Genomic DNA, 144179 nt, shown 5'->3' with positions numbered 1-144179 from the left:
ATTTTTGTATTTTTTACATAAATGCATTATTTTGCAGTTGAAAATAGTATAGTATACAATTTTGTATCTTGTTTTCTTCACTTATCATCACAAGGTTTTCTTCATGTTACCACATGGGATCCTAACTGCACAGTGGCTGCAGAATATTCTGTCAAGTGGTTGGACCCTAATTTGATAAACTATTTCCCTAAAATTATTGTTTCTAGTTTTTTGATCACTATAGCGCTCCTTTATGCATTTGGCTTTTTTTCTGACTTTGGATTATTTTATCAGGATAAAGTCCCAGACCTGAGATTCTTTCTTTTTCTTTTCTTTTTGATGGAGTCTTGCACTATCACCCAGGCTGGAGTTCAGTGGCACTATCTCAGCTCACTGCAACCTCCACCTCCCAGGTTCAAGCGATTCTCCTGCCTCAGCCTCCTGAGAAACTGGTACTACAGGCACATGCCACTCCACCCAGCTAATTTTTTTTTTTTGCATTTTTAATAGAGAGGGGGTTTCACCATGTTGGCCAGGCTGATCTCAATCTCTTGACCTCGTGATCCACCCATCTTGGCCTCCCAAAGTGCTGGGATTACAGACATGAGCCACCACGCCTGGCCCAGACCTGAGATTATTGAGCTCAAGGGTAGAAACATAGAGCAGACAGGGCTTCTAACACCGGGTGCACGCTTCTTCCCACAGACTGAACCCTATGACTACTGCAGCAGTATTCACAATAGCCAAGATACAGAATCAACCACAGCATCCATCAACAGATGAATGGATAAGACAATGTGGTGCATAGATGCGACAGGGTACTCTTCACCAATAACAAAGAATGAAGCTCTGTCGTTTGTGGCAGCACAGGTGGAGCTGGAGGACTCTGTGTTCAGTGGAATAACACTATGACGGTGACCAGAAGTGAACCCAGCCTCATTCTCTTTGTGGCTCCTTCCCTGACATGCTGCCTTCAGCTGCCTCACTTCTGTTCTCAGCAGTTCACAGGGCAGTCCAGGTGAGCAGTTTTTGACTCTGTCCTATCCTGAAGTGACCACAGGGACAGTGCCTGGTGTCTGCCATGAACCATCGAGGGGCTGGGGCAGAAGTAGAACCGCACATCCATGAGGGCCGTGGCCCACAGCAGCCCGGCCGCTGGGGCACCTCTCGGCAGGTGAGGTTTCTCCTGCTGTCCTGGGGCTTCTGTTCCACGTTGATCTCCTCTGTAATTTCCTTCCAGGTACATCTTCTCCCAGCTCAGGTCTCCACCCAGGTACCTGGTCATCTATTCTCTGGTTGGCTCCCAGAGACTGGTATGGAAGCATCCTGGGATTCTGCAACAGTTTCCCATGCAGACTCCCACTTCCTCCTCTTTTCCAATCCACTCTCCACACAGCAAACAGAATTGTTCTTCTGCTGCCCCGCAGCCCATAACCATGCCAGTCCTGCACCCACCTGCCGCTCCACGCCTGCATGCACTCTCTGTGATCTTTTTAGGAATGTGTTAATCAGAGCTCCATCTTCCTTGGCTGATTGCTATTATACTTACTTACATCATGTCAGTTCTTTCCAAGCCATTTGACAGGGGATACACTGTTCAGTCACCAACATGACAATGCTTAGGGTTTTCCCCAAGGAGTGCACACAAAGAACATAACTCGATTTCCTAATTATACTTGATTTAAAGTGTTGTTTGAGTGCCAGGCTGCAAATGGGAGAGGGGTAGGAATTAAGGGCCTGGATTTGTAGTCAGACATACTCATTTTTTAATCCTCTTGCTCCTGTATTAGAAAAACAGAAATCAAGCCAGTAACTTCACAGAAAAGAACTTAATAGAGGGAATTGGTTAAACCGTATCAAAAACAAAAAGGGGACAGTGGGCCACCAGAGAGATTGTAACTCTAGGAAGCAGCTACTGCCACTAGGGCCAGGGGAACAAAGAGAAGAGGATGAGGTTACTTGAACCTAGAGGCTTGGAGTAGAAACCCTTCGTAGCTGGGACCTGGATTTGTGGGGAGTAGGTGCTGGTGGACTGGTGCTAGTACTTCTGAAGAGTTCATTCTGGGAGGGTAGAAAATGACTGCTGATTGGCTAAAGAAAATGTGGTACATATACATCATGGAATACGAGGCAGTCTTAAAAAATAACAAGATCACATCTTTTGCAGGAACATGGATGGAGATGGGGGCCGTTATCCTTAGGAAACCAAGGCAGTAATAGAAAACCAAATACCACATCTTCTCCCTTATAAGCAGGAGCTAAATGATGAGTACTTCTGGACACAATGAAGGAAGAACAGATGCTGGGGCTTCCTTGAGGGTGGAAGGTGGGAGGATGGAGAAGGGCAGATAAAGGAACTATTGTGTACTTGGCTTAGTACCTGAGTAATGAAATAATCTGTAGAGCAAGCGCTGTGACACAAGTGTGCCTATATAACAAACCCGCACATGTACCCTTGAACTTAAACGTTTAAAAAGAAAGAAAGAAAACGGCTGCTGCTGAGGTGAAAAGCCATTATTGAGATGATGCAGACAGAAACAGGAGGCAAGTAGGAGGGAGCAAGTCTCCTCTTCCTCATCCAGCCTCAGTGTCCTGGCATGTCAACAAAGCACCAGCCAGCTGACCATGCAGAAATGTAGTTTGCAGAATCCCCACCTCGGCATCACAAAGCACAGTATAAAAGGGCGGGTTTGAAACAGAAAGAAAATAGCTTAACAACCAGTACAATGACTTTAGGTAGATTACGTAGCCTCCCTAAGCTTCAATTCCTATACCTGTAGGACAGGAGAAATACCTCCTCTCAAGGTTATTGTAAGGATTAAGTGAGATAATGGATACAGATTGCTCAATAAGAACACTGAAAGTAGCTGCAGATCTATCCCTGATACCCCATCTTTAGCCTCAACATGGCAGCCAGAGGGGGACAAGGATAGGGAAAAAGATGGAAAGTGGAGAGAAGAAAGAAGATGAAAGCAAGTAGGAGAAGGAGGAGGGAAGAATGGAAAGAATGCAAGAGGTACTTGGAACCACCATCAGAGAAAGGGCAAAAGCCCTGTGGACCGGTCCCTTGTCTCTTTGGGAAGGCTTTTCCCACTTTGAACAAATTACATGCTCCAGGTGCCTTCAATGACTCCCAGGGGTGGTTGTGATTTCTGCAAAATCAAGAGAACTAGTAAGACTAGCTAGAGGTATGTGATCATTTTCTAAAAAGTTGAAGGCTCAGTGGTTTGGCAAAAGAGGACAGCAGGAGGTCTTAATGAGTTAGACCGTAAATTAATCTTGCCTTGTTTCTCCTTTAACTGTTTCTTTCCCCTGTGTCTTTGGCTGATTCTAGCAGCTGTTCAACTGTGTAATTAAGTCTCTTCTAAGAGAGCTGAGAAGCTGGGTCAGTACTGTATGTTCCAGTGATCATTGGCTATCAAGTTAAAGGTTGAATTGATATTTCGAGCGGTTATCAAACTTAGACTGCCCCATTTTCATGGAAACTGGCAACTGGAAATGCTACTGGTATTCAGAACCCTACTGCCATCAACAATTCCAAGGAGGGATAAAATCCAGAGCTAGCCTGATGCCTCCAACGATATTTATCAAGCTCTTGAGTTGGTGCAAAAGTAATTGCGGTTTTGGACCATGAAATTTAAATCATTGTAACTAGACTCAAACAAATCTTTATTAATCAAAATAGAAACCATTACAATCAACACGTTTGCTAGTGAGAAATCAGCTTGTTTATGTCTGTAGCATTAGCATTAAAATGTGTGCTTTGGGATTAGACAAACTCTCAGAAAACATTTCCTGCATCCTGCTGGTTGTGGAAGCGTTTTCCTTGCAAAACGTTGTCAAGATGCTTGAAGAATTGGTAGCTGGTTGGCAAAGAGGTCAGGTGAATACAGTGCATGAGGCAAAACTGCGTGTTTGTTGTATGATGTGTAGTCGGGTGTCGTCGTGGAAAAGAACTGGGCCCTTTCTGTTCACCAGTGCCGGCTGCAGGCATTGCAGGTTTTGGTGCATCTCATCAATTTACTTGTTTTTTTTTTTTTCCCAGAAAGCTGTAGTGGATCAGACTGACAGCAGACCACCAGGCAGTGACCGTGACCTTTTTCTGATGCAGGTTTGGCTTTGGGAAGTGCTTTGGAGCTTCTTCTCAGTCCAACCACTGAGCTAGTCGTCGCCGGCTGTCATGTAAAATCCACTTTTCATTGCATGTCAAAAATCCAGTGGACAAAAGGTTTGTTGTTGTGACTAAGAGAAGATGATACTCAAAAATGATGATTTTTAAGAAAATTTTGCTCAGCTCATGGGGCACTCACTTACTGAACTTTTCCACCTTTGTAATTTGCTTCAAATGCCGAATGACCATAGAATGGTCATTGAGTTCTTTGTCAACTTCTCATGTAGTTGTAAGAGGATCAGCTTCAATGGCTGTTCTCAATTGGTCGTTGTTAGCTTCCAATGGCCAGCCCCTATGCTCTCACCTTCAAAGCTCTCCTCTCCTTTGCAGAACTTCCTGAACCACCACAGCACTGTATATTCGCTAGCAGTTCCTGGGCCAAATTTGTTGTTGATGCCGCAAGTTGTCTCTGCTGCTTTATGACCCATTTTGAACTTGAATAAGAAAATTGCTCAAATTTGCTGTTTGTCTAACAGTATTTCCATAGTCTAAGATAAACATAAACAGCAACTAATAAGTCATTAGGAAAAAACATAATGCAAGAAATGCACATTGAAATGATGTATAACATAACCACATTTATTTTAAGAATGTATTCCAATATCAAATGGCAAATTTCAACAGTGCAAAAACCACAATTACATTTGCACCAACGGAGTATCTAGAAATGAGAAAAACAGGATAAAATATAGTCTAAGAAATTGAAAATGTTACTGTTCACTCTATTCCACCTGGACAGGAAGAATCCTCACATCCCACTTGGAGGTGTGCCCCTTTGCCTTTATCCTTATTTCCTTCCTGGAGATTGTATATAAGTTCCTTATAATGAAAAAGAGTCACTTTCTGAAAGTGTAAATTGAAATGTGCTGCCTACATAAACTTATCAAATTAGTTTTCCTGGTGGAAAAAAAATCTTAATTAAAAGGCTGCTTTGAAATAAAGAAATGTAATAAAACTTTTTCATTTTGTTTGCCTTCCCACCAGCCACATTCACTTTTATGATCTAATTTTTATTTTTCTTATTTAATGGATGACATTAGATTTGTCTTCCCAGCAGTTCATTTTCAAAAAGTTAATGAAGTCAAGATAAGCATATGTGGTAGATCATTAGGTCTTCTGCTTACAACCACCAATATCCCATAGTCTTGGATTCCACTTTCTCTTTCAGGACACAATGGGATTTTTCAGAAAAACTAATTCCTCTTTCTAAGTACAGAGGACAAAGCCATGTCCTCTGATTTCATGTATTATGAAATCACTTGGGAACTATCAGAATTACAGAGGAAGCAGCACCCTGTCCATCTTCTCCAAATGAGTAAATTTGCCATGAGATCAGTTTTTTTTGTGGTTTTACATAATAAAGAATTGGGAGGAGATCCAAGATGGCCGCTTAGGAGGAACTCGGGAATGCAGCTCTGAGAGAAAGCACAGAGGGTGAGTGGACGCCGTATTTCCAGACTGATTTTTACTGCCCACAGACCAGGAGATTCACACGCAGAGAAGCCACACGGGTTGCCAGCGCCGCTGGCTTGAACGGCGCAGCCGCTGGGCCGGCACCCTGAGGCAACGGCTCACTGTACAAAGTGAGAGAGTCTGAGTCCCCTATAAGCCAGCAAGGGGAGCTGAAACGGGGAGCCAGGCCAGCGCCACGAATCTCAGAGCCGCGGCTTTAGCCAACGCAGCGGCTCCGGAGGCAGATCAGATGAGACGGTGTCCCCTCTTACCCAGCAAGAAGACCTGAAACACAACTGAAACCGGGACGGTCCAGCTCTGTGGAGGAGGGGCGTTCTCCATAGGCACCCTGCTGTTCTCTACCAAGGCAATCCGCCACTACAGAGACTCCGTCACTACAGGGGCGGGCCAACATATCGGAAGCAGTTCTAACTACACCCAGAAGTTCACACGGAAGCTGGGTGGAGCCCACAGCAGCTTAGCGAAGCCTCTGTAACCTGAGTGTGACTAGGCTGCCACCTTGTGGGCAGGGAAAACAGCAACCGCACAGGGGAACATCATAAAACCGTAACTCCCTGGGACAGAACACCTGGGGGGAAGAGCAGGGGGTTTATGAGTTCTGCCACAGCAGACTTAAAATTACCAAAATCAGAAAGACAACAACTACAAAGTCAACAGGTGGATAAATCCACAAAGATGGGAAGAAACCAGCGCAAAAAGGATGAAAACACCCAAAACCAGAACACTTCTCCTCCTACAAGGGATCACAACTCCTCACCAGCAAGGGAACAAGACTGGATGGAGAATGAGTGTAATGAAATGACAGAATCAGCTTTCAGAAAGTGGATAATAAGAAACTTCCGTGAGCTAAAAGAACATGTTCTAACCCAATGCAAAGAAACTAAGAACCTTGAAAAAAGACTTGACGAAATGCTAACAAGAATGGACAACTTAGAGAGGAATATGAGCGAATTGATGGAGCTGAAAAACACAACACGAGAACTTCGTGAAGCATGCACAAGTTTCAACAGCCGAATTGACCAAGCAGAAGAAAGGATATCAGAGGTCGAAGATCAACTCAATGAAATAAAACGAGAAGGCAAGATTAGAGAAAACAGGGTAAAAAGGAATGAACAAAGTCAACAAGAAATATGGGACTATGTGAAAAGACCTAATCTACATTTGATAGGTGTACCTGAATGTGACGAAGAGAATGCATCCAAGCTGGAAAATACTCTTCAGGATATTATCCAGGAAAACTTCCCCAACCTAACAACGCAGGCCGAGATTCAAGTCCAGGAAATACAGAGAACACCACAAAGATACTCCTCTAGAAGAGCAACCCCAAGACACATAATCATCAGATTCACCAGGGTTGAAATGAAGGAGAAAATACTAAGGGCAGCCAGAGAGAAAGGTCGGGTTACCCACAAAGGGAAGCCCATCAGACTCACAGCAGATCTCTCGGCAGAAACCCTACAAGCCAGAAGAGAGTGGGGGCCGATATTCAACATCCTTAAGGAAAAGAACTTTCAACCCAGAATTTCATATCCAGCCAAACTAAGCTTCATAAGTGAAGGAAAAATAAAATCCTTTGTGAACAAGCAAGAACTCAGAGAGTTCATCACCACCAGACCAGCTCTACAAGAGCTCCTGAAGGAGGCACTACACATAGAAAAGAACAACCAGTACCAGCCACTCCAAAAACACACGAAAAGGTAAAGAGCATCAACACAATGAAGAATCTGCATCAACCAAAGGGCAAAACAGCCACCTAGCACCAAAATGACAGGATTGAATTCACACATAACAATATTAACCCTAAATGTAAACGGACTAAATGCCCCAATCAAAAGACACAGACTGGCAAATTGGATAAAAAGCCAAAACCCATCAGTGTGCTGTATCCAGGAAACCCATCTCGCATGCAAGGATACACAAAGGCTCAAAATAAAGGGATGGAGGAAGATTTACCAAGCAAATGGAGAGCAAAAAAAAGCAGGAGTTGCAATTCTCATCTCTGATAAAATAGACTTTAAAGCAACAAAGATCAAAAGAGACAAAGAAGGACATTACATAATGGTAAAAGGATCAATGCAGCAAGAAGAGCTAATGATCCTAAATATATATGCACCTAATACAGGAGCACCCAGATACATAAGGCAAGTTCTTAAAGACTTACAAAGAGACTTAGACTCCCACACAATAATAGTGGGAGACTTCAACACACCATTGTCAATATTAGACAGATCAACGAGACAGAAAATTAACAAGGATATCCAGGACTTTAACTCAGACCTGGAACAAGCAAACCTAATAGACATTTACAGAACTCTCCACCCCAAATCCACAGAATATACATTCTTCTCAGCACCACATCACACCTACTCTAAAATTGACCACATAATTGGAAGTAAATCACTCCTCAGCAAATGCAAAAGAACGGAAACCATAACAAACAGTCTCTCAGACCACAGTGCAATCAAGTTAGAACTCAGAATTCAGAAACCAACCCAGAACCGCACAGCCTCATGGAAAATGAACAACTTTCTCCTGAATGTTGACTGGATAAACAATGAAATGAAGGCAGAAATAAAGACGTTCTTTGAAACCAATGAGAATGAAGACACCACATACCAGAATCTCTGGGACACATTTAAAGCAGTCTCTAGAGGAAAATATATAGCAATAAGTGCCCACATGAGAAGAAAGGAGAGATCTAAAATTGACACCCTATCGTCAAAATTGAAAGAGCTAGAGGAGCAAGATCAAAAAAACTCAAAACCTAGCAGAAGACAAGAAATAACTAAGATCAAAGCAGAATTGAAGGAGATAGAGACACGAAAAACCCTTCAAAAAATCAATAAATCCAGGAGCTGGTTTTTTGAAAAGATCAACAAAATAGACAGACCACTAGCCAGACTAATAAAAAAGAAAAGAGAGAATAACCAAATAGATGCAATAAAAAATGACAAAGGGGATATCACCACAGATTCCACAGAAATTCAAACCATCATCAGAGATTATTACAAACAACTCTATGCACATAAATTAGAAAACCTGGAGGAAATGGATAAATTCCTGGACAACTGCCTCCTCCCAAGCCTAAACCAGGAAGAAGTCGAAACCCTGAATAGACCAATAACAAGGTCTGAAGTCGAGGCAGCAATTAAGAGCCTACCACCCAAAAAAAGCCCAGGTCCAGATGGGTTCACAGCCGAATTCTACCAGACATACAAAGAGGAACTGATACCATTCATACTGAAACTATTCCAAATAATCCAAAAAGAGGGAATCCTTCCCAAATCATTTTATGAGACCAACATCATCCTAATACCAAAACCTGGCAGAGACTCAACAAGAAAAGAAAACTACAGGCCAATATCCATGATGAACATAGATGCAAAAATCTTCAATAAAATAATGGCAAGCCGATTACAACAGCACATCAAAAAGCTTATCCACCATGATCAAGTAGGATTCATCCCGGGGATGCAAGGCTGGTTCAATATACGCAAGTCTATAAATGTAATTCACCACATAAACAGAACCAAAGACAAAAACCACATGATTATCTCAATTGATGCAGAGAAGGCCTTCGACAAAATTCAACAGCCCTTTATGCTAAAAACCCTCAATAAACTAGGTATCGATGGAACGTATCTCAAAATAATAAAAGCTATTTACGACAAACCGACAGCCAATATCATACTGAACGGGCAAAAACTGGAAGCATTCCCTTTGAAATCTGGCACTAGACAAGGATGCCCTCTCTCACCACTCCTATTCAATATAGTACTGGAAGTTCTAGCCAGAGCAATCAGGCAAGAAAAAGAAATAAAGGGTATTCAATTAGGAAAGGAGGAAGTCAAATTGTCTCTATTTGCAGACGACATGATTGTATATCTAGAAGACCCCCTCATCTCAGCCCAAAAGCTCCTGAAACTGATAAGCAACTTCAGCAAAGTCTCAGGATACAAAATCAATGTGCAAAAATCACAAGCATTCCTATACACCAATAACAGACTTAAAGAGAGCCAAATCAAGAACGAACTGCCATTCACAATTGCTACAAAGAGAATAAAATACCTAGGAATACAACTAACAAGGAATGTAAAGGACCTCTTCAAGGAGAACTACAAATCACTGCTCAACGAAATAAGAGAGGACACAAACAGATGGAGAAACATTCCATGTTCATGGTTAGGAAGAATTAATATCGTGAAAATGGCCATACTGCCCAAAGTAATATACAGATTCAATGCTATCCCCATCAAGCTACCAATGACCTTCTTCACAGAACTGGAAAAAACCACCTCAAACTTCATATGGAACCAAAAGAGAGCCCGCATAGCCAAGTCAATTCTAAGCAAAAAGAAAAAGCAGGAGGCATCACACTACCAGACATCAAACTCTACTACAAGGCTACAGTAATCAAAACAGCATGGTACTGGTACCAAAACAGAGATATAGACCAATGGAACAGAACAGAGGCATCGGAGGCAACACAACATATCTACAACCACCTGATCTTTGACAAACCTGATAAAAACAAGCAATGGGGAAAGGATTCCCTGTTCAATAAGTGGTGTTGGGAAAACTGGCTAGCCATATGCAGAAAGCAGAAACTGGACCCCTTCCTGACACCTTACACTAAAATTGACTCCAGATGGATTAAAGACTTAAACATAAGACCTAACACCATAAAAACACTAGAAGGAAACCTAGGCAAAACCATTCAGGACATAGGCATAGGCAAGGACTTCATGACCAAAACACCAAAAGCATTGGCAACAAAAACCAAAATAGACAAATGGGACCTAATCAAACTCCACAGCTTCTGCACAGCAAAAGAAACAGTCAATAGAGTGAATCGACAACCAACAGAATGGGAAAAAATTTTTGCAGCCTACCCATCTGACAAAGGGCTGATATCCAGAATTTACAACGAGCTAAAAAAGATTTACAAGAAAAAAACAAACAAGCCCATTCAAAAGTGGGCGAAGGACATGAACAGATACTTTACAAAAGAAGACATACATGAGGCCAACAAGCATATGAAAAAATGCTCATCATCACTGGCCATTAGAGAAATGCAAATCAAAACTACATTGAGATACCATCTCACACCAGTTAGAATGGCAATCATTAAAAAATCTGGAGACAACAGATGCTGGAGAGGATGTGGAGAAATAGGAACACTTTTACACTGTTGGTGGGAGTGTAAATTAGTTCAACCATTGTGGAAAACAGTGTGGCGATTCCTCAAGGACCTAGAAATAGAAATTCCATTTGACCCAGCAATCCCATTACTGGGCATATATCCAAAGGATTATAAATCGTTCTACTATAAGGACACATGCACACAAATGTTCATAGCAGCACAGTTTACAATAGCAAAGACCTGGAACCAACCCAAATGCCCATCGATGATAGACTGGACAGGAAAAATGTGGCACATATACACCATGGAATATTATGCAGCCATTAAAAACGAGGAGTTCGCGTCCTTTGTAGGGACATGGATGAACCTGGAAACCATCATTCTCAGCAAACTGACACAAGAACACAAAATCAAACACCACATGTTCTCACTCATAGGCGGGTGTTGAACAATTAGAACACATGGACACAGGGAGGGGAGCACTATACATGGGGGTCTGTTGTGGGGGAGTGGGGGGGATAGCGGGGGGGTGGGGAATTGGGGAGGGATAGCATGGGGAGAAATGCCAGATATGGGTGAAGGGGAGGAAGGCAGCAAATCACACTGCCACGTATGCACCTAAGCAACAACCTTGCATGTTTTTCACATGTACCCCAAAACCTAAAATGCAATAAAAAAAAAAAAAAAAAAAAAAAAAAAGAATTGAACAAAAGTAAGATTTGATCTATGAGAATCAAAACTTGAGAATTTTTAAATTGGTGTGTAGTAACTTAGTCTTATTAGGGATCAGCATTTTAAATATTTGTTGAAGTCTGGTAAAACTTAACTTTTTATAAAATCTTTCTCTTTGTTTAAAGGTGAGACCCGACCCTTCTTTTCTCACATGAGGCTACTTATGGGAAGAATATGGGATCTGGGGTCTAAAGGCCTTGGTTTGTGAGTCTGCTCTTTCCAGCCAAGATGAAGTAACAGGAATGAGATTTAAAATTCCTACCTGAAACAACCACAAAACTCAGGGGGAAAAATGAAAGAATGTTTTTCAAAACATGGAAAATAGGAAACAGAGAGATGGTAAAAACTGCAGTGAGCCTTACAATATATATAGAGTCAGTGCGACGCTAAGTAAAATCTCAGATATTTTAAAATACAAATTGACAAGCTGATTTAAAATTTGTATGGAAATGCAAAGGACCAAGAATAGTCAAAACAACTCTGAAAAAGAACAGCAGAGTTGGAGGGCTTCTCTATCTGATTTCGAGATTTCTTACTATAACGCTGTAGCAATCAGTATGGTATCGGCTTAAAAATAAACAAATAAATCAATAGAACTGAATAGAGACGATAATAATGGAGTTATATATATCTGGTCAATTGACAGTCAATGAAGGCGCAAAGGAAATTCAGTGGAGAAAGGATAGTCTTTCCAATAAGTGGTGCTGAAAAACATCAGGTATTCATTTGCGAAAAAAAGTAAATAAATTTTTAAAACTCCAATACACATCCCGCATCATATAACAAATTCATCAGAATAAATCATAGACCTAAAAGCAAAACCAAAACTATAAAACCTATAGAAGAGCATATGGGAGAAAATCTTTGTGTCCTTGGGTTACTAAGACTTGTTAGATGTGGAACTAAAAACGTGATTCCCCCAAATTTTGATAAATTGCACGTCATTAAAATTTAAAACATCTAGTCCTTAAAAGACAATATTAAGATAATGAAAAGGAAATCTACAGAATGAGAGGAAATATTTGAAAAATCACATACCTGATAAAATATTTATAAGTGAATGTACAAGGAATTCACAAAACTCTATAATAAGCCAACGGACAACCCAATTTTTTAAATGGGCAAAAGATTTGAACAGACATTTCACTAAAGAAGATATATGAATGGCTAACAGGCACATGAAAATATGTTCAACATCATTAGTCATTAAGGAAATACAAATTAAAATCACAGTGAGATGTTACTACCTACTACAGTGTCTAAAAAGAAGACTAATCACACCAAGTGTTGGCAAGGATGTGGAGAAACTGAAAAACTCACACATGCTGGTACAAGCACTTTGGGGAAACAGTTTAGCTGTTTGTGAAAAATCTAAACATATAGTAATTACTGATCAAATAATGCAGACGTTTCATTTTTAGACTTTTACCCCAAAGAAATGAAAACTTAGGTCTGCTGCAAATATTTTCCCATCAATTTTTATAGAAGCTTTATTCATTATTGCCCCAAAGTAGAAATAATTTAAATGTCTATCATTAAGAGAATGAATAAAGACATACCCATATAAAGCCATATTCCCTAATGAAATGGAATAATATACAAAGCAACATAAATGAATCTCACAATAATTATGCTAAATAAACAAAGCCAGATGAAAAAGGATATACACTATATGTTTCCATTTATATAAAATTTGTATAAAATGAAAACTATAGTGACAGCAGATCAATGGCTGCCCAGGGACGGCAGCATGGGAGTGGAGACTGGGGAATTCCAAAGGGGCATAGGTGATGGGATAAAGGACATGTTCATTATCTTGATTGCGGTGCTGGTCTCATGGGTTTATACTGTCCAGCTGATCAAAGATCAAATTTTGTACTTTAAATATGTGCATGTAGTCTATCGTATGTCAATTATACTTCAATAAAGTTATTTAAGAGAAAGGGCTGCCTTCAAGTCACAGCTGTGTAATCTCAAACAGGTGTTTTTACCTCTCCGCACTGGAGTTCCCTCAAGAATCAAAAGAGGATAATAGCACACACCTCGCAAGGTTGCTGTGCCAGGCAAGATCTTGTGGCAACAGCCCTGAAAAAGCACTAAATCGACTCCACAGAGAGCGTCTTGTCTTCTCTGTCAAGACTTAACTTTCCGATTGATCCCTCAGCAGAATGGCAGTGTTCCCTCTCTCATCTTCAGAAATCAAAGGACATGACTTTTGAAGCTAGAGTCCTTAGATCTCTTAAATGCCTTTATAAACGTTAGATGGAGAAAAATGAGAACACACAGGAAATTAAAAAGCAACACTATAAGTATCAGTAGCTTTTTGCTTTTTGTTCAACAAAGCTAAGCACTTGCGAAAATTGGGCTTGCCCTACCATCAAGGGACACAATAAATTTAAGCCATCTGGCCTATGTGTAACCCCTGCACACACACACATGAATATATGTATCATATCCATATGATACACAATTATGAAAGGAAAATACATTTAAAAAAATAAACTGCAGCCAGGTGTGGTGGCTCACACCTGTAATCCCAGCATTTTGAGAGGCCAAGGTGGGTGGATCATGAGGTCAGGAGTTCAAGACCAGCCTGGCCAACATAGTGAAACCCTGTCGCTACTAAAAATACAAAAATTAGCCATGCCTGTTGGCGTGTGCCTGTAGTCTCAGCTACTCAGGAGGCTGAGGCAGGAGAATCAGTTGAACCCCGGAGGTGGAGATTACAGTGAGTTGAGACCGCACCACTGTAGTCCAGCCTGGACAACAGAGTGAGACTTTGTCTCGAAAAGTAATATAGTAATAATAAATAAATAAACTGCATATGCTTTAGAGTCAGACCTTGAATCAGATCCTGACTCATTCACTGGCTCCCTGACACCTTGGACAGCTCCCTCAATCCTGCTGAGGCTCAGTTTCCTCACTTGTAAAACACTACCCTGGAGTAAGAAAGTGGAAAAACAAAGCAACCCGAGTAAAATACGTAGGACAGTACCTGGCACAGGATGCTGCTCAGCAAAACAGCTTCCCTAAGGTAACACACTAGATTGTGATCACACCTAAATTCAAACTTCCTGGTCCCGGGTCAATAATTTTTCTATTATCCTCTATTGCTAGTTTACCTGAGTAGTCTGCGGCAGAGTGGCAATTGGAAACCAGCTGTCTCAGCTCTCACTCTGGCGTTGTTGCCACTGCACAAGGTCATTTTTTAAAACATCACCGCTAACGAGTATCTGGGCGGGGGTGGGGGTATGGGGGAAATGGGACCTAGGGATGAAATCACACTGGTTGAGGGACCAGGAAAAATCCCTTTGAACCCTACTCCAAGGCTACTGATTACTACCAAGTCAGTCCTCAGTGTGACACCTGTCTCTCCACTGGTCATCCCCTGTTTGCTATTGCCCCTGCAGAAGAATCCTTTCCAGAGCTTTCTATCTGGAAACCCCGGCACTGGACTAGGCGGGATGTTGGGAGTACATAATTGTTGTTGTGGCGGCCCTCAACCACAAGATGGCAGCACACGACTCTCTTCTTTCAGAAGAGAAACCTGCAACGGGAATTTTGCAACCTGGAACGTTTCAAATAATATGAAAATATATTCATTTTTAAAAGTTGCCTCCGTCACCCTTCAAATGGTAAGCATAAACCAAAGAGCACAAAAGGAGGCTCTGCTAAGGCATGAGGATGAGGGATGGAGGGAAGGCTGGAGTAGACAGGCCCTGTAGAGATGCTTGGCAGCTGGAGGATGTGGTCTCTCGGTGTCTGCACTAGGCCTTGTTGCTGTCCTCTTTGTTCGCATTCTTCCCAGAGCTCATAACTCCAAAATGAACTATGCTAGTGGTCTCTGCCCTCGATCAAGTCTATCTAAGCCTTGACTAGACTTTAAAATTCTGAATTCCTCTATTTCCATAAAGACGTGAGTGTATTATTTATTTCTTTTCCCATAATATCAAGGGCATGGGTTTTTTGTTTTGTTTTGTTTTGTTTTTTACTTTTCTCTGCATGTTCTCTGCTACTGCACATCCACTTCGGACATCATTTATTGTTGCGGTTATGCCAGTATCAGGAGACGGAGGGGATTTTAATCTCCATCTCACCTCAGACACGCCAAGGCCTGAACTAAAGCAGTCTTGACTACCCTCAGTGCCTCAGCCCCAGGTAGCCCTCTGCTGATGGGTTCTCACCTTCTTTCCAAGTTCTTCCTTCTCACCTGGAACCTAAACACCTGTAAAGGGCAGAGCGCAGCACCTAAAGCATTTTAAACTCCATCGTGGAGGCTCATGAATCTTTCTTTTTAGACGGAGTCTCGCTCTGTCCCCCAGGTTGGAGTGCAGTGACATCATCACGTCTCATTGCAACCTCCGCCCCAGGTTCAAACAATTCTCCTTCCTCAGCCTCCTGAGTAGCTGGGATTGCAGGCACACACCACATCGGGCTAATTTTTTTGAATTTTTTTTTTTTTTTTTTAGTAGAGACAGGGTTTCACCATGTTGGCCAGGCTGGTTTTGAACTCCTGACTTAAGGTGATCTGCCCACCTCAGCCTCCCAAAGTGCTGGGATTACAGGCATGCACCACCAAACCTGGCTGGGTTTTGTATTTTTAGTAGAGATGGGGTTTCACCATGTTGACCAGGCTGGTTTCAAACTCCTAACCTCAAGGGATCTGCCAGGCTCAGCCTCCCAAATGCTGGGATTTCATAAACCTCATGTTGCAAGCAAGAGAATATTGTCATTACCTAAAGTAATAGTAGCCCTGCATTTAAACTGAGTATCATCATCTTTACTGTTAGGTCTTGAGAAAATGTGGTACAGGCACACAGATAATCGGAATGTAAACTGGAGGGGGTAGGGAGAGTTGGTTAGTGATGATTCCTAATGAAGAAGTGAGCAAGGCTTAGCAAGGCTTAGGTCGAGCTTAGGGCGCTGGGGTGAGGAAAGACTTTCTCCTCGGAGAGTAGTTCCTGAGGAGTGGAAGTGAGAAACAGTGAAATGCAAGCAAGCAACCACAGGCAGCTCTGTCCTGCGAGAGAGTGAAGTGTGGAGAGTCAGTAACAGAGAGGCTCTTCCCATAGGCAGTTCCTAGACCAGAGGATGCCTTGTACGCCATACAAAAGTGCCGGGGCTCCTGCTCTAGGAGATGGACAGTCACTCAAGGGTTTGATGAAGACAGTTCATATTTCAAATAGATCGCTGTACCCTTAAGATGGGGGAGATATTTAGGAAGGCGATTCCTGTAAGTAGGGAAACCAGTGGAGATACTGTTGCAGTAATGCAGGAAAGAGACAAAAGGGTCAGAGCCGGGATATGGGGAAAAGATACAGAGGAGCATTTAGGAGCCTGCTCAGGAAGAGCCCGCCAACTGGTTGGATGTACAGTGTCAAGGGTGGCTTCAAAGTTTCTAGCTTAAAGGACTGAGGAGATGGTGACATCGCCACCTGAAATAGAGATGTTTAAGGAAGAGTTGGTTTAGAAGGGAACCCTGGTGATGAAATTGGTTTTGTGAATGCTGAGGCAGAGGTGCTGGGAGGACCTCCAGGTGGGGAGACCAGCAGGCAGGTAGATATACACAGCAGAAACCTGAGAGAGGGCCTGGGCTTGAGACATTGATTTGAGAGACACCAATGGTTGGGGGCAGTGAAAACTAGGAGAGTGAATACAATTGCCCTAGAAGCAGGTGAAGAGGGAGAAAAGCCGGGGGTCAAGGAGAGAACTCTGGGAACATCAACATTGAAGGGATAAGTAGCAGAGAGAAGCTGTTGGGAAGAGAAGTCCATAAAGGAGAGGGAAAGCGATGGTCAGAGAGGTATAAAGTTTGCCCTAGACACCAAGAGACTAGGGACCCTTGAGGAAGACGGAGCCCACAGTTTCAAATACAGCAGGAGAGGCCTAGCAAGGTGAAGACTGAAAGCTCTCCATGGGATGTGGCAGTGAGAAGGCTGCAGATGTCAGAGGGTAATGGACTGAAGAGTGAGCGGAAGCTGAGGAAGTAGAGACAGGGACCGCGATTACATTCTGCATGGCGCTGGACAGGAAGAGGAGAGACGTGGGTGATGGGTGGGGCTGGTGAGGTGGAGCTAGTCGGGTGGGGACTGGGCAGGGTTCAGCTGGGTACGGGGCAAAAGCAGCTCTTGTTTTGTTGTGTTTGTGGGATTGTGTAGAACAGGAGGGCCCTTGACACATTTAGGGACTGAGTGGGGAAGAAACAAGTAGAATGTGATAAATTGAAGGTTCAGGAGAAAGAGGAAGAGGCAACGTCCTAAGAGGCCTGGAGGAGGCGCAGTGGGGGAGCATGGGCTTCACAGGAGGGTGTGCGGCTTGTCCGCAGAGACTGGAGGAAAGACCATCAGGCTCGGTGGATGGGTAGAGATGACTTTGTTAAGTGAGAGGGTGGGAAGTGGACTTTCTGCAAGAGAGCAGCAGAAGATTAGAGGTGGGAGACCTTGGGGAACCGTGTTGCCTGGTGGCCACCAGCATGGACTCTGGAGTCAGGCTGACCTGGATGGCAGTGCCAGCTCCACCACTTACCGGCCATTTGGCCTTGGCCAAACTATCTGATCTTTCTAAGGACTCAGTTTCCTTATAAAGTGGGGAAGAAGACCTCCCTCATAGGATTATTGCGAGAATGAAATATTGCGAGATTCCATGCATTCTCTGAAGGAGACTGACAATGTTGAAAACTGTGCAGCAAATCGAAGAGCTAAGTGTGCCAGACAGACTCATGGTCTAAATAATTGGAAAATTTTCAGTTTATACGTCTTTCGATTGCCTCCCACAAGGTTGAAAATAACCTGGGGGTAGGGGTATTTTGTCTTACTTTTGTTGGTCTTCCTGGCATTGGGTGCAACACCTGCTTCATCAAGGGCTCTCAGTAAAGTTTGTTAAAGGATTGAATACATGAATCGCACAGTCAACCCAGCCACAGCTCCAGCTCCTGACTGCCAGACAGCACACTTCCCATGCTAAAAAACCCACTACCTTTCTTGGTCGAGCCTTAACTTCCCTGTGTTTACCGACATCGTTACACTGTTTGTGATTACTACGCAAAAGAATAACAGTTCCTGGCACTGGGCACTATGCTTTGATCTGGGAACGCAAAAGCACATTATTATCATTGAAGTTAGGTGATCTAGTTCTGGTAATTAATGATTAAGTTAATTAACTCCTAAGAATGAAAAAGGAAAAGGAGAGGTGATTTATGGCCAGAGAGGCTTCTTTAAGTATTTTTATGGCCATTTTCATCCTGTGGGTGACTGAGCTTTAGCACGTTGACCAGGTTAAGTATCCGGATGCCGGAAAGGCCACACCTGGGCCTGGTGGGGCAGCGAAAGGGCCGCCGCAGCTGTGGAGCCCGCATGCTCAGTCAGGCCTCAGTGGTTTCAGGTGCCCCAGCCAGGTGAGAGCGAGGCAGAGTGGGCGCCCGGCGGCTGAGCGAAGGCCCGAGGCATGAATGATGGAGTCCACAGGCACAGCTTCCAGAGCTGTGTCTGCTTCCTAAGCTTTTCAACCTTGGTCCGCCGCCTTAAAGCAAAACAAAATAACCTTTAAAAACATGAAAAGACCCAACATGTCCTTCCTTGTCCTCCTCTCTCCTCTACCCCTTCGATGAAATGCAGCGATACAGCTAAAATGCTCCCACAAATGTTCAGAGACGGGAGCTGGCGAGATGAGTGTGCCACGGAGGCAAAACCAGGAACTTGGCAGAGCCGTAAGCCGCGCACCACCCCCTCCTCAGATAACCCCAGGCTTGGCAAAGGAGCCTCTGCAAGCAGAGACGGAGTTTATAAGGGTTTAATTTCCTCCTTCCCCAAGCCCCCAGTGGCAAAAAGCCAAACTTTCTGGGTTCCTCCTACCCAACTACTCCTTTCTGACCACCAGAGGGCAGGCTGCAGCTAGGAACAGGCGGTAGGGTCCCCCAAAGGAGAGCTCTGGCCTAGTTCCTCCCGGGCTCTGCGGGCGCGCCTGGAGCTCCTCCAGCCTTCCCCGAGCTCGCCCAGCAGGGGCCTGTGGGATTCCTTTCTCCTCTGTCATGAACACGGGCAGGCATACCAGAGGCTGCCTGGAGTGTGATAAATTGAAGGTGCAGAATAAAGATGAAGAGACAACATCCTCAGAGGGCTGGAAGAGGCAAAGCGGAGGAGAATGAGCTTCCTGAATGAGTCATCCCCTGCTTCCACTTACTAGGTTTGAGAACCACTCACCTAAGAATCCTGTGAAGCAGGGAGCTGATTAAAAAGCAGACTCAGGGCTCTGCTTGTGAAGGCCGGTTCTGCAGGTTGGGAACTGGGCCCAATCCCCTGTGTTTTAGGCAAGCTCTTCGAGAGGTTCTGACGTTGGTGGTGTAAGCTACACTTTGAACAGATGATGCTTTAAGCAGTTGCTCAAACCTGGGGCAGTCGCTAAGCACAGACTTTGGCTTTGTGCCATCCCCGAGACTCAAGCAAGCAGAAGGGATTAGGCCTGCGTGCCCTCACAGCTGTAGGCCATTGAATGCGTGCTTGCTGGAGCACCTGAAGTGATGCAGCTAATCCTGGCCCTATCCACTCCCAAGCTGGGAGGAAGGAAATTCGTGCTGCTCCGTGCAGGATGAAGACCATGGCAGGCAGGCCCTCCCATCTCTGGATGCCTTCCTACTCCACATGCCTTCTTGTCATTTCTGGGCACTGGTTTCCTTATTCCGACCCCTTTGATGTGCCTCCATCCTCCTCATTACTCAGAAAAAGCATCCTGGATTTAGAGGCAGCTAAGCTCCCTTCCCAGGATAATCCTTGTTTGTTGTCCTTCCTTGGTGCTAAGACACAATCTACCATATGAGCACCTCAATGTACCCGCAACTTTTCAGAGAGGAGCGAGAGTGAAACGTGACATGAAATATGCACGTCCAATGGAAGATGCAGCCCCCTTCCAGAATCGATAAAAAGTGCATTTTAGAATTGAGTAAGTTTTCTCCTCTTCTAACGATCTAGTGTTACTGTACTCATTCAACCCCAATTCATTAAGTGCCTGCTGTGCCAAGAACCTGCTCCAAGTGCTAGGAGAAGCGATTAAGCAAGACGGACAAGGGCCTCACCTTCACAGGCCCACATTATGGTATAGGAGGCACGCAAAGAATAATCACTATGTGGATTAGTGAATCAGAGTTGTGATTGCTGGTATTAACAAATAAACAGGGTTCGGTGGTAGAGACACAATGGAGAACCAATTTGGAGTGGGCGGTCATGGAAGAACTTTCTAGAGAGGGGTCGTGGAGCTGAAATCAGAAGGAAGAATACAAGTAAGGGGAGCTTAGTGCTTGTTCCCACCAGGCTCACCTGGCCTCCCAGCACAGGCTGCAGAAGTTTCACTCACTGCTTGATTCAGCATTTATTGGGCACACTTTCTATGTGGCATTGGGCTAGTTCCTCAGGATGAAGCTGAAAACAAGAGAGACGTGGCTTCTGCCCTCATGAAGTTTATAACCTGGTGCATTCGTTATTAAATGAAAGCGAAAGCTCTGCTGACCTTCAATTTCTAAAGGTCTGGATCTTCTCCATCATGGAAAATCTATTCTGGGCCAGGTACTGTGGCTCACGTTTGTAATCCCAGCGCTTTAGGAGGCTGAGGCTGGTGGATTGCTTGAGCTCAAGAGTTCAAGACCGCCTGGGCAACATGGTAAAACCCCATTTCTACAAAAAGTACAAAAATTAGTTGGGCATGGTGGCACGTGCCTGTGGTCCCAGCTACTCAGGAGGCTGAGGTGGGATGATTGCCTAAGCCAGGAGGTCGAGTCTTCAGTGAGCCGGGATCACACCACTGCTCTCCAGCCTGGGCCACAGAGTGAGACCCCATCTCAAAAAAAAAAAAAAAATCTATTCTGGATTTTAAATTCGGCTGGCTTTAGTGGGAAGGGCTTTGTGACTACAAATACCAAAACCCACAGGAAAATTAGCAATGGAGGCCCCAAGGCAGCTGAATATGACAAGCCCCTCCCGTGAATCACCTGCTTCTCTTATAGTATGAGTTCATAAATGACAGATGCCGTCAACACCCTAGCAAAAACAAATCTTTGACAATATTCTCTCAGACACCTGGGTTTCAGAAAGTTCTCTTTGCATCTGACATTCTAATGAAGGGGGAAGAAGAGAAAGCTCAAATAGGCAGAGGATTGCCTTGGGAAATGGGCAGGGGCGGTCTGGGACTGGCACGGCTGGCTCCCAAGGGTGGTCAAACAATGAATGGGTGCATCAGAATCCTCGGCCTTACCCTTAGAGGTTCTGATCAGTAGATGTGGGCTAAGGCCCGGAAATAAATCTATACTTTAGCAAAGCTCCTCTGGAGCTTCTGAGAATCATTTAAGTATATGAACCCTAGAACTAGGGGCTAGACTGATCAACAATCTCCTGGTTAGCCTCTCCTCCCGTCCTGACTCCAGAACTCCCCACCCTCTGTGTCTCCAACCCCTCCCTCTGAACACCAGCCTTAGGTTCCGTCTTTTGCTCCACTTTTTGTCATTAGCCCCTAGAGGCCTGTGGCTGAAACTGGAGTCAGCCCCAGCCCCAGTGCCAGGTGGAGCAATTGACTTGGGCTGTTTCAACAAAGGCTTTGGGTTACCAGACACCCATCTGCTGGCTGTTCTCCCCAAAGAAATGAGAGTCAGATCACTCTCACTGGGTGTCAACCCCACACATCCCCGAGTGAAGGGGGGAAGAGGATCCGCCTCACCTTCTGGCGCCTTCACTACTAACAGCTCTCAGACAGCTCCCCAAGGCCTTCTCATGAATAGCGTAACACCTCCCAGAAGATCCTGAGCGCGTTGTCAGCAAGAGCCCACTCCAAAGGAACAGCAGCCTCCCTCTTCTATTCCATCTCCTGGCTGGGCGTCCACGTCCTCTGTTCATTCAAGATAAATTTAACAGCCCATTCCTCAAAATAGAGACCCAGCACCCACTCATCCTCACTTCGTTCCATTTGTTGGTCCTTTTCTCTTTATGGCTTCCAGGAACCCAGGGTTATTAACAGGAGTCTGTGCTAGTGACTGAAATAGTTTTTATCTTCTTATTACAAAAAGAGACTTTTGATTTTTATCCAATATGTCTACACAACTTAAAAGTCAAATATACTACAAAGCCTCAAACAAACAAACAAACAAAAAAGCAGTTTTCCTTTTTTCCCCAGCCACTAACACTTTCAATTCTTAAAGTGGTTTTAGCAGAAATGCATTAACCTCCATATTTCCAAGTAATAGTCTTATATTTGTATACTGTTTTTTTTCATGCTTTTTCAACTTGGGACATTATCGACTTCCTACTATGGAAAATGGCAATATAGCCCTTTTACACACATTTACTCTTTTCTCACTATCCACATAGAATTTACCTTCTTTTCCCATATTTATATTTTTAACTTTAAATTTGTAACTTTTAAAGCTATAATGTAACTTTTAATAAGTTGACATTATAATATCGTTTACATTATGATCGTACAAGTGCTGTTCATTGTTAACCCATGTATTATGCTATGATTATGTGTTTTCCCACAACATTCTGTTCTCAGAGTTAATAACCTCCTCTTTTTGCTTGCTCAGTTATTCTACGTAGGCATCATCAAATTTTCCCACTTTCTTCAAAGAACCGTAAAACCTCTCACTTTTTCTAAAGACTATGGAAGGTTTATGACTTTTCTTATCTTTAGTATTTAAAATTTGATGATGCTGTGTGATTGGTCTTTATTCCTCATTTTCTGGGCATTCCTTGCATTGTTGTTGTTTTGCAGTTTGGAAATGCATGGCTTTCAGTTCTGAGGAATTTCCTTGTAAGACTTTTTTCCTCTTTTTTTTTTTGAGACGGAGTTTCGCTCGTTACCCAGGCTGGAGTGCAATGGCGCGATCTCGGCTCACCGCAACCTCCGCCTCCTGGGTTCACGCAATTCTCCTGCCTCAGCCTCCTGAGTAGCTGGGATTACAGGCACGCGCCACCATGCCCAGCTAATTTTTTGTATTTTTTTAGAGACGGGGTTTCACCATGTTGACCAGGATGGTCTCGATCTCTTGACCTCGTGATCCACCCGCCTTGGCCTCCCAAAGTGCTGAGATTACAGGCGTGAGCCACCGCGCCCGGCCCTTTTCCTCTATTTTTTACTGTGTACATAAGCTGCCTACCTATCTCTATGTAAGCATATGTGTAACATTTGTCCTTAGATGTTGGGAATCTCTCATTGTCTATCCTTTCTCTTGTCCATCTTCTTGTCTTTTAGTTCTGCTTTCTGAGAGATTGTCCTTATCTTTCAATTCTACCACTGGAAAATTTATTTTGGCTATTATATTTTGAAGAGCTCATAATTCTCTCTCTCTTTCTATATAGCAGTCCTCTCCAATTTTCTGAGTGCTATATTTTCTATCTCTCTGACAATTATTACGAGGTTGTTTTTTCCCAAAGTTTTTTGCTTTCTGCATAATCTCTGCTTTTTTTTTCCTGAGAAGATAGAGGTTTTTTGTTTGTTTTTTTTTTAAAAAGGCAAGTTCCCTTTCCTCTCTCTTTTTTAAAAAAATTTTACTTTAAGTTCTGGGGTACATGTGCAGATCTTGCAGGATTGTTACATAGGTATACACATGCCATGGTGGTTTGCTAACTCCATCCCCTCATCACCTACATTAGGCATTTCTCCTAATGTTATCCCTCCCCTAGCCCTCTACCCGACAACAGACCTCAGTGTGTGATGCTCCCCTCCCTGCATCCATGTGTTCCCATTGTTCAACACCCACCTATGAGTGAGAACACGCAGTGCTTGGTTTTCTGTTCTTGTATCAGTTTGCTGAGAGTGATGGCTTCCAGATTCATCCATGGACTCATCCTTTTTTTTGGCTGCATAGTATTCCATGGTGTATATGTACCATATTTTCTTTATCCAGTCTATCTTTGATGGGCATTTGAGTTGGTTCCAAGTCTTTGCTATTGTAAACAGTGTCACAATGAATATATGTGTTCATGTGTCTTTATAATAGATTGATTTATAATCCTTTGGGTATATATCCAGTAATGGGATTTCTGGGTCAAATGGAATTTCTATTTCTAGATCCTTGAGGAATCGCCACACTGTCTTCCACAATAGTTGAATTAATTTATGCTCTCATCAACAGTGTAAAAGTGTTCCTGTTTCTCCACATCCTCTCCAGCATCTGTTGTCTCCAGAGTTTTTTAATGATCACCATTCTAACTGGCGTGAGATGATATCTCAATGTGGTTTTGATTTGCATTTCTCTAATGACCAGGGAGGATGAGCATTTTTTCATATATTTGTTGGCCACATAAATGTCTTCTTTTGAAAAGTGTCTGTTCATATTTTTTACCCACTTTTTGATGGGGTTTTTTTTTCTTGTATATGTTTTAGTTATTAATTTAGTTCATATATTAATCTACAAATATACAAGAAATTATATTAGCCCTTTGTCAGATGGGTAGGTTGCAAATATTTTTTCCCATTCTGTTGGTTGTCGGTTTACTGTAATTGTTTATTTTGCTGTGCAGAAGCTCTTTAGTTTAATTAGATCCCATTTGTCTATTTTGGCTATTTTGTTGTCATTGCTTTTGGTGTTTTCGTCATGAAGTCCTTGCCTATGTCCTGAATGGTATTGCCTAGGTTTTCTTCTAGGGTTTGTTTTTATGGTATTATGTCTTATGTTTCAATCTTTAATCCATCTGGAGTTAATTTTTGTATAACGTGTAAGGAAGGGGTCCAGTTTCAACTTTCTGCACATGGCCAGCCAGTTTTCCCATACAATTTATTAAGCAGGAAACCTTTCCCCATTGCTTGTTTTTGTCCAGTTTGTCAAAGGTCAGAAAAAATATGAAATGCTTCATGAATTTGCGTGTCATTCTTGTGCAGGGGCCATGCTAATCTCTGTATTGTTCCAATTTTAGTATATGTGCTGCCGAAGCAAGCACCCTTTCCTCTCTTTTCTTTTTCTTTTTTTTTTTTTTAAGATGGAGTTTCAGTCTTGTTTCCAAGGATGGAGTGCAATGGGGTGATCTGGGTTCACTGTAACCTCCACCAGGTTCAAATGCTTCTCCTGCCTCAGCCTCCAGAGTAGCTGGGATTATAGACATATGCCACCACACCTGGATAATTTTATATTTTTAGTATAGAGATGGGCTTTCTCCATGTTGGTTAGGCTGGTCTCAAACTCCCCACCTCAGGTGATCCGCCCACCTCAGCCTCCCAAAGTACTGGGATTACAGATGTGAGCCACCGTGCCTGGACTCTTCTCTTTTCTTTAATACTCTCTTCTTCAGATTTGCCAATAGTTTAGTTTGCCAGATGTCTTTCAAGGTCATTTTTCAGGCACTTACATTTAAACATACACATAAAATTATGTATCTTATGTTTTTTTATACTACACTAGTGAACTGTATTTTGTCTTTTTGAACATAACGAATGCTGAAGATATTTTAATGTCTGTACATATTAACCATTTATTTTTAACTCCACAATAAGATTGTGCCAATATTTATTTGACACGTAGATCATATAACATGTTTCTCTTTTCAAATCAATACTGCTAAATTTTTTGTTTATTTCTATAGGATAAATATTTAGAAATCAAATTGCTGAGTTGCAAAGTAATTTTATTCAAAATTTTGGTAGAAACTATCAAACTGTTCTACAAAATGCAGTATTAATTTACACTACGATAAAAAATTATGAAGTTACCTATTTCTTCACACTCTTACAAACACTAGCTATTTTGAATCACTTTACTGTGAGATGGAGGCATTGATCCTGTTCACCTTTTTTAGTTTCCTTCTCTGGGGACTACTCAACTGCTGTACCTATTGTCAAAGGTCTAAAAAACATTTTTTCATTTATATTTTTTCTCTTTTTAGTTATTTAACATGGGAGGGTAAAAGCAGTCCCCATCCTTCCATTATGACTGAAATGTTTCATTTGAGATTTTCATTGGAATTGATGGGAAAACTTCATACATATAATTCTTCCTTTTAGGAATAGGGTTTTTCGATTTATTTCAGTCTTCTTTGAAATCCTCCATGGACTTTATGGTCTTACACATTCCTATTGATGTTGTATTTAAAGGCCCCAATACAGGCTCCTTACCTTCTCTCTCAAAGCATGTTATTCTTACTCTAGCAATTCAGGAATAGAGTCTAAAGAAGACCCTGGGGCTTCTGCTCCTTAGAGTGACTCCTAGACCTATCCTCTTCCTCCTACGTCTTCAGGTCAGGAGAAAAGGGCCTGTTCTAGCTTACTGCTTTATAATGGCAGAGCAGTTTGAGGAGCTCTGGACTAGAGGGTGTGGATGAGAAAACAGTGGGTGCATCCCTCATGGAACCCCAAGGGAAAGCTGGCTTAGAGTTGCATGGCTTGCCTGAAGCTTTCTTCTACTGTTATCCACAGTAGGGCATGAATGTACTACGAGAAGTAAAACCTGAAGAGTGAACTGTTGATCTACAGGGGGTGCTAGCATCTCTATCTGGTTGTGGTGTCACTCCACCTACCTTGTTTATGTTGTGGGCCTGCCTCTTTAACAGATGGTTACTAATACACAGAAAAAAATCATCTCTAATAATGTCTCTGGGCTAAATAGGCATTTATGGGCTAATTAGGGAGGCTGGGGATATGTGTTCTAAATGTCAAACAACCAATTTGGAAGCAAAGTTGGAACTGAATCTTCCTTCCTAAGTTGGGAACTATATGTTCTTATGAAATCCATCTCACAGTAATGACAGTAATAAATTGAGGAGCCCTCAGCTGACTACAGTTGACACTAGATGGGTAAACACCCATCCTAAGTAACGAGTTGGTTAATTATAGCTGTGCCATGTTCATAGACCTTCAATTAATCTCTTGAGAAAATATAACTTTATCACCTACAATGTCTCAAAGCATCTAAGCAGGACTTTTCAGAGGTCAGGCTTCTCCATTAACTCAAAATACATGTCTTAAGAATCAAAGGGCTGGGTGGAATTTAGCTTACTTATTTTCATTATACCTCTGTGTGGGGATCAACTTGTATAAAGCACTAGAGAAATGACAAGGCAAATACAAGAATGATAGGGAGGGGATTTTGAAATATTTTACTGCACTCACATTATCCCCACCCTCATACTTAGCCAAACAGTCACATGTAACACTCTGATCTCTAGAATGTGGGTGTATTCAGACTTTCTGAAAGGGTGAGTTGACTGGCCCACTCAAACATTGCTCCACTCTCTGACAGCTTTATTGGCAAAAGAAAACAATGTCATTCTGACAAAATGCCATATACCTGGACACTCTGGAGACCTAACCCATCCTAACTGTAGATCATGCTAGTTCAGGGTAGATAGCCTGGCTGATCTATATGGCTCAGGCTCATGTTATAGACCTATGGGTTGCAACCCTGATACACATTAGCATCACTTACAGAACCACCCAAAGACCAAATATATCAGAAACTTGGGGCTGGAACCCAGGCTTTCTAGGTCATTCTAATGTGCAGCCAGGGTTGAGAACCACTGCTGTAGACTCTAACTGTGGCCATTGTGCCAATTTTTAACGTTCAACAAATTTATCAAGAGTGGACTTTAATTCATATTATAAAGCAGTACTTCACTCTAGGCTTCCCAAGGACTTTGCCAAGTAAGGGAAGATTGCCTATTTCTCTGGTAGCATTAGGAGATGACAACCTTTTGTTTTTAACACAGTCCTTTGGTTCTGCTTCTGATTCTTTTCCTTTTCTCTCTGCTACCAAACCCTCAGTTCAGACCCTCATCACCTTTCAACTGCCTCCCAACCTTCTGTTAGCATTGCTTCCATTATTTCTCTCAAGCCCCAAACACACGTCTCTTCCTTTTACAGCTCCCTTCAGTGGCTCCCTGCTGTCCAGAAAAAACTCAGTGTCCTCATTTGGGCGTCCAAGGCTTTCACAGCTAGATTGGAGCATGATTACTCAAGCCAAAAAACCTCTTGAGGTTCTTGCAGGTACCTGACTGACCACTGTTATCTTCACCCTCTAAGCTTTTCCTTGGATAGTTTGTGCCTTACTCCATCCTGCCAGAAGTCCCCACGCAGGTCACAAGTCGCAAGTCGTCTTTCCAGTAAAACCTCTGATCTTCCTGCTTCCCATTTCCCACCTCTCAGGTCTTTACTGCCTCTCAGCCAAAGCAATGCTTATATATGCTTTGTAAATGTCTGGCACATAGTAGATGCTAAAAAAAAAAAAAAAAAAAAAAAATTACCGAGTTAGCAAATAAATTTCATTTATCACACTATCAAAATTTGAGTCTGTCTTCCCTATTAGGTTCTGATCTTTAAGGGCAGTAGGTAACAAGGTGTATATAGTTTAAAAAAAAAAAAAAGGCAAGGCTTTTGGAGAAAAGTTTGGGTTTAAAACTCTGCTTTACAGTCACTAGCTGTAGAATCTTGGGCAAGTTTAACTGTTTCCTCAGCTGTGAAATGAGGGTGACAACTCCTTGAAGGGTTTTGAGGATTAGAATATTAGACACATAGCAGGTACCAAGTATTTTCTTTCCTGGACTCAACTCAGCATTTACCAGATACTCTGCAAAATTCACGAGTAACACTCAACTGGAAAACATTTGTTTTAGACTGTATGAATCCAAATGGCTCTATTTCACAAAAGTTAAATGTTAGATCTGACAGCCCTCCTTTTTCCCACCTAGTCATCAGGGGTGTACCAAACCATTAACTTATTTAATTCTCCAAACAGTCCCCTGAATTATCATCTCCATTTTATGGCCAAGAAAAGTGGAGCAAAGAGAAGGCAATGGATTTCCCTTCGGAAAAAGATCTGGAGCTTTTCAGAATTCCGTTGACTGACTCTCAGCTCTGGGCTCTTTTCTTAATGCCATGCTGCCCTCATGTTCAGTCTTGTGAATACATGCTTTTAAATGCAACCATTTGTTTATTTTATAATTAAACCAACAGTCCAATGATGACGGTTTCCAGGGTGTAAGTTAAAGTAGTTATTTTAATTAAAATATTTCTTTTTAAAGGAGAGTTTTTTTCAGCTGTATAATTTGGACTGAATAGTTACTGACTACCACAACCTCCTGGAAGCTTGATTCATTCACCTGTAACTAAGAATAATAACAGTAACTGCCTTATGGGATATGAGGATTAAATGACTTAACACATGCAATCTGAATACACGTGCAACTGGGTCTGGCACATGGTAGTACTCAGCATCAGCTATTACCATCATCACCACCAAGACTGTTTTGCTTGGAATTCTCTCACATGGAACCTTGTTGTCCTTTACTGTGCTCATTACAGCAAAGAACATGAAGAACACACTGTCACTCCTTAATGCTTCTCGATTAATTGAGAGCTCTAATAATCAAAAAGGCAATTTAAAGGCAAAAAAGTAACTTTATTGAGTACTAATCTTACCATGAAACAACTATAAGAAATAATTACAAAATAATGCAGGTTTTTTTTTTTTACATACTTTTGGTATCATCTTGATATGATGATCCTTTCACAGAAAGGATTATTTACAGTTTATGTAGATATAAAGCTCACGGTTACAAATACAAATGTAGGTTTGCAGAGGCAATATATACCAAATGGGTATACTGACTAGCAACAGATATGTCAGAAATGCAGAATAAATAACAGCTTTATATTTTTCTTTTCCTTTTTATTTTTAAAAACAATTTCCAAATACAAAATACGGATTATTCAAAGTGGATGGTTCATATACATATATATAATTCTGCTGCAAATAGTGGATCAAAAAGCAAAAGTGTTCTTAGCATGTTTCATTTTTGAAAACCCACAGGACTATTTATAAATCCAATTAGAAAGAGCATGTGCAAAACCACCAACAATGCCAGCAAAACCTTAGAGATCTGATTTTGGTTGAAGTAGAGAGAAAATAAAGCATAAAGCAGTACCTGTTTATAGTAATTAAATATGTTTTTCCTTTTATCTTTCGTTCTTAAATATGTCTTTTTTTTTTTTTTTTTAAGGTTTGCAAGAAACTCTAAGGGCTAAGGAAATGCACTGCATTATGATCTGGGCTCCTTAGAGTACAAACCTCATTAGGCTTAAACATCATCCATAAGAAATGGTGGATTACTTAATGACTTCTAAGTAAAATAGTCATTAAATGAGCCTTTCATACTTTAATCCTTTTATGCAGACTGAGATACTGCCATACATTTCAATATCTGCAACTTTGGTTCTATTAAAGCATTTGATAAAAGCAAAATAGTTTTGTGACCACAGAACTCGATACAACATTTTTTCCTTTTAAAGCGTCAGGTGAATCTAATATGATCAGGCAATTTTGCATACACATCCGAGACCCAGCACGGGAGGGGAGGGCAGCACGGGAGGGGAGGGCAGCACAGGCGGGCATGCTCCCACTCTCCATTTGTTGTGTAATACTGACTCCCAGCCACCGGTAACACTGCTTATGTTCCGCTGTACCCTAAATCTACTTCTTTGTTACCTGAAAACATAACTTTGTATAAAAATATGATTGTTTCTTTAGAAAATAATATATAGTTTTTTTAATAAAACCTGGGAGATAGAAAAAAATTGTATATCAAAACATGGTAAACAAATGTTGTAAAATACTAAATCATTAAAAATATCTTATAGAAAGACATTGTGCTATGAAGTTCTCTCCTGAAGTATGAGCAACGTTTTTACTGTACATCAAAAGATTGATAAATTCACTCCCCTGACTTGGTTTCACTATGTATTGTTACAGCAGCACAGCAGGTAACTGTCTTAAAAATGGCCCTTTCTCATACACTACATCTTCTGTACACCTTTACTTCAAAATTAATAAAAGACACCCCTGGGATCAGTGGTTTTCAACTCTGTTGCATATTAGCTCCATCTGGAGAACTTTAAAAAAAAAGGCAATTCTACCTGGGTCCCACCACAAGAGAATGATGTAATCAGATTGGCGGGAGACTCGGTCATTATTTTTTAAAAGCTCTCTACACCACATTCTATTATACAGTCAGTGTTGAGAATCATGGCCAAAGGCACATGAGGAAACAGTCATTCTTAACTCTATGTATATCAACTGATTGTCTGCAGGTATCATTCATTCAGCGACATATTCTCAATCTTAAGTAATTCCACGTATAAAAGATAGTCATGGAAGCCAAAATGAAGACATAGTAAGCTTTAAACACATATAAACATACACAATCCCATGTATTTATATATATATAATATATACATAGAATATTTTGGTTAAGCAGAAACTAGCATTGCCATGATTTTTTCTTGATAATTAAACAAAGCATCACCAAGCACCAATGTTTTCTAAGACATTTTCCATAGTTTTAACAGACACAGGTTTTGTAAACTCCACAAAATGCATTACGACATGAACATAATTCATCTGTTACTTGGATGAGGAACTCAACTGAATCCTGGAGATTTCTCGAAGATCACAGAAGAGGACACGGCACTGAGCGGGGTGAAGGAGTCACAGGCATCACAGCATATGCACTTCTGGTTTTCTGGTTATTGCTTAATTCATGTCTTGACTCTGCACAGGTGCTTCTGTCATGTACATATCTTTGGCTTGCTACAACCTCATGATTTTGACCACTCCATCAGTGTTCACTTTGGGACAGCCTCAGGGAGGAAGCAATGGCTATACAGAGCAACCGCCTCTCTGTTAAAAGAAGAATCTTCCCTCTTTCCTCTCCCAAACCACGAGCATTTTATGAGGGAGTGGTAAAAAATTTACAAGCAAACAAATAAATCTAACATCTTTCACGTGATAAAAAATATGATTTACATGTAGCTGAACTAAAAAGCATCAGATGAGCAAACACACCACACTCCAATATTCTGAAGGCATTGTAATCAGTAAAACGCACTTCCTTCCAAAGGAGCAATGGGCTTCTGGGCACTTCTCTTGCTGTACATTTTCTGTAGTTCTTCTACTTCTGTGTAATACTTAAAGTGCAATTGTTTCAAGGCTTTTGTTTCCATCATCGCAAATATTATAAAGAAAGAGCTATGCTTAGGGTGAAGAAGATATGGCACAAGTAATACGTAAAGAACCCATGATTTTCGCATCCTCTAGCAAACAGTAAGCTGCCTGTACAGCTGCACACAGATGGACTTTATACAACAAACTCTGGAACTTCATCATGAGTGAGATCCAGAGAAAAGTATTTGCTGGTTCTTTTTACTGGAAAAGCATCTTGGATGTTGATACACTGCTGAGCCAAGTAACTGTTGCAATAGAGGCCTTCCTCGTCCAGTTCATGGCCACATCCAAAGGTGTAACTCTGAGCAGTGTCCTGACACAGACCTGCAATGCGCAGGAAGTCTTTCTGGTAAAGTCTGATGTCATCAAGGCTCAAGCTGTGTCGATCGGTGGAGGTCTTTGGTTTCCGACATATAGTCTGCAAGATAAGGGAAGGCTGAAATGACTTTATAGACTAAAGTGAAAGGTTTGACTATTTGCCTTGTAAAGAGAGATGCTACAGAACCTTATATGTTAGAAAGTGGTTTCCAATCTGTGGTTTCTGGGCCCAAAGGGGAAATACACCATCAACACCACCTCCACCAGAAATAGCAGCTAACATTTGCTAAGCAATTACGATGTGCCAGGCCCTGACCTAAACACTCGGCATGCCATTAACTCATTTAATCTTCCTAACAGTCCTAGGAAGCAGGCACTATCATTCTTCTCATTTTACGGATAAATAATCCAAAGCACAGAGATGCAAATGCAACAGGAATCCAACTATCCTTAGCATTTCAGAAGTCAAGCAATTATCTTGAAATAAGGCCATACAGGTAAAGATATGGTTTCTTTTGTTTTTGTTTTTTTTCACTAGGATATGGCAATTCAATGTGGCAATACTTTTAGACCAAGGTCTGTTATTATTTTAATAAGAAATGGGAAAATAAACCAATTATTATCAAGAAACATAGTTTTGCTTTTTAAAAAGCCAGAATTCTTGCGTTGAATATGAAGTGTTCTTTGTGCTGGGTTGAATATAGAGTGTTCTTGGTGTTGAAGAGGCTGGGAGGCAGGCACCAGGACTCAGTTCCCCAAGACAAGGGCGTGGGATTCTGTCAAATGCTGTACACAGTAGGGGGCAGACTTTTATTATCCCAAGAGGTGGTATTGATGGAAAATAGAAATGGGTTAAAAATGGTTCTGATAATTACATGAATGGAAGATATTTAATGGGTTATTTAAGGAAACAACCCATTACATCTTTAAATTTTGCTGCTTACCACCGTAAAGGACAACCCCGTTAGAATAAGATGCAATTTTTGCTAAAGGCAAAAGTTCCAGAAGCACGTTTTACTAGGAAGTGTCACATCTGAGTGATGCCTTGTGTTGATGTAGTCTTTAAAGGCTCCAACAGGATTTCACACATAGAATCATCTGGTCATTCCCACAAACCCTCAAGGAAGGCACACAATGTTTTCCTCATGATGTAGGTGTGGAATCTGACTATCAGCTGTGCCCCAGAAACATCTAAGAGTAGATTATTCATTGTGGAGTTTTCAGAAAAATATTTCATAAACATAATTTTCACATTATGGTTACTTCAATGGAAGTAAAAGAAAGAAAAGGCATAAGAGAAAAAAAAGGGAAGAAAGAGGAGAAAAGTAGGGGACAAGGAGAGCCACAATGCAAATGGAAAAAGAGAAACATACACAGAAGGGAAAAAAAGAGAGAGAAAGGCAGGAGGAGGGAAGACATGCTCTGGAAGTAGAGCCATCAGTCACACATTACATCCAAATGCCGAAACCATGAGTTTCATAGTATTTTATCTATATTGTTGGACATTTAATAGTTTAACCAGTGATCACAGGTTGTCAAATGCTCTAGGCATAGCATACTTTGAAAATTCAATCTGAATGGAATAACCAGAGTGTGGAAACATTTCTGCCAGAACACACTGACGAAAATATTCTCCCAGGTTGAGAACAAGCAACACACACAAAGACACATGCATGTGCACACGTGGTTGACTTGAGGTCTGAAGATCAGAGGCTACCCAACCATATAAAGTGTGAAGCAAAATGTATAATTTATCTAAGTAAAAAATCAGTCAACTCAAAGATAAGCAGAACTAGCAAATAAGATGGAAATAAATTCAGAATAAAGCTAGAATGTACGTATCTAGAAAGAATCACTTCCTTAGGGTTTTTAATTTTTTTCTCATTTGTATAAATGTAAGTTAATACTTAAAATTTTCTATAATTTATTTTCCTAATTTATGTTTTTCAATTCCTTTAATACCTGTGGAAGAGAATCAGTACTCTGGCCACGAAGCTTAACAACTGTTTCTGAAGAGCTCGAGGTGGAAGAACCAACTTCTTTCACAATCAACCCTGAAATAAAACACAGAGATATAAACAACAAATACTTCAAATTATTCACACCTCTTGCCATATATTCTGACGTATTGCTATCAGGAATGAAAAATCCAATATTAACCATTACCAGAAAGTCTCATTGTGACTCTGATGCCAGACAACCAGGACAGCACACACTCTCTCTCATCTGACAGTAAATAGAGGTTAATGAGTAGGGTTAGAGTGTAGGAAGACGTTTAGAGTCTGAATTTTCTAAAACAAACTTTTAATTAAGCTATTTATGAAGTTAGAGATAAAAAGCAAAGACTATAGGTGTAAAGCAGCCTTTTTACTGCATCTCATAAAGCTTCCTCTCCTCCCCTTTCTATACAGCAGCAGCATTAAACTTTACCCTTGCTGAACACACGCCTCTAGATTTGGTTTGGCCTGGATGTATAGTGATGAACTGTGGGGGCTCTGGCCTCTGAAGTCAGACAGATCTGGCTGGATCTTGGCCTAGACAACTAATTAGCCATGTATCCTGGCCGGTTACTTAGCCTCTCAGTGTCTCAGTCTCCTTCTTGTATAAAATGGGGCCAATAACAAAACCTGCCCGCTAGTTTTAATGATGATTACACAGTGAACACATAAAAGGGTAAGGTACAGGGACTATACACGGATACACTTAGTTCACGGCAGCTCTTTTTGGCTGATGAGACACTTGGCACATACCTCCTGCAGCAGATCCCACTGGCAGGAGACAAACCAGGAGGCCACAGTGAAAATTCAGTACTGGTCTTTGAGAACAGAGCCTCTAACCTAATCACCTCAGCACGTGGTGGAAACCCACTAAAATTTCAGAAGCAGAAATCCAGGGCTGACACTTCCCTATGTGACTGGCATGTGAGTGGAGCATTTAGAAAAAACATGTCTCAGAAGGTAAAATTACCAGTAAGAACTAGAGGTGTACGTGAACATGGCTGAAATTTTTCTTGCCAATAGATGAAGTAAATGTACTACAGGTCAAGCCCTAGAACCATAAGGCCAATGGCTACTTAAAAAAAAAAATACATCCCCATCTTCCAAAAAAAAAAAAAAACCTTAAGTAATGTGATTCTTATTCAAGTATTGCTAGTAGTCTACAGAATGACTTTTTGTGTTCTATCCCTTAACTTTAGAAACATTTCATAATGACTCAGTGTCTAGCATATGCCATAAATACATTAAGTATTCAATAATTAGTTCAATTGAAACATGAAGACATTCCTGGTTTACAAGTAGACACTTTATTTATTTATTTACAAGACGGAGTCTTGCTCTGTCACCAGGCTGGAGGGCAATGGCGTAATCTCGGCTCACTGCAACCTCCACCTCCCGGGTTCAAGCAATTCTCCTGCCTCAGCTTCCCAAGTAGCTGGGACTACAGGTACATACTGCCACGCCCTGCTAATTTTTGTACTTTTAGTAGAGACAGGGTTTCACCATGTTGGCTAGGATGGTCTCGATCTCTTGACCTCATGATCTGCCCGCCTTGGCCTCCCAAACTGCTAGGATTACAGGCATGAGCCACCATGCCAGCCTACGAGTAGACACTTTAAAAACTCAGGTGATGACTGGGTCTGGTGGGTCACGTCTATAATCCCAGCACTTTGGGAGGCCGAGGCAGGTGGATCACCTGAGGTCAGGCGTTTGAGACCAGCCTGACCAACATGGTCATCTCTACTAAGAATATAAAATTAGCCAGGTGTGCTGGCACATGCCTGTAATCACAGCTACTCTGGAGGCTAAAACAGGAAAATCACTTGAACCTGGAGGCGGAGGTTGCAGTGAGCTGAGATTGTGCCATTGCACTCCATCCAGCCTGGGCAATAAGAGTGAAACTCCTCTTAAAAAAAAAAGAAAAAAAACTTAGGTGATACTCATGTTTTAGGGGTTAGTACAAACTGCTTTAGTAGAGGATCTAGAACAATATCTTCTAAAGAGCATTAAAACAAATCATCATAGAGACACGTGGACTTGGGTCTGTGTCCACTGGTTGGCAATTGGCATGGTTCCTTTGGGATTTCCTGGTAAATGTGCCCTCAGCTATCATGCCTGTAAAGGGTCTTCTCCAAACCCAGACCCACCATTGGGAAAGTCAGCAACAAGCTGGTGCTCAAAACACTGAACCAACTCCTATCAAACTCCATAAGACTGAAAGACAGAGAGGTATACTTCACCACTACTAAGTCTTAGGCTGAGGGTGGTTATTCACTTATTTATTTTTTTTGAAAGATATGGAACGCTTCACAAATTTGCATGTCATCCTTACACAGTGGCCATGCTAATCTTCTCTGTATCACTGCAACTTTAGTATATGTGCTGCCAAGGCAAGCACTTAGCTGAATGTTTTATAAGCAACATTTAAATGCTCAAACTGTAGAGAATTTGGGAAACTAGGATGATGTAAGAAATAAAATCATCTATCTCTATAACCCTAACATCCAAAGAAAAGGTTATTAATAGTTTTATATGTTTTTTAAATACACAGATAAACATTCTTATTTTTAAAGCAGATTTTATATAATTTTTACTGTTTACCTTAACTATTTTACGTTATTAAATATCGTTTAAAAATCTCAAATTTAATGGTTATATACCATTGTATGAATGTGTGATAATTTAACCACTTGTTCCTTTTTTTTTTTTTGACAGAGTCTCACTCTGTCACCCAGGATGGAGTGCAGGGGCGCGATCTCAGCTCACTGCAACCTCCACTTCCCGGGTTCAAGTGATTCTCTTGCCCCAGTCTCCCACGTAGTTGGGATTACAGGCCCGTGCCACCATGCCCAGCTAATTTTTTGGGTATTTTTAGTAGAGATGGGGTTTCATCATGTTGGCCAGGCTGGTCTCCAACTCCTGACTTCAGGTGATCCACCCGCCTCGGCATCCCAAAGTGCTGGGATTATAGGTATGCGCCACTGTGCCTGGCCTTACCACTCATTCTTTAATTTTTTTAAAATAACAGTTCAATAAACATTTTCATATATAAAGCTTCTTAAACAGTCATCCTTTTTACTTAAATTTTATTTCTATTTAAAATTTACAGTGATGAAAATTAAATGCAGAAATACATAAATGCAAAATGTAGGTCAGCTTCCCTAATATTCCCCTTCCCAGAGGCACTGTGGCACACAGTTTTTAAGACCATTTCCTTTCCACAAACATATATACATAAAGCTATCTATGGACCTAAAATGTGCATATAACTGTGAATGTTATATTTAATTTAAATTAAAATGTAAGGCAAATGGGCAAAAAGGGGCAATGTTTGGTATCTGAACTCTAAGCATGTTTAGAGCAACCAGCCTGAGGAGTCAGTGTTGGTCAGAGAGTGATTCTCTGCAGCCACAGGCAGAGAATGCTCCTGGCAGAAGATCTGGAGGCCAGGGTTCTGCTGGGTTAGCAAATGGAATTCTGAAACAAAAGATGCCTCTTGCTCTTGAGAAGTAAGTGCCAGGATGGTGGTGAGTGTGTATCGGTCTGGTCCCTCTCTGATTTCCAGTGCCTGGCACCTGGAGGAAGTGGCTCAGTGAGCATCAGGGGCTGTGGATTTGCCAGAGCAGGGACAGGCCACCCCAGTTGGGAACTTCATTTAATCAAAGTTGGAAGGAACCATCAATAGTGTTGGTTGCTGAGGCATATTTCTCTAAAAAACACACTGATTCATGATGTGTGACAACAGCAGTTAGATGTGACTGATGTCTATAAGCAAACCCATACTGCTGCCATTTTTTAAAGATAGTTATCTTACATGTGACAGAAATATACATTGTACATTATATAACTATAATAGGATTATAGTGAATGCATGTTTTCTAGAAGAATTTATACAAATATGGAATTTAAGAGATCTTTTTAGGTCAACCCATTTTGACACTTTTCCTCCCAGACTCCTCTACGGGTGTAACACAGTGGGAAAAACAAAACAAAACAAAAAAAAAACAAAACAAATCTGGAGGCCTACTTCTGTTTCTAGCCATGTAGAATTTGCCGTCTTTGAACTACAGGATAGCTGATCTGTAAAAAGGAGGCCAGATTGAAGGGGTCTACAGGCCTTCCAGATACATTATATGATTCTCAACATAGCCTAACATAGAGAGAACCCTATTGTACAACTACCTTTTGTCCAAAGTGTGGAGAAGAAAATGCTAATTCCCAATCCTGGGTGTTTCTCCTCTTCCCTTTTTTCCACAGAAGGCACAGGATTCTGCAGCTTATGATACTGACCTGGAGAGACTCTTAGTGCCGCCCAGTCTCTGATCTACAGCACCCAGCCCACCCCTTCTATTTTCTGAGGCAGATGTTTTTCAGTCCTGGATAACCTGCTACCAAGGAAGAAGAACTTCTGTAAGAGCTCACCAGAGTGTCCGTTCAGCTTCCGCGACATGAGCATGTCCTCCGTGATGTAGATGCACATGTCTGGGCTGACTTCCAGAGACTCTTCATTCATCTGCTCCAGGTCCCGGGGGTCATCAACCAACATCTCTATTTCTGACACAGAAGAAGGAAAAGACAGTTAATGACAAAAAGGGGAACGGCCACCATAACATACAACCATATTTTGCGGGTGACTAGGTAATTATTCATATTTGAAAATAAATTTGCTAATGAGACTCCAATAGGAAACTCCAGGGACAATTCTCAACAGCTGCTACTTGTTCTTTCTTATAGGATCGCTGCATTATCTACATGTTTTCCAATACTATAATTTGCCAATTATTCTGTATTTTTTAAGAAGAAAAACTATACTACCTTGCTGCAATGACAAAGGACAAACCGAAACTGATGGGCTGTTTGCCCGATGCCAAAGCAAGGCTCATTGACACAGGCAGATGAGAAGTTCACAAAGCCCCCCATGTCCCATGGTTGCCTACTCTCAAGGGCACTGAGTGACTTGAGATCCACACAAATTCTACAGAAACCAAACAGATGGTCTGCACTTTAACAGAGTCTGTCTTTTCCCTCAAGCCTGAGTGCTATAGCACTTATTTGAGACAGAAAAATAATACAAAAGAGGAACATAAATATTAACTTTGGCTGAGATAAGCCATAGGATTCATCTTATCTCCTTAACACTGAGTAAGTTCCTATCAGCCAGGTGCTATATTTATCTTCTCTATAGTTCTGGATACATGGGAGGCGCTTAAGAAAAATGTTACTAAGTAACTCAATGGCATGGACTCCAATCTTTATTTTGTGGGGAGGGGTCGAGAAGTTCAAGATGTTTTTGTTACTGTCACTGCACTCCACTGTGTTGTCCTAACCACTGTTTTATTTACTCTGGGAATTAGAAATACAGACACAAGGGCTGCAGGACTTATCTCCAATCTACTTCATAGAAACAGCTAAGACTTTGAGTTCACAACCATCTAATCTCGTGGCCACAAAGGATCAAAACTAGAGGGATGCTTGTTCACAGCCAAACACAAGCAACTCAACCAAGTCATTGGGGAAGACAACAAGGCACCTCTTCTGCTCTATTACTATGATGTAAAGTTCTCTCCAGACACCAGTGCTATAGAGGCAATACTTGAAAAAACTGGGAGAGACTAAAAAGAGAGCCAGTGAGGGGACAGTACTGTTACCATCGTCCTGCGAGTCCTCTTCTAGTCGGTCTTTGCCGCCGCTCTCCACCCCTGAGGTGTGGGAGCTGCCGTGGCTGGTCATGGAGCTGCAGGTTTTCAGCTTGCGGTGGATGGCACTGCTGGAGTAGCTGTCTTCTGGCCCCGTGTCCCGGGGCTTGGTGTCTGCCTCAATGCCCGAGGTGTGGGAACTGCTGTGGCTGGCGGTGGAATGACGAGACAGGCGCTTGTGCTTCATGCTGCCTGCGCTGCTCCCGCTGGCCCGCGACCGCTTTTCTAGCTGGTCCATGTCGAGGTCCAGGTTGTCACTGATGTAAGATTCCCGGTACTGCTTCTTCTCTGTGTGGTGGGGAACACAGTTCATCATGACATCAACCAAGACAGAAGGAACAGCTGATGAGCTTAAGTGACTCATCAGGCCAAGAACAAGGATAACTTCTAATTCAGGATCTAGTGATTGGAAAGTAGTGATAATTTAGATAGGAACTTGACTTCAGAAGACTGAAAAATGAATAAAAACCAGTACAACAGATTTGAGGGGGATATTTAAACTACCCAGTTTTTTTTTAAAGCTCCAAGCCATATAAGAGTGGTATTTAAAGTGCAGTCACAGACCACTTCTTGTCTGCAAATTTACTGGTCCATAGTGAAATAAGTTCAGTGAGTGATAATGAACATTTAGAAACTTTTAGAGCTATGTGACATTGCCATGACAGCCACCAATGTGATTTTGTATTTTGTAAAAGTATCCACAGCATATTGAATATTTTAAAAATCTGGTCCTTTAATGCAGATAATTTCAGAAGCATTGCTCTAGAAGACTACTTAATATAATCATGCTAATTGCCATTCATTTTATTTGTTCATTTGTTCAGTTTGTTCCATTGTTAGCTTAGCTCTATCTGCTGAATACAATTTAAAATAAAACTATTCTTCTGAGAATTTCCTGTGAAGATTCTAAAATTTGGATTTTCATTAATATAAGATTGATTTTCTCCACTTAGGCTGAATTAGTGAGGCTTTACCTTCTATTTAGAAAATACCAGTAATCATTACTGGTTTGATGATTTCCAACTCTGATTGGTAAAGCTGTTCTTTAGTTTAACATGTCAGTGCTGCTCTTTAATTCAGTCAAAAACACAACACTGCAAAGTCCCTTTTATTACATACTAAACTAACCATTCCACTAAGGCGCAAAGTTACAACCCAGCTGCCGGTTACCACTCAACTGATGCAAAAATATTATTTTTGTCTCTCAGGTCAGAAATGTAAAACAAGGAAGAAGTTTAGATTCCTTAGCTTTTTAATACTGTTGAGAAATAATACAATAAAACAATATTGAAAATAGAGAGTGCATTTGGAGAATGTTTAGTTGATTTAATTTTAGAAACCGCTAACTAGTAGACTAATTGGGTTCTCAGGGGCCTGTTAATGGATTCTAATTGTCTTGTTTCTTGGTTAAGTGAAAATACTTGCACGCTTGATGTCTGAATCCAGCTCGGAAATATAATCAACGCAGGTTCCCTACAGAGAAAATGAGCAGCAGGAGAAGGAAAAGATGCCCCTTCTAGGATGCAAAATGCACAAATGCTTGGAGAAGGCTATGTGTACATTTCTAGGTTCCAGCCCATTCACATCTTTCTAAGGAACTGGCTGAAACTCAAAGGTGAGTATGTGTTGCCACACGGGAAGTAGGATGAAACCAGACACCAGAGCTCTATGTACACATCATCAAAACAAAAACGCATCCATGTACAACTCATCATTCAGAGAGCAGACTAGGTTCTAATAATCCCTATCTTCTGAATCAGCAGGCATGAGATGAAGGTGGAGAGCTAAAGCAGTTTGCAAAAATTACCATAGTTTCTATTCACTGTGGTTTCACAATAACAGCCATGTGGCCCTTGGATGAGTAGTGAATGAAGAGAAAAAAGTAAAAGTCTACAAATTGTTGGGAGTGCCATTGCTCTAACATAATTAGGAATTGTGGGTCTAATCATTTAAAAGCTTTTCTGCATCTTTACACACAGCCTTTTTACTCCCAACTTTCTGATAGGTTCAGAGGTCATTATAGTTCCTCTATACTCACTAGAGTATGCTCACGAGAAGACAAGTATGTGCCAGCCTGTTTTCTACCTATTCCTGTGAACATGTTAGCATGGTCTGGGTGTTCCACATGGCCGGCTTCTGTTCCTAGTGCTGTATCAGACCCTCTCCAGATATTTAAGAAGCTTCACACCACTCAGTTACAAACTGAGATAAATTTAAATAATTCTGAAATTTATTGTAAGAAATGTAAAACGCAACCTCTCATCCCCTTAATAATCACTAGGATCAACACTGCAGATCATCAATATGCCTGTGCTCTTTCTACTCCCTCTGTTGTAAAAGCCCAGACACAATGAGGTTTTTCAGACACTATTTCAGAAAATAATGCCGTAAATGTGACCACTTATCCTAAGAATAAGCTCCAGCTGTTGAACAAAGTTAGGCTTGAAAATGTTTTCTAATGACACAAGGCATGTTTTTCTTCTCTTTCAAACCCTATAGAAAAATTCTTGTGATCACTTTCTACTAAAATGCTAAAGTAGTGTTTCAGACAAGGTGATTCTAAATAAAATTAAATTAAGAAAAGCACAGACTGTAACAGTAAGACGTGGGAGCTTAAAGAGATGATTAGGTCACAAGGGTTCTGCCTTCGTGAATGGATTAATGCCATTATTGCAGTAGTGGGTTCATTATGAGAGGGAGTTTGGCCCCCTTTTACTCTCTCTCACCCTCTCTTTGCCCTTCTACCTTCTACCATGGGATGAAGTAACAAGAAGTCCCTTGGTAGATGCTGGCCCCTCAATCCTGGACTTCCCAGCCTCTAGAACTGTGAGGAAATAAACTTCTGTTCTTTAGAACTTTACCTAGTCTGTGGTCTTTTGTTACAGCATCGCGAAACAAATTAAGACACCTATACTCACTTAAGCCTCCGAATATACCTGGTACTATGTTTGGCAATGAACAAAGCCCTGCCTCTCTGAGAACTCAAAATGCTTTGTAATTTTTACCTTAGAACCTATAGAGGAGGGTCATTAATTCTTTTAGGCTCTAAAGGGATCTCTTACGGTCATCTGAACAAAAATGTACTAAAATGCTCCAGGCAGAAAGCTGACAGAACAAATGAATTTCTCAAGGTACCATGTTAGACATTTAGGACTGAAGCTGACTTGGCAAATTATGAGCTCTGCACCTAATTAAGACGCCTGTCCTCACAGGTTCTCCTGCTTCTTCACCCTCCTCCTGTCCCCATCTGAATTCCTTTTAATATTCATGTCAGCATAGGAGAGATATATTTGTTGCACTGATGAGTCATCGTGGGGAAGAACTGGCAGTCTAGCATCAGCGGAAGCCAATACACCTGACAGTTATATCAATTCTCTCCGAAGACACATGCAGTTTATGGCAGACAGTGAGGAATGATTCATGTTCTAATCGCTACTAAATTACAAGAGAATTGCCAAACCGGATCTCATTTGGGTTGAGAGAGAATTTTTGAGAGAAATCAATCAGAAGCATAAACTTCTACAAGGTCTTTTGTTTGTTTACGAAGGGATGGGTATTTGCCTTGTTTCTAAAAGAAAAATGAGGTCTGAGGTGTCAAAACTTATCTCAGACATAAACTTAAGATATGAATCTTCACCCTGGTGTTCATACAAATACCCCAAATCCAATCTAATCATATTGCTGCTAGTTATTACTACAACATGAATTTGAAAAACAAATTTTTGCAAAACAAACCTTTGAAAGCATAAACAAAATCCCAAAGCATGAAAAAAAAAAAAAAAAAAACCACGTAATGTAGCAGTTTTGGGGATTAGGGTTGGGGTGTATGAAATGGAGGAAATCCAGGGTGCCACAACTCAAGATAAAAGGCTATTAGATTAATGTTGTTAGTTGAAGCCTCATGTTACAGACCCTAACACTGCCTTCTTTCCCACCCTGACTTACTCCCCTTTCCAGGTCCAGTACTCTGGGGCCCCAAAGACTGGTCTATTTCACCTGCATCTCAGCAAAGCCCCCATAAGACTAGCTGACTTCCTTCTCCTTTGACATTTTTGCAAGACCAGACTTGGGGGGCCTCCCAGCTGTTAATCAGAGGCTGGAGACACATCTGTGACCCACCTTTATTATGACTCTAACCCTAAGAAATAATCACATTGGAAGGAATTCCAGACCACTTGTGGATAATAGCACCAAGGTGTGTCAGTGTATATACAAAGCTCTAAAAGCAGATAAAATCTGAGTTGCAGATAAACCCTTGCCCTGTGCCTTAATGGGGTGGCTTTTTGCAAGGATTTTCAAGTCAGGCATGGGAAAACCTTAAAGACTGAGACAGCTAAATGGGGTCACCTCAAGATATTTTGAATAGGTGCTACGGTAGGTGGAGCTGGAGCCTAACCCTTTGCCTTCTGGAACATAATGAGATGTAAATAGAAATGCTGCTCTCAATCTGGAAAGTCCCAGTCCCAAAATCCAATTCTGTAGGAGCTCAAGACCCCCACCCAGAGTAAGAGGCATGGGTGCAAAGGTACAATTTGCTTCCACACCCTAGACCCTGCGATACCTTCGTTTTCCTCCAGCTTCCGGATATGGCGCAGGACAGGCTGCAGATTCATGTAGAGGCGGTGGCTGTTGCTCAGAAGTTGCAGGAGGTGTCTGGAGCGCATGGGGCACCCCGTGTAGTATATGAGCTTCCGGGCTGAAGGCAAGCCGTCTGGCAAAATCTCAAATTTCTTACCCTTTGGAAGGAAACCATGAATCAAATTCAGGAAGAAAAAAGTCTCTGATTGGCTTGCCAAAGTCCCCTTTGTTTTCTATTTAGTAAGGAAAATTATAGATGCTGAAATGTATAAAGTTTCATTTAAAATTCCTTGTGGGATAAATTATTGTTTTCCCTTTCAAAAATGTCATAGGACAAAAATTCAGGAAAGCATCTAGCCATAAGGGTCTATCGGCAAACACTGACTATCCAAAACAGCTGAGGAGTGTCTTTGGTTTCTCTGGCTGGGCAGGCTACTTGTGTAATGGAGAAGAGAAGGTCCATCATAAAAGAACCATCAAATGTAATCCCAACACCCTAACTCAGCAACGAAACAACCAATTCTAAAAGGGACTAATGCAGTCAAATATTTATTGAACACTTACTATGTACCAAACACCTTACTAGGCACTGAAAAAAAAAAAGGCAGTGAATAAGACAGACAGGATATCTATTTAGGGTTTAGAAGAAATGGAAAACTTCCCTAGCTGGACACAGAGAGAGCTGGTAGTTGGAAGGATGAGATGGGAAAGAACAAGAACAGTTATCAGTAGGGATATAAGGAATCTCATTCTCTAAGAGTGAGATCATTAAGATAAAGTCCTAAGTTAAGGGCAAGGCTTTGACAAAGTTTCTTACAGTTATGGGATATTATGAATTTTCTTAACTTTCCTAATCATGAATAGGGCAACTAAAATACAAAAAGGAGTATTTCACATATAATGATTCTCAGCCAGAGGGTGGAGGTAAAGCAAGGATGGAGGCATATTCTAACCACACACCTTGAAGTCTGTACAGAGCAGTATGGGCTTGTGTAGCCCAAATAGGGATAAGGTGGTGGTGTTTTGTTTTTTTAAATCTCTGAGCTTTCCCTCATTTTAAAGGAACTACCAGTGGATCCCAATACTGAAACACTAACAACTGACATTTATTGAGCACTAAGCACGTATCCACTCATTTAATCCTCACAGCAAGTCTAGGGAGATACTTATCCACATTTTAGAATGAAACCAAGAAACAGTTTATGTAACTTGCTCAAGGTCATGTAGCTAGGCAGGGCTGGGTTGGCTGCAAGAAGTATCATCTGAGAAACTTGTCAAAATAGATTCCTCATCTCTATTCCAGACTCACTGAGCAAAAAATCTCCTGGAGGAGGATGATGAGGCCCCAAAATACGTATCTTAAAAAAAAGCTCCTCGGATAAGGGCAATACACAAATAGATTTAGTAAGCACCAAGTTCAGGACCCTAAAAAAACCTCAATTTCATAAATGTACTTTATTATTACTTAATTTGGGACATGAAAGGGGCAAGTGGGTCGTAATTTGCTCCTTTCAAACAGCTCAGATCCTTTCACAAACAGCTTGAAACAAAAAAGAGCCAGTTAGGATGAGACAGGTCAGGCCCAATGTAATGTATGAGTAAACTGAAATCAGATTGAATTGTGCCCAAGTAATTAAAATAATGTGAAGTCAGAAACACATCTTTTGATTTACAAGGCAGCATAGAGTCAATGCCCACATTCTATCTGCAATATAGCCCTTTATTTATATAGGCCTTCTTCTTTACAGGAGAGAAGCCCATGTCTACAAATCCTTATCTTCCTTTCTTCATATATTTTTTCTAACAATTTCTGAACAAAGCAGAACTGTGAATTTTTTTTTTTTTTGAGACCAAGTTTCACTCTTGTTGCCTAGGCTGGAGTGCAATGGCACAGTCTCAGCTCAATGCAGCCTCTGCCTCCCAGGTTCAAGCGATTCTCCTGCCTCAACCTCCTATAGCTGGGATTACAGGCACTCACAACCATGCCCAACTAATTTTTTTACTTTTAGTAGAGACGAGGTTTCACCATGTTGGCCAGGCTGGTCTCGACCTCCTGACCTCAGGTGATCCACCCACCTCGGCCTCCCAAAGTGCTGGGATTACAGGCATGAACCACTGTGCCCAGCCAGAACTATGAATTTTTATGATGAAATGTATGCATTATTAACTGTAATTATTTGAACCCTATAAAAAATGGATATAGCTGGCAAAATAGAGAAACTGTTGGGAAAAATCAAGAAGCTGCTCTAACAAAAGAAAGCATATCACTCTCAATATTGTAAGAGTATTTTTCCTGTTAAGAGTTGTAGACCTCTTTTTAAAATAATGAGTTTTAAATAGTCAAATACTAATAGAAACCTCTTTTTATATAATTCTTTATTCTTTGCTCAAAAGAGGTAACTTTCAAAAGAACTGGCTAACCTCTACACTAAATGGCTTCTGCAATTAGAATAACTTAGGGTCATGTGCTAGGGACCAAACATAAATTAAAATTACTAACTTCTTTTGCTCTAAGATTCTTTACTGTAAGATTCTTTGATTTTAAGATCACTACTGATATGCGTGGCAATGAATATATAGCACATGCATTAGAATACAAGAAAGCAAATTACCTCCAGTGTCAACTTCTTAAAAACAACAGCTTTTGTACCTGAGACAATATTGTTTAAAAACAAAAACAAAAAATAAAAATCCACAAAACGAAGCAATTATTGAGACTTTTCTTTTAAGCCAGTTATTTTAAACTTACCACAAACACCAACTTTCCAACATTTGTCCAGGGGAAATCATAAAGTAATTGTTTCTCTTCCTCTAAATTCTGTGAAAATAACAATGCATATGTGAAAAATGACAGATACTGTAAAATGGCTCTAACTTCTTTCCCTGAAAACTACAGTACAGTAATTAAGATCTGAAAAACCCTTCCACATCTCTTTGGAGAAATACAGACAGTAATTAAAAGATTAGTGATAACAATTCTGTGGCTTTTGGTTCCTGTGTAACAGTATTAACTAGCCCTTTCAAGGCAATCTTTTCCCTTCTGGTCTATCCCTAAATTTAAATAAAAAGTCAAAAAGACTCAGGTGTTCAAGAGATGCGATAAGGCACTCAGATTTTCCTAACTGGATATTTTGCCTACATCAAAGATAAGAATCCTTCTACTTTTCTGTGTCTTGCAGAAAGAGGTATTCTGTCTCCCTTTCTGATGGCTGCAGGATAATACTGTCCCACCTGCTAAAGGGTGACAGTTACTACTTATTTAAGGGATAAGTTTTATCAGAAAAGTATAATGGAAATTAACACATCTGGTCAGGCACAATATTAAAATGTTATTTTTCTTTTCACTTATAAATGCTCCAGAGGATAAAAGAATATTTAAAATCAATGACACACAGAGAGAAATGTTTGGATATTAATGATCTGTCAGTGATCTATAGTGATGAACCTAGGCTAATCTTTGGCTTATTTTTTTTCTGAGAGGACTTATTACTGTGAACAACCAGGCTGAGTCACTTCATCCATCTTACATCATCCACATCTGTGCTAGATAAATAGGAAATTATGACCAGCCAATGGTCAAAAATGGACTACTGAACCTATGGCAGGACCACAGAGGCACGCTGTAAACGTAAGACATGGCCGATAGCATTTGACACTTTATTTCTCATTTACCAACCTGAAAAATCTGTATTCCTCGCATGGTCAATCCAAGAGTCAGCGATGCTTCAATTTCCCTTTTATCCTGTAGGAATAGGATTTTATAAAAAATTAAATGTTTTTATATATTTTTTTCTATGGTGGACAATTTAGCACCAAAGAAACATTTCAGGATGGAAATTCAAGACTGAAAAGTTTTTGACTTAAAATAATTTTGCTCAAGTCTTTCCAAATACCTAGTTTCCTACAAGAATTAAGAAAACCATGGGCACATATTAAATCAATAATGGTATATTCTACTTTTTAAATTCCTGAGATTTCGAAGTTTTAGTGTTTTCACTATATTACATACACTTTTGTATCTGACAATATTCTAAATACTTGTTATTGAAAACTCCAATAAACAAGACTATTTTTGCTGATTTTGCATCATATGATTTTTTTAACCTTCCATCTCAAGATTACTCTTTTCTCAGATGTTAGAATCTTAAATCTAACGTAATAGTTATATTCTGAGATGCATAAGACTTTATATGTTTAAAACTGGGCAAATCTTCCATCTCTGAAGCCAAAATTAGGGGCAAGTGATTAAATATTCAAGGCTCTCTCATGAGGATAGATAATAAAGTTGCAAAAGCTTTGTATTCAGTTAGTTTGGAAATGCTTATTTTTAATAAGTTCAATGATCACTTGTCAATATGATACACAGTCTACCAGCCAAACCATAAATTGTAGAAAATAAACTACAACAAGTGTAAGGGAAAAAGAACTCCACAATTAAAAACGTACTTTAAAATTCAGCCACATCTTTTAAGTGTTCATCTGTAATAAGTATATAGTGTATAAAGTTCAAAATAGAAGAGAAACGAAATTACTAAGTAAATATTTTCATTATGAGATTTCCCAATAAACACAATGAATATGTGCAGATCTTTAGGCTTAGTGCCAGCATTCCCATGAACATGGAATGAAGTATTTTTAGAAAATGTATCCTCACCTGGCATTATAAGACACAGCCTATTTAGACTATTTAGGCTGTTTCTTTCCAACTAGTATACTTTTATATGAAGAAGCACACATACAGTATAAGCTTTAGGAGAAGAAACTAATCCATCATTATATGAGTTTTGGTCAATTTTGCTTTCAAAGCTGTACCTATTGCTTTCTGAAATAAAGCTTTGCTCATAAAAATGTTGGTTTTCAAGTATAAGGTATATATTGGTGGGAAAGAGGCACAAAACAGTTTTTTTTTTTTTTTTCAGAATGTTCCCTGTTCTTTGTCTACCTTATTTCCAGTTTATGAGCAGCCCCTAAATGAAGCAGATTTAATGGCTGCCACTGAATTTCTCCAAACAATAAAAACTGCACATCAGCCAATAATGTCTTTTCCCCCACTTCTTTCTGTTAGATTTTTATCAAAAATCTTGTTTTTAGCAGATAAGAGTCATTTTCTATGCAATTTATAGGCGCCATACTTTAAGTAAACTTGAAAATTAAGTTTTTCACAGAAGATAAATTGGGGATATCTACTTCAATAAAAGATTCTTATGTCTTAATAGGATTCTTTAAAATAGCAAGTTTCCCAAGCAAATAGGCAAAGAGCAATTAATGGTTATTGAGCACTCACTAATGTGCCAGGTATTCCATCTCATTATTTCAGATTCATTATCTCACTGAAGCCTCCCAACCTTGTGAAGCATATTGTATCATCCCACTTAATAGACGGCTCAGGATTATAGTTGCCTAGCATCCCAGCTATAGCAAGTAGTGACATAGGGTTTCTAATTGACATCTGATTCCAAGGCCACACTCTTACTCTTTCCAACATATCATTCATACTTCTAATACATTTTAAAATATAAACAAATTATCAAAACTGTCATTTATTTTCATCTTCTCATATAAACTGAGGTATCACAAATGACATTTCTTAAGGCCAAAAAAAAAAAAAATTACAACTTATTCCTTTCGGACTTTAGCCAATGAGATCTTATGGAACTCAATTATGCCTTTCAAGGATGATGGGGCATTAATAATGCATCTCTTGGACATAGAAGAGAGACAGAAAAACCATCGGTTGGTCTGAACCAGCTAAGAAGATTACTGAGCAATACATCCAAACTAAAGCCCAATTTCCAATGGTCTGGCTATGCTAATCCTACCACAAAGGGCATAGTAGAGATAAAAAGCATAATACTAACAATGGTAATGGTAAGAGCAGCAAACTTAACATCATGCTTAACAGGTGCTGGGCACTGTTTTAAGCAGTTTTCATCCAACAATTTCTTTAGTATTCAGCAATCCTAAAAGGAAGGTATGCTGCTGTCCCCTTTAACTATGGGGAAACTGAAGCACAGAGAGGTTAAGTAAGTAACTTGCCTGAGGTCACATAGTAAGAGGCCAAGCTGAGATTCAACCCCAGGCAGTTAGGCCCCACTGACTGTGCTCTTAACACTTTATCCATTTTAACCACTTCATCCATTTGGTTTGAGAATGTACCTTTGAATACTTAAGTGGGCATTCAGGAGTTCTTACCAACAAAGTGGCACTTATGGAATAGCAAAACGGGTTAGGAAAGGGGTTAGGAGGAGGGAAAGAGATGACAAGATGATAAAGAGTACTGTGAGTGATTCCCTGCAGAGCATGGCCCAGTTGTTATTTGAGTGTGTGACCTCCGCCCCAGGATGGAACAATGAGGCTAGAGATACGCAGGACACAAAGGAGAGTAACTTCTGAGAGTGAGGAACCTGTGGAATACAGTGCCTTAAGCACACAGGTTGTGTTATCAAGAAGGCCTTGACTAAATCCTGGCTTTGCCAATTAGTTTTGTGACCTTAGGTGAATTATTTAATCTCTTTAATCCTCAGTTTCCAGGTCTGTAAAACAAAGATTAAAGTACCTTTCATATAGAGTTATGAGGATTTAAAAAAATACACATAAAGTGTGCCCAGTAAACACAGGACTCCATAAACACTGCCTGCTGTTAATGCTCTTGTAATTAAGGGACACAATGCAAGTATAGCTTCACTTTGAGAAATATTAAAAATTATTTATCAAAGAAGTTGTAAATGCCATTCCCCAAAACATAAAAGCAGATCTGGGGAGGAGAGAAATAACAATACCATAATCACTGAAAAAGTGAGATTAACATTTTATAGCCATTTGCCATCTCACTATTAGAACCATTAAAAAATACTTCATCCTGCTTCCAGGCCAGAGGAAAAGCACCATGGCCTCCAAGATTGGCCTGCAACAACAAAAACCAGTTCAAGGAAACTCTTTTCAAAGTGTGTGAAAAGCAAAATAATCATTTTTAATGGAAATGAAACCCTAAGGTTTTCCTTCTCAATCCTATTGAGAAGAGTTTTTTTCTCAGAAGCTGAAGACTTAGCTGCCATTTCGTACCTTATACAATCTGTAGTAATGAACAGCGACGTCATCCAGTCGGACAGCCTCTTTGATATATTTAAGATGAGCTTCGGAAGCTGTCAGTGCAAACTGATCCTTGTGCATGTTTGGAATGTGCTTCAGGATGTAGTCTTTCCCCCTCTTGGAAACAACCTGTTGGGATACAAGGGGTGTGCAATGCAACATTTGTTGGAGAGATGTAAGTACCACCCCCCATCCCCAAAATAATGAAAGAATGAGAATCTAAAATAGGCCATGAAAACTGGTTACTTTCCATTAGAAAATTCCCACTTTCATTCTGTTTTCACCATCTGTTACGTTACTAGGCTGAATCAGCTAAGTCTAGAAGCCAGAGAGTCAATTTAGTTGTACTACCTAATACCTAAGAATAAAAATCACAACAAATAGGAAAAATAAGTTATCTTTGCTTTAAAGTCACCAAGAAAAAAAAAAACTACACAAACTTTCATAACTCTGTACACATAATTGTTTATCCTAGCAAGCATATACTTGGTACCATGAAATACATCTACAGTACGCACATCTTCAGGTTCTGGATCCTACCTAACTCCTAAGAAAATTACAGCCACAGAGTGGGAGGCTCTAAATGTTAATCCAAACAAGGCAGGGGACTGGGAGAAATTCTCTAAAACATTTTTGGTTCTTGCATAAGAGGCTGATATGAACACTGTGGGAATACTCATGAGAAAACTGTTTCATTCAAACGTTCATTGTGATTCACTGTGACTTAGATTTTCATCAGACGGTAGTCTGGGCTTTCTGATGTCAAATATATAGTATCCAGCAGCTGCAGGCTAAGAGAAAGGTATTGATTAAAGTCTTAGCTGATTCCATAAGGACTATAAAAGATGGAAAGAATTATGCAATGTGAGCAAAAGAGTAGTGTTTAAAATAATCTAAATTTAAAATTCACAGAATTTTGATTTTAAAATGTCTTCTTATTGACATTTTGTTTCTTTCTATTTAATATTTTACAGAGAATCAAACACGATGAATTAAATAGTCAGTTGTCAAGTTCTGCTAAGAACTCAAGTTATAGATTTTTCTTTCCAGATTCCTTTTACATGATCAGTAAATCAGTACTTGTCAACCTTTTTTTTCAGGTCAAAAACACACTGAAAATAGTATTTGTAAAGGCATTAGAGTAGATGGTTTTGGTGATCCCAAGGGTGGGGGAAACTGGTATCTCAGCACACTGGTTGCCATGCATACTAACTGGATTTCAATAATCAAGATTCAATGAGCAGCTGATGACAACCAGAGAATGCAAACATGTTATAGACAGGAATAGTCTGACAGATACTGTGATTTTTCTTCAACAAATGAAGCACTGTAAGTCACACAACAAAAAATTACTGAGTACCTCAATGTGAAGTGCTGAGGAAATAGAAAAGGTTAAGGTTACATCTGTCTTTCAGAACACACTGAGAAACCGTTTACTGGGAGCAAGGAATAAATAAAGCATGTGAAAATAAGATGTAAAACACTATGGCCAGGTTCTTGAGCACTGGGCACCTAGACGGTCTGCCCAGAAGAAGCCACACTTGAGCTGAGTCTCAGAGGACAAGCAGGAGTTAGCCAGGTGAAACAGAGAGGGGCTTCACTGGCTAAAGGAACTGCAAGAAGAAAGGCCCAAAAGCATGAAACACCACAGTAGGTATGGAGACATATCCACAGCTGGATGTTGCCAGAGCCTAAAGGTCAAGGTGCAAGACAACCAGAAAGAAAGCTGGAATGGCTGACAGGGACTACAACCTGGAGAGTTTCCAGGTTATGCGTGGGAGCCTGAGCTTCACTCCACAGGTGACACAGGAGGCCCTGGAAGTTTAAATCAGAAGCAAAATCATCTCATTTGCAAGCTGTGAAGACTGAAGCAGGGACGAGCTTCTGCAACAGGGCTGCTGAGAACAGGAACCTAGAAACGGTAGGAGCTAAGACAGGAAGGGGATGCAATGCACGTTTAGGAAAGCTAATGACAACAAAAATAGAGAGAATTTTACTTCCTAAGCTGGGTGATCGGTATTCAAGCACATAAGTTACAGGGTGTTGCAGCTGATGGGACAGGACAGGGAGAAGGAATGGTGATAAGGCCGAGTTCCGTATGGCTCTCAATGTACTCAGAGGTAGGAATATGTAGAATTGAGGTGGCAAGAAGATGAATTTGATTTAGGACATTTTGAGTTTGAAGTGCCTATGGGTAAACAGCTACCTTATGGATATAGGGGAGAGAAACAGATTTGGGAGTTGTCTTCCCGTAGGTGATCGTTCAAAGCATTAATTTGGATGAGGTCTCCCAAGATGTGAGTGGTTAAGTGTCAAGTACAGCAGCAAAATTCAGTGAAAGGAATCTACTAGATATGTCAATCCAAAGCAATTCGTGTCAATATAAAGCAAAGGTAATATATATTTAATTTTTTACTTTTTTTTTTAATACATTGATATAGAGCAACCTAATGGGCAGCACCATAAGTAGATTGATGGGGAAAGAAGGCAGATGGAAATGGCTTGAAGAACACTTGTGGGAAGTAAAGAAGCTGAAATAATCAAATATATACTACATTTTCAAGATGCTTTACTGAGAAGGAAAGGCAAGAGTAGTAGCTCTTCTTTCCCTCCCACATTTCTTTCTTGAGGATGGGTGAGTGAGAACCAAACATGCTGTGTATGTTCTTACTGAAGAAGAGTTAGTTTGGGGAGGGGCTGATGATACAGAAGAGAAAGAAAATACAGCATAGACCCAGAGGAATGAAGGGAAGAGACACAGACACAGTGGAGTGGAGAAAAGGCAGCTGAGACAGTTCACGTTTGAATAACTGAACTTATTTTCAGTTTTCTTGCTGAAAGAAGGGATTAGTTCCTCCCCTGGGAGTAAAGGACATGCAGTCGGGAGCCAGAAGTTGACATACTTGTTTTCTCAGCAAAGGAAAGCAAAGAATAATCCTACTTTTAAAAGAGTTATGTTTTTCCTCCTTCAAAGGGAGAAAATGCTGCTTCAGAAGAGTAGGCAAGAAGGTCAAGGACATGTCAATGCCAAAAGGAGGCTGGCAAATTCCAAGCTCCACCGTCAGGATGGATGGCGATCCTCTTCCCCATTCACCGTAAGCAGACTGAGTACATGAAGACATGATGTGCGCCATGTTCTCAAGCGTTAAATTTGTATCTGGGAATCATGAAGAATTTGGCCACAGAACATCTGTGTTCCCATTTCTTAAAGAGCATGAGTAGCAACACAAGAAACTAGAAATACTGAGAGAAAACCCTCTTTTGAATTTAAAAACAGTGCTTACCCAAGATGGGAAGTAAGCCTCTGGCTCGAAGTATTTTCCGTAGTGCTGATTCCTTTTGAAGTTCCCAAGATCAGCCTGCAGGGCAAAGGCTGCCAGCAGGAAGTAGGCCTCCTCTCGGAGTACACACTGAGAATGAAGAACTTGTTTTCTCAGGTGCCAGTAATAATAGTATCTTGCTGCTCTGTCACTAGGAAAATAAAAGAAAACAGAACTCACATTTTGATGGAACAATCCAATGACATGTAAACAGAACCCAAAGCTTGCTCTTCATCTGGTGACAGGAGCCCTTCTGTTTCTGCTCCTCCCTCCCACCTCATTGAAAAGGGAGCGGTTGTAGCTAATATCTAAGAGCTGCCTCACTGAGACTGCAGGGGGTCAGAACCCCAAGTCAGACTATCCAGACAACGAAAATAACATTTCCTAAGGCTTACAGCATTTGATCGTTCAGAGAAGAAAAAGGTCTGAATCATTCTACTCTAAAATGGTAAATATGTCACTGAACAAGTATTAGAATAGAAGCTAGACATGTGTTGTCTGCACTAATTTTGCTACAATGATGCTGCACACATGACATAAATAAGGAAAAAATCTGAGGAGCAATCCTGCTTCAGTGTTTTGCTGTCTTTTTTATTATTTTTTAATGGAACACACTGCAAATGTTCTAAGTACTTTTATAAGTGTTTGTATATATACTCTTCCGGAAAAAAATTTGCTTAATGAAGGTGTTCTTATACTTGTTTTAAACTTCTCTAAGAAGAATGAAATGAATGCTTTCCTTAAATCTTTTTGGGTTTTTTAATTAAGTGAATGTTACTTTTTTGGTATTTTTTATAGGCACATGTCATGACAATTATTATACTCCCCACGAAAGGAAATACTAACAGGGCACTCATTACAATTTGTTGAGGTCAGAAATAAATAGTCACCATTAAATACATTAAGAAGTGCTGAGTGGGGAAAACATGGTAAAAGCTCCAAAAAGCATTTACTGGCAAATAGGATGCTTTTGTGATCAAAGTAAAACTGTGTGTTTATGTATTTTAATGAGCTCATTTGCCTCTACATTATTTCAGGTTCAATGTTTATCTGAGATTCACAGCTAACATCATTAGTAGATAACAATAAACACACATGGGTTTATTTTAACTAAGACCATGTTTAAGTAGAAAGAGCTTAAAAATAAAGCATTTATGTAATTTCTCCTCCTTAGAGCGCTCTGAATGGAGTTTCACTCTTGCTGCCCAGGCTGAAGTGCAATGGCGCAATCTTGCCTCACTGCAACCTCCACCTCCTGGGTTTAAGCAAGACTCCTGCCTCAGCGTCCGGAGTAGCTGGGATTACAGGCATGCGCTACCACATCCAGCTAATTCTGTATTTTTAGTATAGACGGGGTTTCTCCATGTTGGTCAGGCTGGTCTGGAACTCCTGACCTCAGGTGATCCACCCGCGTTGGTCTCCCAAAGTGCTGGGATTATAGGCGTGAGCCACTGTGCCCAGCCTCAAAGCGCTTCTTTTTATAATGCCAATGACACATGGTTTGGACTGGTTCATGCCTGGGAAAAAGGGGCAGAAGCATAGGGATGCATTAAAACTTAGCCGCAGGGGCTAATTATTTGTTAAATATATATATTCCTTCTTTCCAGGTCATGCCACACCTGGCAGGTAAAATAAGTAAAAATTTTATGTAAACTGAGAATAACTAATGAAGTTTCTTAGCCTGTTAAAAAAATTATGGGATTTTTTACTTTTTAATTTGCACTTGGCACTGATAAAAATATCAAGAGCTAATTTTACATATAACTCACTAGCCAAATATATTTTGTTTCTTTCACATGGATGTCAAAGTTTAAAAATATATAAGCAAAACAGAGATAATATTTCTAGTATTTTTTATTGGCCAAGAAAGTCACATCTGAAAGTTTTCCAGCACTGAATCCTCCTATATAGACTGAGCTTCTGAAATGGTGAATTCTTAATCTCTATCCTGAGCCTAGTATCAATCATGCACACTCCTCCAGAAAAAGAATCAACTACCTGCCCTTGTCAAACCGCATCTAAGATTCTGATAGGATAGCGTCACTGGGCTTAATCTTGGCTTTAAAGCTAGAATATAAGCAAGAATATAAGCAAGACCTCAAATGTGAAAAGAAAACCAATCATATAAACATGCATCCACTTTTATAGGAGAGTTCCTGCCTGACTCACTCCCACCTTACCACTGGAAAAGAACATAATCAATCCCCTCACTCTTCACAAAAGTGCTAGTTTCTTCTTGAAAAAAGTATCTTTTTGGAGACTGATTTATGAAAATGTGGAGTGTAGAAAATGTGAGCCAATTATACTGTTAATATTTTCATCAATAGTCTAACATTCATTCACTTAACAAATATTTACTGAATGCCTATTGTATCTCTGTTTTAGGGACTGAGGATATACCAGTATACAAAAAGATTAAAAAGAAAAAAAATGCTGCTCCTACAGAGTTTATACCTTAACAGTTGAAGACAAAGAATAAACACAAGTAACTTATTTGGTATGTTAGAAAAAGGGCTATGGGGGAAAAAAGGTTTTGAATCTCCCCCTGTCCTCTTACCTGATCAATCTGCCATTTTCCACATAGTACTGCACACGGAAGTGGATTATCATAGGAGGCCCAAATTGGTCGATACCCTAAAAACAAAAGCACACACACAAATCAAGCTATTTCTAGTTACTTTGAAAATGGGTTTCAAAAGCAACCAAAATGCAATTATTTGCAAGATACTTTTTAAACACTGACAGTTTTATCTACTTATAATGAGTGGGGGCTTGTAGTAGGTAGACAGTTGTCCCACACAGATACCAGGTTCATATAAAATTAGGAAGTTATAAAGCAAAACAGGGCACCATCCCTCTATCCGATTTGCATTCACTGTAATGCCAATGACAACATAAGTGAAGATAAAAATAAATGCCAGTGGAAATTTCTAGCTGAGATCCAGCTCCTCGCTCAGCTCTGTTCCCTGTGGTGACCATTTGCTCCTTATTACAAATGTTCTCTTGTTCCTCTGACATTCCACATACCAAATTCTAATATGCTGTTTGTTTATTTAGACATTCATGTTCTTTACTTTGTAGTTGGCTTTGAAGTAGCCTTCCAGTTTATTCCAAGACTTCTTAAGTACAAATTAGAGGATCTGTATTACTATTCCTGACTTACTATGGAGGTTCTGGAAACACGAGTGAATTCCCTATTAATGTTCTCCCATGTAAATGAAATTAATGTTTTTGAAATAAAGCACCAGTATAATGAAAGGACAAAGTATCAAATGCAAGTATAGCAAAAGCAGATTTAAAAATTCCTAATAACTTCTAGAACAGCACTTTTGATACCTAGCATAGCCACAAAAGCAAATAATTTTTCCATACTTTTCATTTCAAAGCATTGTTCCAAGATCACTAAAAAGTTATTATCCAACATTATTTAACAGATACTCAAATTTTATTTATTATTTGCTATAAGCTATTAATACTTGATTAATGTGACACTTTAGAACTTACAATTTTCTTTTCCCATTTTCTACTATATAAAGTATTGCTTACAGGTTTCTTCTAATGTATAACAGCTAAAATGAACATTTTTAAAAAATCAAAATAATTTTGCTTATAAATGTAATCTCACCCAAGTGACTTCATATTGTCGTACCTTGCTGGCCTCTTTTTTCCATTCTTTTGGACAATATTTATAAAGCTTTTGTGACAACTCCATATACACATGTTCATTATCTGTACATTAAAAAAAAAGGAGACCAGATGCTAATGAAAGGATTTTTAAAAGAATATAGAAACAAGTTTCGTTTAAAGCCTTAAGATTTGTGAACGTAGTCTGAATTCACATATTACCAAGAAAACCCAGTGAGATACTAGAAAAGGCCCTGTAAACTAGACATTAATGAGATACTTGTGAATTATTTTGCTTTTGCAATACAGAACACATACTATTAAAATATATAATATTTAGAAGAAATGTTAGTTTCCCACTTCTGCTTTTTCTTAGTTCCTAGGGTCATTACGGCTTATAGTCTAACTTCTAACATTGTGGTTGTCAGTCTTAGGAAAACATGCTTTTGTTCAGCTCAAAGACTGCTCTTACAGGTACAAAATAATAAAACAGGGCAGAAACACCATCTTAATTGCTGTGTAAGAAATTAGAAAACACTGACGATATCAGCTCATTTCCAAGTAAGAAGTCTGACCCACATTTTGTGAAGACTAATCTTTATTTCTTGTCTGTGTTCCACACACAGCAAAACACAGCATGACAAAATGATAAACCATTACTCACACTGCCTTTGGGATCAATTTCATGGAAAAAGAAGAAAAATTTTATGAAAAACAAGTATGAATGCCAAAGTATCCCTTCTATCCCTTGTATGAACAAGGGATGATGTTCATAAGATGAACAGAAAATAAGACTGCTAAAACCTATGCTAAAGTGATCTAAACATGTGAAAACAGGTAAAACATAAACACTTTCATATTTCCCAAAGATAAATCTTTTAAAAGAGAGAGATATTTAACAAAAGAAGTCTTTGGCGTTCCTAGATTGTACAAAAATTTAAATCTTTTTTTAAAATTCCTTTTCTCCTATCACTAAAGAGACATCTTCATGGAAAGCTCTGTATAAAAATGTACCTGTTCTGGAAGTGTGTCTCTCTGATTACTCCAAAGATGTGCACACTTTGCTACATTTTGAATCCAAGTCAAATTGGATTTGACTGGAAAAATGCCAGAAGAAAACAGGATGGGTAAAGTTACTCCTTGGTTATAAATGACATATTAGTCAACCAATTTTAATTAAAGGGATAGAAAAGAGATCCCAGACACACAAAAAGGAATGCTACTTAAATCCAGTTATTAAGTCAACTAACACTATCTCCCATCTCTCATGTCACTGATTAAACATGAAATAGACATGACCAGACAACCTTCCTGTCAAAACTGATTTGTGTTTGGCTTGAGTTCTCATCTAAGGAAGCAAAATAATGAACAGAATTAAAATTGTTCACCCTAATAGTACATACATATATTTATAAACTGCCACTATACCTCTACCACCTACAGTGTGACCAGAGCTTTACACCTCAAGAATTTTCAAGCACACATTAATCCTGCAAAGCCAATGGAGTAGTAAAATTTCCATTTGACGTGAAAAAACTGACATTGAGAAAAGTCAAGTGGCATGTCCAAAGCCACACTGCTAGTTAGTGGTGGAACCAGAATTAGAACCAGGTCAACTGATTCCTGTTCCAATGTTCTTTTGCCATACTACCATCTCTTTTTAAAAAAGGACATCTTAAAAATTATTTTGAAACCTAAGGAAGCTATAAACTGGTTTTATTGGACTGACTTGTTGAACAACAAGCATCTAGTAGTAGTTGTAGTAAGAAGAATTAACTTTGAGCATGGAATACTAAAAGTTGCTTAGAATCTATAGAGCCTCTTATCACTCTCAGACTCTCCCCTGAAAGAATGAGTGAAGTATGCACTAACACAAGGATAGAGCTTAGCAACTGTGTTTTATTGTTTTAACTACCACAGGAAGAAACTGAAAAGCAAATGGCTGATTCACAGGGTCCTGATGTGTTTTCCGCTCCATACTCTTTAGCTTCTTCTAAAAAGGCAATTGAAAACAGTTTACATTTTGGGGGAAGGGGCCTTGTTTATCAGCTGACCAGCCCTATACTGACATACTTTCCAACTTAGCAGGTGGAAGCATGTATTGGCCAGATTTCCAAGATATCTCAAGCCTTTAAATTTAAACCAATGCCAGCGTAGAAAATAGTCCACATTCAAATATAAAACAGAATTAAATACACTGTACCAAAAAAATTCTTCTTGACAAAATGAGCAAAGATATATGAAAGACTAAATTAGAGAAATTAAAAAATATCATTTAAAGGAAGAAAGCTTATAATAAATGGCTTTAGAGAAGTCCCAGAAATTTAACCAAAACTAAGGTGTTATGAGAAAAGACAGCTTATATGAAGTCCTTTTCTTAAAAATCTTCTCCTCATAAAGAATATAGAACAAACTGACCCAATATTTCCAAGTCATATAGTCTGACTGGAAAAAAGAGAAAGGGTGAGAGAGAAAAACAGAAAATAAGATTATATTAATAATTACTTTGTGATACTATATAACTAATAGCAAGAAAACCTGAAAAGAGAAGTCAGTTAAATGTCAAAAATTATAAAACAAATTAAATTACTTTTAAGAGTTCCAGCTGCTCCCTGAATGCAAGGAAACAAAAATCAAGGCTATCTTCATTAAAACATGGAAGAGTAAACACATAGAATCTAGATTCCTAAAGAAGAATCAATTTTTAAGTTCAAACTATAATAAATACATACCTAAAATCCTAAATATTATTAAAAATACACAGTAATTGAGGTTAAAAAATACTACACCTACACTAAAAATGAAGATCAGTTCATGAGTATTTCAACTATCATAGTTTAATAACAATATGCCCAATTTAAGTTACAGCTATAAGATGTCATTTCCTCAGGGATAATAGGCTAAATCCATCAGAGAGGGCTCTAAGACTTACTTTGTATAACACTGAGTCCAAAGAGGTGGCAGTCCTTTAGCCGAAGCAGGTCACAAACCTGGACCAGCAACTGGTGACACAGAATCTTAACCTGTAGAGAAAAAGGCATGACTTGAAATAGCAATTCAACTGAGTTCACACGGGGAGCCACAATCAGGCAATTTAACGCATCATAAATGTACTCCCTGAAAGGACAGGCTGACACTAGAAAACAACTGCTGCTTTATCAAAATCACTTTAACCTGGGGCTGTGTTTCAGTAACGAGGATCACAGTACCAGTTTTTACAACATGGTAATAAAGTATAAGACTCACAGATCTTATGATACATGGACAGAACTCTGAAACCATGGTGCATGATAAATGATAAATGAGTTTCGGAAAGTAAGCAGCATAGCCTACTCAGATTACCAAATATATTTATTTGGCAAGTTTCTTTTTAAAAAAACTTTTATTCATTTGTTTTTTAAATTGACTAATAAAAATTGTATACATTTATATTATACAACATAATGTTTCGATATGTGTATATATTGTGGAATGGACAAATCGGACTAACATATGCATCATGTCACATGCATATCACTTTTGTGGTGAGAACACTTATAAGTTATTCTTAGCAATTTTCAAGTATACATCATTATTAACTACAGTCACCATGTTGTACAATAAATCTCTTGAACTTATTCCTCCTAACTGAAATATTGTATTTTTTGACTAACATCTCGCCAGTTTCCCTACCCCTCAGCCTCAGGTAACCACCATTCTACCTTCTGCTTCTGTAAGTCAGACTTTTTTTAGATTACACAGGATTTGTCTTTCTGTGCTTGCCTTATTTCATTATTTCATTAAACCTAACATCTTCCATAAATTGCAAATTATCCATTGTTGCAAATGCCTTGTTTTAAAAGGCTGAATTGTGTTCCATTGTGTGTATGTGCCACATTTTCTTTATCCATTTATCCACTGGTACACACTTAGGTTGATTCTGTACCTTGACTATTATGAATAATAACAAATGGGAGTGCAGATATCTCTTTGATATAATGATTTCACCTCCTTCGGGTATATACCCAGGAATGGGGTTACTGAATCATGTTTAATTTTTTGAGGAACCCCCATGCTGCATTCCATGATGGCTGTACTAATTTAAATTCCCAACAACAGTATACAAGGGTTTCCTTTTCTCCAAAACCTCATCAACATTTGTTATCTTTTGTCTTTTTGATAATAGCCATTCTAATAGGTGTGAGATGTCACATTTCCCTGCTATTTAGTGATGTGGAGCATTTCGTCATATACCTACAGGCCATATGTATATCTTCTTTTGAGGAATGTCTACTCAGAGCAAGCATCTTTTCAAGGAAAGCTTTCCTCTTAATAGTCTATCCTAAAAACTCATTTACTGTACAATGAGTGAGTCTAGACTTTTTTTTTTAAAGACAGGGTCTCAACAAACTTTTTTTTTTTTTTTTTTTGAAGAGACAGGGTCTCTCTTACTATGTTGCTCCTGACCTCAAACAATCCTCCCATCTTGGAGTCCCAAAGTGCTGGGATTACAGGTGTGAGTCACCATGTCCAGCCTGCCTAGCTTTTAATTTGTCATTGTTATTGTCTAATATATTTTTAGTGCCTAAACCAGATTCTTTTTTATAAGTCCTAGCACAATTCAATCACAAACCATATTAATTTGGAATTCAGGCAATAAGTTATTCTGACAAGTCAAAAATTGAATGATAAAACAGTCTTTAAAATATACAATTTTCTTTCTCAATAATAATAATAATAATAATAATAGTCTCATTGCTTTCTCAAATGTTTAAAGAAGTGTTATGGGAGACAGTAATTCTGCTGAGTCTATCTTGTTGACTTCAGAATTATCAAGGTTTGTTAGAATTTGGACTGACTTTAAGAAACCACCCAGGTCAATTTATTTATTCTATAGGAACAGAAAATAAAATTCAGAAAACTTAAAGTCATATCACTAATAGTGGCAAAGGCAGCAACTCACAGCTCATTTGTGTATTAAAATACTTTATTAAATATATATATTAAAATGTTATAACCTGACAGTTTATCATTTTAGCTATAAACATCACCTATGGCATCTCCCCCATATTAGTACCATTTGCTTGACAAATTCTTTTTTCAATAATGATGACAATTAGTTTAAATTATTATAAATTCTAAAAATTTGACTCTGAATTGATAACTCTTTATCATATCTTAATATGGAACTCAGGAAAATAAAGACACGCCAAGACCCCTCGAAAAACTGAAAGTCAAGCAGTTCAGAACTGGTGATAATTCTGATTGTAGTAAGAAAAATTTCCACAATTATTATTAAATAGGAACCAACCTAAAGCATCTTACCCACTGGAAAAAGCAGAAGATATTTAATACCAAAGTAGCCCCAAGTGAGCTGCTTGGAAGTACCAGGAACTTATGCAGGGACAGTGTCTTATTTTATTTTACTTATTTATACTTATTACACTTTAAGTTCTGGGGTACATGTGCAGAACGTGCAGGTTTGTTACATAGATGTACATGTGCCATGGTGGTTCGCTGCACCCATCAACCTGTCATCTACATTAGGTATTTCTCCTAATACTATCCCCTGCTTAGCCCCCAACTCTCTAACAGGCCCCAGTGTGTGATATTCCCCTCCCTGTGTCCATGTGTTCTCATTGTTCAACTCCCACTTATGAGTGAGAACATGCAGTGCTTGGTTTTTTGTTCTTGTGTTAGTTTGTTGAGAATGATGGTTTCCAGCTGCATCCATGTCCTTGCAAAGAACATGAACTCATCCTTTTTTATGGCTGCATAGTATTCCATAGTGTTTTTATCCAGGAGCTGGTTTTTTTTGAAAAATCAACAAAATAGATAGACCGCTAGCCAGATTAATAAAGAAGAAAAGAGAGAAGAGAGAAGAATCAAAATAGATGCAATAAAAAATGATAAAGGGGATATCACCACCTTTCCCACAGAAATACAAACTATCACTGGAGAATATATAAATACCTCTATGCAAATAAACTAGAAAATCTAGAAGAAATGGATAAATAGCTGGACACATATACCCTTCCAAGACTAAACCAGAAGTTGAATCCCTGAATAGATCAGTAACAAGTTCTAAAACTGAGGCAGTAATTAATAGCCTATCAAACAAAAAGTCCAGGACCAGACAGATTCACAGCCAAATTCTACCAGAGGTACAAAGAGGAGCTGGTACCATTCCTTCTGAAACTATTCCTAACAACAGAAAAAGAAGGAATCCTTCCTAACTCATTTTATGAGGCCAGTGTCATCCTGATACCAAAACCTGGCAGAGACACAACAAACAAAGAAAATTTCAGGCCAATATTCCTGACGAACATTGATGCAAAAATCTTCAATAAAATACTGGCAAATCAAATCCAGCAGCGCATCAAAAAGCTTATCCACCACGATCAAGTCGGCTTCATCCCTGGGATGCAAGGCTGGTTCAACATACACAAATCAATAAACATAATCCATCACATCAATAGAACCCACGACAAAAACAACATGATTATCTCAATAGATGTAAAAAAGGCCTTTAACAAAATTCAACAGCCCTTCAGTGTCTTATTTTATATTCGGGATATGTAGTAGGCACTCAGTAAGTGTTCAATGAACGAAAGCCAGAAATCTGATTCCCTGTAGGATCCTCCTCACTTTCGTTCTGTTCCACGACTAGAGACCAAGATCACTCCCTGAATTACTGAGCAAACTATTTTATAAACATGCCATTCAGCATTTTAGGAAAACTGCATAAATGCAATCCCACCCACCAACACCACTGGAGAACACATTTGCCAATGGGAAATCATTATCGTTATCTTTGTGTACAGCTAGCTTGAATAACCTGACAGCCTAGATTTCTGTCCTACAGAAGTCTTATGTCATTTCCAACATTCACTTTAACAGGCCTCTGGATTTTGAGTTCCATATCATCATAATTCTACTTCACAAATAAACTTAAACAATGATAAAGAAGAGGAGAAGGCATCAAATGTCATATAAAATTCTTAAGTTCAACTATATACTACAAATCTGCAACTTAAAATGTTATGTTGTTTATAGCACCTTTAATCCTTAGTTTGACTGTATTTAAAAATGTTGGGTAAGAAGCAGCCAAGATAAAATGCAGTTAAGAAGCTAAAATTCCAAACTACAAACTAAATGAATAGGAAATAAACTATTTTAACCTTGTGTGACTGTAGACCAGATAACTTTATACATTTCCTCCATGCAGCCCATACATTTATTATTGTTCTGCTAGTTTAAATCAAGTATTTGGAGCCTACTGGTAAAGCTCTTCAGCAAATATCAAGTAAGCAGTGGTCTTATTCAAAAACTATAATTAAGTAAGGCCATGGCTCTGAGGTCTTGACTGCTGGGAAAATAAGCTTGAGTGTTCTGTATTTGCATATTATGAGTCATTAAGGCTATGTTTTAGCTGACTGTGAGATTTCTCAAGTTCTTTAATCTCCAGGAGCAATGAGAATGTTAAAAAGTGCTATATAGTTTGAGGTATTAAGAATAAGAATTAAAGCTTTATGTAAAAATATACTCTATATGGACTTTTTTTTTTCTTGAGACAAGGTCTCACTCTGTTGCCCAACCTGGAGTGCAGTGGCATGATTATGGCTCATTACAGCCTCAACCTCCCAGGCTAAAGTGATCCTGCTAACTCTGCCTTCCAAGTAGTGGGGACCATAAGCAAGTACTACCATGCCTGGCTACTTTTCAAATTTTATGTAGAGATTGGGGTCTCACTATGTTGCTCAGACTGGTCTCAAGCTCCTAACCTCAAGTGATTCTCCTACCTCAGCCTCCCAGAATGCTGGGATTACAGGTGTTAGCCACCTTGCCCAGCCTCTATATGGACTTTTAAATTAAAATAGCATGTGATACTAAGTGTTAATGGTTTGTTATTGTGCAAGAATGTTTAAAATATACTCTAGAAAAAAAGTATTGTTTAGTCTTGGTGAAGACATAAAAGCTCTTGGCCACAATTTATATCACTCAAATCTATGGCTCCTACATTTACCATGGCTTTACTTCCAAAATTGTCCCAAGTTTCCATATTTGCCTGATGATTAAAATCCTTTAAAATAGCTTCTACTAATGCAACTCACAAGGAATTCAGAATGACCAAAACACTAAATTTATTCCATATGCAAAAAGGCGACATTCTATCAACCACACCGGTCAGGGAACAAACTTGCACTGTTAAAAATATATGTATAGAAACTATGAAAAGAATTAGTTAATAAAATCATTTTTGCTACAGTTAATTTATTACACTCAAACTCTATACACATTGACTGCTATTTTCTGAACAAAAAGATAACTTTTTGTAGAAAAGGAGAGCCCATTGGCAGCCATGAATTGTTTTTCTGGTAGTGGGGAAGCCTCCACCCTACTTAACCTAGTCCCTCCTTTGGTCCAACCGCTTACTAGAGAGGAGTTTGGGCATAGCAAGAGTCTATATTGCCTGTGTCCTACCTTATATCTACCCTGAAATAAGAAATCCTATAGGTCTACATGGGATTCAGACTCTTCATCTTCATTTCATTGACAAAGTACACTAATGAAATCAACAAACAGTTCAAGGAAATAAAAACAACTAAATTGATACTCAAGGGCTCACTTATGAAGCAATTCACATATGCCAGGCACTTTGCTAAGTACTCATGCATGTGACATCTTTAAATTCTTGCAATGTCCTGTGCATGGGGTAAGATTATTCTTACTTCATGGATGAGGAAACCAAAGCAAAAAAACAAAACAAAACAAAAACTAGAAAATTTGCCCTAGATTGCAAAGTAAGTTGGAGTAGGGATTTCAACCCAGGTCCCTCTGACTCTAAAACACACCTTAATCATGATATATGACTTCACAGTCTATGATCATAGTCCTAACCATATTAGAGAGATTATTATACTAACATCGTAAAAGAGTTGAAAAAGTATAAATTATCTCTGCCTAGGGATTAAAATAATAATAGCAGCTATTATATATGCATCAGAAATTATGCTGAGTGTTAACCCTGAATTCTCACAATCACCCTGAAGCAAAAGTACTATTCTCATTTTAAAGGTGAAGATGTTGAGAGAGGTATAATTAACTTTCCCAACGTCATTCAGATATGAGATTTGAATTCAGGTCTGTGTGTTTTAAGTATATCCACATCTTTTCACTTCCATACTACTCCTCACTTATTCTATAAAGGGAAGACAGAAAGAAAGCTAATACAAATTCAGTACCCACTAGGTACCAGGTACCGGGAAAGTTGCTTTTACAAGTAAAACCGGAGAATAAGCTTAGGCAACTTGTCCACAGGTCACAAATCTAGTAAATTGTAGAGTCAAAATATGAATAATCTCTTCCTCAGCAATGATGATAATATTATTATTAACAACAACCAACATTTATTTTGCCCTTACTATGTATCACGTACTGTTCTAAGAGCTGGGCCATTGATTCATGCCAAAAACACAATCAAGTAACCAGAATTCCAGAGAGTGAAAGAAACTAGGTGCTGCTGGCACATAGATCTTTGCCTGTTTCACTCAAATTTTAGAGTTATCGATAGCATCTATTTAGGGGACCTTATTTTTTTTTCTTTTTTTTGAGATGGAGTCTTGCTCTGTTGCCCAGGCTGGAATGCAGTGGTGCGATCTTGGCTCACTGCAACCTCTCAGCTCATTGCAACCTCTGCCTCCCAGATTCAAGCAGTTCTCCTGCCTCAGCCTCCTGAGTAGCTGGGATTATAGGCATGCACCACCACACCCAGCTAGTTCTTGTATTTTTAGTAGAGATGGGGTTTTGCCATGTTGGTCAGGCTGGTCTCAAACTCCTGACCTCGTGATCCGCCCATCTCGGACTCCCAAAGTGCTGAGATTACAGGTGTGAGCCACTACACCCGGCCTAGGGGATCTTATTAAATGTAGATTCTTGTGTCCTACCTCAGACTCACTATATCAGCATTTTTCCCATCCAAGTACTAACCAGCCCAGACCCTGCTTAGCTTCTGAGATCAGACGAGATCGGGCCCATTCAGGATGGTATGGCCATAGACTACATCAGCATTTCTAAGGAGTGGAGCCCAACAAACTGAATATTAGTAAACTGCCCCAAATAATTCTGATGTACATTCAAGTTTCAAAACCACTAATCTATAGGAGCAAATGAACTGGTTATCTTCCAGTCTGTTCTCTTTAACTATCTTCCTCAGCTGAAATTTTAGTATAAATTAATTTCTTTGAAAATTATAGTCAGCTTTCAGTATTCTTCACTAAGTCGGATTAGTCTTGCCTTCACTTAACTGTGGTTAGGAAGGTGTGGTCCACATCCTGTATGTATGTGTACAAACACAAGAACATACACACATATTGCACCAGGTAAAAAGACAAATGAAAGTGAGAGAAGTTTCTTAAGTGCTTATGCTATATGTCCTAGATTATGTATATTTTTTTAAATGTGGTGGATATCTTTTATATAACTGTATAAAAAGTAAAACAGAATATTCACATATGTTAAGGATTAGATTATCTTATTTTGCTCGTGCCCACCCTGAAAAGAGATATATTGTGAATTTTTATTCAGTTAAAAAAACCAAATGCTGTCAAAATAATACCCCATCACTTCACATATCCAAAAACAATTTTAGATACCCTGAGCAGCAATGTAGCTATCAATGGAAATTCTGCCCGAAAGATGACAAAGTTCACCCAACAGGCAGGCCTACTGGATGCTCAGGCAATCCCTATACAAATATGACAATACAGGAGAAATTAAGAAATTGTGTTGATTCCAAGAATGAAGCCAAAATGACCATGGCAATAAGCAGAAACTTAAAGTTTTTAATAAAGTTATTTAAATGTCATATAAATTTCAGTATAACATTTGGAAATACTGTTTTATATAGCAATTGGATTAAAAATATAGTAACATGGCTAGGCGTGGGGGTTCATGCCTATAATCCTAGCACTTTGAAAGGCCAAGGCAGACAGATTACTTGAGGTGAGGAGACCAGCCTGGCCAACATAGTGAAACCCTGTCTCTATTAAAAATACAATAATTAGCTGTGTGTGGTGGTAGGCACCTGTAGTCCCAGCTACTTGGAAAGCTGAAGCAAGAGAATCGCTTGAACCTGGAAGGCAGAGACTGCAGTGAGCTAATTCACTGCAGTCCACGTCACTGTACTCCAGCCTGGGCAACAGAGAGAGAGATTCTCTGTCTCAAAAAATAATAATAATAATAATAATAATTAAATAAAAATAAATTAAAATATAGTAGCATATAGGAAAGAAAACTAATTCAAATCATGCACTAAGAAAATTTTTCTTCTAAGTCCAACAGAATACAATCTGAAAGCAAGAGTATGAAAGTTGATAATACGGAGGTTGAAAAATGTTAGACATGACACTGATTATCATAAAATTGTTTGGCAGTCTCTACCAAGGATAAATATAATGTAACCTATGATTCACAAATACACTTTTCAATATAAACCCAGAAATATTTCTACATGTACATACACATAAAATGTTCATAACAGTTTTACAATAGCCCAAAACTTAAAACAACCCAGTATCTATCCATCAACAGTAGATGAATAGATTGGGTGTATTCATACATGGAATATCACACAACAATGGAAAAGAAAGAATTATAGTCACATAGATTCACATGAATGAATTTCACAGGCCAAATGTTGAATAAAAGAAGCCAGAAGAGAATAGATACATAACTTCAGCTTCATGAAGCTCATAAACAAGCAAAACTTTGGTGACAGAGATCAGAATAGTTTTTGCCCTTTAGGTGGAAGATATTGACTAGGAGGGGTCACAAAGGATCTTTCTAGGGTGCTGAGAATGTTCTATATTTCAAGCAGGTGATGGTTACATGCATGTGTACAATTGTAAAAATTCATTGAGCTGCACACATAAGGTTTCTATATTTTTCAGTATGTAAATTGTAACTTGATTTTTTTAAGTTAAAAAAATCATATTCCTCAATGTTGAGGTTATGTAAGCAAGCTGACTACTATGACTCACAGACCATAAGCAACAGCTTAGTGTTCAAATGCACAGCCTATGCACCTAGTCCTGGAAATAGGCTAGACTTCGGCTATTCTTAAGATAAAATCAAGATGCATACTAAAAAGCTATCTAAGGCCAACCATGGTGGCTCACGCCTGTAATTCCACCACTTTAGGAGGTCAAGGTAGGTAGATCACGTGAGGTCAGGAGTTTGAGACAAGCCTGGCCAACATGGTGAGAGCCCGTCTCTACTAAAATACAAAATATTAGCTGGGTGTGGTGATGTGTGCCTGTAATCCCAGCTACTTCAGTAGCTGAAGAAGGAGAATCTCTTGAACCTGGGAGGTGGAGGTTGCAGTGAGCCAAGATCACGCCTCTGCACTCCATCCTGGGTGAAAGAGTGAGACTCAGTGTCAAGGAAAAAAAAAAGCTATCTAGGCTGGTGCAAAAGTAATTACAGTCTTTGATATTACTTTCAATAGCAAAAGCCAGAATTACTTTTGCACCAACCTAATAGCAACGATAACCATTTCATGTGTGTGAGATACAACTCTAAACACTTAAGACACAAATTCATATATTTCAATAAAAAGTGTAAAAAGAGCAAAATGTTTGTTTTTCAATATAGTAACCACAATTCTCTAATTCTATCCCAGGTGAGAGAATGTTGACGGTAGCTACACACAAGCCACAAAGTTAAGTTATTATATGTATGGACTATTGAACAACCCAATTCTGCCACATTATTATTGCCCTTATTCTGTAAAGATTTCACCCTTAATCAAGTCGTAAGTTGAATGTGGTCACTGGGGAAAACAGAATACTTAAACATTTCTAAAACTGGATCTACTCACATTTATGATAATGTTCAGAGATTTATCGTCGGGAAGGAAAATGCACACGCTGCGGCGGTCTTGCATGACTCTGTTGTTATGGAAATTCAATTTGTTCATTGTGTTTTGAGCTCTCTGGTGATCAAGGCTGGGCTCTAGGTCCTCGGCAATTCCTCAGGTTCCCAGCACTCGAAAGCCAAGCTTGCCTCCTCATCACACACTCTGCAGGAGAAGCATCATGGTGCTTGACTACGTGGGTTTCATAGCTGTAGAAAAGCCAAGGGGGAGACTCCTGAATAAAGGCAGTGAAGACTGTGAAGAGGTGTCAGGAAGATAAACACAGCACTACTATTCTATGGGCACAGGGACCAGGGACGGCATGTCTCCAGCCAGCGCCACCTTGATACATGAGAACTCACTTAAATTCATTCTGTATTTTGCCCACAAAGTTTTAAACCTTTCATTCACAGTCAGGAGTTAAACTTATAACCAATGACAGCCTCACACATTCAAGGATGTACTAAGTACTACAGGGCTCACAGAAACAGAGATCCTGTCTTGGAGGAGTTTTCAGTCCCACATGGGAGATAAAGAAAGGGTTTTGAATATGAAATGACAAAAACAGCAGCAACAAGAAAATTCTCTTTCTTTTTTATTACTATCAAACTCAAACAAATGTCTTGGCTTTCACATTACATTCATTCTTCAACCATTGTGGTCTGGCTTCCACTTCCTTCATTTCACCAACATGGCTCTGCTAAAGGAAGCCGGTGATCTCTAGCCCATCACTTTAATTGATCTCTCTATGACATTTATCCTGGTTAAGTCCTCCTTATAACATTCTTCTTCCTTAGTTTTTATAGCTCTTTCTCCCCTGATTTTTTTTTTTTTTTTTGGAGACGGCATCTCACTCTGTCACCAGGCTGGAGTGCAGTGGCGCAATCTCGGCTAACTGCAACCTTCACCTCCTGGGTGCAAGTGATTCTCCTGTCTCAGCCTCCTAGGCAGCTGGGACTACAGGCACATGCCACCACACCCAGATAATTTTTTATATTTTTAGTACAGACGGGATTTCACCATGTTGATCAGGATGGTCTGTATCTCGTGATCCACCCACCTCGTGATCCACCCACATCGGCCTCCCAAAGTGCTGGGGTTACAGGCGTGAGCCACCATGCCCAGCCCCTGCCTGAGTCTTTAACCTGATAATGCAAACTTAATTTTTCTATTTATTATTTCATAAACTAATACACAGATAAAACAAGACCGCATATTTGTATAGAAAAGCGTGATGGATTTTGGACATCCCTCATATCTAATTAGTTCTATTAAACATATTAATTGTATTATTTGATTTCTCAGGTTTTTGACAGAGAATTTTGTTTGCAAGTAATAGAAATTTTATCTCCAATTTTCAATAATTACACCCATTATTTCTGTTTTATGTCTCACTGCATTGACAAAACCTTGCAGAATAATTTTAAAACAGAAGTGGGTATTTTCTACTTTTAATGGGTGTGTCTAGTATTTCATATATTTTTGCTAATAGAACACTATTCAACCAAGACATGTCAAGACTAGTTGCCTCTCAAACCATTAGTATTCATATTATTCCTTTCCAGCTACAACTGTAGGATGTAAAAGACCATTTCCAGGAATATGGAACTGTTTCACTAGGAGGAGAGTATATGTAACTATACAATTTTCACAGAAAATACATTAACACTCACATAAATCAAAGCATAAATGAGATAGAATCTCGGCCAATTTGCTTAAGGTTAAATGTCTAACTCTTATCAGCAGGAGGGGAAAGAATATATTCTTAGATAGTTGGCACATTTAGAAAACATAATCTAGTATTCTTTTTAAAGTATAAATAAAACATCATTTATAAAAGAATCACTCAAAACAAAAACAAATGGTAATCATATATATGGTACACTTCATTATTAGGAAGGTGGCTAAAAGCCCATTTAGAAGTATTCTGCTTTTCTTAAAGAATAATAATCGTTTTATATTAGCTTATAGCCAGCACATCACCTTGTGGGGTAATCGGAGGCCTGTGCTATGTTCTCACTAGGATGAATGGTTAACCCATATGTTCTATGACCACAAACTACACCCTAATCTACTCATTTATCTAGAAAAAATGCATGCTTTTAGTTTAACAATTCCAAAGCATCAGTTGAAGGACCAGTATTGGCTGCATCAGATGTCTGTAATTAAACACAGAATCCTGAGCAGGTATAGAAATAGAAATTCTGGTATTTCTACTCATATAGAATCTCCAGGGTCAGGACCAGGTATTTCTGATGTGTAGCAACAGATGGAAATCATCACTTTAGTTAGCGGAAGGAAGGCACTGAGCAGAGGGTTGAATATAATACACTGGAAAAATATCTTAAAGAATTAGGAAAAAGTAATATATCTGAATGATATCACATCATCATAATAGGAAAAAAAAGTCCTCAACATTATCAAAGGTATAAATTTCTACAAGTCAAATAGGTTTGCAAAGTACTGTACCCTATATATGTTCTCTCTTAGAAATTCAGGAAGTGTTTAAGGCTCTGAGAAGACCTGCAGGCAACTTCTTAAATTTAATGCAGTATTTCTCAAACTTACTTGAGCACACAATACATTTTTCCCCCAATGCATATCTATTAAGGTCCTGTAGAACAATATTCTTAGATATACCATTTAGAGATGCAATTATAAAATGATTTTCTTATCAAATACTATATTTCACGGTAAAATTTTTCCCTATATATTGATATATTCCAACATTTAGTCTTCTTTTTTGGTATATAAATCTTTTCAAGAAGAAATTATAAGCTCTGATTAAATGTATCTTAAATTTAAACACTTAAATAATATTCATTCCAGTATAATTCTTATTTAAATCTATACTTAAAATCGAGTTAGTCCTATAATTTTTCACTTCTAATTAAACCAATTAAAGCAGGGCATGTCTACTAACCTCCTTTCCAGAATTAAAAAAAAATAACTAGGAAAAAATATCTTCTGAGCTTTGGGATGTTTCCAGAACTTCATTAAAATAACTTGAAATTTGCATTTGGGTGCAATTTTTACTTATTTTATGGTTCAAATATGCAGCACAAAAGATGACTGCAAGAGGACTACTGAAGCAAATTTAATAGAAGCAGAGTCTACATGAAGCAGTGCTACTTCATTGCTGCTTTTTCTGCTTTGAAGATGGCAAACTAGTAAAGCCCTTAAAGAGAGAGATTAAGTTTTTACTTTACCCAAGACAGCATTAAAGCTGATTAAAAGGTTCCACTGAAATGGCAAAATAGCCATATCTCTAATATGCACCAGTATAAAACTTAATCTTAAATTGGGCAGTCCTAGGGAAAAGAGTTAGATTAAATTTATACCAATTTGAATTCTAGGAGTCACCCTCACAGCTATTTGCTACATATTCTGTGTCCTAAACTAAATTCCAACTCAGTCCCAGGAGGACACATTTCCTACTAGAGGGCAACCCTTTTCAGCCCAACATGTTGTAGTAACATATTTTCCAAGGAACAAAAAATCAGTTTTAATAGTGATCAAACCCCACCCAGCCTCTTTATTAATACCCAACTTACAAAAAAATATGTTAAGCTACACAATTCCCCGACTTGAGTTTTAAGCCCACATTATTATGAGTCCCTTATTTCCTGATAAGTCCCAATGGTTACAAAGTTACTCAGTTTCTTTTAAGAATCAAGAAGCCACTACCCATGGACATTCAATACTGATTTCATTTTTAACAAATTGTGGGAAATAAGCTTTAAAACTGGGTCACTACCCCTAAAAGTATGCATTTTAGTTACAATATATCAATACTGATTTGTTAGTTGTGACAAATGTATCACAATCATGTAAGATGTTAGCAACAGGGGAAACTGGGTGCCTGTGGGTATACAGAAACTCAATACGAACTTTGCAACTTTTCTCTAAATCTAAAACTATGGTAATTTTTTTAAAATTTTAAAATCAAAGGTAGGTCACCAGAAATTTCCTACCTACATAATATAGTCTCATTTTGAATGGAGGCAAAGGAGGATTTTCAATTCTAGGACTGTCTCTTTAAAAAAGCAAAAGGATGGTAATTTCATGAGATTACTATAATCGAAGCATGACTAAGTAGGCATATGTCAACAGTCAACATGATATCTTTATTACCTAACAAAAACAAGGCAAAAAATTATCTTGGAAAACTGTATTGCAGAGAATCCTATCTTCTAATTTAATCATCACACATTTATATAGCTCATGTTATACTCAGTACCGTAGTACTTACTTGCTGAAAAGCAGAATACAAAAGCAATATTCCCCCTCTACCTACGAGTTCACCATCCAATTAAGAACACATCACTGCCAAGAAGCTTAAGATGATAGTAATGTCCCTGATTTCTAAGAGCACACGTACTCTGATGGACAACTCTCATGCCAAACTCAAAGGAAGATATAATGGATAATAGCATTAGTATACAAATACTGTGCTATGAATACTGTAGCTAAGACCATTCTGGAATAAACAGTGTATCATCTTTAATGCATAGTATCCTATCCCAAAAGTGTTATCAAAATGTCTTTAGTAAAACAAGTTCTGTTTCTTTTTGTTCATTCATTCATTCAATACCTACTGTTTGCCAAGTGCTACTGTATGTGTTGAGTACACTAACAGCATTAACAAAACAAATATCCTGCTCTAACAGAAACAGACAATAAGCATACGATATAGACAGTGACATGTATTAGGAAGAAAAATAAGCCCAGAATAGATGAAAGTTGATGAAGATATGGTTGTGGTATGGATGCTATTTCATATAGGATTAATCAAGGGAAGCATCTCTGATGAGTCAATATTTAAGGAAAATATCTAAATGAAGAAAGAGATGTAATTTCCTTCTGGCTGTCCTTCCGTCCATCCATCCATCTATCCATCCATCCCAGGAAAGAGTTTTCCATGCCAAAACTCACTTATTGTTCAGAAAATAGAAAATAATAGTGTTAATGATAGCTAGCATTTACTACAAACTTAGTATGTTCCAGGCACTGTTGTTAACAACAGCGGTATGTACCTATGGTATGTTAAAGAAACCTGCAAACTCACTGCCATGCTTCCCATTCAGAGGCGGGATCTATTTCCCCTCTCCTTGGATCTGGGCTGCCCATGTGACTAACTCATGCTCAGTAAGAAGTTTTTCCTTGTAAATAATCTACTTGTGCAACACTCTTTGTAAGTACTCCTCAGTTGTTATCTCAAAGCACTATCTCTACACTAACACTTACTTCAGTAGCTTGTAATTGTTACTTTTCTCATCTGTCTCTACTCATCTCTTCTCAGAACAGGGTCACTTCACTAGCTACATACTATGTTTAATCGCCAATGACAGGCACATAGTATATGATCATTGAAAGTTAGTTGTTTGGCTTACTATACATGAAGATTCTACCAAAGAGTTTTTTAAACTTGGCACTACTTACATTTTGGGCCAAATACTCTTTGTAATGAGGGGCTGTCCTGCACACTGTAGGATGTTCAGCAGCATCCCTGGCCTCTACTCACTAGGTGCCAGGAGGCCCACTCCCATCAGCTGTAACAACCCCAGATTTCCTTAGACATTGTCAAATGTCCCTTGGGGGCAAAATTACCTGTGGTTGAGAACTAGTGCTCTACAGGTTTCCATATAGACATTACGGGCTACTTTTTACCATCCAGCTGTTTTTTTATCTAAGTAATAATACAATTCTTACTAAATATTTATTTTCCAACTAAAGGTCAGCAATTGAGTACTAAACTCAGAAATCCAACTTAAACTTTAAAGACAAAATTTTCACCCTCTTGAATGAGTGTGGCCTCTGGCTTTGGAACAGCTTTGAAGTTTAACTTCTTAAAACTTTAATATTTAGTACTGTATATTGCCAAACTTCTCATATAAATACACTTCCATAATCCCCAAATGCTCGCTCCTTTAGAGTCCTTTATTTTGAAAACAATACCTGAAAATATAAAAACTGTTCTGGAAACAACTGACACCTAATTTTTAATTTGCCTGCATACTCTGTGTTATAAGGGGTTTTTTTTAAAGGGTCATTTATTTGTTTAAAAAAAAAAACATTTAGGAGCCACAGATTTACTTTTCTCACTTCAGAAGTAAATTGAACACTCTCTGCTTCATGGCCTGTTTTACAGTTACTGTTTTACCTATAAAGAAAGTAGTTGATTTTTATCAGCCATCTGGAGCCAAATACTCTGGAAAGAACATCAGATTCTTTTTTGCTGTCTCTTTCCCACCTTCCGACCATTGCTCTGGTGGACAAATAAGGTACTGTGGAAAGGCTAAGATCACTTTTGATATGCCTTAGCCTTGGATGTTTAGAGACAACACGAATAGAATGCTGATTAAGAAGACAGATTTAACCCTTCCTCAGTCAAATCTGGATCTCAATTGGATTTCACAACACCTGCTATGTGACCTTTGGCAAGGTACCAGATTTCTAAATCTGATTCTTTATCTGTAAAATCTTTAGTATTGGCCTCCTATGATTATTGGGAGGGTTAAACGAGATAATGGATATAAAGTATTAGCTATCAGATTATTTGGGTTGGAAAGACTGTTCCTTAAAATAAGAGTCAAAGCCAGGCACAATGACTCACACCTGTAATCCCAGCACCTTGGGAGGCCGAGACAGGAAGATTTTTTGAGGTTAGGAGTTTGAGACCTGTCTGGGAAACACAGCAAGACCCATTTCTATTAGAAAATTTTTTTTAAAAATAGCTGAGTATGGTGGCACATGCCTGTAGGCCTAGCTACTCAGGAGGCTGAGGCAGGAGGATCACTTGAGCCCAGGAGATCGAGGCTGCAGTGAGCAATGATTGTGCTACAGCACTTCTGCCTGAGCAACAGAGCAAGGCTCTGTCTCAAAAATAAAAAAATTTAAAAATAGTTGTGAGTTGCCAGGTCATGAGAAGGAGTATCTACAAATGATTAACAATAATACACTCATACAGAGATCTAGACCTCAGAGCCAGATGTAGCAAATCAGCTAAACTTCAGGAAGTCTATTTTTGGGTAGGGAAGTTAAGCATATTGCTGGTTGTAAATAGGAAAGTGGTATTATATTAGGTGGTTACTCCTTTGAAATTTTATGTATTGAAATAGAGTGTGTATGGGTGTATGGATTGAAATGTGTGCTGGCTGACCAAGAATGGAAGGTAGAGGACATCTGTTTTAGTCTGCTTGGCACCATCTTTCCAGTGGGGCTATCAATCACAATGTGTTGTCCCCACCCTGGCTGATGGGGGTGATGCAGGGGAGGGATGTAACTCAGAGCTGGCCCAACAGGGTTCATTCTCCAACCACAGTGTTTGGTATAAATGGCAAACATGTAACCCGAGCAAACCCAGAATTCCTCCATGAAATTTTTGATAAAAATGCTGGGAAGGAGAGAGCTGCTCTTCTTTTTAAATTGCTATTTGTGAAAATAATATGAGCCTGGAGTTGCTGGCAATCAACTTTGATGCCACATGGTAAGAAATCTCCTGAGAAGGACATCATTACAAAGGAAATAGAAGCTCGGAAAAAAATCCTGATTGCATCATCTGAACTGCTGCATCTAGCTATGTCTGAAGCTAGAAACCATCCAGAGAAATTATCATATAGTGAGCCAGTAAGTTATCTTAAGCTAATTCTGCCACTTGCAACTGAGTAAGTCCTCTTTAATACAGCCCATCCAAACAAGAAGCTGACTGCTTGATACATTCATTCATTAATTCACTGTTTACTATCTCTGGCCATACCAACATTGACATTTACTTAAAAAAACAAAAACAAAAAACTGCTTTAAGTTTTAGTTTCTCTCCAATCCAAAAAAAGGAGAATAGTCACTATTCACCATAAGCAGAGAAGATGGGGGATAAAATCTGAGTAGCTGAAAAATTTAGGTGGTTGGGTTAAAATAATAATAAATTATTTATTTCACCAAAAAAATCCCACCTACTGGGAATGTTTAAGAAGAAAATAATTCAAAATAAATCACTAGCACAGTAAATGATTTATGGAAATAATGCAAAGTTCATTGAAGGCAAACAAAGCATATTAGGCAATTAATTCATAACAGTAATTTTTAACAACAAAGGAATATCTCATCTGGAATACTAATGTGTGGGTGAATAGTCCTCTTATGAAAGATCACAATGTGTTTTTACAGAATCATGCTGAATATGCTTTTATTGTATTGTATGTTTGTAATAAATTACAGTAGCTGTTAAGAAAATGCTTTTACTGCAAACAAAATAACTGGAAAGCATGGTTGATGTATAATTTAAAAAACTGATCAGTTAACAGTGTAATCAGCAATTTTAGTAAAAATAGCTTTAATTTCAAGCACATTTTATAAATTTGGTAAGGGGAAACCCACTAAGCTAATTATCAAATGCAATCTAATAGAGACTGTAATCTGACTGTAACATTATTATACTATACAATTATAAGTGGCTACGTTTGTCACTTGAAATGCAGGCTAGTTGTTGAATCAACAGAAAGGCTAAGTTTTGAAAGAGGAAACACTATATGGCAGTAGGCAGTACAATATCCTGGTTAACAGCTTGGACTCTGGAGCCAAACAGCTTGGGTTTGAACCCCAGCTCTGACACTTCCCACCTGGGTACCCTTGGGCAAGTCTCTGTACTTTTTTGTGTCAATTTTGCTCACCTTTGAAATGAGACTCTTGTGAAAATTATTAAATGGGTTACTCAAATGTGAAGCACGTAGAGCAGCTTGATACACAGTATGTGTTACTGTATTTACTGCCAAGAAACACAACTGGCTTTCACGTAAAGAAAGTGGAAGCACTGTTGTTTGCAAACACGTAGTGGTCACTATCTATGCTATTTTTTATTGTATCTTGAGATCTAAATAAATGGTGTTTTTTTTCTTCTGTTGGCAGTTAACAGATTATTTAACTTCTGTATTTAACCAATGAGGTTAACCTTAGGGTTAGGAATAAAAAAGAACCTTCCAATTAAAGTGGACTTGAATTGGTGCCAAGTAGTGCTCGTCATACTCGAATGAAAAACATTAAGTGGCTAGTCCTCGGCTATAGAAAAGGGAGAATATAAAAAGACCAGCAAAGAACTTAATATTGCAATAAAGAGAAAAATCAGTGAAGTCGAATCAAAAGCTGCAGTTAGCAGTGTAAATCACTACACCAATTTGGCTTTGTCTTGTAGTAAGAGTCATAGAGATGTTCATACCTTTTCATTCAATAATCCCACTTGTAGAGAATGTATAAGAAGAAAATAATTCAAACAAAGCATTCAACATTTCTGAATAAAAGTATTCACTAAAGTATTGTCAAAAGACAGGAACAGATCAGTAAATTATTGTATATAAAAAATAACATCATTAATTATAAACATTTATTGAGCACATCCCCCCTAAATCACAAATACCCACTATAGCCAAAAATTACCCTGTTTCACTATATAATTTTGAGAACAGGACTAGAAGGAATAAAGAAAGCTGCTAAATCAAAGAGGAAAACAATAAAAGCAAGAAAAGGATCATGAGTATTCTGTTAGTCAATGAACAAGCATAAACCAACTGATATTTGAGTACTCCAGCACTTGTTGAAGTGTTAGTTGATACATATTTATCTCTCAACACCATTTCTAAATTTTAGCCCTTAGAAAGTTTATACTGTCTTTCAGGAGTCAAATTTAATACAGTAGAAACAACAGGAAGTGATACAACTACATCTTAAATGGTAAACTGTGTGGTAAAGTGAAGGCTATGGGATTTGAGAAAGGCTAAAAACTGGGAGGAGCATGGCATTCAGGAAAGATTCCATGAAGGGAGGTAACACCATGTATGTTGTGGAGAGAATAAAGAATTACAAGGGTGGGAAGTAATACAGGTAACGGCCCTGGTGGAGAGGCCTGAGACTGTGCTGCTGCCCCATGCAAACTCAGACTGAAGAGATGTAAAGCCTGGTTACTGAGAATTCTCCTGCAATGTAAGGTATTTTCTTCGGTACCCTGAGGGGCTTCCAACAAGATTCGCTTGGATGGCACACAGTACCGTACACCATGGACTGTTTTTCCAAGTTTTGTTTCTCGTTAACTCAACCAATGAATTGCCTTCTCCAGCTTTAGTCATGGTTTTGCACCCTGTGCTATTTGGACTCAGCCTTTCCTCTTCTTCTTTGGCATAATTTTCTGCTACCACCATACTCACTCTATTTATTTGATTACAGAGGCAAAGCAAAGGCTAATGACAATAGGGGTACTCGAGAAAATGAAATCATCACTTGTCTTATATTAGAGATTAAAAACATATTTCTCCAAAGCCCAGGTCTGATATATCCTTTCTAAACTGAACAGTAGTAAGTATAATTCTGTTAATCAACTATTACAATGAAGTCCGTAAAAGAAGTGATGGGGATCTTTAAGCATCTCAAAAAGCCCGATGAAAGTGGCATATTTTCCCACAGCAATATCTCAAGGGAAATTAAAAGATCTTTCACTTAAGTAATACTAGTATTATTTTCAAGCACTTATTTTGATAGCACACTTAGCTCTACATGACAAAGCAGAAAAAATGAAAACAAATGACTTAATTTGTTTTGATAGACAATCGTTCCAAACATAAAGCCTGGGGAAGGTGGGGGGAAGAATAAATGAAAGTGGTCCTCAATGACTGAAAGGTTGGGAAAATTATTTGCCCTCTATTATTTGCTACATATACATATGCTATATATGCATTCTATATATGCATAATATATCTTGTATAATATGCATTTTATATATAGCAAATATATATAAATATATATAAAATCTTAGTAAGATAAAAAAATCCTCCCTCTGTCTAGCCTTTTTAACAGCTTTCTTCTCTACTACACAACCTCACTGTGTTCTCACCTAAATTTTTAAATGTTCTCTGTCTTGTCTAATTCCTTAAAGCCATCCCCTACAATGCTGCCAGGGTGACCTCTTAAACTGCATATCTGATCATACATATCACACCATTGCTCACATTCTTTAACGGTTCAGCACATCCACAGGACAACACCTAACACTAAAGCACAGTAATCCTTCACTATCGGGTCCCATTCCTCCTCAGTGTGAGCATTTTCCAGTTCATGTTCTGAATTGCTGCAATTCTTTTCCTCACAGATCCCTGAACAAGTCTTGCTCTCATACTTCTATGCTTTTGACCATGCTGTTCCCTCTGTCTAGAATATTATCCCTTGCATATTATCCTACCCACCTACTCACTCCAAAAGAACAAAACCTAAAGTATCTTCATTCTCCTTGGAAACTCAAGATGCTGGTCTGTGAAGTATGCCTCCACATTCCTAGGCAGCTCAGTGGTGTTTCTCCTGCTCCCACAGAGGACCAGAGTCTCCTCAAGGGTAGGTTGTCAGCATCTTTATGTCACTAATGGCCGGGGGCAGTAATGGCTCTGTATAGGTACCCAGTAGGACTTGTTGAATACATTATTTAGACTTACTCACCAGAAATGTGAATAAATCCTCCCTAGCAATTAAGATTAAAATTATGTTCCTTTATGACACACTTTTCCCCCACAGTGGGAGTCAGTGTTGGTCAGAGCTTCTTGAATATTTTCTGCGTGTTAGTTATAGAGGGAATGTGTACATTTTTTTCTTGTCTCCAAATTTAGTGGACATAATGTAAGAATACGATTCTCCAACACTGTCCACAAAATACAGTTTCTGCGAAAGTCTCCATGTGTGTCAGGTTAAGCCAACATATGTGAAAGCAAACATACAAGGAGACATACTAGTTGGGATGCACTAAGTTGCAAGTACCAAAAATATCCGACTCAAATCTGGACTTTGAAGCCAAACTGCCTGGGTCTGACTCTTAGCCAGCTATTTACTAATACTAACTGTATAACCTTTGACAAGTCTCTCACCTATCTTAGCTTCCAGGTCTGTAAAATGGAAATTATAACAGTACATACTTTATAGGATATTGTAAGCACTATATAAGTATTAGCTATTAGTAGTAAAAAAAAAAAAAATAGGACTAGTTAAATGAAATAAGGGAAATTTAAAAAGTAACTCAGAGCCTAAAGCAAAATGCCTATTGTTAAGGCATTTGGTAAACACTATATAAGTGTTAGCTATTAGCAGTTAAACAATAGGACTAGTTAAATGAAATGAGGGAAATTTATAAAGTAACACGGAGTCTAAAGTAAAATGGGTGGGGCCATAAATGGTTTGATGTGGTGGCACACATTGTCATACAGAATCTAGTTTTTTCTGGCACCCTGAAATCAGTTCCATCTTAAGGCTGGCATCTCTCAGAGTGGACAAATCAACAAGAATGTGGAAGGAAAAAAGAAACTGAAACTCTACCTGACTGGAGAGTTCACAAGCCCCTCAGCACTGCACAGGGATGGGGAATAGTTGAATTAACCTAAGCCACCTAGGGCCCACATCTAAATCTGGAGGTGGGTTAACTTCCCCTGAAGTACATGGACATCAAAATGAAAACTTGGGTACCTCTGGGAAGTTGGGGTAGAAGAAGAGATGCTAGATAGGCAACCAACAAGAACAAAGGCAGTGGTAAAATTCATGAATTTTAAACCACAGAAACTATTTTCACAGCCATCTGTATTCAAAAGTCATATCAAGTTTAGCAACCAGGCACAAAAATTCCTTTCAACCAAGATGAATTTCTAGCATGACATCGCCAACAAAAAGTGCTGTTGTCAGGGAAAATCCTCCAACTTAGAAGCATCTGCTTCTAATTTCCACAATGAAATCTTTGATTCCCTCATTCATGGGACTTGCACTCAATTCCCTCTGACACAGGAACTGCAATTTTCTAGAAAATGACTTTGCTGTGAAATTCTTATTATCTAGTAGCAACATATGAATCTTAACATTAACTTTACTTATTTTCCCCCGAAATACTTTTTCCCAAAGAGAGCATAATGCCTCTAACAAAGATTAAACTAAATATTTGAGAAGTTGCTAGCTTTCTGGTAACATTGCTGAAGGATTTTCTGTGTAATTAAATGCCTTTTAACAACAAGGAAATGTATAAGCTAGAAACGTAAAAGCCCACTGACAACAGACTAAATAAAATATGGTACATTAAAGCAATTAAGCAGTGAAAAATCATGAACTACAGCTACATATTAACAAGTGTGAATCTCAAAAACATTAACCAAAAATAAAAATAAAAAAATAAGTAACACAAGAATATATGTGATAGATTCTATTTCTTTCAATAGTTCATAAGTTCACAATGTCAGGTTCAAAAAGAAACAAAGAGAAAGTTTAAAAGAAAGCAAAACGAATGAATGATTCATTTAGGGATACATATATGTGTGATAAGACTGTAAAGAAAGGCAAAGGTATGATTAACTTCAAAATTATAATGTGGGGGAGGCTGAAGATAGGAGGAGATATATTCAGAAAGGAGCAGAGAGCTTCAAAGGTTCTAGAGAAACATCTTTTTCATAAACTTGGTAGTGAATACAATGGTGTTCTTTCACCACTATTATTGTTTAAAATATACAGACATTACACTCTTCTATGTGTATATTTCACAATTCTGTAAAGTACATCAGAAGTACTGAGGTTGAAAATGCTGGAATAATCACATACTGATAATTAAATTTTAAAAAGATACATAGAGCAGGGCAAGTATGAAATGCTGCTATAACTGCCTACTACATTTCACATAAGATGAATCCATTACCAACCCTATGCAGAGTTTAACTACCATGTAACTACCATGTACCATGTACTTATAAAATATTACTTCACTTACTACATGATTGTTTTCAGGGATGTGAAACTAAGAAAAGCCTTAGAGCTCCTAGTATTGTTAATGAATTCTTGCAGGAGATTTTATAATCTAGTGACAAGTATAAAATAATTTCTGAGTTTCTATCTATTCCTAACTGGAAATAAATGTAACAAAGTACAATCAAATGAAAAGTTTATCACTGTATCACATTTTACAGATGACTTCATCCAACCCTTTAAGTTTATAGGTTAAGAAATTGGCACTTTGAGAGAATGTGCTGACCAAGCCAGCCGTAGGACTCAGGTGTGCTTTTCCTTAATGGGATTGTTCTTCCTAAATTATATTCCAAAACTGCCATGGGTAAAAAAAAATTTAGCTTAATCTAGTCTCTTTTCAGAAAGTTCATATTTTATATTTTTAAATAGAAAGTTAAGAAACATGCTAAAATAATTTACTAAACATACCCAAATGCTAATAAAACCTGCCTTTTACTCTGATGCCTTTCATCATGTGAAAAATTTTATGAAGCCAGAAAAGGGCTTTGAGATTCTAAGACTCTAATTTTTACCCTACATAAATTTGGGAGCTGAGATTATGCTGCTACCCAGACACACTCAAAGTAGCAGCATTTGTAGTGGGACATACCCACAAACACACACACACACACACACACACACATACATACACACAGTACAAGTACAAGTGCAGAATGACGCAAAGTGAGGCTCCAGGGCCAGGTACTCTTTAAAGTAAAAAAGATCAAAAGCACAATCTACAGACTTCAAAGTAAAAGGAAGATTCCTCTGGACAATCTAACAAGACTTTCTACTGCTACAAAAGTCCTTATTTAACACCCCCTTGGGGGTTTTACAGTGATTACACAAGTTGGAGACAAGTTGTTAAATAAACTTTTAAAGACAAAACATTATACAGTTTTAAAAGCCCTTAAGACAAATGATAAAAATGTTTCTTTCATATATGGCTTTATTATAGTTTCACAACATACTTACCATCATCATTTTCATGTACAGATTCTGCCTCCAATGTATTAAAAAACACCTCAATCCTAACAAAGCCTTCCATTAATCAAAGATCTACAGTTCTGGGGAGTCATCAAATCTTTAGCCAATGTGCGCTAAGGAGACTAAGGTGTCTTGTGTTATTCTAGAGAAACGGGGATCCAAGACTGTTAAGGTGGCTGTTGGGAACATAACTGGGAGCTAGGTATGGCTGTGTCCTTTATGTTTTTCCAAGGGGAATCTTCATTCAGAAGCCAGCCTCTTCTACTGTCACCTAGTGTTTCATTCTCTTAGCTTACTTCTAGAAGATAACGACCATGAATTTGCCAGTTACACCGAGTGTAGAATCTCATTCTCAGCGGTACTTACCTATCTAGTTACATTCTATTTCCTATATGCCAATTCACAGGCCTTATTTCTGTAACTCTTCTCAACTAGAGTTTTGAAATAAGATACAAACCAAGGTCAATTCAATTATTATCCATCTATTCTGATAGTAATAGAAATAAAGCCACGTAACAGTGAATCTCTGGTCTATCTGGTGTGTGAAGTCAACAAAATCCAGGAGTGAGTCACTGAAGAGCCTGGTCCAGTCACCTCCATTTGACCTACCTGTTCACTGGATCATCTGGTTGTTCGGTGTGCATCCCCCTCCACATCACTAAAAGAGAACATTCCTTCTTACAGTAATCATCCTCTGATGTTTTGAGAGAGACTTAAAGTCTGCTTTTTAAAGGGTGTGGAGGAAGAAAACCAGAATTACATCTTACTCTACACAAACAGGGTTAATCTTCCATGAAAGATGGAACCATACTTCAACCTTAAAGGTTAGAGTTAAAAAAAAAAGAACCCAAACCAATCAAACAAACAAAAACCAGAAACCACCCTACGTCTGCTCAGCAATGCTTTTTCATATGGCTCTAATCAAACTGGAAAGGCAGAAGTCCTGAGATTGACCCATAAACATTTATCCTGGAGAAACCCAAGGAGCAGACTATTTCAAGTCAGGAGGCATACCAGGACCACGGCTCAACACCAATGGTTCATTGTTGCCTCTTACTCCCTCAATCCTATCCTAGAAAAGACTATCTATTGCCTACAGTGAATTCCCTTGGAATCATCTTATCTCTGATCCACAGGCAAAATCATTCAAATATTTAAAAAGCACTCAATGAGAGGAGAGCTTATCTTCCTTCATGATTTTCATGTTTGGAAGAATGAATTAAGAAAACATGGTGTTGGCTGGGCGTGGTGGCTCATGCCTGTAATCCCAACACTTTGGGAGGCTAAGGTGGGCAGATCACAAGGTCAAGATATCGAGACCATACTGGCTAGGTGAAACCTCGTCTCTACGAAAACTACAAAAATTAGCTGGGCGTGGTGGTGCACGCCTATAGTCCAAGCTACTTGGGAGGCTGAGGCAGGAAAATTGCTTGAACCCAGGAGGCAGAGGTTGCAGTGAGCTGAGATTGTGCCACTGCATTCCAGCCTGGGTGACAGAGTGAGACTCCATCTCAAACAAAAAAAAAGAGAATGAAAACATGGTGTTGTCTAGTGCCAGATTTCAAAGGGAATGCTTCCAGTTTTTGCCCATTTAGTATGATATTGACTGTTGGTTTGTTGTAAATAGCTTTCATTATTTTGAGATATGTTCCATCAATACCTAGTTTATTGAAGATTTTTAGCATAAAGGGCTGTTGAATTTTGTCAAAGGCCTTCTCTGCATCAATTGAGATAATCATGTGGTTTTTGTCTTTGGTTCTGTTTACATGGTGAATTACGTTTATAGCCTTGTGTATGTTGAACCAGCCTTGCATCCCCAGGATGAATCCTACTTGATCATGGTGGATGAGGTTTTTGATGTGCTGTTGCAATCGGTTTGCCAGTATTTTATTGAAGATTTTTGCATCTATGTTCATCATGGATATTGGCCTGAAGTTTTCTTTTCTTGTTGAGTCTCTGCCGGGTTCTGGTATCAAGATGATGTTGGTCTCATAAAATGATTTGGGAAGGATTCCCTCTTTTTGGAGTGTTTGGAATAGTTTCAGAGGGAATGGTACCAGCTCCTCTTTGTATGTCTGGTAGAATTCGGCTGTGAACCCATCTGGACCTGGGCTTTTTTTGGGTGGTAGGCTCTCAACTGCTGCCTCAACTTCAGACTTTGTTATGGGTCTATTCAGGGTTTCGACTTCTTCCTGGTTTAGACTTGGGAGGATGCAAGTGTCCAGGAATTTATCCATTTCTTCCAGGTTTACTAGTTTATGTGCATAGAGTTGTCTATAATAATCTCTGATGATGGTCTGTATTTCTGTGGAATCTGTGGTGATATCCTCTTTATCATTTTTTATTGCATCTATTTGATTCTTCTCTCTTTTCTTTTTTATTAATCTGGCTAGTGGTCTGTCTATTTTGTTGATCTTTTCCCTTTCTCACCACTCCTATTCAATATAGTATTGGAAGTTCCAGGCAGAGCAATTAGGCAAAAAAAAGAAATAAAGCGTATTCAAATAGGAAAGGAGGAAGTCAAATTGTCTCTATTTGCAGACGACATGACTGTATATCTAGCAGACCCCATTGTCTCAGCCCAAAATCTCCTGAAACTGATAAGCAACTTCAGAAAAGTCTCAGGATACAAAATCAATGTGCAAAAATCACAAGCATTCCTATACACCAATAACAGACTTAAAGAAAGCCAAGTCAAGAATGAACTGCCATTCACAATTGCTAAAAAGAGAATAAAATACCTAGGAATACAACTAACAAGGAATGTAAAGGACCTCTTCAAGGAGAACTACAAACCACTGCTCAACGAAATAAGAGAGGACACAAACAGATGGAGAAACATTCCATGTTCATGGTTAGGAAGAATCAAAATCGTGAAAATGGTCATACTGCCCAAAGTAATTTATAGATTCAATGCTATCCCCATCAAGCTACCAATGACCTTCTTCACAGAACTGGAAAAAACCACCTTAAACTTCATATGGAACCAAAAGAGAGCCCGCATAGCCAAATCAATTCTAAGCAAAAAGAACAAAGCGGGAGGCATCACACTACTGGACTTCAAACTCTACTACAAGGCTACAGTAATCAAAACAGCATGGTACTGGTACCAAAACAGAGATATAGACCAATGGAACAGAACAGAGGCATCGGAGGCAACACAACACATCTACAACCATGTAATCTTTGACAAACCTGACAAAAAACAAGCAATGGGGAAAGGAGTCTCTGTTTAATAAATGGTGTTGGGAAAACTGGCTAGCCATGTGCAGAAAGCAGAAACTGGACCCTTTCCTGACACCTTACACTAAAATTAACTCCAGATGGATTAAAGACTTAAACATAAGACCTAACACCATAAAAACCCTAGAAGAAAATCTAAGCAAAACCATTCAGGACATAGGCGTAGGCAAGGACTTCATGACCAAAACACCAAAAGCATTGGCAACAAAAGCCAAAATAGACAAATGGGACCTAATCAAACTCCACAGCTTCTGCACAGCAAAAGAAACAGTTATTAGAGTGAATCGGCAACCAACAGAATGGGAAAAAATTTTTGTAGTCTACCCATCTGACAAAGGGCTGATATTCAGAATTTACAAAGAACTAAAACAGATTTACAAGAAAAAAACAAACAAGCCCATTCAAAAGTGGGTGAAAGATATGAACAGACGCTTTACAAAAGAAGACATACATGAGGCCAACAAACATATGGAAAAATGCTCATCATCACTGGTCATTAGAGAAATGCAAATCAAAACTACGCTGAGATACCATCTGACGCCAGTTAGAATGGCTATCATTAAAAAATCTGGAGACAACAGATGCTGGAGAGGATGTGGAGAAATAGGAACACTTTTACACTGTTGGTGGGAGTGTAAATTAGTTCAACCATTGTGGAAGACAGTGTGGCGATTCCTCAAGGACCTAGAAATAGAAATTCCATTTGACCCAGCAATCCCATTACTGGGTATATATCCAAAGGATTATAAATCGTTCTACTATAAGGACACATGCACACGAATGTTCATTGCAGCACAGTTTACAATAGCAAAGACCTGGAACCAACCTAAATGCCCATCGAAGATAGACTGGACAGGGAAAATGTGGCACATATATACCATGGAATATTATGCAGCCATCAAAAACGATGAGTTCGTGTCCTTTGTAGGGACATGGATGAACCTGGAAACCATCATTCTCAGCAAACTGACACAAGAACAGAAAAATCAAACACCACATGTTCTCACTCATAGGCGGGTGTTGAACAATGAGAACACATGGACACAGGGAGGGGAGCATCACACACTGGGGTCTGTCAGGGGGAAATAGGGGAGGGACAGCAGGGGGTGGGGAGTTGAGGAGAGACAGCATGGGGAGAAATGCCAGATATAGGTGATGGGGAGGAAGGCAGCAAATCACACTGCCATGTGTGTACCTATGCAACAATCTTGCATGTCCTTCACATGTACCCCAAAACCTAAAATGCAATAAAAAAAATAAAAAAGAAAACATGGTGTTGCTCCTCATAGTGGGTTTTCTAGGAAAAGCTGGATTCTTTTTCTCAGATATAAGATTTGCAAAGTTGTAAATTATCTATTGGCTTTTTACCTTTAGTACAAGTTTCAATAACCGGGACACAAAATCATGAACATAGACAAGAGATTCCTAACAAAATTTAGTATACTGAATTCAGCAATATATCCATAACGTTTGATGGCCATGCTGGGTTTATCCCAGAAATGCAAGATTGGTTTGATATTCAAAAATCAGGCCAGAGTGGTGGCTCATACCTATAATCCCAGCACTTAGAGAGGCCGGGGCAGGTGGATCACAAGGTGAAGCGGTTGAGACCATCCTGGCCAATATGGTGAAACCCAGTCTCTACTAAAAATACAAAAATTAGCTGGGCATGGTGACATGCGCCTGTAGTCCCAGTTGCTTGGGAGGCTGAGGTGGAAGAATCACTTGAACCAAGGAGATGGAGGTTGCAGTGAGCCAAGATTGCGCCACTGTGCTCCAGCCTGGTGACAGAGCAAGACTCCATCTCAAAAAAACAAAAAAAGAAATCAATGTTACTCACCATAACAGATGAAAAAATGAAATTATATGATTGTTTCAATAGATGCAGAAAAACTGCTGATAAAATTTAACATATGTTCATGATAAAACATACAAACTATCAGCAAACGAGTAACAGAAGGGAACCACCTCCACCTGGTAAGGCATATGTATAAAACATCTATAGCTAATATTACATGAATGGTAAAAGATGGAATGCTTTTCTCAGCTAAGATTGGAAACAAGCAAAGATGTCTGCTTTCAATATTCATATTCAACATGCTATTGCGCTCCTCTCCAGTGCACTAAGACAAGAAAAGGCATCCAGACCAGAAAGGAAGAAGTAAAACTGCCCAGATTTGTAGACATGATTATCAATGTAGAAAATCCTAAGACATGTCTGAAAAATCTATTATGAAGTAAGTTTATGAAGGTCCAAAACAGAAGGTGAATATACCAAAGAAAACCAGTCAGTTTTACTTCTAAATACTACCCAATGATTGGAAACTGAAATTTAAAACAGCATTTATAGCAGTATCAAAAATATGAAATATTTAATGATAAATTTAACAAAGTATAGGTAAGACCAATACAATCAAAAACAGTATTTCTTATAGAAAGTGGGAAAAAACCCAACTAAAGATATAAAAAGGTACATGAATAGGAAGACTCAAAATTGCTAAGGTATCAATTCTCCCACAACTAATCTATATATTCAATACACCTACAACCAAAGTTCAATCTGCACTGAAAATGAGTACACATAAAAACTGAAGAAATCCAAGGTTAGTTAATTGTATTGTACCAATGTCAATTTCCTGGTTTTGAAAACAGACTACAGTTATGATTATCAATGGGAAACTCTCTCTTCTTGTGAGTCTAAAATTATTTCAGGCCAGGTGCAGTGGCTCATGCCTACATTTTCAGCACTCTGGGGGACCAAGGTGGAAGGAGCACTTGAGGCCAGCCTAGGCAACATAGTGAGACCCTGTCTCCACAAAAAAATAAAAAATAAGCTATGTGTGGTGGTGCACACCTGTGGTCCTAGCTACTTGGGAGGTTGAGGCAGAGGACTGCTTGAACCCAGGAGGTCAAGGCTGCAGTGAGCCATGATCATGCCACTGCACTCTAGGCTTGGCAACAGAGTGAGAACTGTCTCTAAAAAAATAAAAATTAAATTATTTCAAAATAAAGTTTTTAAAAATCCCAGGGACTCTTTTTTTTTTTTGGTAAAAATCCACAATCTGATTCTAATCTACTTCAGCCCTTATACAGAAATTACTTTGAAATGAATTACAGGTCCAAATTGAAAAGCTAAAACTCTAAAAGTTATAGAAAACTTATAGAGGAAGACCTTTGTTGCCCTGGGTTTCTTAGGGCATTAAAAACATTTTGCTTTTTAATTCTTCCCTTTGAAAGTCACCTAAAAAACGACAAAGAAATCATCAGAACAGAAAATACATTTTTAAAACGCATCTAGAAAAATAAAAACCCATAGCTAATTAAAGGCTTAAATCCAAAACTATATAAACATCACAACTCAAGAACAAGGCAACTCTTAAAAAATATGGCCAAAAAATTTAAACAGCCACTTCACCAAAGATATACAAATGGCAAATAAGCACTTGAAATGATACTCAACATTATTAGTCATTAGGAAAATGCAAATAAAAATCGAAGTCAGATGTCACTACACACCTACTAGAATGGTTAAAGTTAAAAACACTGACAATACCAAATCTTAGTGAGAATCTGGAGCAACTAGAACTCTCACACACAGCTGGTGGGAATGTTAAATGATACAGCCACTTTGAAAATAAATTTGACAGTTTTTTAATAAACATTCATTTACCATACAACTCAGAAATGAAAAGATATGTCCCCCAAGACTTATATAATACATGAATGCATAGAGTTACTTCATTCATAATAGCTCCAAACTAGTACAATATAAATATCCACTAATAGGTAAATGAATACACAAATTGTGACAACTGAATACCACCCAACAATAAAAAGGAACTACTGATATGTGCAACAAAATAGATGAATACATCATGGTTAGTGAAACATGCCAGACACAAAAGCATCTAGAGTGGCAAGGGAGGAGACTGACTAAAAAGGAACTGTAGAAAATCTTTTGACTTGACAAAAATGTTCTGTATCTTGACTGCAGTCCTGATTACATGATGTATATGTATGCATTTGTCAAAACTCATCAAATTATCCACTTAAAATTTGTTAATTTTATTATTACTGTGTATAATTCATCATTTAAAAAGCTGATTCTGGCCAGGCATGGCTGCTCCCTTCTGCAATCCCAGCAATTTGGGAGACTGAAGTGGGTGGATCACTTGAGGTCAGGAGTTCAAGACCAGCCTGGCCAACATGGTGAAACCCCATTACTGCTAAAAATACAAAAATTAGCGGGGCATGGTGGTACACTCCTGTAGTCCCAACTACTCAGGAAGCTGAGGCAGGAGAATCACTTGAGCCCGGGAGGCGGAGGTTGCAGAGAGCTGAGATTGTGGCACTGCACTCTAGCCTGGGTGACAGAGGGAGACTCAGTTTCAAAACAACAACAACAACAAAAACACCAGCATTACTTCATTCGAGCTTCATGGTCTTCTGCATTCTAATTTAAAGATTACAAAGTTCTGGGCTGGGTGCTCACACCTGTAATCCCACCACTTTGGGAGGCCAAGGTGGGTCAATCACTTGAGGCCAGGGATTCAAGACTAGCCTGGCCTGATAGGGATGGAGGCAGCAAACCACATTGCCATGTATGTACCTATGCAACAATCCTGCATGTTTTTTACATGTACCCCAGAACCTAAAATGCAATTAAAAAAAAAAAAATATATATATATATATATATATATATATATATATATATATATATATATATGAAGACTAGCCTGGCCATCATGACACAACCCTGTCTCTACTAAATATACAAAAATTAGCCAGGCATGGTAGTTCATGCCTATAATCCCAGCTACTCAGGGGCTGAGGCAGGATTATCACTTGACCCCAGGAGGCGGAGGTTGCAATGAGCCGAAATTGCGTTACTGCACTCCAGCCCGGGTAAAGGAGTAAGACTCTCAAAAAATAATACTAATAGTAATAATAATAATTATAAAGTTCTAAAGAGTAAATCAAGCAACTGTCCTTAATATCTTACCCTTAAATGTATGTACAATGAATTCAAAGCACCTTTACTTTCATTTCCCTTTTCTAACTAGTTCTATTATAGAGGATTTTTCAGGGTAACAGCTGCTTTGAACAAATGACTGATAGTATGAATTAATTTAGACCCTGTATCTATAATATACTCATTAAAAAATTCCTGAAAATTTACTCGTCAGCAACACGAGCCTAGTTCAAGAATATATAAGGCAGTAATTAAAGGAAATGTTGTTTTATAAGTTAGATAACTTCAATTAGCTTACCCTGTGAGGTTTTACTCTACAACTTGTATTTATGAAAATTTCTCCTTACATTTCTCTAGACACCTGTAGAAGCAAATAATTTAGTAAATTACAATTCATTAGCTCAACATCCTCTTTCACGGATTCAAAATGAATGAGGGCTCAGAAAATGAGTATTTGAGTTTTAAAAGATTTTAAAGATTTAATTAGAATATTAAATTCTAGATGAGACAACATTTATTAAAAACTGTTCCTGATTTTAATTTCCTTAAATATCCTTAATATTACATTTGAAAATCTTGGGTTTCTTGGAACTAAAATCTTTAAATATGTCAATTTTTCTGAATCTCCTTCTATAATTATAAGTAACATGAGTTCCTCAAAAGAGATTTCAGAAATGGTATCACTGCAGCTGACCTTTGTTTCAATGTGTCACTAAACTATGCAAAAAATTAACTTTACCACTATATTTAGATGACTTAAGTATAGAATTCTATTTTCTTTGGAAGAAAATACATAAAACATTTCTGATTGTTGTGATAAAACATACGCAACCACACAAAATTCCACTCTATATTTTGGGTCACACATGTCAATAATTTTGCTGCTGAGTTTTTTTCATGATACTCTATTACTTCACTCTTCCAACTGATAAAGTATTAATATTTTCCAGTTATGGGCTTGCAAATATAAAATAAAGGTGCTATCCACTAGTAACTCTTGGGAGATTACTAAGTTTATTTTTTTATATCCTATTTCTGAAAGCCATGAGAAAATTCCTCATTACAAACACTTTTGAAATAATCATAGTTTTATAAAATAAAAGTTGTTTTGTAAGCTAGTCATATCTGAATTTTTTTCTTTTCTTTTCTTTTTTTTTTTAAGACAGGATCTTGGCTCTGTCACCCAGGTTAGAGTGCAATGGCATGATCACAACTCACTGCAGCCTTGACCTTCTGGGCTCAAGCAATCCTCCCACCTCAACCTCCAGAGTGCTGGGACCACAGGCACACATCACCATACCCAGCTAACTTTCATATTTTTTGTAGAGACAGAGTTTCATCATGTTGCCCAGGCTGGTCTCAAACTCCTGAGCTCCAGCAATGCACTTGCCTCAGGCTCCCAAAGTGTTGGGATTACAGGTGTGAGCCACCGTGCCAGGCTAACATCTGAAATTTCTAGCCCAATTTCCCATTTGTCTTTTGTTTACTTATTTAAACAGAGTTCAACTCAGGTACCAAATAATAAATTCTAGAGCTATAAACTATAATTGTGTTTATCACCAGTGCAATGATGGCCAAGTTAAGTTCTGAGGGAAAAAACTTTTTAACTATTATTTTGTTACAAAATTACCTTTTTATTTGTTTGCAAGGTTAAATTTTTACATTCCTATTACTTTACAAACTGCCATGGAATATATATGAGAAAGCTAAGAAATTCAGAATTTGGTCTTTTTACAATCCCCACTTTAGTCCCCACCTCCCAGTCCAGACTGCCCTAAAGTCTCACAGCACCTTTACTTCTTAGTAACACTTTTTGAAATTAAATCATTATGTAGTACTCCATTATTTAAATCCACCTTTCCTGCTAAAAAGTAAAAGCTTCAAAAGGGCAGGTACTATAGTAGACATACTATTTACCAAATTAATAAAAAAGATAAGACATTTAAAAGAGTATTCGTCAGTAGGAAGAAGCATAACTAAAATAATAAAATGGCATAAAGTAATGACCCATTCATCTGGAATCATCATCCATCTATATAACAGAACTAGGGAAATGGCAATAAATGAGTTGTTTAGTGAATTAATACTCAAATAGATTATGTTACGACAAAGCTACAAAGGAAATGACATAGTAAATGAAGAAACCACTATTAGAGGAGGTAGATTTCACGTAAGATTTTGATTATTTTCTATTTCTTCTACAAGTGTCACTATAATCATAGATGACCACCCACTGGAAGCTAAATCTAACAATAGTGTAATAGCTCGTATTTACGTTGCTGATAAAGACATACCTGAGACTGTACAATTTAAAAAAGGAAGAGGTTTATTGGACCTACAGTTCCACATGGCTAGGGAGGCCTCAATCATGGCAGAACGTGAAAGGCACATCTCACATGGCAGCTGACAAGAGAAGAAAGCTTGTGTAGGGAAACTCCTGTTTTTAAAACCACCAGATCTATTGAGACTTACTCATTATCATGAGAACAGAATGGGAAAGACATGCTGCCATGATTCAATTACCTTCCACTAAGTTTCTCCCATGACACATGGGAATTGTGGGAGTTACAATTCAAGATGAGATTTGGGTAGGGACACAGCCAAACCACATCAAATAGTTAACCTAGAAAATCTAAAATAAATTTGCTAGGTGTTAAATGAAATGATCTTTGCCTTCAAGAAACTAGTACAGCTGGGGAGCTAGAAATGTGCTCTGTTCTAATGATGTGATACAGGCAATATGCAGCCTGGATGCGGTGGAAGGATAAGCCAGAAGTGGAAACGTGAGGTAGACTAAGTGTGTATGCATTAGACAGGACAATGGGGAGAACAATTTGGCTAGATTTAAAGAATTCTAAGAAAAAAAATAAGTATCTAAACCCAAGGTTAGCAAACTTACATGCCTTCAGGGGCAGGACCAAAGAAGTAAAGCCTGGAGGATGAAAAATGCCTATAGCAGCTTGGTTCCAATCTTGGAGGCAACAGGATCTCTGCCAGGGACTGTGGGAGACTGCAGAGCACACACCCCGTATAAAGGAGGAAGCTGTTATTTTGCTACACAACAGACCTTGCCAGGCCTTCAAATTTTTTAAGAGAAGGTATAACACTCATTTTTTTAAATGTAAAATTTCTCAATTTTTAAATGTTGGCAAAAAATATTTTTAACACTGTGTTAAAAGCCAAAACATGTCTGCAGCCAAACTTGTTGGTGGGCCACAGGCTTGCAACTCTAGGTTAGCTGGCATGATGAATTCCACACTAAGAGATTTGGTCTTTATTCTGTAGTCACTGACAAGTGACTTAACATTTATTTCAAAACTTGCTCAGTTTTATACCTCTGCATACTTTAGTATCTACAATGTAAAATCCTCAGCACTGCCAAATTATTTCACATTGGACTTGTATATTTCCGTTACAAGCCAATTACATTCTAACTAACTGTAGAAAGTTATAACTTTACTAACTGTAGAGTAACTTACAAGTTGCAGCTGAAAAAACATTCAAAATGATACTAATAAAACAGTGCTGGCAAAGCAGTACCTAAGAGAATGCTGACATTATATGCATATACCACAACCCACTAGAAACACGCATATAATCACCAGAGCTCCACTTCTCAAAAAGCTTGTGCCCTAATCTACTGCAAAGGAAAGTTTTTGCCCTTTCCAGCATTTTCTAAATTAGCAACTTTCTAAAGACTAATACTATACCTTGGTATTACCAAACACTAAAATACATGTAACAAAGTTTTCATTCTACCAATCACTCTAAGCTTTTAACTATCCAAAAACAATACTTATGCATTAAAGGCCTATGTGCTAGCATTTTAATAAGCTTAGAGAAAGAAAAGATAATTAGTATCAGAGACTTGTTGATTCATTTTGATGATAGTATTACAGACAGCAAAATTCAAAGGTAGTTCCCAGAAGAGAAAATTCTTGGTGTATAATTATAAAATACAGAACTATGAAGATTGCTTAATCACATGCTTTGAAATAAGACTTCATGATGAAAGTAATCAACAAAGTATTTAAAATTTTAAAGAGGCAATTTTTCTATTACTCAATTTGCTCTGGCTCTTGGGATTCACTAAACTGAGCCTTCTACTCTGTGAATGATGGCTTCCACACCAGTGGGGAACTATGCTGTGTGGCCTAGTCAGCTCAAACCTACCATGATTGCTGAAAAAGAAGGCAACTCAAAGCACATCTCTCACCTTTCATGACAAAGGATTGCTATGGTTTGAATGTGTCCCCCAAAAGTTCATGTGTTGGAAACTTAATCCCCAATGCAATAGCATTGGGAGGTGGGGCCTAATAAAAGGTGACTGAGTCAAGAGGGCCAAGTCCTCACAAATGGATTAATGTAGTTATCACAAGAGCAGGTTGTTATAAAAACCAGGCCGGCCCCTTGTGCTCTCTCTGTCTTGCCCTCGCTTCTGCATTCCACCATGGGATGACCTGGGCCAGATGCTAGTGCCATGCTCTTGGACTTCATGAACCCCAGAACCATAAGCTGAATCAACTTCCTTTTTTTAAATTTAAGTTTTATTTTAAGTTCAAGGGTATGAGTGCAGGTTTGTTATATAGGTACACTTGTGTCATGGGGGTTTGCTGTACAGATTATTTTGTCACCCAGGTATTAAGCCTAGTACTCATTAGTTATTTTTCCTGATCCTTTCCCTCCTCCTGACCTCCATCCTCTGGTAAGCCTCAGTGTATGCTGTTCCCCTCTATGTGTCCATGTGTTCTCACCATTAAGCTCCCACTTATAAGTGAGAACATGCAGTATTTGGGTTTCTGTTCCCACATTAGTTTGCTGAGGATAATGGCCTCCAGCTTCATCCATGTTACTACAAAGGACATGATCTTGTTCTTTTTTATGGCTGGATAGTATTTCTTGGTATATACGTACCACATTTTCTTTATCCAGTCTACTACTGATAGCCATTTAGCTTGATTCTATGTCTTTGCTATTGTGAATAGTGCTGCAATGAACATATGCATACATATGTCTTTATAATAGAATGATTCATATCCCTTTGGGTATATACCCAGTAATGAGATTGCTAAGTCGAATTGTATTTCTGTTTCTAGGTCTTTGAGGAATCACCACATTGTCTTCCACAATGGTTGAACTAATTTACACTCCCACAAACAGTGTATAAGCATTCCTTTTCCTCCACAACCTTGTCAGCATGTTTTAACTTTTTAATAGCCATTCTGACTGGTGTGAGATGGTATCTCATTGTAGTTTTTATTTGCTTTCTCCAATGATGGATGACAAGCTTTTTTTCCATATAATTGTTTGCTACATGTATCTCTTCTTTTGAAAAGTGTCGGTTCATGTCATTTGCTCACATTTTAATGTTTTTTTTTCTTGTAAATTTGTTTTAAGTTCCGTATAGATGCTGGGTATTAGACCTTCATCAGATCCATAGTTTGCAAATATTTTCTTCCATTCTGTAGGTTGTCTCTTCATTCTGTTGACAGTTTCCTTTGCTGTTTACTTAATTAGATCCCATTTGTCAACTTTTTCTTTTGTTGCAATTGCTTTTGGTGTCTTCACCATTAAATGTTTGCCCATTTTTATGTCCAGAATGGTATTTCCTAGGTTGTTTTTTAGGATTTTTATAGTTTGGGTCTTTACATTTAAGCTTTTAATCCACTTTGAATTAATTTTTGTATATGGTATGGGAGGGGGTCCAGTTTCAATCATCTGTATATGGCTAGCCAGTTATCCCAGCACCATTCAATGAATAGGAAATCCTTTCCCCACTGCTTGTTTTGTCAGGTTTGTCACAGATCAGACAGTTGCAGGTGTGTGGCCTTATTTCTGGGTTCTCCATTCTGTTCCACCCGTCTATGTGTCTGTTTTTGCACAAGTACAATGTTGTTTTGGTTACTGTAGCTCCAACAGCTTGAGTTGTGTAGCATGATGCCTCCAGCTTTGTTCTTTTTACTTAGGATTGCCTTGGCTATTCAAGCTCTTTTTTGATCCCATATGAATTTTTAGTTTTTTCTAGTTCTGTAAAGAATGTCAATAGTAAACTTCCATTCTTTATGGACAGAATACCCTATGTGTGGTACTCCATTATAGTAACAGAAAACAATCTAAGACAAGGATCAATAGATTGAATTAAAGAACACATCTTTACTAGAAACAAAAAGTCTTTAAACAAAGTATGAATATTTTCAAGATGCAGTTCTTATCCAAACACATTTAATAAAGAACTAAAAAACTGCATAGAACTGTTTCTCTATTCTAAAATATGCAAACTACAATCTGTATACTAGAGCCCTAACAAAAACAACTGTGGAAAAGCTCAAAGGCTCCCTCTCCTTGTCAAAACCTGCTGAAGATACACATGGCCTCCAACATTCCAATTTCCGAAGTCCCATGGCATATCCTATCAGGCATATTAAAATGTACTCACATCCAATATTAAATATTTGTAATATAAAAAACTGAATTACAAGTAATAGTTATCTTTCATAAATTTTTTATTCTGTTTGATCCCACTCCAATAAGGTTTTCATCCCCACTCCTCCAATAACACTGCTGTTGTCATCATCACCAATGATCCCCCAGGTTGCTAAACCCAATAAGCAACTCTCAGTTTTCACCCTACTTGACATCTCAGCAACATGTGACCTAACTGATCCACTCTTTTCCTGGAGTTCTTTTTTTTTTATTTGACTAGAGGGACATTTTTCTAATTTTCTTCCTATATTCTGCTTGTTCCTTCTTAATCTTCTTTTACTGATTTCTCCTTGTCAACTCAATCTCTAAAAGACGAAGCATCCCAGGTTTAGCCCAAGACCATCATCACGATTAGAAAAACAACTCATAGCTGGGCTTGGTGGTTCACACCTGTAATCCTAGCACTTTGGGAGGGAGAGTCGGGCAGATCACCAGGTCAGGAGTTTGAGACCAGCCTGGCCAACATAGTTGAACCCTGTCTCTACTAAAAATAGAAAAATTAGCCAGGCATGATGGCACTTGTAGCCCCAGCTACTTGGGAGGCTGAGGCAGGAAAATCGCTTGAACTCGGAAGTTGGAAGTAGTGGTAAGTCGAGATGGCGCCACTGCACACCAGCCTGGGCAACAGAGCAAGACTTCATCTCAAATAACAAAAAATAAATAAAAAATAAAAAAATAAAGAAAAAAGAAAAAGAAAGAAAAACAACTCATAGTTCATTCTTCCACGGTGTGGGTCAATAAAGTTAATATCTTCTAGTGATAACACTGTTACTCAAGGAATGGAGATACTTAATTGGGCTCACTACATTGGAAAAATATGCATAATTACTTTGCCTTAAAACACTTTCTTGCATTATGTGTGTGATTTTTTTCTATTCTCTACAAACTGTAAATACTGATATGCCCCAAGGCTTGATCCATAAGCCTCTTTCTCTGACTACACATATTCCCCAAGTGATTCATCCAAATTCTGTTGGCAACTTACAAATTTCTATCTACAACCTAGACCTCTTCCCTAAATTCCAGATTCCTATAGCCACCAGTGATTCTATTAAAATGCGATCAAATCTTCTCACTCCTCTGCACAAAACCCTCTGATGGCTCCTCATTTCACTCATAGTCAAGTCCTGAATATGTCCAGTCAAGTCCAGGCAAGCTAAACATGTGTTCTCCAAACATCTCTGACCTTACTACTACTCCTTCTCTCCTTGCTCTCAGTGCTCCGCCACTGTGGCCTTCTCCCTGTTCCTGGAACACACCAGGCACACTTCTGCCTAATGCCTTTACTAGTCCCTCTACTGGAACACTTTTCCCCCAGCTAGCTCTGTGTGCTCTCTTCCTCCTTCAAGCCCTCTCCTCAGTGAGGCCTACCTGGACTATACTCCTCCGAATCGTGACGTCCCTGCCTCCCTCCCCCAGCATTCCTACTGTCCCTTAGCCTGCTCTACTTTTTCTTTTTACTATTAGACTTATTACCTTTCAAAATACTATAATACTTATTTTGTTATGCTGATTACCTCCTAATAGAATGTAAGGTCCACGAAGGCAAAGTTTTTTTCTTTATTTTATTCCCTGACATCTCTTAGGCCTGGACCAGTGCCTGGCATATACTGAGCATAGATTATGTTGAATGAATGAATTTAAATATTTAATTATTTTAATTTCATAGTTTTCTTTTAATTGAGATTTTTTACCAGATCTTGAACATTTTTGTTGCTCCTTAAAAAAACCTTTTTTCTATGGGCTTAAAGGATAGAAAAATCTCAACCTGACTTCGCTGTCCAATATAAATCCAGTGGCCCCAGGAAGGCTGGGAAGAGCCTATGTCTGGCCGTCCTTGATTTTGGACACTAAAACCAAAGCTCAATTTCACACTCAACTGGAAACATCTAATATCTTTTCACACATACGTATTTTGTTTCCCCAACCAGACATGAAACACATTGGCAGAAACTGCACAAAGTATTCAGCATAGTCCTGAATACTTCATAAAGACATAACATCTGTCTTTTGATGGACTTAGTGAACGTTTTAAAAGTGTTAAATTTACTAAGCTCAAGATTTTACACACACAATCATAACAGGAAACGGGGTTATCCGAATAGGTCCCCTGCCCTTTAATGAACAGATCAGAATGATACAGCATGATTCTTCTAGAGGATCCTATACCTTTTTTAGCTAAGCTTATCATTAGGCTAGATGAAAATGTATCTTTCTAAGGTGCTTAAGTATGTTTTCCTTAAGTTTCTTTGAATGAATGGCTTAAAATCTTAAACTCTGGCCCTCATAGCAGAAAATCACAAATGGTTCTGACCCACATTATATAAACTGTGCCAATGGTTAGGGGGTGGGAATAAAGAACTGCTTCTTATCAATAATCATGGCTTTCTTCAAAAGTACTCACATGAAACCATACAGGGAACATGAGCAAAAGACATGGGCCACTCAGTGGTACTCTTTAAGTTTAAAATAACTTTGTACATTAGTCACCATAAAGAGAATTTTAAAAATCTGCAGGCTGGCTTTTTTGGCATATGGAAAGAAACAATTATCTAGGAGGCAGAAGCTGAAGGACTAAGATGGCTGGAAATTACAAGAGAATTAGGAAAAATAATTCGATCAATTAGTAATCAGTGGGACAGGCCAGCTGCTCCTACTGCAGCAACACAGACTGCCCAGTATCTGTAACTGAGAAACACTAGGTTTTGTTGCCTGCTTAATGCCATCAAAAAAACGAAGTACAAAAAACGAAGTACAATAAACTCTCATGAAATGCTTATAAATGAAGGCTTGGGAACCTCCAATAAAACTAAGTCCTTTTATACATCACTTCTTTTTGTCTTAAGCAGCAATAGCTAACATCACTTAAGACCGTTCATTATACATTAAAAACCATGCCAGTTGTTTTACATGTCCCATTTCACTTAATAGTAAGAACAATCCTGTGGGATAGTTATTATAATTATCTCCCGTTTTACTGATGAAGAAAAAGAGGTGTAGAGAGTTAAGTAACCTCCCCAAGGTTACACATGGGAGAATACTGGAACCTGGATTTGGGCCCCAGGGGAATGATCTCAAAGATCTCATTCCTATTATTATACTTTACTATCTCTCTTCTATGCTGTCTTCAAAATGCATTACTCTGTTCTGTAGTAATTTCACTGAGCAACTTGTCAGAGCTGTGGCCCTATGGTCAGCATATTTTTTATTTTTAAACATTACATATGCTAAATTTTTGCTGTGATATGCAGTATCTTATTCAAGTAAGATACATAAATACCACACATTTATAAAATTCTCTAATTTTACCTTCTCTTTACCTTTTTAATGAGCCTTAGCTGAAACTCTGAGTCTTTTCTTAAATAATAAAACTGTCCTTTATTCTTTAGGGAAACATAAAAGAAAATGTATATATGAATAGTTTTCCTTTGCAAGCACTTTGTTTTATCTATTAGATCTCTCAGTGAAATAATAATCTTATGTTTTACAATACGTGCTTCCTGGAGACTGCCACAGATTTTAGCATCAGAATTTCACTGCTGCTCTCACTAGATAAAGACTGGATGTTTCCAGGGATCTTTCAGAATAGATAACTGGATAGGGGGTGGGAGGAAGACACAAAAACAGGGAAAACGGGGGGAAGCATAAAGGCAGAAGGAGTCCAAAAAATGACTTTTTGAAACATTTTCTTAAGAACGAATTATTCTGAAAATATGGACAAAGCAATCCTTTGAAATTAGGGTCCATTCTAGATCATTTATGGATCAAAGACAGAGTGAATCAAGAGGGACCTCAAGAGACCTCCTACTAGACACTTAGAACCTATTAGTCTCTAATGAGACTTTCTAAGTCTCATTAGAAAGCCCTAGAAGTAAGGGAGAGAGAAAAAAGGGAAAACGCAAGCCCCAACAGAGCTCTGTATAGAGGGCAGAGGTACAGCAGTCTGAATGAAGAAAAATTCTGCCTCACTGGGCTACAGATCCATTTTCTCTGGGCAAGTCTGAGTTTATCTGAACAGAACCATAGGACACCTTTGCATCAGTCAGAAAAGGGCACCCATCCTCCAGGCAGTGAACCTCCCGATGGACTCACTGCTTAGACTACATAGTAGGAAGCTGGTTTTCAACCCTACCTTGCATGGCAAAACCTACACAGCTACAGGTGGTAGCCCTGATCTTGTCTTCTCTCTCCTCAGCAAGAATGTGACCCTAGAGGAGACAAGACTGACGGTCAGAGCAGCTTCTACTATTGGTGCTGTCATTAGCTGTGAGACTGTATGAATCATTCAACCTCTTGGGGCTGCAGTGCCTCCATCTCTAAATATGATGGGGCTGGCTAGATGTCATGTAAACCTTCCTTCCTCTTACCAACTCTCAATTGAAATGTGGTGATACCTAGTTGGTATATTCCAAACTGCATCTTTAAGATACAGTGGGCTGAGCTAAACCTTTAAAGTTTTCGTAAGATTGCTTTTTTCCTCTCACATCTTATTTCTGATGTTACTTTTTTTCTTTTAATCTTAAGACCATACTCTGCTTTCAACCCCAAAGTGCTCAACAATTTTAGAACCATCAAAAAAAGGTCACCTACCATGTACTGTCCTCAAACTACCCAAATATCCACCAACAAAACGGATAAAGAAACTGGGCATATTCGTTCACAGAAATAAAAAGACCTACTGCTACCCACATCAATTTGGATGTATCACATGACATTATACTGAGCTAAAGATGACCAGAAAACTTATATTTTATTGTATTTAAATGCAGTCCAAGAACAGTTTAAAACTAATCCATGACAACAGAGGTTGGAATAATGGTTATCCTGGGGGCGAATATCATGACTGTAAAGAGAGGCTTGTAATGTTCTGTTTCTTGATTTGGATGCTGGTTGCCCAGAGGTGACCATTTTGTGCTGTACACTCCTGATCTGTGCATTTGTCTGGTCATGTATAATAATTCAGTAACAATAACAAGTTCAAAGAAATAAAGCTACAGGGACAAAAAAAAAAAAAAAAAAGCCATCTACTGAAACTGTACACACAACTGCTACTACCTGTGGGGAGAAAAATCAATTATATTTTATTTAACCCAATCGAGAGAAAAACTTGAAAAGCTAAGTAAGAAACTTAATTACATTTCTTAAAATATGCACCAAGAAATTGCTTGATTTTTAAAAACGATTTCCTTCGTCACATGACACTGTGGCTATAAATTAATGCAAAATATTGTTTTTCCCTCTGTCTTCATATACCAGTAAAACATTATTACTCAGAGTTCTATAAAACATGTACAAAGGTAATGTTGTTGGAAAACATCTGAAAACACCCCAAGAGGATCCATTTGGAATGTGAGGGTCTAAACAGATACTTGGTCAGAATTATCCCAATTGTCAGCACATTAATGCAATCACCTGGATAACAACCAGATCTTTACCTAGTTTCATGCTGTATTGATTTAACTCTGCTAGGTAAGGCCATATAGGTAGGGAAAGACATTCAAGAAAATGCTATACTTGCTGGACATAGTGGCTCACGCCTGTAATCCCAGCACTTTGGGAGGCTCAGGCGGGTGGATCACAAGGTCAGGAGCTTGAGACCAGTCTGGCAAACATGGTGAAACTTCGTCTCTACTAAAAATACAAAAATTAGCTGGGCGAGTTGTCAGGTGCCTATAATCCCAGCTACTCGGGAGGCTGAGGCAGGAGAATCGTTTGAACCCGGGAGGCAGAGGTGGCAGTGAGCCCAAGATTATGCCATTGCACTCAAGCCTGGGTGACAGGGTAAGACCTCGTCTCAAAAAAAAAAAGCTATGCTACAGACAACTCCACGGAAGCTCTGGGAAAACACTGCCTTCTCCTTGGGACTGTATTTGGTTCATCTATGAATTGTTTCGGCACATTTTTCTCTTCTTGAAGTAATACAATCAGCTGACAAATCAATGATTTCTTTCCCCTTCTCACTGTTCTGAAATTCATCTTTGATCAACATGGTATATATACTGCATGACTGCTCCATTCCATTTGATACATATAAAAAGTGATAGTACACAAACTTGCATCAGAAGTAATTATACTACTCAATTACATAAGATAATGAGCAGCACAGATTGCTTGTTTTTACCTAAAACTTCATAATAACTTCAGCCATTACTCCTGTAGAGCCCCCTTTGGTCCCACAGCATGGGAGGCAGGCAGGCACTAGTAGTTTCTTCAAATGTTGGGGGACTATTTAAATATTTGTAGAATCATTAGCACTTAGACAAAAAATGTTTCCAGTCTTTGAAATGGGAAGTGGCTTTTGGAGTGATGGGATACAGTTATATGCATCCAGTCCCTACACATTATTTAACGCCAAACTAGTGATTCAACACTATGACAGGCAGTTTCCAGGATACATATCAATTAGCAGTCCTATTTCATGTTGCATACAGACCTTATAGGGCACCTTAATTCTAATCATTCTAATCCCTGTTTTTCAGCTAAAAAGACCTTATTCTTTAACCTACACGTCTAAACAATAAGTTCTCTCTGCTTTGGCCTTGTTTTAAATACTTACCCTTCTTAGTTTAAGTTTTCCTTCCAATTCAGTGTCCAGTATTCTACTTCCTCCTTCCTCTCAAATTATCCCTTTAACTTGTTTCTATTTATTTTTAAAGGCCCCCAAAGCCTCTTCCTCAGGATAATGTGCAGTTCAGAAAGCTTTCTTAAACTAAGTTTAACCACAGAGGCCAACAATAACATTTTTCCTGTTTGGGTTTTAGGGAACATACATTATAACTGAAATTTCACTACTCATAAAACTCCTTTGCTAAATCTTTCCCATTCCGCTCTCCTAACTCTCCACTACTTTATACACAATCACAACATAAGCACACTCCCAAAATGTGTAATGATATAATCATACAAACACTTCCTAAAAACATAATTTTAATGTGTGCAACAAACAGCCATTATAACTCTAGTACTGGAGTACACGTTTAGAAATACACTTTTTAATAACTGTGTTTGTTGTTTCTTTTTGGGGGTGAGGAGGAGGTAGAGGCTCATCACACAAGGACCAACTGCTATACCTGAAACCACAAACTGTGTTACAGTAGGATATTACTGAGAATTGTAAACACACTTAAAACTTTTTTTTTTTTTTTGCTTTAAAAGAAGAAAGTTGAAATTGCAAAAAAGCCAAAGCTACTATGCTTTACCCACAACGATAAACAAATTGAATACCTCCTGTTTTCCCACTTACAAATGAAATATGCTTCATCCACCAAACTAGGGCATTTATGAGGTTTGTATTAGTGAACAGAAAGAAGACAACTCTGCACAAGTGCAAAAAAATGTTCTATCCTTTAGAAGACTTAATATTAAAACGACTTTAGGGAAAGCCCAAGATATTCCGTTCTCAACTCAGAAAACTACCTAAGGGATAATTTGTGAATGCCATCTGGGATCCAGGCAGATCCCATCAACAAAAGGGAAAACTTGTTGAGATCATCCAAATCTAAAATTCACATACATTTCTACATCTGGACTGAATTAATCTTTTCTTGGTACTGGCTTTCATGTAATAAAATAATTGTTTGCAGGTTTAAGAAAAACCCCACATCTTTAGAAATAAAAATGTACAGCATCCAAGTCAACAACTACAAAGAATTCCTTTATCAAAAAAGTTAGTTGTGAGACAGGATTCATTTACACTCAACTCGGAATCTGACAGCTCAGTCAAAAACAATTCTGTTTGAAATTTTCATTTCAAGCATCTGCCACAAAAGGCTACGCAGTCTACTACGTCATAAATTCAGAAAGCCAAAAGCTTTATAAGTTTAATTGAATATGGAAACAAAATCCAAAAACTAAAAAAAAAAGACCCTCCCTCCCAATTCAGCTAACCTAGTTAACAATTTTCTAAAGAATTTGTAGCTAAAAACTGTTACCCAGCACACTGGCATTTTGCTTTCAAAAGCTGCGACTTCACCCAGGCCCATGTTGTTTTCAGGCATTTTCCTGTAGAGCCAGGGGCATCTTAAATCTGTAAGTTCAAATTATGTACTTAAAACTAGCAGCTTACCCTTGTTGCCCCCAAAAAGGAGGTACTGGAAATAGAGAAAGATTTCCCACCCCTTAAAATGTCTTGAGTACTGCAAGAACTGCTGGTTACTGTAGCCCATCAGTGTCAGATCTCAGAGATTCTTGCAAGCAACTCAAAGGGGGGAAAATTAGTTCATATTACAGTCAGTCTGCTTTCTGGAGAAGATGTCCTGCAGATAACTTGATATTAGATATCCCCTGGGGGACCGTTTTCATCTAATAATCCTACTAAAGGTCCATTTTAATATGAAATGTGAATCCAATATATTTACAAACATACTGGGAAAAGTATTCAAATGCCAGCTGTCTCATATTGTGAAGTATTTTCATTTTTAACATCAAATGTTTATTTCTCAAAGCCACACCCAAGAAAATGATTAGGTGCTGTTAAGTTTTATACTACAAAGGACATCAGCAAAGGCATCTGTTTTCCTGCCTCTCTTCTGGTCTTCTCCCCTCCCCCACTCTCCATCCTGCGGGCCATTTGTAGGTCCTGGTTGTTAAATTTCTACAATAGTCTCATAATGCTCTAAATTCTAAAAAAGTTCTCATCCTTTAACACTGCTAAACCTAAATTCATGCACTGCTCTAAGAAGGAAACCCAAAAGTCACAAGCCTTTTTAATGACAGATGTATCACGGAAAATTTTCCCCACAAAGTTTTGATGCTGTGAAATAGCAACTCCCTGAAATCACAGAAAGGAAATGACTTACATTCTTGGAAAATGAAGCCACTAGCAGCTTTCTCCAACAGCATTTTCTAAACCCCAAACTACACCCTGTGGCAAGAGGGAGTATTTCGTGCAAAAACTAAATTTAAATAGATGCTTATAAAACCGATAAACAAACACTGCCCGGTCCCAGAGAAGAAGGGAAGGGAATCATACTCGGAAAACCCAGCAAGAGATACTTTTTCTCCACATTTAGAAATGCTGGAGAGCACAGTCTGGGAGTCAGAAGCAACCTGAGAACGCTAGCTGAAGTTTTCCTTCCCTGCTGTGAGCAATGCACAGCTCCTGAGGGAAATACTGGCAAAACAGATTTTGCTAAAAAAATAAAATTGAAAAGGGTGTAAGGGGGGAAACAAGCTAATATTTCTCTGGACACTAGCTACACAACTGCACTGCCCGAAATCTGCCAGCTTTCATTTAATCTTTAAAATATGCTTATTTTGACAGTTTCCCATCTATTCATGCCTTTAAGAAAACGTCCGCACCATTAGGTTATGCTGTCCCAGGACTCGAGGTGGTGGTGTAATTCCTGTAGAGTTTACACTTACACTGGTGGACCCCAGCTGTCCATACCTGACAGCGCCTGGTCCTCCCGGAGCCGAATCTGGTGGTCCCGTTCGCCTGGGGCTCAGCCAGAGCGCCGCAAGCGCCTCCAGACACGCAAATTCTGAAGGCAGCGCCCCCGACTCGTATCCCACCGAGGCCCCAGTCTGGCGCCGATCTGCCCCGACTCAATCTCCGGCTCCGCCGACTGGGCACTTTCTGGGACGCCAGGCAGACCCTGCGCTCGGGTCCCTTCCCGCAGCTGGGCCGTCTGGCCTCTGCGCGCGCACAACAGGCGGCACGGCGCATTCCCCGGGAGCGCGGGGTTCGGGTGCCGGTCCCGGCGCCCAGCCACAGCGACACGCAACTGGACGCCGGGGCCTGCCAGGGAGCCCTCTGACCCAGAGCTCCACGATTCAGAAGCCCAGGCGCGCAGTCCGCAGCCGGGACCAGCCTCCCGCCCCCGCCACTGAGGCGGCCCCGAGTTCCACGCCTCCCCCGCCGCCGGGCTCGGCTGCCCCGGGGCCTCGTCCGCCCGTCCCGGAGTGGGCGAGCTCCGACTCGCGGAGAAGCGACCTTCCCGCCGGTGCCCGATACCCAAAGTTAAGGGAGCCAGAAGAAGGCGAAGAAAGAGGCAGAGAGCCGGGCACTGCCTTCGCCGGGACTCGCAACTTCCAGAAACCCTCCCGAAACCCCGTCCCGCCGCCGCTCCGCCGGCAGGGGGCACAGCGGGAGGCCGGGGTGCGGCGGCTGGGTGATGGGGCCAGCGGAGAAGCCCCAGAAGCCGGGTTCCTGCTCATACCTCGGAGAAAGTCTTGAGCACCAGGCGTCGGGCTCTCGGGTCGGCCCTCAATCTCTTCCTGCCGGCGCCGAGCCTGCCCCGCTGCACTCAGCCCCCTGGCCCCTGCAGCCGGAGGAGCGCTCCACGTCCGTCCCGCCCCCCGCCCACGCCTCCAGTCCCGCCCCCTGAAGCCCCGCCCCAGAGAACCCGCCCCCGGCCCGCCCCGAGTGGCGGCGGAGGTAGCCGAGCCGCGGGAGCGGAGCGCCGAGCTTGTGGCCCTACTCGGAGCTCCCGCCAGCTCCGCCCTGGACCCAACCAAGTGTCGCGCGGAGGGGTGCGGCCACTTGGGGGCAGGAGAAAGCGGAGTAAGCCACCCCTCTGGGGGCCAGGAAAACGAGGCGAGCCTCAGCTGGACGTGGTGGTGTGGACCACGGCGATCAGGGCCTTTCCCCGTGCTGTGGAGACGCAGACGCGAGGAGATGCCGGCGGCGGCCCACCTTCTCGCAGAATGGCCCTCTCCACCGCCCGCCCGCCTCCAAGGGGGCGCTCCCTCCTCTGCAGAGATGAGGTGGCCCGTGGCGGCTGTTTGCCCTGAGCATCATCGTCTTGCTAATGCAGAACGCCGGAGGGGAGCCACTCCGAGAGGAGGCGTTTCCCGGCAGAGGAGGCTAAGTAAATCCACCTGCCCGCCCGCCTCTCGGGACGCTGCGCCTCGTGGGTCTCACGCTGGATGGAGGGGGCGCCGCCGAGGAGGCCCAGCCTCCCCCTGCTAACTCTGCCTCTCCAGTTCCTCAGGTAGACACAGCCTCTGTCTGCTGTGGTTTTAGTGGCCGTGGCCCCTTAGAAATTATTTTTGTCCCCTCTCGATAGTGGCTTTGGGGTATGGAGGGCGAAAGATGCAAAGGGCCAGTGGAAGATTTTTTATAATAAGATTGAAGCCAGGAGATGGAGGTTTCATTGCCACCTCGGGGTCTGGAGAGGGGGCGAGCCACACCTCTCCGGTCAGCCTGCGCCCACCAGGACCTGCTGCTGGGGACTGCAGGCGAAAGGAGAGACACCCAGCACCTGGCCCCTAGCCCCGCAGGGCGACAACCTCCTGGGCTTCTGCCCTCCTAGGTTCCCGCTGACTTTGCTGACGGAATGACCCCTGGCCACGGAGGGCAAAAACGCCCTCACTGAGCCCTTCGCTAAAGGAGTGAGGGGGTATGTGTCTGGCTTTGAAAATGGGATGAGGAGACAAGGAGACAGAGGAGGACTTGAGAAAGGACACAGTCCAAAATCTGTTGCTCTCAGAAGTCAACTTTAAAACTGCCCTGCTCTTTGCATCCAAAGATCAGTATATGAAACCAGCTGTTACTGGTTGAAAGGGTACCTCTTGTTTGCATGGCAAAAGAAATTCAGTTTTGTGTTCATTTACAGCTGAAGCTCTCTTGAAATAGTTGCCTCCGTCACAGCTTTTACATTTTGGGAACCATGCCTTTAGAACTGAATGTTAGGAACTGTCATCTTTTATCTTTTCACAATTAACAATACATTCAGAACTTATTTCTGATGATCCTGGGCAGTTTCTAAGGATACTGTACTTATGATTTAAAGTCATGACTCCATTACAGAAAAGAGAACAAGAAATATGTTTCAATGACTGCCTTTTAAATTAGTTATTCTTCAGCACTTTGAGAGGCTGAGGTGACAGGATCGTTTGAGGCCAGGAGTTCGAGACCAGCCTGGGCAACATAGCTAGACCTTGTCTCTACTAAAAATAAATAAATTTGCTGGGCATGGTGGCCCATTCCTGTAGTCCCAGCTACTCAGGAGGCTGAGGTGGGAGGATGGATTGGCCCCAGGAGGTTGAGGCTACAGTGGACTATGATTACACCACTGCACTCCAGCCTGGGTAACAGAGTAAGGCTCTTTCTGAAAAAAAAAATTCGTTATACTTAATATACTAAAATTAAAAATTGGGTAGCAATAGTTGAGGACAGTGTAGGCATTTAAAAGTAGAGAATTATAAATTTTTCTCATTTTTGTATTTTATATGCATCAGAATGAATGCATATTAAATACTACTTGGTAAGGTCTTAATTTGATGTCTAACGAGATAATCCAGCATTTCATGTGTAAAGATAAATTAGATAAATGAATAATATATCTTGGAAAACAGTTCCTAAATCTGATTTGTTTTCAGGTTTCATGAATCAAAATCTGACATAAAGAACAACATATTGGTAGGCTGTGAAACATTGCTGCAAATATAAAATAATTAAATAACACAAAGAGCAAAATATTTTGAACAGCTTAAAAAAAAAAAAGTGTGTTTAAGAGTGGGCTTATTGTCCAGAATTAGATTGTAGAAAAATTCACTATGTGAATATTTTCTGAATCATGATTATGTTAACAGTACAAATACCACATTAAACATAGACTCTTAAAATATTTTGTAAACTAAGTACTTTAAACTCTTAAAATCAGTTATGTAAACTCCTGTAACATTGTCATATTCTGAAAGGATTGATTTGGAAAGTGATACATAATCTAGTAAAGATGGAAGGGGAGCTGAAAAAGGATGCATTGTTTTATTTCTTATCGCAGGACACATTTTTCTGTGCTTATTACAATAATGCAATTTTGTGGCTAATAACTCAAAGTTATATTTTATGTTTCATCTTAATGTTGGGATAATTTTATGTTCACTGATATGATGAGATGTTTTTCTAAATATGGGACATTGCCCACCAAGGCAACATTATTCTAAACACATCCTCAATGATTACTTTTTCCATGGCATTTAAATATTAACACAACTCTTATATTTTTGCTCCTGTTTTTCTTAGGAAAAGGTTATTCATTCTATGAATTTATTGAGTACTCCCATGCACCAGCCAAAGGGTTAGATTCGGAGATTCAAAAATAAAAATACTCCTCAATCTTATAATAGATTGGGGGAACAGACATGTGAGTTAACAGTTACAACATGGTTAGTGCTTGCTGTGGTAGAGATATGCAGGAGGAATAGCTAGAAGGCCTAGGGAGGGAGAGCATCAGACATTCCCTGGGAACTGAGATGGGAAGGATGAACAGAAGTTTGCCTGAGAACAAGTTGGTTGAGACTTCTTCTCACACTTGGCAGCATTTTGGAATTACCTAGAAACTTTGAAAAATGTTGAAGGCTGTGTCTCAGGCATATAATTTAATTGGTCTATGATATGGCCTGGGCTTTGGAATTTTTAAATATCCCTAGGTTATTTTAAGTGTAAGCATATGGCAGAGGACACAAGCGAACAAGCACATGGAGCCATGCTCTTAAAGCATGATGGCTGTAGCCTTATTTTGAGAGGTGTAAACTTTGGTAGGTGGTATTTGTACATTTTGGTGTAAAGAACACAATAATATAGAAAATGAGATAAGAACTGCTGTAATTTACATTCCTTTACAGGTATTTTCTAGACAACAGGATAGAATGTTGACAATTAAGATTAGCTTGCTAGGCACAGTGGCTCATGCCTGTAATCCCAGCACTTTGGGAGGCCTCGAGGCAGGCAGATCACCTGAGGTCGGGAGTTTGAGACCAGCCTGTCCAACATGGAGAAACCCTGTCTTTAAAAAAATACAAAATTAGGCTGGGCGCAGTGGCTCACATCTGTAATCCCAGCACTTTGGGAGGCCGAGGCGGGCGGATCACCTGAGGTTGGGAGTTCGAGACCAGCCTGACTAACATGGAGAAACCCCGTCTCTAAGGAAAAAAAAATATTAGTTGGGCGTGATAGCACATGCCTGTAATCCCAGCTACTCCGGAGGCTAAGGCAGGAGAATCACTTGAATCCAGGAGGTGGAGGTGGAGGTTGTGGTGAGCTGAGATTGCACCATTGCACTCTAGCCTGGGCAACAAGAGTGAAATTCCATCTCAAAAGAAAAAAGATTAGCTCAGAATATTAGAAGAAAACAATTATTTTTATCTTTTGTGTAATTCAGGGTTATCCAAGATTCAGAGTATGTTTTAATGCTGAAATGTAAGTTCTAGTCTGAGAAGTCAGTAATTTTAACATATTGGCTTTTAAAGAGTACTTTTCCAGAATTAAATACCATTCATCGTCGGCTGAAGGTCATAATAAAGAAATTAAGTTCATTTTTCTTTTTGGTAATTACTGTGATTCATTTTAAAAGCAAAACAAAATGTACTTTAAACAAACAAAATAAATTTAATTAAGTCCTACTTTAAGGTTTTAGATGTCCCTGTAGCTAATGAAAGAAAATAATCTCACATGGAAACTTAAATATTCTAGTGACATAGTCCTGATTTTTACTGCCTAACATTTAAAATGCCCTTTTCATTATTTTAGCTAGTAAAATAAAGTACCCAAAGAGACTTAATGCTCAAGAAAAGTCAGGAAAATTGATTATCATTCATTTAATCCAGCTGTCTAATTACCATATACCAGGAGCCCCTAACCAGGAATACACATAATGATTTTTCAGAGGCAGCATAGCACAGGGCTTAATTTTATTTACCAGTGTAACTCAAGATTTACTTTTACACAATTTATAGAAATACGAAGTTGAAAAAATTAAATTCATTAAATTCTATTCTGATCATTAAATTTTGGGGAAAAAATATGTAAACATAGAATAACTTGATTATTCAATAGGGTCAAAATTTCATTTTAATACAATTTACAGGGACATACTTGAAGAACTACTTTATTTCCATTCTATTGGGACTTCAGTTTCTATTCCACTCTATTGTGTCTATTCTATTAGGACTTTAGTTTCACCACAAATATCACATTTACATTCCTTAAGGGCTTGACTACTCCAGATGTGAGAAGAAGGCCTTGATAAGGCTGGAAGGGCCAGACCCAGCCCCTTGCTCTTGGGAAGGTGTTGCACAATGTAGGATAGAGAACCCATCATAGAGAATTGCATTGGCATCTTGGAGTTGAAAGGCATAGCAGCAGAGGCAGTGCTAGGTTAAGGGTTACTGCTACTAACTAAAATATAGTTGAGGAATTATATATAAACTGTGTTTATATATGCAAGAGACTTGACCTTATACAGAAGACTGAAGATAGGAGAGCTCTAGTACAGAAAAATGTCAAGCAGAAGGGCAGGACAAAGGGTGGATTCCCTACAGTATGAAACTTAATAATATATTCTGTTTGTTTGTTATACAGTGGATCTTAAAGGTTCCAGAGTGATTTTGCAGCTCTGATTATTTGATTACTCGCTGAAAAACTGGAAAACAAAAAATGCCTATCCCAAAGTTGGGAGGCAACTTCCTCCACTCCCATTAGGGTACAAGAGAGGAAAGCAGCAATCTGGTGACAGACTGGTTACTCTTCACTTCTGCCTCAGGCATGCTCTGATTATCTGAGATAGCATTCTCAGAGGAGTCCCTTTCAAACACAAATGATAACATTATGGAGGTCTTGGGTCCCTGAAGTTCTCTTCATTGTTTTATGACATCTTATCAATGTGTGCCTAAGACATACTGAACTGGAACAGTGGGAGGGGTGAACATCCATCTTCCAGAATATGCAGCTGGCTTTCTTGAGAATAACAACAAAAGTTCCACTGGGGAAGAGAATTTATGAAACCTATGCATTCTGTTTTAATTTAGTTACCCTGGGTAGATTGTAAGCATAACCAATGTGCCTTTGAACTTGTTTTCAATTGCTTAAGAAAGAATCATGGATAAAAGTACAAATAAGATAGCCTAGGCTAAACGTGGTGGCTCATGCCTGTAATCTCAGCACTTTGGAAGACCAAGGCAGGTGAATTGCTTGAGTCCAGGAGTTTGAGACCAGCCTGGACAGCATAATAAAACCCTGTCTCTACAAAAAAAAAATTAAAAATTAGCCAGGCATGGTGGCTTGTGCCTGTGGTCCCAGCTACTCCTCAAGAGGCTGAGGTGGAGGTTCACTTGAGCCTGGAAGGTCAAGGCTGCAGTGAGCTATGATCACGCCACTGCACCCAACCTCAGTGACAGAGCAAGACCCTGTCTCAAGGAAAAAAAAAAAAAAGGCTCTGCTAGCTCTGGAATTTTATGAGAAGTTCACTGAAGCTAAAGGACTTGGTGCAGCCTCCAAGGGACACCCTACCTGTCCATGGTGGTTGGGATTTGGTCATATAACAAGGTCCTGATATGCTAGCTATACTAACTGGTTTAATGAAAGGAAGACAGTATCTTGAAACACCTCCATTAGATCCCTCTTTCTCCTCTCACTTGATTCTAGGTTAGAAACAAAATCTGCATTCACTTTTGTTTGGCGTGGCTATGAAACTGAATGCCAAAAAATCTTAAGAAAGTTTTCTGCAGGCAAGGTAGTGGTTAGATTTTTCTTTTTCAAGGGTAGCCTAATAAATTATTCTATTAGCCTAAACAGACTTTTTTTTTTTTTTTTTTTTATAAAAACGGGGTTTCACCATGTTGGTCAGGCTGGTCGTGAACTCCTGACCTCAGGTGATCCATCCACCTTGGCCTCCAAAGTGCTTGGATTACAGGCCTGAGCCACCACGCCCGGCCCTAAACAGACTTCTTATACTTTCGTTCTTCAAAGAAAGAACACTGCTAATTAGACCATGGAGATTGAATTAGAAATTATGGATTGGAAGGCTGGTCTCAAAGGACCTCAGATTCAGATGTTTACTTTTTTTTTTTTTTTTTTAAGACGGATTCCAGGCTGGAGTGCTATGGCGCAATCTCAGCTCACTGCAACCTCCGCCTCCCGGGGTTCAAGTGATTCTCCTGCCTCAGCCTCCTGAGTAGCTGGGACTATAGGTGTGCACCACCACACCCAGCTAATTTTGTATTTTTAGTACAGACAGGGTTTCACCATGTTGGTCAGACTGGTCTCGAACTCCTGACCTCGTGATCCACCCACCTCGGCCCCCCAAAGTGCTGGGATTACATGCGTGAGCCACCGCTCCCGGCCAGATGTTTACTTTTGACAGATATGGAGGAAAGAAAGTGCTGGCCAATAGCACTCTTTACTAGATTTAGCTTTGAAAGGAAGACTGGGGGCAGGGAAATATGCTCTCTTTTTTAAAAAAATTATTATTCCTATATAATTAAGCCAAACATTCCATGTGATTTCTTGAGCAGAAAAACACAATTAGCATTATTAGTGATTTTCTCTTCTGAAAATAGTCCATATTGAATCATTTTGTCATGCTTATACCCCAATTTCTTAAAGGATAATGAGGAGATACATTAATATTTGATAATTTTATGTACTATACAGACAATATACAAATCAATGTAAAATACTAGCACATCACTTATTTTTATACCACATTTTACTGTCTGATTTATGAATATGTTAACTGTCTCTCCTTTTAGAATTTAAGCTTCATGTGAGCACAGATCTAAAATCTCTCTAACTGCTATGGCCCCATTCATCTAGCATAGTATCTGGCACATATTTGTTGAATGAATGAATCACATAAATTACACTTAAGGATGGAGGTCGGGGAGACAGTGTGAGAGAGAGAGAGAGTGTGTGTGTGTTTGTGTGTGTGTGTGTGTTTTTTTTTGTGTGTGTGTGTGTGTGTGAAGGGTGAGGCAGAGAAAATTGAGATGCACTGAGATAGTAACAGAAAAGGATTTACATTTTTTGAGAAGCTTCTTGGCCAGATATCCAAGGTATTGATGAGAAATGATCTATCCCTTAAGAAGACTTGGTTGATTTGAATGGGATACCTTATATCACTCAGTTCATATAATGTTTATTTTTTTCAAGTATCAATATATGGTATAATCAATATTCTATGGTATATTTTATTTCTATTTTTAGCCTTCCCTCTGCATTGACAACAGTGCATCTAATTCAAATTTGGGAAGGATTGCCTATTTTTAATGTTCTGTGGATGTCGATTGAATACCTAAAATTGTCATTATTAATTTGGTCAATAAGAAATCATTCAGCTAAAGATAAACTATACTTAACTATACCCCTCCAGCTTTTCAAGATATTAAGAAGTTTATTAGCAGGATTTTATTAGAGTAGTTATTAATTGTTGAATTCCTTGCCCACAAAACATTTTGATGACATACCCTTGGGAACAGAATAGTTTGAGCTGAACAAGGAAAAATGTGTGTCCTTGCCTCTATTTGCTCAGTCTCTGCCACCTCCATTCGAAGTTTAACTTAACCTTGTGTTTCCTGGAGCTGCTCCACCTCTGAACCCTTGGACTGGAAACTGCCCTGTCCACCACATTTGCCATTTGTACACCATCTCCCCCTAGACTTTCAGTCCCTAAACCCCTCCCTGTTCTTTCAGTTTATTAGCTGTTTTTTTGGCTTGACTTCTTTCCTTTTCGGTTTAATCCCTGGGTAGTCTCATGTCCCAGTCCCTTTGACCCTCTAATCCAGCTTTCTTAACAATCCCAAAATTCAGGTCAACTCAATCATCCGTTTTCTTACATTTTGCTTTAAAGATATTGAGGAAGCCTAAAGAAAATTGAATAAATGAGTTAATTAGTCACATCACCAAGACAACAGTTCAGTCCTTGGAACACTCATAGCTGTTGGGTCAACTTTTTATGCAACCCTGTCTGGCTCACTTTCCGTTTCATCACACAGTGACTGTTCACATGTTTACGGCGTTCCACAGGTCCCTCATCCCACTCTGAAATCCTGCCACTCTCAATGGTCACCCGAGCCTTACGTGCTGGTCACTGATCTGTGAGGTTTATAAGTATCACCTTGTTGAATCTTCACAACAGCCCTTTGAGGAAGATATTATTGCTCGTTTACAGATGCCCAAGGTCTTAAAATAACTAGTGATGCTTGGATCTGAACCCAGGAAATCTGACTCTAAGCTCATGATGCCCTTTGTCGCTAAACTGCCTTGCTTCTGGTACAGACTTGGTCAGGCATTTTCCCCCTAGAGCTTCAGTCTTCTCTACCTCCAGATTTTTCCATATCTTTCTCCTAGGCCATTCTCTCCTAATTCTTCTCAGTTAATCTCTTACTACCAAAGCTCTGTATCCCAAGCTCCCCTGACTCTTAGGGCTTTCTCCATCATTGATTTGTTGATTCATTTAGCTGATACTTTTTAAGTATTTATTGTGTACTAGGTCTTAGGGACAGAGGTAAACAAAACCTAATCTCTAGTCCTAGAGCTTTACATTCAGATTATTTCTCTTAAACATTTAACATCTCACCATGCCCTAAACGCTCTTCCTCCTACAGAAATGCTGAAGTGACTATATTTCATACTACATCTAGCACCACACCTGACAAGGCACCAGCTACATATTTGACAGAGGGACAAATAATTCCAGGTAAAGTAATCAAGCTTTGCAAGTTTGTTCTTGGTCTCTAGACTCCCTTTTATTTATTTATTTTTTGGAGACAGAGTTTCACTCTTGTTGCCCAGGCTGGAGTGCAATGGTGCAATCTTGGCTCACTGCAACCTCCATCTCCCAGGTTCAAGCAATTCTCCTGCCTCAGCCTCCCAAGTAGCTGGGATTATAGGTGTACACCACCATGCCCGGCTAATTTTTGTATTATTAGTAGAGGTGGGGTTTCACTATGTTGGCCAGGTTGGTTTCAAACTCCTGACCTCAGGTGATCCACCCATCTCAGCCTCCCAAAGTGCTGGGATTACAAGCATGAGTCACCACGCCCAGCCTCTGGCCTCATTTTTCTAAAAAGTCGCCCACTTCAGGTGTCCAAAACCCTCTCTCTCTCACTATGTTCCCTTCTGATCAGACCCAGAAAGGTTCTGAAAACCAACCCTTTGCTGTTATTGACTGACTAGTTGTACTTTCACTGAATCATACCGAAGTTACCTCAAACTAGTACCTATAGTTTAAGCCTTTTAATCTATGACTGTGAAACAAAAGATACATGGCCTTATTAAGAAATTTTAGCGGCCGGGTGCGGTGGCTCAAGCCTGTAATCCTGGCACTTTGGGAGGCCGAAGCGGGTGGATCACGAGGTCAAGAGATCGAGACCATCCTGGTCAACATAGTGAAACCCCGTCTCTACTAAAAGTACAAAAAATTAGCTGGGCATGGTGGCGCATGCCTGTAATCCCAGCTACTCAGGAGGCCGAGGCAGGAGAATTGCCTGAACCCAGGAGGCGGAGGTTGCGGTGAGCCGAGATCGTACCATTGCACTCCAGCCTGGGTAACAAGAGCAAAACTCCGTCTCAAAAAAAAAAAAAAAAAGAAATTTTAGCATCTTTAAGGTGGGAGATAATTGTGAGACAAGGGAACCTTCAAACCCATATTTTGTCACTTCTAGAGGTTCTTGACTAGAGGGTGATTTTGCCCCTAAGAGAACATTTGGCAACATCTGGAAGCATTTTTGGTGTCACCACTTCATGGGGGAAGCCAGGAGGATGGACAGTGCTACTGTAGGCTTCTAGTAGGTAGAGGCTAGGGATGCTGCTAAACATCCTACAACGCAGGGGACAGAACCGCACAACAAAGAATTGCTGCCCCGACTTGAAAGCCACTGATCCAAAGGGTGAACTTGACTGGAACATTGAGGTGCCCTGTGAGTCAGGGCAAGTAGTATCTGAGGATGCTGGCTGAGCCTGCTAAGGGTCTATTGAAAAGAGTTGCTGGAGGTGAAGGATCATGTCTTTGGGACCTAGAGAATGGGATATTTGGGCTCAGTTTCTGCTTCCATCCTTCCCCTAACTTTATTTGCATCTTCCCTCAGCCCCAAGATGCTCAGTACACATTTTATCTTGTCCTAGATCACCTTCCTTTTTAGTACGTGGAGATTTTGAGGGAAAAGGTAAATAGGAGACTCTTTGTCAACAGAGGTAGGATAAGATTTAACTCAATCCCAATTAAACAATAGTGAAGACCCAGAAGAAAAGAATTGGAAACACAAGCTTTTCACTAAGTTAATAGCAGTGAAGAATCAATTTATTGAATAAAAATTAGCTCTTAAAGGAGGAGAATAGGCCAGGCATGGTGGTCACGCCTGTAATCCCAGCACTTTGGGAGGCTGAGGCGAATGGATCACTTAAAGGCTGGAGTTTGAGACCAGCCTGGTGAACATAGGGAAACCCTCTCTCTACTAAAAAATAAAATTAAATTTAAAAAAACATATATATATGTGTATGTATATACATATATATGTGTATATATATATATATGTATATATAAATTAGCTGGGCATGGTGGCACCACCTATAATCCCAGCTACTTGGTAGGCTGAGGAATGAGAATTACTTGAACCCGGAGGTGGAGGTTGCAGTGAGCCAAGATCATGCCACTGTACTCCAGCCTGCGTGACAGAGCAAGACTGTGTCAAAAATGAAAAATAAGGAAAGTTATGTTAATACAGTATAAACTCCAAAATTTAACCAGAAGTTAGTAGATATTAGCTTTTACCATGGGAAATTATAATTACTTAAATAATATGCTAAATTTTATTTTTAAGTGGTGTAGTAGAAATGTATTTAATAGATGAAACTATGTGTGTTTTAAACAAATAGCTACTGCCAAATATGTAGAAGTAAACATTGAAATGATTATTAGGGCTATCAAGAATTGAAGAGTTTATATAAATCAAACTGATCAGATTCATATTGATTAAAGCCATTTTCTTATTTTTATACTTCTACTGTTCATCATAACACTAGCATTTACAATAAAGTATAATATGAAGTCAAATATACTCAAATTCTCATAAAGGCAAAACCCAAAAATAGTTGTCAATGGGATCATTAAACACCTTTTTCAAATATTGTCTGATTCTCATTTAGACTTATTAGCTGATTGCTTTTAGACAGTGGTTTCCAAACTTGGCAATATGTCAGTACCATTTAAAAACTGGTGACAGGGCCGGGAATCTCCAATTAAAATATCAGCAACAAAGTCCAAATGATTCTGATACCCATTCATGACATATAGGTAGTTGCCCTGTTGATGCTTATACTAAAACAAGTTTAAAATGAAGAGGCCAGATTTAAAATACTTCTGAAATGCTTAATTTGAAGCCCCAAAATGTAACTCTACCCTCACCTTCCAAGGAATAAAAATGTGGGGGAGGAGGAATATGGTAAAATGTGATTAGTAATCTTTGTGTCACAATGAGGACACTGACGTCAGTGCATCTAATTCAGATTGGGGAAGGACTGCCTGTTTTTAATTTTCTGGGATGTTAATGGAATAACTAAAACTGTAATTATTAATTTGGTCAATAAGAAGTCATTCAACTAAAGATAAAGCAATGGAACCTACCAGTCTTAGTGAATAACATAATTGCATCTAGTCCCCAGAAACTTCTATATCAATCTAATAAGGTATAAATGAAACGTAGTCTTAATTAACATTTCCATAAATATGCTGAAGGGCAGCTCAAAGAAAATGGAATACAGATTGAACAGGATACACAGCCATCCTGCTTTCTACTCCTTCCCATTCATAGCTTGCTCTTTCGATGCTGCCTAATAGACATCTCTATATTTTATATACATAGGGACATATTTCATCTCCACTGTACTGACCCACTCAGGGCTTTGGAAGCTGACACCTCATAGATAAATACAGGGTTGGATGGATAGATATTGTTTTATTCTTTGAATGACACGTTCAAGTGATTTCCAGGAATGCAGTGCATTTAAAATAATGACAGCTGATCATTTATTGTTTACTGTATGTTTTAGGTGCTGTGCCAAGTTTAAGTTTATTATCTAATTTAGTCATATAATTCCTATTTTACAGATAATGAAACCAGAAAAAAGACAAGTTACCCAAAGTTAAGTAGTTTATTAATAGTAGAGTTTGTAATTATTTTCTTGTATGTGTGAACTCGGCAGATAAGTATGTAAATAATTTTTTTAAAAAACAAACGAAAAGAAAAAAGTCCCATGGAAAAAAATGGGAACACCTAGTTTTAATTTAAAAAAAAATCCTGACACTTGAAGTGTCCACTTCCTTAGCAGAGAGTAGCTGATTTTCAGATGGCAAACTATGTATCTGAAAACCGGGAGAAGAATCCAAGATATGTCCCTGCTCAAACTTAGGTATGTATATGGAACAGGAAGGACTGGGAACAAAATTCTCAGCCCATTTCCAGTGGGTAGAACATTTAAAAATAATTATAAGGAATGACATGAGGTCCTTTGGCAAGAAGGAGTCAATAGGGCCGTGTTTGATGACACATCTTCCATTCCAATAGCGTTAGCTTGACTGCTTGTTAAATTGATCAGACGAAAGAATGATCAAAGTTCTCAGATAGGTTTCTACACCCCTCTACATTCCATCTGCAACTCAGTTTTTGTCCTTCAGGTTTCTAATTGCTTCATTTGAGCCATACACACAGTATAAAAGAGAAAGTTGGACAATCCAAATCACAAATGGGGAGCTGACTGGCAGTTCCTGGAATCACCTTTGACTTCAATCCCTATCATTGCTGGAGCCAGGTTGTAAAATCTAGCATGGGACAAGAGCCTCCTCTGTCAGCTGTGGCTCCTGGAGCAGTAGCCCCACAGTAAGTGTCTCCAGGAGGAATGTGAACAATGCAGAACCTCCCACATCTGGAGGCTCCCAGTCTCAATGGCATGGTAAGGACAGAGTTACTTTTCCCACTGGCATTGGGGATTGGGCACTATGCTGTCCTGTCTTGCTCAGCTCATTACCCATGGAAAGAATTTGGCAAACTTTTTTTCTTTTTTTAAAGACAGGGTCTTGCTCTGTCATCCAGAGAGAGCTGGAATACAGTGTTGTGATCTTAGCTCTCTGCAACTTCAAACTCCTAGATTCATGTGAGCCTCCCACCTCAGCCTTCCAGTAGTCACGTCTACAGGCGCATGCCACACTCAGCTAATTTTTTAAATTTTTGTAGAGACAAGGGTTCGCTATGTTGTCCAGTCAGGTCTCGAACTCCTGGGCTGAAGCCATCCTTTCACCTCGGCCTCTCAAAGTGGTGGGATTACGGGCGTGAGCCACTGTGCCTGGCAGACTTTTCATTTCTTAAATCAAAGATGCTGTATTACTCTTAGCATCTTGGAGAACTCACAAATAAATGTCCTCGAGTTTCAAGACATGCCAGTCATTAAAATCTTCGGGAGGTCACTGTGCTTCTCTGTCAGAAATAAATAAATTTTTAATTTAAATTAAAAAAATCTTTAGGGGGATCCAGAGAAGATGAGTTAAATTGGAATGGATTTGAACAAAACTGATTTAGTTGGATTTATGGATCACAGTCATGAAAATGTAAAGATACCAACTTCTTTTGTGAATTTATTCTTTATTCCTTACTTTTTTGCCCCCACTGTTTGTAATTCCTACTTTGTAATGAAATCCCTCTTGTGACTTGTTATGCAAATTAACCAGGGAAAATGTTTTCCTTGTTCTCCATTTCCTTTAAGTTTTTTAGATACACTGCATTGCAAGTATGTGTGGCAAAATTGTATCTGTGCTGATAACATGCCATTTGCTTTAGGTCAGTTACCTACCCTACCCCCATCTATTCCTAGCCAGGGATAACACTCTTGTTACTCTTCCAAATATATGTGTGTGTGTGACTGTGTGTATCAACAGTGTGTTCCTAAAATAAAAGAATGACATATATTTGATATTATTTACATTAAAACATGGGAGCACATAAATTAATTACAGAGTAAAATAAGTTTTTCAGAGATTTTGATGTAATGATTTTTATTTAAAATGTTTCTTCTTTTTCTTAAGTAGAATTTTCATCCAATTTTTAATTTAATTTTATTTTTCTTGAAATGGAGTCTTGCTCTGTCACCCAGGCTGGAGTGCTGTGGTGCGATCTTGGCTCACCACAACCTCCACCTCCCAGGTTCAAGTTATGCTCCTGCCTCAGCCTCCTGAGTATCTGGGATTACAGGTGTGCGCCACCATGCCCAGCTTTTTTTGTATTTTTAGTAGAGACAGGGTTTCACCATGTAGGTCAGGCTGGTCTTGAACTCCTGATCTTGTGGTCCACCTGCCTTGGCCTACCAAAGTGCTGGGATTACAGGTGTGAGCCACCGCACCCAGCCTTCTGCCAATTGTTGTTTTTTAAAAAAAGAAGATTCATTTTTAAAATGTGAAATACAATTTTTTTTTTTTTTTGAGACAGGGCCACATTCTGTCACCCAGGCTAGAGTGCAGTGGCAGGATTACAACTCAGTGCAGCCTTGACCTCCCGGGCTCAAGCAGTCCTTCCACTTCAGCCTTTTATGTAGCTGGAACTACAGGTGTACACTACCATGCCCAGATAATTACTATTATTATTATTATATTGTAGAGACAGGGTCTCCCTATGTTGCCCAGGCTAGTCTCAAACTCCTGGGCTCAAGCCATCCTCCCACCTCAACCTCCCAAAGTCCTGGGATTATAGGCATGAGCCACTGTGCCCAGCCTACAATTACCACTTGCTTAAAATGTTTAATGTGAGAAGATGGTTCAGAATGAATCTGGTCTTTTTTCTTTGCAGTGGCCTCACTCTTACTTTTCTTTCTCAGCCCTCTTGGGAAAGGGGCTCCCTGCTGTCTCGCCTCACATCATCCCTCTCACAGTGCTTAATGGGCACCTATAAACAACAACTCCACGGCCCCAGGGAATCAAGTACCTTACCTTGTAACAAAGAAGACCTTTCAGAGGTCATATCCCACATTCTGGCCTTTTTCCTCTAAACTTTATCATCAAATTTAACCTCTCATATGATGACTAACACTAGCATTTTATAGTTTTTAATTCATAGGCCTCACAAATTCTCATTTGCGTCACAAAAACAGGAGGAGGCTAGGCAGTACTGGGACTTCCTGAGCCATCTTCAACACAAGTCAGCATTTCACATGGCTACTGCTCTGTAGCTGCCCGGCCAACACAATTTAGTTACTGGCAGAAAAAAAGAGAACTTCAGGCCAGGAATATGGACCAACAGTCAGGCAGTGATCTCCACCAGCCTTCCTCACGGTGAAGGCTAAAGCAACTCCATCTTGGATGCTAATCTGCCATGTTGACTCATGATTAAACCTTTTCTGGGAAGGACTCTGAGATTTCCAGTTTATCTTTTGTTATTTGTGTAAACCCTGCCCTTGGTTCAAAACAACCTTGATGTTATCAAACCTCAATTGTCCTTCACATCCCATCTGAATCACGCATACTCTTTCCCTATGGTATATAAACCCTGGATCTGGGGAGTAATGGGGTGAGGATCTGCCATCTTGTCTTACCGCCACCTGAGGCCTGAGACACAGACACAACTTCTGCTCATAACTCCCTATTAAATGTTTCTTCCTAAGAAACTGAATTTGTCAGCCTCTTTCTTCCCCTCAGCTTTCTCGGACTTTGGGGTTAGGTTTGCAAAGAACTGGCCACTGCAGAACTCACTCATGCCACAAGTGAGCATAAATAGGATGGAGTAAAGAGCTAGATGTACACTAAAGGGTTGTTTTATTGTGTTCTTTAGCAGGAAAATAAGAGTGTTCCCTCTATGGAAAAGATAAATTATAGCTACTTTACTGAGTGATTACTACATGTCAGATACTCTGCTAAGTACTTTACAAGTATTTTTTATTCTATCTTCCAACAAACCTGTGAAGCAGATGGCATTATTTATTTCTTGTAGTTATCACTTTTTAAAAATGAGGTAATGGGAGACACAAAGAAGTCCTTTGTCCGGAGTTCTAAAGCCAGATTCCAACCTATTCTGACTACAGAGAATATATCCTCAAAAGCTAAATAACCTGCTTTATGGTAAAACTTACTTAAAACATTAAACTAAATGAGAGCACGTAAAACTTTTTCTAAATATACTTTTTAAAAAATTGGATAACCAAGGGCTTTTACTGATACACTGAAGATTTTGTTTGCCAGCACTTGAGGTTCTGTAATTCAGAATGGCATTGAGTCCCTGAATAGTGCAGAGCTAGACTCTGCCTGCTTTTTTTTTTTTAAGAGACAGGGTCTTGCTCTGTCACCCAGGCTGGAGTACAGTACAGTGCCACAATCATAGGTCACTGCAGCCTCAAACCCCTGGGCTCAAACAACGTCTTGCCTCAGTCTTCAGAGTAGCTGGGATCACAGGCACACACTAACATGCCCAGCTTGCTTGCTTATTTATTTATTTAAATTGAATCGAATTTATTTTTGTAGAGATGGGGTTTCACTGTGTTGCCCAGGCTGGTCTCAAACTCCTGGCCTGAAGTGACCCCCATACGTCAGCCTCCCAAAGTGCTGGGATTACAAGTGTGAACCACAGTACTCAGTCTCTGCCTGCTTAACACTGGTAAAGAAGCTGAAGCCTTACTTGGGAGGCTGAGGCAGGAGGACTGCTGGAGCCCAGGAGTTCAGGACCAGCCTAGGCAATATACTGAGACCCTGTCTCGTTTGGGAAAAAAAAAAAAAAAAGCGGCAACAGCAGCTTAACGACCAAGTGCTAGTCAGTAGCTTCTAGGAGAAGAATGATCAGAAAATTGACTCTATTTTAGACCTAGAAAAAATATATAGATTATTTAATGTTTTCATTTTATAGATGAAAAAACTGAGGCTTGAAGCAGTTACATGGCATTACCAGGATACATATCACTAACTAGCGGCAGGGCCAGAATTCAAACCTGGCCTTTCTGACTGCGTTCTCACAGTTATACTAACTAAGCTGCTTCCAAATTTGTGAGAGGGAATTTTCCATTTCCTTTTCCAGTGTTGAAAAAAATGTCAAAAGCTAACATTTATGTATTTTACTATATTTATCTAATTTTTTTGCCTTTGTTGTAGACATTGGTAAATGAAAATGTGTTTTGATTTCCCAAAAGTACTTGAATTTCATGATTTTAAATTTCCTACAAAGGGCCCAGACTCAGCAATTTAATTTTCATGAACTAAGAACTTTCATCAAAGCCTTTACCTTGACAAATAATTGGTTTGGGAGATAGGAGATAGAGGTAATTTGGAGATATGATAAGCATTCCTTCATTAATTCACACAGACATGTATTGCATGCCTATTTTAGACACTGTGCTAGGTACAGGTCATGCAAATATAATTATGGCAAAGTTCTTTCCCTTGAGGAATAATTTTTTCCTTCCCTATTAGCAAAAAATCTTATATATTCTTGCTGGTCTTAAATTAGGTTACTATCTCCTAAGATGTCATAAGAGTACTACTTCTTGTATTCCACATGATTTTAGGTGAAAATGGACAAGCCCTTAAAAAAGCAATTATATACACTTCAGTGTATAAAGAGTAGTTATATAATCATTTCAGTGTAGGAAAAAAACAAAATAGTTCACAAATCCATGTTTGTGGATGTTGTATCTTAGGACATGGCTGATAATGCTGTTGATCCGCTTTCTGCAGACCATATGAACTATATGCGTGATGGACAGGCATGTTCTGTAAACCTTCTGCTATCACATTTAAAAAATATGATGATACGGAATTTCGAAAGCACCAATGAAGTAGATTAATAGCATGGATTCTGTGTGTACTGAATTTCTGTGTTCATCACTGCATTATTTAAAAGATATATCAAAATGTCACTTCTGAAAGTTAATAGTCATTTAGTATGTGTAATATAATACATAACTTTATTATGCTAATCACAAACGGTTCCAGTCTCTCTAAGGAACTTATTTTTGGGTATACATGGTAGAAATTAATTAGAGTTGTTATTTGTATTGTTTTCTTTAAAATGTCTTGTTTGCAAAACAAAGCATTGTTTTTTATTATAATTTTATGGTTACCTTAAACTATGACAAATAACTATTTGCTTTTTTTTTTTTTGAGACAGATCTTATTCTGTTGCCCAAGCTGGAGTGCAGCGGCATGATCTCAGCTCACTGCAATCTCTGCCTACCAGGCTCAGGTGATCATCCTTTCTCAGCCTTCCAAGAGCTGGGACCACAGGCACAAGCTACCATGCCAACTAATTTTTGTATTTTTTGTAGAGATGGGGTTTCATCATGCTGCCCAGGCTGGTCTTGAACTCCTGGGCTCAAAAGATTTGCCTACCTGGGCCTCCCAAAGTGCTGGGATTATAGGCGTGAGCTACCGTACTCAGCCAAAAAAACTCTGATAATACGATTAAAAAGAAAAAAAAAAGGAAGAGAGAGGAGGAGGTAAATAATAACAAACTCCCAGGCTCAAGCTCCAGAGAGTTTGATTTGGTAGATTTGGGGCTAAGAAATCTGTATTTAAAAAACTTTCTGTCATGTAAAATCTGAAACTATAGAAAACTTGCTTAAAAAAATCCTCACATATCCCATTAGACTGAAGAGTTATTAACATTTGCCTTACTTGCTACATCTATTTCTTTAGGTATTTTAAAGCAAATCTTAGACATCTTGATATTTCACATGAAATGCTTGAGTTTGCCTCATAAAAATGCCATTTTGTTATATAACCAGATACCAATATCACACCTAACAAATTTAATAATAATTTCTTAGCATTTGAAATTTCCATGTCCTCAAAATGTCATCTTACAGTTGGCTTGTTGGAATTCAGGTCCAAACAAGTTCCATGCATTACATTTAGTTATTGTGCAAGTTGGTTTTGTTTTTTAAAGAAGAATTCCCCTTTTACCTGAAACTACCATAAACCAGTACCTCAGTCAGGCTGGCCCTCTAAGCTTCTAGAAGACAACCCAGATGTAGAAAGAAAGGGTCATGGACATAATTCTTATTTCACTATATTTCCATGCTATATGGATTTATCAGAACATATTCTTTTTGGAGATCTTAGAAAGACAGGATGGGTGTGAGATGGAGAGGGTGTGAGATGAAGAGAACTGTAGATAGCCAAGAAACCATTCTTCTAAAGGAACTATGCATATTCTGGGCCATCTTTCCCCAAAATGTGTTTTTTTTTTTTTTTTGTGACAGGGTCTCGCTCTGTCGCCCAGGCTGGAGTGCAGTGACACGATCCTGGCTCACTGCAACCTTTGCCTCCTGAGTTCAAACAATTCCCCTGCCTCAGCCTCCTGAGTAGCTGGGATTACAGGCATGCGCTACCACACCTGGCTTATTTTTGTATTTTTAGCAGTGACAGGGTTGCACCATGAGGGTCAGGCTGGTCTTGAACTCCTGACCTCATAATGCACCCACCTCAGCCTCCCAAAGAGCTGGGATTAAAGGTGTGAGCCACAATGCCCCAGAATATTTTATAAAATGTTTCTGAGATTAAGTTTTTCTTTTCAAGCAGCTCAAGTGGTACACTACACAGCATCTCCCTTTTGGAGGCTCATAATGCACGTTGAATATACTGTATTAAAGACTCTTTGGAGTTCCACAAAAAATTTTACTCAGTGTTTCCTAAACATATTTGATTATGAAGTTGTGGTCCATCCCCAGCAGATAACCTTAATTAATATCTCTTGTGTATTAGTTTGTTCTCATGCTGCTATAAGGATGTACCCAAGACTTGGTAATTTATAAAGGAAAGAGGTTTAATTAACTCACAGTTCAGCATGGCTGTGGAGGCCTCAAGAAACAGAATCATCGCAGAAGGGGAAGCAAACACATCCTTCTTCACAGGGTGGCAGGAAAGAGAAGAGAGAGAACCAAGCAAAGGAGGAAGCCTCTTATAAAACCATCAGATCTGGTGGGAACTTACTATCACAAGAATAGCATGGGGGAAACTACCTCTGTGATTCAATTACCTCCTACCGGTCCCTCCCTCCACAAATGGGGATTATTGGAACTACAATTCAAGATGAGATTTGGTAGAGGATGCAGCCAAATCATATCACTTGGAGCATAGTTTGGGAAGAACATTGATCTATGCTAATATTATTACTGCTTTTCTTAGGAACACCATTCAGAATTTTTTGTGACAAAACACCTTGTAGTCCCTTTTTCTAGTTTTTCCTCTCACTCTTAGATCCTGTGGTGTTAACTAGTATTTTTATTCCCATTCAAAGATAAGTGATATTAAGTACATGATATGAGCTGAGTAAAAAGCTACTGCCAGAGTTAGGATTTCATTTAAAGCCCTCAAATTTGAAGACTTAAAATCTTACTTGAGTTTTATTTGAGTTGTTAAAAATTTAAATAATCGCCAATTACCAGAATCTGTACTGAGAGTGGTAAAGAGAAAAAGTGATTTCACAGTATATTCTTCATATCGGCATCTCCCATTCCCTGTCCCTTTTACCACCTTCTCAACCTAAGCATGAACAACCCTTAGCTTCCTTAGCTTGATTCTAGAAGGAATAGAACTAATGAAAGTAGACATTCTAAAGATAAAAAGTATTACTTTTTCCTCTTATGCTGACCATATAAACATTTGCAGAAAAAAAAAATGGAGTGTGAGACAAATGTTCCTAAAGACAGAGATTAAGGAGGCATCCACTGTGGAATCTGTGAATGTGTTTCTTTGAGAGAATTCCTTCAAGTGCCCTTTAACTTCTAAGTGAGCCATTCCTTCTATATATTGCTCTGGCTTCCACCATGCAGAGATGCCAGGTGGTGGTGGGTGGCAGTGACATCAGTAAAGATTCGTCTTACCCAAGGGAAGCAGAACTATTACTCAAAAAATGTACCAGTTTAATTCTGGAACTTCGCAGTTTCTCACCTTGGGTAGCAAAACTGTTTCTGTGGATTTTCTCTGCACTATCTGGGTAAGTACTCAGAATGAGCAATCTTCTTAGTGGGAGAAAATCAAAATACCTTTTCAGTAAGTAGGAATCTCACTCCTCTACATTCCTCCCGAAACTGCCAATTGACTCTTGGTCCTCAGGGTTTGAAGTATGCACATACATATGACAGCAAATTTTGGAAATGAGTGGAAGGCTTGTACTACAAGGCTGTATAATTTAGGTATAAAAATTAGCCATTGTAAAATCCCATTGTTACGTTTTCTCATTAGTTGACATTTACCTGCACTTTCTTTCCCCTGCTCATTAAAGTTTATTTATGTATGTGGTTTTTTTAGAGACAGGATCTTGTTTTGCACCTAGGCTGGAGTGCAGTGGTGCAGTCATGGCTCATTGCAGCCTTGTCCTTCTGGGATCAAGCGATCCTCCCACCTCAGCCTCCTGAGTAGCTGGGACTACAGGCACATGCCACCAAGCCTGGCTCATTTTTAAATTTTCTTGTGGAGACAGGGTCTTGCTTTGTTTCCCAGGCTGGCCTCAAATGCCTGGCCTCAGGCAATCCCCCGACCTTCGCTTCCCAAAATGCTGACATTTCAGGCATGAGCCACTGCACTCAGCCTAGTATGTTTCTTCTTTGTTTTTTAATTCTCAGTTGGCATAATGAAATAAAATCCAACTTGGAGCTAGATGACATGGGCTTGAATCCCAGCTTCACTTGCTATCTGTGTAACATTATGCAATTTGCCTACGCTCTGTGCCTGTGCTTCTTTACCTGTAAAAGGGTAATTATAGAACTATCACAGACATTATGAGTTTCGTGATATTAAAAATATGAAAATGTTTATTTCATATCTAGTATATGGGCAGTTAACAAATATTGGGTTCTTTGCTTTCCTCTTTTCCTCTGCATATATAACTTATCACCTAATCCCATCATATTGAGAATAAAGAATAAAGGTCTTTCTTGATTTTGTTTGTTTTCTTTGAAATAATATCATAGGCCATGAGAGGCTTATCCTAAAGGAATCTACTTCAATTTGCTGGAGCAGAGGAGGAGTTTGAGCTCAGGAATTTGAGACCAGCCTGGACAACATAGCAAAGCCCTGTCTCATTTGAAAAAAGAAAGCAGCAGCAGCAGCTTAACAACCAGTAGGCTCCGGGAGAAGAATAATCAGAACTGACTCCTTGTTTTACAGCTAGAAGGAAACATATAGATAATTTATTCCAATGTTCTCATTTCATAGATTAAAAAAACTGAGGCTTGAAGCAATTATGTGTCTTTACCAGGTTACATATCACTAACTAGTAGCAACTGGCCAGCTGGCTGAAAGAAGACTGCTAGTCAGCACTTAGCCTCTGTGCCTGCCCACATCAAGTGCCAGGTTTCTCTTTTGCTTATTATAATTTATTTGACTAACACAAGAAATAGCAACTAAGCATCCCTTTCTGCTTCTACAGACATCAAAGGGCCTGTTTCAAACTGAAAAGTAGACTCTAGTCACTGTAGAATGCGTATGTTCCCATTGAATGAGTATAATTAAAGAGACAGGCAATAAGAAGTGTTGGCAAGGATGTGGAACAACTGGAACCCCCATACACTGCTGGTAGGAATGTAAAATATATTTTATTTTGGAAGACAATTTGGTAGTTTCTAAAAAAGTTAGACCTACAGTATGACCTAGCAATTTTGCTCTTAGGAATTACCCAACAGAAATTAAACATATATTGGCACCAAGACATGTATGTGAATGTTCATAATGGCATTATTCTTAATAGCAACTGAAAATAAATATCCATCAATTGGTATACGGACTGTTCAGCAGTAAAAAGGAACGAACTACTGATATGTGCAACAACACAGATGCACTTCAAAACAATTATGCCAAGTGAAAAAGGTAGATGTGAAAGACATAGTATATGTTGCCTTTTTTTTTTTTTTTTTTTGAGACAGTCTCACTCTGTCACCCTGGCTGCAGTGTAGTGGCGTGATCTCGGCTCACTGCAACCTCTGCCACCTGGGTTCAAGTGATTCTTGTGTCTCAGCCACCTGGGTGCACCACCACGCTTGGCTAATTTTTTTTTTTTTTTTGAGACAGAGTTTCACTTTTGTCCCCCAGGCTGGAGTACAATGGCCCAATCTCGGCCTACCACAACCTCCGCTTCCTGGGTTCAAGCAATTCTCCTGCCTCAGCCTGATTACAGGCATGTGCCACCATGCCTGGCTACTTTTGTATTTTTAGTAGAGACGCGCTTCTCCGTGTTGGTCAGGCTGGTCTCAAACTCCTGGCCTCAGGTGATTCGTTCACCTTGGCATCCCAAAGTGCTGGAATTACAGGATTACAGACATGAGCCATCATGCCCAAGCTATTTAAATTTAAAATTGGCAGAGACAGAAAGTACACTAGTGGTTGGCTAGGGATTGGAATGGGGATTGATTGGAAACAGTCATGAGATTTATTTTGGGAATGTTGGAAATGTTCTCAAACTGGATTGTGGTGATCACACAACTCTAAAAGGGTACTGAAAAATCATTTAATTATGCATTTAAGGTAGATAAATTTTATAGTATGTTAATTATACCTCAAGTTGTTAAGGAATATTTATTGTTATATAATTAATAAAATGATCTTCTTCATAATAAAAGTAGCATTCAGAGACTGTGGAGAATATCATAGATTGTATAGAAATATGCATATATGGCTAGGCACTGGTAGCTCACGCCTGTAATCTCAGCACTTTGGGAGGCCAAGATGGACAGATCATGAAATCAGATGTTTGAGACCAGCCTGGCCAACATGGTGAAACCCCATCTCTACCAAAAATACAAAAAAAATTAGCCGGGCATGGTGGTGCACACTTGTAATCCCAGCTACTCAGGAGGCTGAGGCAGGAGAATCACTTGAACCTGAGAGGCAGACTTTGCAGTGAGCCAACATTCCACCACTGCACTCCAGCCTGGGCGACAGAGCGAGACTCCATCTCAAAAAAAAAAAGAAAGAAAGAAAGAAAATAAAAGAAATAGGAAAGAAATGAATGTTTTTAAATTCATACAGTCAGACATCCACATGCATGGATTCTGCATCTATGGATTCAACCAACTACAGATGAAAAATATTTGAAAAAAATTGCATCTATACTGAACATGGAGACTTTTTTCCTTGTCATTATTTCCTAAACTATGTAGTTTAATAACTATTTACATAGCATTTATGCTTTATTATTATTATAAGTAATCTAGTGATGATTGAAAGTATATGAGGAAGATGTGTGTAGGTTACATGTAAATGCTATACTATTTTATATCAAACTTAAGCATCTGTGGATTTGGGTATCTGAAGTTGGGGGAGGGAGGGGAGAACCTGGAACCAGTTCCCTGAGGATACAGAGGGATGACTATTCATTGTCCTGTGACTCTGATGGTAAATAGCCCCAGTGCTCCAACTTTCTAATTGGGTAAGGCATGGAGCAGTGAGTGAAGGGGAGAAGCAAACTGGGTAACAGCAGAGCCAAAGAGAGAGCACAGAGAAACAATCGCAGGCCAGAAGCTGCTTCTGCTCTCGAACATCAGGAATGGAAATGGAGTGTGCTTGCTAGGCTTGATCTTCGAGAACCAGCACCCAATATGTCCATCCTGCCATTTCCTGTCTTGGCCTAGCAGCCTGTGTCTGCCCAATGCTCTCCCACTCCTGTTTTGTGGTTGATTTCTGGCCTCCTCTGGGCTGTACTGCTTCATCTCTTGGACCCTCAGTCATCTGTACACCAGGATTTCCTCTCTGGCTAGACCTTCTAACATGGCTTAATCCCTATATGCAACATTTCAAGCCAAGGAAAACCTTATCTTTCAATCTTGATTTTTCAATCACTTATAAAATGCCTTTCTAGTCTCATCCACAAACATACACATAAGAAGTTGAGATTATCAATTTGCAATTTATGTTATTGAAGAAAATAAGTGTGGTTTAGGATCTCAAAGAATAGGAAAGTGTGACTAGCATAGGACTTGATATTTAATCATGCTCCCTTTCAACTTCACCCAGTCATAGTACTTCAGAGTAAGATTATAAAGAGGGAGAAATCACTGTCTCATGCAGATAAATATAAACACTTGTAATATTGGTGGTTGCAGTTTAAAGGCATGTAAAAAATCATCAGAAATTGTGTGAATCAACTAAATACCAAGTCACAGACATATGGTACATTTAAAAAGTGAAAGTATTTTTAAAACCTTCTTAAAACTGAAACTGCTCTCACAGGCCTATCTGCCAGTTGAATAATTTGGAGTTAGAATTATATAGGTTTCTTTTTTTTCCTGAAGCTGATCATACTTTACAAATTATAGCTAATAATTATTGAGTACTTGTGATGTTCCAGACACCGTATTTAATCTTCACAATGACTCTGAAGTAGGTTCAGTGGTTATCTCTATTTACAGGTGAGAAAAGACATAAAGAGGTCTCTATAAAGTGGCAGTTAATAAGTAGCACAATCAGGATTCAAGCCCAGATCTTTCAGACCCCAAACTCAGTGTCCTAATCCCTACTCCATGGGTCTAACTAGACCTCATGATAATAAATATTCTTCAGAAATAGTCACCCTTACTTAAATAGCAACTTCTGTTAATTGAGAACCTGCTATATAGAAGGCACTGTATTTGGCATTTCACATTTATTATATCTAACCCTGATAACTTGGCAAAGTAGATATTCCTATTTACAGGGAAAAAAAGGAGTAGAAAACAAATAAACAAACAAACATAACTGGGACCAAGGGAAATTAGAAAACTCTGTCTGTCTCAAAATCCATGTGCTTTCCGTCATGCTGTCATGCTGTTTATCAAACCCTGGAGTAATACCAAGAATTGGATGACTTTTTTGGCTGCTTGAACAAATATTTATCTAGCCTATTTAATACCTAGCTGGAACCTAGGAAATGACAACCCCTCCAAAATAAGACATGGACCTTATTCTTCAGGATCTCAAAATTCAGTAAAGAGAAAAGGAGAATACAATAGTTTGCTAAGGATCATGGTCTCCAGCTCCATCCATGTCCCTGCAAAGGACATGATCTTGTTCCTTTTTATGGCTGCATAGTATTCTATGGTGTATATGTACCACATTCATAAAAAATTCTTTGATTTTATTTCCAGGGCCACTAAACCACAATTCTTGCCTTACAGCTGACATACAGCATCTTCTTGCTTTCATTCATTTGTTCAATTTATTCAACATTTATTGAACGTCTGCCACAACTATAGTAAACACAAGCTTTGCACTCAGATTGTTCGTAGTCTACAGCGGGAAGACAGGTCAATAAAACACATGGTGGAGTACTAAGTTCTCAATAAACAATAAAACAGTAACACATAGTGTAGTACTAAGTTCTAAAAAGAATGATTTAGATAGTAAGTGCTAGGGGAATTTCGAGAAGGGCACAGTTAACATGAGCTGAGGAGAATCAGGGAAGCTTCCTCAAATAATGTGAGACCTAGGTGGACCTAACCTAAGGCAAGGTTTGGATAAGCAGAGAAGAGAGGGAAGAACATTCTACAGGGAAGAACATTCTACAAAGACCTCGAACTTGGAATGAGTGTGTTGGATCAGAGAAAAATGAGGACCTGGTTAGAGTGATGGGGTTTGTGCTTGGAAGCAGAAAGATCTGAAGGCTATAGTAATTTATCTTACAGCAGCTCAGTGTGATACTAACAAAAATCAGTTTCAGTAGGGAAAGGTTATCCAGGTACTGCTTCCTGCTGTGGGTAGAAACATGTCTATTTTTTTCACTATCGTTAAGAACAATGAAAAGATAAAGGGAATCCCAAAAGGGCCATCGGACAAATATAGGCCTAGAAATCTGAATTTATTCCTGGGTTCTGTTTTCAGTTCCAGTCATCTATTTTCTGAGAATGCAACAGTAGAAATTATTGTACCTCTTCTGAATTAGTTTCTGCTAAGTAAGAAAAATATATAACCACCACCGCCCCCAACACCACTACCACCTCCAACGCACACACAAATTCATACCATTCAGAATATGCAGATTGCCAGAAGTAATATGCCAAGTATTCAAAATGGAGATTTAGGTCATGAAGGTGCCCCAAACTGCCCTGTTTCACTCCCTTCTGGCTTATACAATGCCGAAGACAGGGTGGGCAGTAAATTATGTTGTTTTAAAATTATTATAATTTTGCCACCTTTTAGCATAACAGGGAAGAGAGTGTTAACTGTGCAGTCTTCAAGTATGGTTTCTAGATATAATGTAACTTTCCTCATCATTACAATTTTTCTTCTAACTGGACAACTTGACATTTTCCCAAGGTGTTTAATTACACAGTTTTTAATTTGTACAAGATTGGGGTGAACAGTTATTTCGGTGAGTTTTAGGCAGGCAAGTTAGCCTTCTAGACACATTTTTCCAACCTCTCTCAGCTCTAATTTGGACTTAAGAAAACTTATTTTACTAACTTGCTGAGCATAAAAGATTTGGTGCTGGTGTTTAGCTATCTCAGTGCTGCAGCTTAGAAGGGCAAGTGGAAAACATTCCTCTGGGCTTCAGGGGCCGGAATGAAGCAGCTCCAGATGATACTCTTTTGTTCACTAGCTAAGCAGAGCCTTACAGAGGCCATTTCATAAAAGATAGCAATGGACTAGATATAGAAATTCCACAATGGAATCACACACCCATACCATGCACCCTACAAATTCATCTTGTTTTAGGAAGTCAGTAATATTAAAAGCCTGGAAAAAAAGAAGTGGAAAGTTCATAAATTGAAGAGTGCAATTTACCCTTTTAATATTTCACTCAGGATCACCCAGACCCTTGGAATTTTCCTTTATCTAATCTTTGAATAGTATTTTTCACATAATGTTCCCACTATGGGCTACAGTGTCTAAGCTGGGAAACACCAGAGTAAGTTTCAGAGAAAATTCTTTGTTATTTTATTTATTTATTTTGAACTTTTAAGTTCAGGGGTACATGTGCAGGATGTACAGGTTTGTTACATAGGTAAATGTTTGTCAAGGGGATTCATTTTGCAGATTTCTTGATCAACCAGGTATTAAGCCTAGTATCCATTAGTTATTTTTACTGATCCTCTCCCTCCTCCCATCCTCTACCCCCTCCATAGGCCCCAGTATCTATTACCCTCTTTGTGTTCATGTGTTCTCATCATTTAGCTCCCACTTATAAGTGAGAACATGTGGTATTTGGTTTTCTGTTCCTGCATTAGTTTGCTAAGGATCATGGCCTTCAGATCCATCCATGTCCCTACAAAGGACATGATCTTATTCTTTTTTATGGCTGCATAGTATTCCATGATGTATATGTCCCACATTCACAGAAAATTCTATGAATCTATTCCAGGGGCCACTAAACCACAGTTCTTGCCTTACAATTGACATACAGCATCTTCTTGGTTTCATTCATTTATTCAATTTATTCAACATGTATTGAATGTCTACTACAACAATAGTAAACACAAGTTTTATACTCAGATTGGTCATAGTCTAGTGGGGGAGATAGATAGGTCAATAAAACCACTAACACATGGTAGAGTATTGTGATACCAATGATGCTAATGGAACAAGGTGTGAATGATGACGGACTGGCGGGGGTGGCGGGGGGAAACTGTGGTTAGAAAGGTCTTCCAGGAAACTGATACCTGGGTAAATTTCTGAGAAGATGTAAAGAGGCTTGCAGAAACAGCATGTCCAGACATAGGGTAGCATGAGAAAATCTGTGTGTCCTTTCAAAAATATGAAAGGTTAACAGAGCTGGAAGACGGCTAAGTAATTTGCAGAATTACAGCTTTCAGAGTGACCAACCAGAGGTCTATGTTTCATAATCTAATGATTTGGATCTATGGCATTCAGGATTCCATTTTAAAGGCCACTTCTTTGTTTAGCAGTCAGGAAATACAATGACAGGCTGGTTCAAAATGTGTAACTCATTGAGGTGGAGATTCTCCGATGTGATAATCTCATTTCATTTCTTAACATATGATCAAGAATTCCACCAATATTATTTTTATTTTTTGTTTTAACAACTACCTATTCCTTTCTCACATCTAGAAAGTAAAAAGTTCCTCTTCAAAGTTTCTCTTCTTGTTAAAGAATAATAACAATAAATGTTAGAGATAATAGTTTGTTTTAAAGACTAACTTTCTTCAAAGCCTTCTTGCTTTTTGCTAATAACTCTTTGTTAAGCCCTAATCTATGTAGCTGTTAGACATGCTCACAAGCACGTAGTACATTCTACATCCTTGTACTTTAACCAAAATATTTGTGCTAGACATGCTCACAGGCACGTCCCAGCTCGAAGCCTATGCCCCTTCCTTATTTAGACTTCCTCTTTTCCTTTGTTCTCCATTGCCTTTACCTATTTAGAAAAGTTTTAGTTGTTAGCCAACCAAGTTCAGTTTAAATTGTGAAGTCTAGCTGCAACCAACAAAGATCAGACACAGCAGTAAAGACCCAATGTATAAACAATAAATATGCCTGCCTTTCCTTTGTTCATTATACTCTCGTAGCAAGATAGCTGACAGAAGAATCCTTTCTGCAGAAAGTAAAATTGCCTTGTTAAAAAAACTTTTTGTCTAAATGCTAATTTTTCCTTGCAGTACCTAAGAACAAGCACTCTTTCTCTAACATCACATTCCAAAAACCTAAGGTGTTGCTCTAACATATGTGTAGAGGACAGCTGATTTTCAAATTAGATCTCTTATTCTTTTTGAGGAGCAAGTATTATTTGTTTTTATTGTACATCCAAGAAAATGGAAGATCTTATGACAAATAACCAAGCCATGACTGAGCATAGTGGCACAAGCCTGTAATCCCCACACTTTGGGAGGCCAAGGCAGGCAGATCACTTGAGCCTAGGAGTTTGAGACCAGTCTGGAAAACATAGCAAGACCCTATCTCTACAAAAAAATTTTTAAAAATTAGCCAAGCATGGTGATCCGAGCCTGTAGTCCCAGCTACTTAGGAGGCTGAGGTAGAAGGATCGCTTGGGCCCTGAAAATCAAAGCTACAGTGAGCCGAGACTGTGCCACTGCACTCTAGCCTTGGTGACAGAGTGAGACCCTATCTCAAAAGAAAAACAAAGCCACAAATGAGTCAATAGAGAGAAAGAATTAGATTGAAGGACTCCTAAAAGCTTGTTTTGGGATGAATCTTTAAGATACTATGAATAAGAGTAAAGGCTCTGGAATCTGACTTGAGCAGGCACTCTGCATGTGAGTTGGGGGTTGGTTAGGGGTTGACTCATAGTGAAGCTCTAGGGCAGGAAATAACTTTACCAGTGGGTACTATGAAAGAACTTGAAGCTCACAAACATACAATGAACCTTTTTTTTTTCTTTTCAGATGGAGTTTCACTGTTGTTGCCCAGGCTGGGGTGCAATGGCACAATTTCGGCTCACTGCAACCTCCACCTCCTGGGTTCAAGTGATTCTCCTGCCTCAGCCTCCTGAGTAGCTGAGATTATAGGCATGCGCCACTACACCTGGCTAATTTTGTATTTTTAGTAGAGACAGGGTTGCTCCATGTTGGTCTGGCTGGTTTCAAACTCCTGACCTCAAGTGATCCACCTGCCTTGGCCTCCCAAAGTGCTGGGATTACAAGCATGAGCCACTGCATCCGGCCCAAACCTTTTTCTTTAGTTCCTCCTATAACCAAGGACTAAGAGTTAGGACTGCTTCTGCCCCATTTGTCTGTGGCCCTCAGGTCCTTCTCTACAGCTACCTTTAGTGAACATTTTATCCTAATTTCATTGGTATAAATGCAGTGAGGGTCACAAATAGCCTGATTTGCACCCTGTGGGATTGATGCTGATTCCTACTTCTCTCTCCAGACTGCCCCACCCATGCAGATGCCCTTAACACAAGGTGCAAAGCCTGAAGCTTACACAATTTGGGTGAGGTTGAGGGAGTGGGGAGGGGGATGCTCTTTAAGAAAAAAAAAAGAAAATTATATATGGAAATTACATATAAAAATGAGTAATTATTTAGAGCAAGGAAAGAAATCACAACAGGTTGCTGAAGCCTTGGAAATTTGGGACTCCTAAGATATCAACACTTCCTTATTGTAATCTGGCTTTTGTTCCACACAGACAACATTCTACAAGTCCCAGCCACTCCCAGCACTCACAGGGATCTGTGCAAGGGAGGGATCTGAAGCTTAGACTCCATCGGCTTCCTCATTCAACCAGATGTGGCATCATTGATGAAGGCTGCAGGAAGATGGCTTGGATAAAAGTCCTAGTTTGCCAGAACAGTCTTGGGTTATGCCTGTTACTCTCATTTACATTTAAATAATTCCCTTTCTAAAAACAGTCCTCGTTTGCATGATAAATGATATGGTCACCTATTTATGTTGGTCCCCTCTGTGACCACACAAGTTGGGGCCAGATGGGGAGCTTTCAGTTCTAATTTTAGTACCCTCATTGGCTTTCTGCTCCAGCTAGGTTTGGTAGAATCTATTTCCCAATCTTAAAGTAGGGATAATCACATTAACCTACTTACAGTGGGTTGCAAGGAAGGCTCTGTTCTGTTGTGTTTTTCTATCTTCTTTAAAGGTATTTTATTGGTATTATATAAATTAGACTTTTAAGAAAAAGTCAGTCATTGGTGTGTACAGTGCCTGCCATTCAGAGATGCAAGAATCTGTAAGAAATACCATTTAATCCAGTAAATGTAGTCCTCTGTTACGCTTTCATGAAGATCCACCCATCTTCTTGAACAACCTACAGGGTGGAACAGCAGGATATTCAGGCCTAGTTAAAAAGATATTCTGGGTACCTGTCCTTGGGTTGCTAATTCATCTGAATGTGCTGATGGAGCTAAGGAAGTGTATCTTGGCACTAACGTGTCCTTGGTGGTCGCACTGTATCAGTTCATCGCTATAAGAGGAAGACAGGCAGAAAAGCTAAGTAGAAGAGCTCCACCCTCAGGAGAAGCTGGTTTGCATGGCTGGACCAGTGAGGATGTCAAGACAGCTCTATTGTGGGTTGGGTGCTGGATCCAACTCCACCACTTCTGAGCCTTTGAGTCATAACATCAAGCACAAACAACCAGGCTTATTTT

The 144179-nt window shown here is 39.2% G+C and overlaps 1 protein-coding gene, 1 long non-coding RNA gene and 2 other non-coding genes across 8 annotated transcripts; 1 reads left to right on the top strand and 3 right to left on the bottom strand.

Annotated features, from left to right (window-relative positions):
• Window positions 1-25310: 25310 nt before the first annotated feature.
• LOC135270526 (U6 spliceosomal RNA) lies at window positions 25311-25414 on the bottom strand. The gene has a single exon (XR_010338687.1). It is a non-coding gene; the product is annotated as a U6 spliceosomal RNA (small nuclear RNA).
• A 4424-nt stretch (window positions 25415-29838) lies between these two features.
• FRMD6 (FERM domain containing 6) lies at window positions 29839-112154 on the bottom strand. 5 transcript variants are annotated; one of them, XM_012451059.2, is made up of 14 exons: window positions 112081-112154; window positions 71942-72186; window positions 62015-62105; window positions 59084-59187; window positions 58016-58092; window positions 55423-55609; window positions 52112-52267; window positions 48726-48791; window positions 47799-47867; window positions 45033-45207; window positions 40424-40759; window positions 39198-39329; window positions 34741-34832; window positions 29839-32878 (listed from the first exon to the last, which is right to left on the bottom strand). In XM_012451059.2, exons 2-14 carry the CDS (start codon window positions 72038-72040, stop codon window positions 32594-32596), a joined length of 1869 nt encoding a protein of 622 aa, XP_012306482.2. In that variant the 5' UTR covers window positions 72041-72186; window positions 112081-112154; the 3' UTR covers window positions 29839-32593. The 5 variants fall into 5 exon arrangements, with proteins under 5 accessions (XP_012306482.2, XP_012306481.2, XP_012306485.2 ...); XM_012451058.2 differs by lacking the exon at window positions 112081-112154 and adding an exon at window positions 111605-111690; XM_012451062.2 differs by lacking the exon at window positions 112081-112154 and adding an exon at window positions 111605-111690 and having other exon boundaries at window positions 59108-59187.
• LOC135270530 (U6 spliceosomal RNA) lies at window positions 37067-37173 on the bottom strand. The gene has a single exon (XR_010338691.1). It is a non-coding gene; the product is annotated as a U6 spliceosomal RNA (small nuclear RNA).
• A 10545-nt stretch (window positions 112155-122699) lies between the features above and the next one.
• On the top strand, window positions 122700-134071 carry LOC135270430 (uncharacterized). The gene is made up of 2 exons (XR_010338597.1): window positions 122700-125042; window positions 130299-134071. It is a non-coding gene; the product is annotated as an uncharacterized LOC135270430 (long non-coding RNA).
• The last annotated feature ends 10108 nt before the right edge of the window (window positions 134072-144179 follow it).

The sequence above is a fragment of the Aotus nancymaae genome, unplaced genomic scaffold (genome assembly GCF_030222135.1).
Source record: "Aotus nancymaae isolate 86718 unplaced genomic scaffold, 86718_ANA_hifiasm-v0.15.2.pri h1tg000062l, whole genome shotgun sequence".
NCBI classification, from domain to species: domain Eukaryota; kingdom Metazoa; phylum Chordata; class Mammalia; order Primates; family Aotidae; genus Aotus; species Aotus nancymaae.
The sequence above is the reverse complement of the archived record's forward strand: the minus strand, read 5'-3'. Positions and strand labels throughout refer to the sequence as shown.

Bases quoted from the DNA above. Each gene is read 5' to 3' on its own strand.
- FRMD6 (XM_012451059.2), bottom strand. From the start codon at position 72,040: ATGAACAAATTGAATTTCCATAACAACAGAGTCATGCAAGACCGCCGC. The intron at 52,268-55,422 runs GTAAGCACTGTT...GTATCCCAACAG, and splicing joins AGGCTTACTTCCCATCTTGG to GTTGTTTCCAAGAGGGGGAA. The intron at 48,792-52,111 runs GTACGAAATGGC...CTATTCCTACAG, and splicing joins ATTACTACAGATTGTATAAG to GATAAAAGGGAAATTGAAGC.